Raw genomic sequence first — 144,179 nt, 5'->3', positions numbered from 1 at the left:
GTAGAAACAAGTAGAAAAAGAGGCTACATGCCTGACTGCTCATCGCTGTCTTTGTTACCTGTTTAAGTTAAGGGTTTGGCTGCTGGGCTGTGCATTCACTCAGCTTTTTAAAAAAATCACTTAATTTTCTGGCTAGGTTTGTGTTAGCACACCGGCTCTGCTGATGCTTGTAAGGAATAAATCTTGGATTAGCAGAATAATCTGGTTGTTTCTGTCTTGGATGTAGTTTCCCCTTTACCATTATGCTCATGTCCTTTTGTGCCCATATCTCAACTCCTTCCACCATTTTTCTCCTCCGGCAGACAAATTAAAGTCAAGACTGGTAAATAAATCCCAAGAGGTTGATTCTGTTCATCTGGACGTAGAGTTTTCAGTGGGAGAAATGTTTCGTCACTCATCCAAGTGACTTCTTCAGTCTCAGCTGACTGCAGGTTTCCCCAACCTTATAAACAGTACATTGCACAATGACTGAGACTAGCACCATAGAAGGAGCAATGGGCTGGGAAGTTCCATGATTCTGTTGTTGACCAACCTGAGCAACAGAACCACTCTCAGCACGACCAAGTGTGTTTGCTTTTGGAAATGTGTTTTCATTCCACCTACTTCAGATACAAGGATCAGTTCTACAGGCCCTTATTTTGGGGAGACATCTAAAAGCTTTTGTGTACCGTAAACCTACACATACAGATCAGTATTTAAGGTTTGACTCTCATCATCCACTGGAGCATAAACTGGGTGTCATTAGGACGCTAAAACACAGAGCGAACACCACAGACACACCGGCCAGGGAAGCAGAAGAACATCACATCAAGAAGGCCCTGAGTAAATGTGGTTAGCCCAGCTGGACTTTTGTCAAAGCTGGGAAGGCGCCAAAAGAAAGCTCCAGCCGATCCAGGAGAGAAGGACAACTACTGCCTAAACTAAAACCTGTAGTGATCCCATATGTGTCAGGAGTATCGGAACAGTTGAGATGCATTTTTTCAAAACACCGGGTCTCTGTGGCTTTTAAACCCCAAAACACGCTGCACCAAATATTGGTCCACCCCAAGGATCGGGTCCCCCGACACAAACAGAGTAACATACTGTACGCTGTGAAGTGCCAGGAGGATTGCCAGGATTTATACATCGGGGAAACCAAACAACTCGTCAGCTAACTCGACAGGCCAGGACTCTGCAGTCTATTCACACCTACAGGCCAGTGGACACTCTTTCACTGATGAGGATGTACACATCCTGGACAGGGAGGAACTGTTTGACTGTTTGAGCGCGGAGTCAAGGAGGCCGTTTACGTAAAAAGGGAATGACCATCTCCGGATCAAGGAGGGGACCTACATCTTTCACCATCTTACAATGCTGTGATTGCAGCCATTCCCCAACTCTCTGTGAATGGTACTCATGGCCATTAATCAGTGGTCTTTGATCAATAGACTTTGATCAGTAATTGTTGATCAATGGTCATGAGAATTTGCATTTTAATGATCAAGGAACTGATCTCCCAGCCCATTGTACCTTCAGTGGTGCTAGTTTCAGTCATTGTTCAATGTACTTTTTATAATTCAACAAAAGTTGATTCTGTTCATCTGGACGTAGCATTTTCAGTGGGAGAAACATTTCGTCACTTGATTGGAATAAAATTATTTTTTTGCAGTAGTAATAATATTGCCCATTGAGAATGCATCAAGACGATACTGTTTATAAGGTTGGGGAAACCTGCAGTCAGCTGAGACTGAAAAAGTCACTTGGATGAGTGACGAAACATTTCTCCTACTAAAAACGCTACGTACAGATGAACAGAATCAACTTTTTGTGATGAAAAAAGTTTGTTTCCTTCTATCCGCCCAGCATTCAGATAACTGAAGATTCTTTGTAGTGCAAGTAATAGCATAATTGAAACTGTAATGTAATTAAATTGAATTTAGTACAGAAATGCAATACATTACTTTGATCTAATATAAACATTCAAGGATGAAAAGGCACCTTAATAAAGGGATGAACCAGTGTTGTGTCTACACATAAAAAACAACTTAGTAAAGAACCAATATTAAATTACATCTTTACACACTTAATTATTAGTAGCCTATTTCAAAACTGCATAATTTATTTCTCATTTCTTTAATTGAAGCCACAGTATTTCAAAGATAATATAACTTGATTGGCATAAAAACATTTTTGCAGTAGTAATAATATTGCCCCAGAATTGGACAATAGCTAGCTGGATAATGCCCACAGTGCTATTAGCTGAAAACTTGGCATACCTATGTGTGGTGTGCAATGTGTTCTACAAAAACTGTGAGGAAACTAGAAAAGTAAAGAACAAAAGTGTCAGGCCTAAAAATTCATATCTGCAGCAGATTAACAGTGTCTAAAAGTCACGTTCTTAGGAAAAAGAAATAAAATCCACTTACTAGAAATGCTCTCAATGGAAGGGTGGATGTCAAGAAGTCATTCTTAAGGAAGGGTAACATGGGAAAAAGGCTGACATGTGCCAAATTACTCAAGATTTAGACTTAAAATCAATAACAACAGGTCTGATGGAGCCATCTGTAAAGCATGGTGGAGGCACTGTCGTGGTTGCATGTTAGTGGCGTTGGGAATCTTGTCAAACTGAACGAATTTGAACACAGAAAACTACAGTCAGATATTAATCTACCATGCAGTACCACCTGAAAAGCATTAATTGGAAATATCTTCATTTTTCATACGCAGAAACAAAAATGCATATGATCACAGCACACTCTAATGGTTGAGCATGTTCACCAAAGAATAAATTAATATGAATAAACAAATGAATAAATGCCACAGGTGAAACCAGCAGGAGTTGACTGGAATTGCTTTCCAGTCAAGGCAGATGGATACAACATGACAACCAAACTGCAACTCGTTAAAAATAAACATATGGAAAAAAATATTTGAGCAAATACATCAAGTGGAAACAGTGACACATTTGAAGTGGCTTATTTGAAGAGTTTCAGTCAGGTTTCAGAGCTCATCGCAGTATAGCAACAGCTTCAGTGAAGGTTACAAATGATCTTTTTATGACTTTGACAGTGGACTCTGTGCTTCTGCTGTTGACCATAATATCCTATTAGATTGATTAGAGCAGTGGTTCCCAAACTTTTTTTGCTGGGCCCCCCTTGTTTTACAAGAAAAATGTTCGCCCCCCCCCCCCCTCGCGCACGCGCACGCACGCACGCAAGAACACGTCCTCCAAAGGCAGAGGCGTCACGGTGTAATTATTTTACATGTAGTTGTTTTTTTTTCCCTGTGTAATAATATTTAACATTGCTATCAATACATTTTTCAAAAAATCCCTCTGCAAAATGGGTTCAAAAACATAAACAACTGTTGGATGCTGTTTGTCCGTGATTTGAACCAGGGGAACAAATCGTGGCAGGATCAGCCTGATATTATTTGTATCCCACTGTAACTTTACTGTATAAAGAGCTAGCATCTCCAAAATGTCAGGAGTAGTTAGTCATTACAACAAGTGTTTGTGAACTACAAATCAAGAATGTGGGATACTGTTTGTCCGTGATTTAAACAGCCCAGCGCTGCTCCCGACGAAGGGAAAACCAATCCTGCAGGGAGACCTACCTCGGCACTTGTGCAGGTAAAACCAAAGGGAAGATGTGCTTCACCATATTTTCTAGTCTTTGGCTTAGAATGAAGTTGGTTTGGAAACATATTCAGCTATGCTTCATCTCCTGCTTTGCGTTTGTGTGGGCGCCCCGTGCTAGCAGTGTCCAAGCGTTGTTGTTTTTTTTTGTTTTTTTTCCCCTTTTCATGCCGCGCCCCCCCTGCAATGGCTCTGCGCCCCCCCTAGGGGGCGGGCCCCACACTTTGGGAACGTCTGGATTAGAGCATGCTGTAGCTATTACAAGTACTGCAGTGGTTTGTATCAAATCTATCTAATAGACTCCAATTTGTTCATGTAAATGGAGAGTCCTCTTCTCACACCAAGGCTAATTATGGAGTTCCACAGGGTTCAGTGCTAGGACCAATTCTGTTTACATTATACATGCTTCCCTTAGGCAGCATCATTAGAAGACATATTTGCTGATGTTATGCCGATGACACCCAGCTCTATCTGTCCATGAAGCCAGATAACACACACCAATTAGTTAAACTGCAGGAATGTCTTAAAGACATAAAGACCTAAATGACCTCTAATTTTCTGCTTGTAAATTCAGAAAAACTGAAGTTATTGTACTTTATTGTAACTGGAAATATTCTGTCTCAAAGTGATGCTGAAAAACTAGTTCATGCACTTATTATTTCTAGGCTGGACTACTGTTATTAATTACTGTATTTAAAAGTAGAATGGGAGGCAAAGCCTTCAGTTTTCAGGCCCCTCTTCTGAACCAGCTTCTAGTTTCGATTCAGGAGACAGACACTATCTCTGCTTTTAAGATTAGGCTTAAAACTTTGCTTTTCGGTAAAGCATATAGTTAGGGCTGGATCAGGTGAACCTGAACCCTTATTAAGTTTGCAAGAGGTGTAAGCTGCTGGGGGATTCCCATGATGCATTGAATATTTCTTCTTCAGTCACCTTTCTCACTCACTATGTGTTAATAGACCTCTCTGCATTAATTCACACTAAGCCTGGCTCTGTCAGAGGTTTTTTCCTGTTAAAAGGAAGTTTTTCCTTCCCACTGTCACCCAAGTGCTTGATTGTTGGGTTTTTCTTTTTATGTATGCTGTGATTTGACGCTGTATAAATACAATTTTTATTTTTTAGAACAGTACAGAAAAAAACAATACAGATTATTTCATTACTCACTGTAAGCACATGACTCCCTCTTGCAACAGTATGTCACTGAAGCCATTTGGCTTGGGCAATCTAGGCTATTTGGCTGAATATGAAAACAAGCTGAGACGATTTGCACTGATGAGAATAAATATTAATATCAGCTACATGAGTTTTACTGTTTTTTAAGACTATAAGTGTGCCATCAGTCCAACTGCACAGGACTAAGAAGCAGCCAAACAGGAGGAGCACTCCTTGCTAACCGAGAGCCAACATGTAAGCAGTCTCTTACTGTATAGTACTGCCAGCGCTAGGTATCTGGCATCTCCCACCCACACAGATGAAAGCCAATTCCTAAGTGGCAATGTCTGCTCTGAATGCACCTCCCATGTCTGACATAGGAGCCCTGCTCTCAGGGAAAGAGAGAGGGAGAGAGTGCCAAAACTGTGAGGGAGCTAATATGTGTGCGGATATGTGTTTGATAACATGGCATTCATTATGTATTCAGTTAGGAGTTATGTCTCCCCCTACTCTCAATTTCACTCTATTTATAGTTCTCTTTTCTCTCCTTTTATGCTGAATTCACAAGCAGCTGGTGTGGATAAAGCATTTTAATCATCCCCAACTGATTTCAGCATTCGCTCCTAAACCCGACTTCAAGTTGAGACAAGAGTAAAGTTACAGTTGTGGTTGAAATTTCCACGAGCAGTTCGTGGAGTGGGGATAGTGTCTACTTCAAATCCTGGAGATTAGTTTTTGCCCATGCCCTACACTGTGGATTATACCCAATACAACGTTATGCTGATTATATTTATAAAGCAATGGATATAGATAACCATTTATTTAATAAAAATGGTTTGATGAAGCAAATAGTTTGGGCTCAGGTGACACTGAAACCTACCTTAGTTATGCTGCAATAGGCTTAGTGAGTATTTCTTCCTCACTCACCTCTTTTCACTGGCTGTCTGTTTATACACCACTTTGCATTTAATAATTAGTTATTATTAAACTCGGTGTGTCTTTTGTCTTGTCACCCTCTACTGTCTTTTTTGCACCTGATTCTGCCAGAGGGTTTCTTCTTGTTAAAAGGGAGTTTTTCTTTCCCACTCTCACCAAGCGTTTTCTCATAGGGGAGGTTGTCTGATTGTTGGGATTCTCTCTCTTTACAGTATAAAGCACCTTTAGGCAACCATTGTGATTTGGTGCTATATAAATTAATAAATAATTTTTTATAAGTCCTGCAAGAAAATGACCAAACTGACCACAGAGTACCATATCAGATTGATCAGAGACTTCCTGCTGCACTATAAAGGCATACATAACCATTAAACCAAATGACTTTACCCTGTCTTAGTGCAAAATCTTTCAGGTGATTCATCAGTGATTCATTATCTAAAGGATGTTCTCACGGCAGAGGGATCTAGCTCACTAGATTAATCTATCTGTCACCTTCTTATAAGAATGATAGATGGTCATTGTTCATCAGAGTAGGGATGAAGTAAGGAGGAGGGTTTGTATCAGAAGCAGACAGACATTTTGTAACGAGAACATCACTCCAAGCTCATACTGGAAGTCAGGGGCTCTTTTACCTGTGGACTATAATAAAATATTTCTTTTGAATATTTAGGTTTTTTCTAAAGGGATGCTGTTGCTTTCTTTTTGGTCTTGCCTTCTTCACACCAACTGACGTCAAAACACATATCAGATATCCTAGGATAGCTTTTAAAGCACACATGTGAATGGTCATCACGGCTGCCCAGGCTGTGTTCTACCCACTCTAACTGCACAAGCCTGCTGCTCTGCTGCTGCCGCTGCTGCTTCCGTGACACTGAAGTAGAAACAAATGTCTCAATCCTGCCAGTTCTGTGTGAACGTGCATTTGTATGAGTGTGCATATGTGTGAGTGTCTATTCCATGAAAGCCCACTGAGCTGAGGCTCGCTCAGCCGTCCTGCAGCGGCAGTAACTCGATACAGTACACACACATTTTTGTTGCTGATCCAAGCTTGTCTGCCTGCCACGATTTTGGTTTAGTTCAACTTGTTGTAAAAGCCTGCTGAGCGCTGTTAAAGAGGAGAACGTGTAATCAGCATCTAATGAACACAGTATGCTATGTTTTGGAAGATGATTATATGCCCTTTAATGAAATTGATTTGTTACTGTGGACTTGTATTTAATTTAGCATTTTAATGGCCTTAAATCATATTTTATTGCAGTGTTTTTCCCACTGTTTCAGAAGAGCTGAACTGAAAATCTCTATAACCCTTTTCTAAATTTTGCATTATATAGAGTCCTCTCTTTAATACCCTCTGTCTTTCTGTGCGTCTGCCGCCCACCCCCTGTCTCCCATGTAAGAAGAAAAGATTTTGTTTTGAAGGAACTTACTGGCAAAAGTTTAACTGACTCACACAGCTGCTTCCAAAGAGCTCCCTCTCCCCCTGATTTACAACCAGTTGTGGTATTACAGATTTCTGCTTGATATTTACTCTTAGTTGATCTGTATTTCTACAGAGTGTTCAGAGGTGCTCTTTAAAAGTACAATGTGATGACCTATTTTGTTCAATTACTAAGGCCACATGGTCTTGTAATCAACCAATGGTCATGTTGTTTGATGAGAAGTAGCAATGAACTGAAGGTAGTTTTGCAATTTTGTTTTTGGAGTGTCAGACATTTGAAATGCAGCTGAACTGCACCCCATGACCATGTATCATATCTGCTGCTTTTGCAAGCATTTTAAAGCAATCTCAAATTAATCTTACATAAAAAATGTTTTAAGGCCATGGAATGAAATCTGAGAACCCAGAGGAAACCCATATCTGCACAGGTAGAACATGAAAGAACCAAAGGCCTCAGTCATTAAGGAGGTGATCAGCTAAGGCCGTCCGTGTCATTTATCTGACAAATAATGTTGCTTGCTGTGCAGTTCATTGCACACCTGCACAAGTAGTTTATGTTCAATTTTTGGTGACTAAAACTCTGTTTTATCTGCATATTCTTAGCTGAAAAATCTAGAGTTTGTCCATTCTGGCATAAAACCTCTCAGTATTTTTTGGGTTTTATTTTTTTGCACGCCTCAAAAAAATTGGAACACTCAGTCATCATAGTACAACACAAAGTCAGTTAAAACTTCAGGGATATCAATCTGTCCATTTAGGAAGCGGAAACAACTGTAAATCAGTTTTATCTGCTTTGGTGCAAATAAAAGTGACAACAGGTGCACTCGAGAGGCAACAACAAGACAGCTCCCCAAAAAGAGTTTTGCAGCTGGTGACTGCAGAGCTTTGCCCTCTTTTCATCTCTCTTGACTAATTTTCCTCCCAGGTTTGGTCCTCCAGGATGGCACATCCATACTTGCCTTCTGAAGAAGGTTTGCTGTCTCGAGGAGATACCAGGAGGTTTGGTATTTAACACGAGGAGCTAGACAGGGCCATAGAATGGTACCAAACCAGCACGAGGACCACTATCTGCTCCTCTGTGCAAGAATGAACAGGATGAGCGCTACCAGAGCGCCATGAAATGACCTCCAGTGGGCTGCTAATGTGCATACTTTAACCCTCTAGTTAAAAACAGATTCCATGAGGGTGTGAAGTTCTTTAGCTAGTGCCGTGAAGTTCGATTAGCATTAACCCAGAGAACACGGGAACTGTTTTTTCCATCACTGGTGCCACATTTTCTTCACAGATTAGAACAGAGAATGTGTTAAATAATCTGGAGATGCCGGTGCTGTGATGCCCACGACATCAGTTTGGCAGTGGATCGCAGATTCTCCAAGGTGCATCCTTGGACGATCACACCAGCTGTACCTGCTGTACCCTACAGTCACACCTAACAGGGAGGCACTTTACCCAGGGCCCCTCCTCATTTGTGGCCTCATGTGACCAGATTGTGTAGGCATTTTTTCCATGACAAAAGCATTGATGCCACTGACTGGCCCTCACATTCATTATAATGCAAGATTAACTTTGATTTTGAATCCACCCCTCAAAGGGTTGATGATTTTGGTTTCCACCATTGCTGCTTCATTTTTGTTCTCAAAATATTCTTTCATCAGTCTGTCCCTTTCTTTTGAGTCTATGGTTAAACTTCACATAATAAAATTTCACCAACATTCACCAAAATATTGTGAGACTGTGCATCAATGTGTGTGAGCTCATAAGACAAAGAAACAGTCAGTCTTTCAGAGGGAAAGGATTTTGTCAAGTGATTTTGTTTATGCTTCTTTGCTCTTTGTGAAGACTACAGAAAGAAAAATGTCAGAAAAGCAGAAAAACATCTCTCTCCCCACTAATTTTTTTCTGGTTGGATGATTATAAAAGATCTAAACTGTATTCACAATGACTTTACATGCATTGGAAGACATTTAGTATTTGATCCAAAACATAGTCTCTCTGGTACAATGAATAAAGTCTATTGTTTCATAGCTTTAGTTGTATAAATGCTCACTCCTTCATGTGTTGTGACCCCTGTGGGCTGAGCACTTATTTGCATGACAAACAAGAAAGAACAAAGTACTCATACTCAGGTTTGCAACACGATGTAGCATTTTTGTAGCTGTGTCCGTCAATTTTAAACTCGCCATCCATGCCAGAGGGTGCATTTGAACCAGAATTGTAGTTTTGAACCATTGTAAGATATGTTGCCAAAGCACCCATGAAAGGTACAAAATTGAATAAGCTACAAAGGATGCATAATAGCTGACAGTGTAATAGAGGTCCTGTTCGAACAATAACCCTTACAAACGTAGCCACACATGAAGGTTACATAGTTGCCGTTTCATACAATAATCACATCAGAAAAGGATCAGGCATATTGTATGAGTTCTGTCTCTGTTGTGGCTTTCCTTTGACCCACTATTAATAATAAATCGAGTATTTCCTTCTCTAGGTGTCTTTCTGACTTTAGTGGAGGAAGGGAGAGCTGTGTTTGCTGGGAGCCAAGGGCGAGTGCCTTGTCATGTCAGGGGTATTAATTTATGATTTCCATCCCAGCTTCTGACCTCATCACCTCCATTAGAATGCAGCCTTTGTAATTTCATGGTTAATATTCAATAGCCACTTGTCCCCGGTGCCTGCTTTGTGCATGTGAAATTTCTGGTTTGGGGTAGGGCGTGTTGGTGGGGGGGGAGAGAATCATTTTTGATCTGTTCAGTTTGTGTATGTGTTTGTGCATGTGTGTGTTCATGCAAAAAGGAAGCAAGGGTTGACTGCAGAATAGCTTTCTGCAAAACAGTTGCAGATGTCCAGAGATGTCCTCAGTGTCTCTACTCCCACCGAGGAGCTTGAATTGCGTCTCTGTCTGACCCGAGACATTTAAAATGCCTCCCTCATACACTCACGCATACACACACACGTACACACACTAATGTGCACATAACTTACAGTAGCTGACCACTTGCATTAGAAGCCAAATTTGGAGGCTCTTGCCATGGCACTCTGCACAAGAAACAGAGGTTGGCCAGCATCTCACACCCAGTGGACAGCACACACTTAAGTATGCATAGACGCGTAAGTGCTGAAGACAGAAGTTACTTTCATGAGAAAACACTACTGATCACAAAAGACAAAACAAGGGGAGACATGAAAGAGGAGGAAGGGCAGAAAAAGAATACAATTTCAAACAGTAAACGTCTGCATTTCTCCACACATTGGCTTGAATACACATTCCTACTGAACAACTTTGGCAAACTATTAAAAAAGAACAGATTAAGGAGCTCTGTTATGCATGAGTCCCAGTGTTGCTCTGTTTTCTTCCTCCTCTTAGCAGAGAACTCAGAATCTGTTAGGGCTACATGTATAATGCTGCAAAATCTGACAATGTTAAGTGATGATTGTAACAGTATCAAAATTCCACAAACAAAAAGAAACAGTATTAAAATGGACAAAATTGCCATAACCCAACCCTTCTACCATGCAATCAGTTTATTAACCACAGTATGTGTTCGATCTTTGGTAGTAAAAAAAAAAGACTTCATGACTCTTTGCAGTCAGTACATCCCATGAAACAAGTATAGGTTGTACAGTTAGCTTTATCAGCAATAACATGAAGTGATTCTTTCCTCTATGTCCTCATCAGTTTGTTCTATTGTTGTGCAGGAATTCTGGTCAACTCTTCTACACACCGTCGCTTCAGTTCATTGAGGTTAGCATGAACTGTTTATGCACAGCTCTCTTAAAGTCTTGCAGCAGCAGTTGGGTTGAGGCCTTTGACTGGACCATTGCAACACCTTGATTCTTTTCTTTTTCAGCCATTCTGTTGTAAATGTGTCCCATTTCCCAGGCTTTAGCTGTCTAACAAATCGCCTCACCATTCACTCTAGAGTATTTTTATATACAAGACAAGATGGACTGACTGCAAGGTGCCAGGTCCCTTGGCTGCAAAACAAACCCAAGTCATCACACCTCCACCACCATGCTTGACAGTTGGTATGCGGTGTTTGTGCTGATACGCTGTATCAGTGGCAGCCCGTCCAAACAAGCCATATTTAGAAAGTCTTAGAAAACGACTAAATAAGTGGCTTATTTGGAAGAGGACTGTAGAGTCTGAGATGTTACTCTTGGGTTTCTTGCAATTTCTCTTAACTTTGCATGGTTTAAACATTAGGATGTCTAGTCCTGGGAACATTGTGGCATTATGTTATCAGACACTTGAATGCTCCAGACAAGCAAAATGCCAGAAAACCTCTGGTATTAGAGAGGTGCCCACATTTGCTGATGATTAGTTAATCAAGTGCTTCTGATTCACCCTCTTCATTTTTATGGAAGCAGTAAGGGTGTACTGAGATTTTCATGGGACTGCACAAAGTCCTGAGAAAATGTTCTTTTTCACAGGACTGTAAGCTGAATGGAATCTGAACACAAATGAACAGCTGGACACCGTCAAGTATAATGTAGGCTGATGAGGGAAACTAGTGTGCCTTGCAGTGCGAATGGGAAGAATACAGCTTGACTGGATATTGAATTTTTGTTTTTCAAAACTACTCAGATTATGAACCAGCATTTTTTTAATGTTAACATAACAAACACACCCATGCTGCAAGCAGGTTTGAAACCAGAACCTTCTTGCTGTGAGGCAACAGTGCAAATCATCACCCTTATAATCCCACAGTGTGTTCACATGAAGAATGAATGGCAGATGTGTGGAGTTCACATTGTTTATTCAGTATTAAACAAAAAGTTAAGGCAACGTTCAGAATAGCAACTCAAATAGACATTACATGGGAAAAATGTAAACAAAACAACATTATAGTGGACTACAGTCTACTAACATTTAAGCTGGGATATGGATAACTTTCATACTATTAACAGAGATGGCCAGCCCTTAAATTCAATTTGGAAATTCAATTCTATTCCATTCCCATAATAAGATAAAAAAGCCATAAAAGCCAACAGACATTTCTTTGGTCAATGTGAGTAAAAAAAACCCCAAAACAATAATACTGAGCATGAAAATCACTGAAAGCAAACTTGTTTTCTTCCAGTATTACCATAATAGCTTCTCTGAATACAAGGGAAATATTTGAAATGAGATGATGAACTGTTTGATATAAACACATCAGATCCACATCTCAAAACCATCTCTATGTTCTAGAGATTGATCTAAGTGCAAAACCGGCACTCATCTAGGAACTTTCAACGTCCAGACAGAGAGTGCTCTCCATCACCAGACCAAGTAAACAGCATTTTCAGTACCTCCAGACCATATCCATTTTCTATAAGCTGGGAAACAAAACATAAAATAATATGAAATGACTGAATCATAAAATATATTTAAAGAAATTTAACTAAACTGTACAATTTTTTTTTGTTTTTCAACGCAGACATTAACCTGATTTTTTCTGCATAGTACAACCTGGATTCAAACAAGCTGCACCTTCTTCCTGAGCGTTTATAGTTCACAATTATGTTTTATCTTCTGAAAAGCTTAGATGAAGCTACTTTTGGAAAAATGTAGAACTCACAAGATAGTGTCAAATGTTAACAGAGTAAAAAAGCCTTTGTTGGAGAATTTAAGTTACATAAAATAAGTTAAACGCAACAAGCAAGTTCAGTGAGTTTCCCACACTGAATTAATCCTGGTTTTAAAGGCCTAAAAGATTGCCTGCTTTACACTGGAGTCTGAGCTCAGGGAGAAACTGCAGCAGAGTGCTAAGAGCCTTGAAACTTATAGTCTGGGATTTTGACAAACCATAAATGATTAGAAAAAGCATTTCAAATGGGTTGTCTTTGTTCAAGGCATAAAATTTGATGGTAGGAAACATGAAACTACGTATTCATAATTTTACACATCTTAGCCAAGTAGATTGCATGATAGTAAGGTAAACTAACTGGCAGAATGGATATTACTTGCCAGTAATAGTGATTTGCTAACCTATGGCTGTTGTCATTTATAGCAGTTGATAAATGATAATTAAAAAAAACTAAACAAGACATGGGAGAAACACCCTTAAATCATGGGTGTTGACGATGTCCACTTGAGGGCACTCTGCAACTTATGTGTTTGCAACACGTTTGGAACAAACACAACAACCAGCAGAGTCGGGAAAATCGTAAACGAGCGAATAAATAGCTACATATAACAGATGTAAAGGAAATCCTGTTTTGTGTGCATGGAAGAAAAAACGATATGGGCCGATATATCAGAATATCAGCTTTTTACGTCACGAAATATCAATATCGAGCTTTAAAATCTCATACTGGCTAGGCTCTACGTAGAATAGCCCTTCACTTTTAACAATAGTCTCTGGTGTTACTATTATATTTGTTGACTCTGTAGCAATGCAGGCACATAAATGAAATCTATTCCAGTGGTACAAAACTATTTTTTATTATTTATTCTCCATTGTTAATGAACCAGTGTTGTTAAGGAAATGTTAACCTTGCACACACCAGAGATATTTGGTTTAGTCTGGTGACACAGAAGTAGATCCTTAGATGAAGCACCATTATATGAATATCCACTTGGAATATTTTGTAAATATAAAGAAATAATATTGTTATCACTTCTATACATGCTATATCCTTGGATAATTAGTTCTCCCTTCATAAACCTCTCCGTACTTTAATAATGGCATGTTTTCCAGGGCTCTTTGCGTCAGTTAATCAGAATGTCCCTAAATTTGAATGATATGTCCAGTCAGATATTAATTAGAGATGCACCAATTGCATCTCTAATTCTCTAATTCTAATTCTGCAATTCTGGATGGCTGCTGATGCTATTAAAGATTTTTTTGTTTTGTTTTAGTTGTCATATATGCCCCCATTTTCTGCCATGGAACAACAAAAATCTTCATCATAAAAAGCATATGTACTGCTTGAACAGTATAAAAGCAACATTTAAAGACCTCCCATGTACCCTTAATGACAAGTTTTGACACCTTAGTATATATCAATAAAGACGTAGTTTGATGACCATTAGAATAGTTTCTGGGTTTTTCCAAGGGTAGCTACACAGGCAGAGACCACCCTCACCACGATATGATGCGAACGCAGTCCTCTTGTTCTACAAGCAGACCTGAAATATGAGAGAAGCCGCTCAGTTAAGAAAAGAGCTTCAAAGATTACTACTAGTAAGGTTTTAAGGGGTAAGGAGTTAAAACATTTCAGCCCTTCTTCACAATGTCACTGAAAATTTAGTCTGCTGAACACTGATGTCAAAATCAGGCAACTCTTCTTGAGTAATATTTGCTGGCTTCAGAATTTTTTACTTTGGTGTCAGGAAGTTGATTTAAACTGTAATGTGTTTTCATCATCAGTGTGAGATTGCAACCCTTAAAATAGGGTTTAATCAAACACAGCCACATTAGCACTTCTATTTACATGTAATTATAGGTCAAGAAACTCAGTTCCAGTAACAGTAAACTATTAAAATAAAGGATTTCTCAAACAGTATTTCATCAGAGAAAAGAGAGATTTGTATCAAGTAATTATAAAATGCACAACAGATCTAGATGACATCTCAAGAGGTATTGAGTTGAAGAAGGTATGCGCCGGAGCGTACGAGAGTGCAGGCCTGCTATCAAGAGTGTACCATTCATACTACGAGCACATGGATCTAACTTAGCATAATGTCTTGAGATTTTCACTCAAGGAATTAAATTAGATGTTGAGCAATGTCTGCCTTACAGAGAGCCCAGCAAAACCCGATAACACAGAAATGTGATTTTCACATTAGAGGAGAGATGCAAATATCTTAACTAAAATCTACAAAACAAGGATTAATAGAGATTTGGTAAAGGCAAAGAAACTACTTGAAAATTCAGGCCTTAAGCTAAGCCGAGGCCATTTGTTCACATAGCATGAATGACGGAGGAAAAATGAAACGTATTAAAAAGCAGATGATGCCTTCCAGTCCTTCACCAGATGAGCGAGAATTCATTGAATACAGTCAAAGCCCCTAAAATAAAATGTAAAAGTAAACAAGATGCAAAATATTAAATGAATTTTCACATATTAAAAAAAAGACTCTACTGCAAATGCTATCAACCATTCGCTCTGTGATGTCTGTTCCGTACAGTACTGATTTAACAGGACTCAAATCTAGGCTGAAGCACAACAATCTCATGATGATCTCTTTTCACAATAGGTCAGTCAGAGAAAGATGCATATTAACAAAAAAAAGTCACTAATATTGCCACAAGCCACCATTTATGTTTTCTCTGTTTTGTACAATGTAACAAGGACAAAGACAGGGCTGGATTCAACGTTTGACTGTGTGTGTGTGTCACAAAGGCCAATGTACGCAATCAAACTACCAGACTTTAACCTTGGAAAGGACAGAAGGACAGACTGCGTTTCTACTGAGATCTGAGCATCCATTTTCCCATTATGCTGCTGCTCTTATCTACAGAAACACTAAAATCCGGTTAAATTGAGCCATTTTCTCATTTGCCTTTAGAGGTCATTTTTCATGCTTGGAGAACTCCAGTCATTCAGACGGCACAAGGGGCTCCATTGTAATAATGGCTTGTTCCATGAGGGTCCAGAGTCTGCATAGCCGGGCATACGCTCATAGACCACAACTACAATTCAGTCCATACCATTCTCCCAGCTGTGTAGCAATGAGCCAACAGCAAAGACAACGAAGTGAAGTCTACTGTGTCATTGCGTGATCAGTAGAGGAAAGAATAAATCACCGGTGACCGATTTCAGCATTAGGTCACAATCTTTCGCCTGTAGGAAACATTGGACATTTTGCGGAGCCTACAAGACCAGCCAATACAGTATGAACCGCAATGTCCAGGGAACAGCGACTGGGTGTAGCACTTTTTATATCTGACAAGACGCTGCTCGAACTTGCTCCTGGGCTTTGTAAAAATGCATAGCAGATATGTTGCGTTGGCTAAGGGCCTCAGGAAGAGAAGCAAAGGCTGCAGCACTCCATGCAGATCTCCAGGCAGTCTGCAGACTCACAGCAGGCGTCGATGATCCCACAGTCCATATCACAGGGCAGGTCACAGTCGCCACATTCCTCGGTGATGCAGCAGCAGCAGAAACACGAGTCCTCTCCCACACAGGAGCCGCATGTGGCACAGTCCAGCATAATGTTGCACAGGGTTAGAAACTCACAAAAGAGACACGCCAAAATACAGTGAACACAGCAGTCTGGAGGGAAAGAGACACACAGAAAGAGTTTCGTCAGCTAAGCCAACTTCAAAAACCGAAGTGATGTGCGATAAACCTGGATCTTAATGGAGGACTGCCGATTGGGAGTTATTAAAGGAGTGACAAGGTTAACAAATTCTGACATTTTCCAGCCTGAAGTTCGTTCTCCTTTCGATTTTGATTAATCCATTTTCAGTTGCCATATGCAGCAGGTTAACATTTATACATGCAATTTACATTACAGATTATAATAGGTGAGAAGTATTGAACTCAATCAATTACCTTTTTTGATGACTTTTTTAAGTTAAAATGTATTGCCACAGAGAAAATATGCTAGGGGAAAACACAAGTCTGCTCTTCTATTATGAACAGCCAATTGGGGGAAAAAACAAAGCAAAAGTGAACTTTGCTATCACTCCCTCCCTCTCCTCCTGCTCCAGTCTCTGTGTCAGCATCGGTATCTCACCGTCCTGTGCCTCTGTGGGAATCTGGGAGCTGTTGCTCTTGGAGCTGCTCTTGCTTCTCTTGCTGCTCTGTGAGTTGATGGAAGGGTTGGACTGCAATTTCTTGGTGTGTTTGGGTCCCGCTGAAGAAGATGAGGAGGTGGATGAACCGCCTCTCGGTAGGGAGCCCAGTTTAGGATTCCTGACCCCGTTGGACTGGAGTACATGCGTGTGAGGTGTGTGCGTGTGATTTGGACAGTGCGTGTGAGGGGAGCGTGTGTGTGCATGGTTCTTGGCTTCACTGCGTATCTGGCTGCTGGGCTGTGACCGACATGGCTGGGTGTGGTGGATGGGCGTGGATCTGGCTGCCGGTTGAGCTAGGGATTAACAAAAGTAGATCCATTAACAGCAGGCTCACATAAACTTTATTTTAAAGGAATATCATTTTAAATCAGTGCAGTTCAGTAAAGATCAGTGTTGCTGTACTTATGATTTTATGTGCTCAATCATTTGGCTGGACAAAGAAACATTGATCTTCATTTCATACTTCACCTAACAAGGATCAAATCTAAAAACTTTAGAAAAAAATACATAAAATTTTTACAGCATTTATACAAACAGGATGGAACTATTTATGTTATTTGTTGGTTGTGAGGAGTCTTTTGTGTGTAATGAACCTTCTCTGTGTGAAGCTCTGAAACTTGTCTTAATGTCCGGGCAGATGCGGTGTCATTGAGCGGGAGGTTTCGGGAAATTGAGTCCAATTACAGAGTCCACCCTAAAGGAAACTGCTCATGGGAAGCACTATGTATTTACTGAGCTGAACCCTGAACTTACTTGTCTAGACTCTTTCACAACTAGAAAGAAAGAATGGAGAGTTTGAGGGACAAAGAGAGGAGTTTGTCTCTAGGTAGAAACACCTCCAAAACTTCAGCATGTGATATTTTCTGCAAACATACTTTTGTTCCAAGATATACTGTACCTAAAACGCTCAAGCATTATTCACAAGTGTTAAATTTTGCTCAGTAATTTGTATATTTTACTACCAAGTGTTATGGAGTATTAACAATTTAGCTAGAAAGTAGAGGTGCAGAAAAGCTCAGTTTTACTGCCAAAGCAAGCACACATACTCTGACAATGAGATTATGGAAGCCTGTTTAAAAAAAGAATAAATCATGTTAGTATTTAATACGATTCTATAGATATAGCTCTACATTTCTTCCTTACCTAAAACCATGTGCAGTGAAAAGGTGTGGTAAGAATGAATGTGGCGTAAAAGACCAAAGAAAAATCTAACACACACACACACAGGCAAACAGAGTCATCTGTAACTATGAGACATGGCTGGAACATGGGAACTGTGTGTTCGATAAGCACTCAGAGACAGATAACCCAACTAGGCATGTTATGATTGGCTGGTGGCTGTGGTCACAAAACCAATCTGTGTTATTAAAGATTCTTTCATTCAGCGTTTTTATAACTTTGCTCCAGATGTTTGGCAGACTGCAGGGCCAGAGTATGTGAATATGTACGTGCACAAGTCTGTTGACATGATCGCATGTGCAGGGCCAGTATGAGGAAGCCATACTTTCTTCTCTAAAGTATGTCAAAAGTCTTCCATGTTATTCTCTTTTTTTTTTCCTCTTTTCCCTTTTGTGTGAGAAATTCGTACTGCCCTCTGTGTTCACCCTTTCTCCCTTTCACTCTCTGCGTATTGTCACTCACTTTTAGCCTTTTTGCACAATACTCTATTGTAACACTCTGACCCTAGCAGAATTTATGTTGGAAAGCGAAGAAGGGGGTTAGTCAAACTGTAGCGGTACTGTGCACAGTTTTTCACTTTCCTCTTTAGTTTCTGAGAAAATCATATGTCCTGTGAGTTTGTGGTGCGTGAGTGTGCCTGTGCGAACAAAGTACATAGGTGGATTTGGCAGACGGGCAGGCAGAGAGGGGGACGTGGAGTGAGGACTGTCTCCAAACAAAGCTTGAGGTTAGGCTCATACACACATATATGCATACAAGAACACGTGTGAACACGCACTCATGAACACACACAGAAAAGAAACAAGGTCTCTTTGTCTGTGATCAAGAAAGTTAGTTAGAAAGATGAAGTGAAAATAAAATAGGTCGCTGCTTGTACATTTTTGGACCAGGAGGATGCATGGGTGTGACACATAAACACAATGATTCAGCTTTAGAGGGAGCTGGGAGCTGGTTAAAAATAACAGCAAATAAAGAGCCAAATGATTGCGGGATTAACATGATGAGACTGGGAAACCACAGTGTGTGCATGTATGGCATGTACACAGCCGCGTTGGCCACTGGGGGTCCTGCAACCTCTAGTATGATATGTGCATGCGCAGGTCTATCGGTGCCGAGTATGAGTCACCCTCGGATGAATGCAGCAGCACGCTGCCATTTACACACCCTCCACCTCTTCCTCCTCTCCTGGCGGTTCTCAGCTACCCTGTACTTACACACCTCCCGTCTAGAGCAGAGAGTTGCTCTCTCTCTACTTATCCTTTGCTGGAATGAGTCAACGGAGCGACTGTGAATTCTGTCTGTCTCTGTTCTAGCTGCTCTGTCCCACTGTGTCCTGTAAAACTATAACATTTCTCATCAAACTAAATACTTAACCTGAATACAGCCTTAACAGCACGTGAAGAAAAGATGCATGCAGGATGAGCCTCCTGACTCCTAAATCTATATGCAAGCTTTTGTGCACTATTAAGCCAACAAGCTTAGCAGAGTAATCTAGATGTCAGAGTATTTTCTGATAACTGTAAATGTTTAACTTTATATTCTAAATGAAAACAGTAAATTTGGATTGCTTCAGGTTTTTCCCCAGTAAACATCTATATGTATGCAGTTAATTATGAAAATTCAGAATGATCTGTACTGCATAACATACATGGAAACAAATCAGTTTCTCATCATCTGTGTCTGTGCATTTGAAAAAGAAGTGCATGTAATGTCCCCCAGCTCCCATATTCCCTCCCTTCTGAGTTTTTTTCCTTCATAGTTTGATTGTTTTAAAAAGCTGGCCAATAAGTGCAAAGTACTAAAACTGTGAGAATTGGAAAATGATAAGCGAGTGTTGTAAAGTGCTATTTAAAACAGTTTTCAATGAGACTTCCCCACATTTTTGGCTGCTATACAGAGCTGTAACCAGCATTACAGTGTTAATGAGGCTTGTTTAGTTGCAACCACTCACTATGGTGAAAAGTAATGTGAGAGCAGAGTTCAGTCAGAGGCACAAGACTGGTGACTCAACATGAGGTGTGTGCAGGATAAAAGTGTGACTCAGCTCTGGCCACAAGGTTCAAACTGCTGTCATTTTAAATAAAAAAATATTTGTTCTTAAGAATCTTGAAACGTATCATTTTATCATTGTTTCCATGCAGTTTTAAAATATTGTCACTAAATTCACCCATAACTGGAATATACTGTACAAACCATTCTGAGGCGTTGTCCCTGTTACTATAAGTATGGCTGTTTAAATTAGTGTGGATAAGCCTGAAAACTTTGATGGATTTCTTATAGTGTTGTTGCTACTATTCATAAAATTAGATTTGAACACAGCATCACAGAAACCAAATTTCTGCAAGAGACAGATTTAAAGATTTCTTGCAGTTATGTTAAAACCAGTGTTGAAAAAACAATTCTGAAAATATACTTTTGCAAGCAACCAATTACTTCTTACTGTAAGTGCTAGCTAAGCTATCAAATGGAGGATTCTGGTTTGCTTAACTTCTTACAATCATTTGAAAAACAAAGCATTCTATGAAATCATGTGAAAAACTAAGTACACTCTTACTATTAGGAATATATGAAGAGATTAAGAGTGTAAGTAGCAACCGTGTGCTTAGTGATCATCTGCAAAAAGTGAGCGCCTCTCTGAAAGTTTTGGCAGCTGTTGAAGTCAATGACAGTGCAATTAGAAGAAGACTGAACAAGTTTGGTTTGTATTAAAAGGTTGTCAGGGTAAAAGAAGATTCAAGGGCAGAGAAAAACCAAAGTGAAAATGTTTGGCCATAATGCACAGCACCACATTTGGTGAAAACCAAACACAGCATATCAGTGTAATCACCTCACATCACCCGTCAAGCACGGTGGTGGAGGGGTTATGATTTGGGCTGTTCTGCAGCCACAGGATCTGGACATTTTGACTCATTGAGTTGACCATAAAATCGTCTGTTTATCAAAATAATGTAGAGTCAAATGTGAGGTCAAATTTCAGAAAGCTAAAGCTTGGCTTAAATTGGGTCATGTAGCAGGACAATGATCCCAAGCACGTCAACAAAACTACAGCAAAATGGCTGAAAAAGAAAAGAATCAAGGTGTTGCAATTGCCTCGTCAAAGTCCAGGCTTAAACCCAAGAGAGCTGTGCATAAATGAATGCCCGGAAATCTCACTGAACTGTAGCAACGTTGTAAAGAGTGTCCAAAATTCCTCCACAACAATGTGAGACACTGGTAGTCACACAGAAAATGATTACTTCAAGTTATTGCTGGTGGCGGTGGTTGTACAAGCTGCTGAATTACGGGGTGCAATTTTCACAAAACGCACACTGTGGCAACTAATTAAAACGCTCTACACCTCGAAGTATTTAGGAAAGCCAGCGCAAGATCAAAACAATCTCTCAAAAAGCTAAATGATTACAAGTTGACTTTGTGTCTGCACATTTTTGCAGAAGCTTTTCAATACCACAAAAAACAACAACAACAAAGTCTGACTTGCAACTTGCCAAGTACAGTTCTATATTGCGCTTTTTGCACTGAAAGGTGAAATATGACATTTGGAAACAAAAAAAGAACAAAATAACACCTCTGACATGCAGGAACTTTACTCATATAAAAAACAACAACACTTTTTTATATTGTTGCAACATTTGACTCATTTGTGTGTTTTTCAACAGACAACACAGTGTGCAAATCACAAATTCAAGAAGGAGGCTAGGTCTGAATTTGAAACCAAAGCCAGGCTTTGGTTTCAAAGCCTTTGAAACCAAAGCCTGGCTTTTTATTGTTTCCAGTACCAGTGAGTGTAAGCAGGAACAGCTGTGAACACGTGTGTCCTGCTGTGACCGTGACGTCAAAGACAGTGGTGTTTCATGACATCACTGACTGAAGTGTGTGTCTGAGGGAGCTTGGGAACGTGTGTGTCCGTGTGTGTGTGTGTCTGTTCCACTTAAACCATAACACACTCAGATATGTCTGCAGATCTCTTGGCACTTTGTTCTCAGCCGGCTTGCCCAGGGCCAGACACATTATGAAACTGTGATGTCATCACCGGGAGACAGAACATACGAGCTGTGGATTTTTCTGTTTATGCTTCTGTTTCTTCACGCCGTCGCTCCCAAACACTGATGCACACGCACACATATACGCAGATGTCACACAGCCATGATCTCACCACAGACCTGAGTCACAGCTACTTTATGAGGTCTACATGCTCATTATGAAGCCAGATACACAGATGATTGATTGACTGTTTGCAGACCATATTTAAACTGCATTCATACTGATAGAGGCCCTCAGACGTATAATTATGCAGACAAGCAGACATAAGCTGTCAGTATTCACCTGAGTGAGGGATAAAGTTTAGAAACTAGTATTGTTTCCTTTGTGGTCATTGTGTTTTAAATGGAGAAAGCTATGGATGAAGGCAATAAGGACGAGTCCATGGAAGCAGATTTGTTTAAGCCCACTATAGTTACATAACTCACTCTGTGCAGCAAATGGAGCTGGTGGGTTTCACGGTTTTTACTGGCAAATAAAGCAGAAGGAAAGAGACAGGAAAAGGCAGACAAACTTCTAAGGCTTCCAGTTCAGGTCTGAAAATAGACGCACACAGCAGACAGGACAGGTAGAGGCAAAAAATAGTCCAAGACAGCAGACATTCACACACCTACTCAGTACAAAACAAACTCTGTTAACCTACTTATAGGTTTCCTGCCTGAAATCTGAAATACTCTTTATATAGTTAGAAAAGTAGGATGAGACAGCATTGTGTTCATGTTTGTCACAAATATTGGCCCTGGATTCCAGGAAATGCGCTCAGAGCTTTCTGACTATGCTCAACCCCCACCTTCTCACCCCCAAATTCCTCCTTTCATTCATCACGCTTTCACTCATCACCATTCTTTTCTTTAGATGAATTGAGACTCATGCTTTTTAGGTACGTTTGGGGGTGTTTTTACTGTGAAATTTGACCTAATAACATATAACATATTAGAAATAGTTTAGAAGTTAAGCCGAGAATGTTGTAATTTCAAAACAGAGTAAAGGCAATAAAAATAAATGCCATTTGGTAATGACAGCAAAATTGTGCAATCTTTGGCTTTGACACAGAGAGTTTGAGCTACTGCACAGCATGGAAAGTAAAAGCAGCTCCTTTGTGCAGACAGAAAATCACTAGACTAGTAATAGGAGGGAGGAAAATGGGTTTTGGTGCTAACTGTGTGACTTTGTATAGAGAATTGTTAGGTGTTGTGCTACTAGTCACCAGCAAATGAGCAAATTGATACTGAGGGCTGTGCATACACCCAGTGTAGAATGTGATGACTGGACAGCTGGAGAGGTTAAATAAAGCAAACACAATAACCTCTCCTCTAGCAATTTTCTTTCTTCAGTGCTATTGCCAAATAGCTTTTTTATTTTACAGCAGTGAAAAATGTTACTGGCATCAGTAGACCTGTTTCACAGGTCAAATTAAACAGCAGCATCAAAGACATTAAAACTGAAATCTGGATTCGCGTTGCAGCAATAATAAAACAGACAAATAAATCACACTGACTTTTTTGAAAATGATTCAAATCTACCATAATCCCAAACAGTATGTTATGTTGTTAAATCTATTTTCCTGGATGAGAACTGATATAGGAATATGAGAATATTTATTTTGTTTAATATTTCAATTTTATGTACCCTCCAACTTAAATTCTGTCCCACAAGCCTAAACTAAAGACGGTGAGGATGACAGCTCGAGCAAGCAAATGGATAAATGGTGGAAGAATGCCAGATGTGAATTTGTCTCTAATTGCCACATTTCATTAACTTTGCATGCAGTTGCACCTACTCTTAAATGTGTGTTTGTTGACCAAGTTATAAATCCAAAGAAGCCAAAACACCGGCTTCTTTTAATCTCATATATAATATATATATAATAACTCAGACAGGCTCAGGTGACTCATCTCAAAACTTAAGTGTGATTCATGAAGAAATGCGACCTGTAGCACAGTGAGACTGGTTATGTTTCCTCAAAATACAACAAAAGAGATGAGTCATTGCCAGGATCGTTTTGATGCCTTGGGCGAGATCAGGATAGTTGTTAAAGAAGGGTCTTTGCATGCCATCTTGCATTTGTTGTCTCTCTCAAACCAGCATAGCAAGCAGCATGACATTATCTGATCATTCCCTATCATTGTGTGTATCACGCACACACACCACAACAATCATTGCAAGCAATTTTAAGTTATTAGTGCAGACTATTGTGACAAGACAAATAAAAAAATAAAGAAAAAGAAATTTAAATCAATCCACCAGCTTAGAATTTAAGTGAAAAGTGAAGAGATGCATTAAGTTGGGGGGGGGGGAAATAAATTTATATGACACTGAGGTGGTAAGAAAACATACTCCGTCACATTACCTTTTAATTTTGTGTATATATATTTAGCTTGTTATGTACTATAGTAATATATGTGCTTTTATAATGTATTTGAATTGCTGCTAGAACAGTGTAATTTCCAATATCCACCTTCACTATATAATGATCTCTATGCCATGGGCCTACTCTGTGCATCATGGATAAGTTTAGTGGGGTGAGGCAACAAATAAGCTGTACCTATAGAGGGAATATGAAAGATTAAGTCAGCTTCTGCTACCAAAAACTTGGGCTAATGCAGATGTACTTGCCCTCTTTCTAATGGCCAGTAGCAGGAGTCTCTTCTGTTTGGAAGAATAAGTCTTACTGCATAGATGTCTTTGAGAAAATTAGTTTGCTGCTAACTTGATTTATGACCTTTGTAAACACTTTCTTGAAACGTTTATTGTGTTTAACATCATCTGTAACAAAACATGATTTTCATTTTGTTTATTATAATCCCCTTTTGAGCAAACCAGATGCAGGGCTTGTTCGTAATGCAGTGTAGCTACATTACAATTCACAAGATGCTACTAAACATGTGGATTTGACCATGTGGATCAAATTCCCTCCTTGCTTTTTAGGCCTTTAAAAAAAACAAACAAAGATGGTGATAGCTGGGGCTACAGAGCAGGTGATTACAGAATTCCATGAAATCTAAGTCATTTGACTCATCTTGTTTTGACTAACTCAAAGTTGAATATTAATAATAATAAAAACCTAAAAAAAGAAGAAGAAGAAAAACTAGCTTAAGAAAAGTTGCTGGCATGCCACTATTTTTATTACGGTGATATTCTAACAAACCTTGGGAAGGATTAAAATGTAGGAAAGTGAAAGAAAAGAGCAAAAGGTGTTTCATTTTGAGTGTTCAGACTTGGGTGCACACTTGGTTGTATTGGGAAAAAAAAAAAATCAGAAAGCTAACCTACTTAGCTGACAGATGTGGATGTAGATATTTCTGTCTGCGTGTATGATTACCTGACCTATTTCTTGAGGGTGTGCAAATGTGTTTGTTAAAGGTCAGGACAATGTGACTCATCAAACCAGTGATCAGTAATGGAAAAAAAGTCTCACTGGTCTCTCAAGTGTGCGAGTGTGTCCCGATGTGTGAATGTGTATGCATGTGTGTTTGTGAGGGTGCTTTACTCACATGTGATACTCTTGTAAGGTGCTGTAAGCGCCAAATCTGGATTGCTGGTGCCGGAGAGGCAGTTGTCGCCATCATCGCCTTGCAACCGTTCTGGGGTGCCATTTAACCTCAATATGAGGGGCTCAGTGTAGGTGTGGCCCACATCTGCAAAACACACAGGTACACAGACACACACACGAACAAGTTAAAGAAAACGTCTAAAAACAGATCTCAGTGTTTTATATTTACTGTATGTTATGTGCTGAGTAGCTGGGTGGACTTTTATGAATGTATGAATGTTTATGCTTGAACAGATTCCCAGTTTTGTTTCCTTTTATCAAAAATAACCAGCAAGCTGTTTCCCCACTTGTGGTAAACTTGCCTACTCTGTTGTCATTTCCCATCCACCAGCACCTAATTAATTTTAACAGAGTAGTTCTGCTGACTTCAACAAAGCAAAAGATTTTGTCTATGTGTTGGTGTGTGCTCTCTCTGTCCTAAACTTGCATCTGGAAGTAGTTAAATCCAAACCCTTGTGACTGTTTAGGGGTCCATGTGTATGCTTGTGAAACCTGAAATCTTTGTGGGTCTATATGTGTGTGCATGTCTCTTTTTGCAAGCCAGTGTCTGTTGAACACATAAGAGTGCATGCACACAATATATATGCAGTAAATACATGTCTGGGTGTTTTATATGTTCAAAGGTACCATGCAGTCCTCTAATGAAGCTGTTATTATACAAACACACACATGCACTCATATGCACACCACACACACACAAAACACAGAGGTCTTCAAAGCAAGGCAGGCCTCTGAGAGGTGAAGACTCATTCCTGGGCAAATGGGAGCCAGCTGGGCTTGATAAACACACACATACACATACACACATACAAACCAAACCACGTCCTGTGCATGGACTCAACACTTTCCGGCTCTGTTTATTTACTCTATCCACTCTCCCTCACTCCTCTATCTGTCCTCTCTTTCCTGTCCCCAGCCTCTCGGGTTCACATTCCCTTTTGACGCAGATACATTCCTGTGCATTTCTGGCATAATTCTATGGATCCATTCTCATTTTTATGGCTGAACTTTTATACAGTCTGTCCAGTAAAGGCCGTATAAATGTAATATTCAAATAAATAAGCAAGCCACAGGCTTTAAGCAAACTGAGAGTAATTATACAAAACAAGAAAGACAACCCAAACAAACAAAAAAATAATTTTTAGCAAGAGCTGTGTAATTTTTTTAGAGTATACATAGATGGTCGTGAGATAGGTTTTTCCAATATATGCTGCAATTTACTGATAGCTGTGCAGTAGGACGAGAAGGAGAGAAGATATAGTTATCAAGGTGACGTCATAAATGGCAGCAAGCAAAACATTGAGTGATTTAGCTAAATTAAAAAAAATCAACATACAAATCAATGCACATGACAGTAAATGTAATTACTAAACTAAGAAGCAATGACATTTGCATTTCTTAAGATGTCATTTCTAGTAACATGCATGATTAAATTTAGGTCTAGGCTACGATACTGTTAGCTGTTCCACCTAAACATATGAAAAAAACATGATAGGATTTCACAACTTGAATAAATATGTTTATTCATTTGAAAAAATGTTGTAGAGTTGCACAATAATTGCATTTTAATGACAATCTTAAGGTCAAATGTCTTTTGGATTTCACACACACTAATTTGTCTTTCAGTCCTATTATTTATAACTGTTAACACAGTTTTTGGGGGTTCTGCATTGTCGGTCAGATAAAATATCCGACTGTTATTTTTCTTAAATAGTTTTTAAAAATTTTATATAAAAGAAAAACTTTCTGCAATAATCATTCTAATTCCACGTTTAAAGCTACTAAACTTTAAAATATATAAATTGTAATATTAACTACAGACATCTATATAGCTTGATCACTATGAGCACTGTCTGTCACATCTGACAAAAATAAAACTAAGTCCATATAATATACACGATGAAAAAGAGGCCGTCAAAAGTATTATGATTTATTTTATGTTAGAATTTATTTATTTATTTATTTTTTACATTGATCTGTTGGTGATTAGTCTTTTGGAAATGTTGCAATGGCAAACCTATTGATCAGCCACAACTTTAAAACCATGAAATGTCCTGTGGTGGCTGGCACTTTCAGGACATTGGCAGCAGATCCTTTGGGTCCTGTGGGTTGTGGCCTCAGCGGCCTGTTCTGCAACCCGTGGATGTTGATGGGACTGGGATCTGGGGAACATCAGTATTTGGGCTCTTTGTTGTGTTCCTCGCGCCATTCCTATGTAGTTTTTAGACGCTTTGCCCTGAGGCCATTGGGCTCTTTAGCATGCAGCTTGAAAATATGTTACTTGAACTAACCTTGATGAAAAGGCCTAGTGTTTTAAGCCTTGGGTGATTTGCTTGCAAAGGTTTGCGTGTGTTTGTATACCTGTGCATATGTATATATTTGTGTCTCTCAAGGGCGTTTTGTATGTGTGGGTATTTTTGTGTGGGAGACCATGTGAACAGGAGCTGAGGAGACGGGAAATACTTCCTGCTTTTCTCTTCTATTTGATAGCCGTACACAAAACTCACACCCATACAAACACACTTAAAACACTTACCGTACGCTCCAATAATACCTTCCTGCATCTCACACTCACTCTCATCACACATACTTTTATCTCTGCCATGTGGAAGCGATTTTTCCAAGACCCATATTTTGTCCATTAGACTCAATCAGTCTGCTCAGATATAAAAACCACTAGTTAGAACAGCTGTCCTGACACCAAATGTCTGATTTAGAGGTAACTGTGTGTTTTAGTCGACATGTATCACTGGCAAGCAGTACATGTCTATGTACTATGCATGCAATAACCCACCTTTATATATTTATCAAATACCTTAAATAACACTCAGTGCTGAAACTCAGTAAATAGTAAATTAGAAGCAAATAAAAAAACAGTATGTGTAACTTCAGGAGGCTAATCATAAAGTCATTGAACATTGTGTTTCATATTCCTATAATCAATGATAACGCTATCACTTAAAATTGCCAGTAACATATAATCATCTATTGTTCTACACAACTGGTATCAATTTTAAAATGTTTGAGAATGGATTGTAAAAAAAAATAATAAGACACCATATGCTGGTAGGCAACAACTGAGTCTGATAACTTTAGACAGCTGGCAAGTTTTTAAAAATATTGAGATCAGTATTATAGTTTATTTTTTAATAAGGGCATTTATCAGTTCAAGTCATTGTGTTTCTCGTTTTTCCTCATTCTTTGGAAATTGCTTTAGGGGCCAATTACCACAGTCACACAAAGCACAGAAAAAAAACCCTTCTGAAAATGAAAAGTCAGTCTTATTTGAGTCCCCAGTAAGAATCCAATTGAAATACAGAATTTGCTAAAACCAAAACAACTTTGCAGCAAAGGTCTACAGAATACCGCAGACACTGTTGGAAAACCCCCATAATGGCTTAAAAACAAAAACAAAAAAACAATAAAAGTGGGATAGGCTCCATTCGTACACACACAAGCAGTGTGAATATGAAACTATGGTTAATAAATATAATTTTTTGAAAAATAAAGAGTTTGCTGATGCTATCGTTCAAACTTTTATCAAAATAAATTCCAATCGTTATTGTTAATGATCAACTTTAAAACAATATTGGGTTTGAACTCTGAAGCAGGGCACGTCAGAAAAAGGGAGCACCCCAAGCTGTTTGATCATATGATCTTATGTACTCTTGAATCCTTCACTACAGTTTGTCTTTGTTTTTTGACTGTGGGGTAGCAAGGGTTAAAAGTGTATGGGACTTTTGACTTAGCTAGTCAAAGCGTTCCCTTTGTAAATGTTCGAACCCACGATTGTTGGATCGAAACACATTCCCACAAACCCTCAGTGCCATCCAAGCAGGCCATCAACCAATTTTGCGTTGGCATAAGGATCAAAACACCTAACCGCTCGACCTCAGAGCCAGTTCTCAGAACCGTGAAAGATGAGCCTCTAATTAAAATCAGACCCGACCAATCAAGAGCCGGTGAGGAGATACGACTATGTGTTTACACTTGTGGGTATTTGTTTGTGAAAGCTTGACTATATACCTGTGTATATTTCTGTATTTGCGAGTTCATGTGGGTTTGTAGTTTGTACACGTGTACAAACTACAAACTACACGTGTCGGTGGCCCTGAAGGGGCGATTCAGAGGAATTTTAGTCTCCTTGTAAACAAACAGTTAACCATTAAACCAAAAACATATGGATCCCATAGGGTAATGATTAGCATAAACACAACACACACAGACACTATTTACATGAACTTGAAAATGATGTGACATATCCTGAATTACCTGAAGGGAAGCATTTCCTGCTGTTCCTCCTGGGGATGGAGTGTGTTGGTTTATAGAGAACAGACGGCTGAGCTGAGTTTACCTGCTTCCTTTCAAACTATCTCAACACCGTTTCTACAGCTCCACTATGACATCTTTAAAAACGCAAATGTCTAATGTGTATGCAAAAGGAGTTCTCTTAGGCTTATACATCCCTGTGGCAAAGACAGTGTGCCTGGAATGTTTTCAGACACTTTCAAGGTTTCCATGTTATGCTATATTCCAGACGCCTTTTTAAAATGGATTACATTCATTTATTCAGCCATGTAAACCCACAAAGACAAAACAAGAACAAATTTGAAATGTTTTGTTAATTCATTTTCAGCAAGAGACCAAAATCGTTGATAAACACCTGGTGTATCCTACAATAATCAACTGTCTTTGAGATGCTTCTACAACTTGACTTGAATCCAGTGCTTAATTAAAATAATCTACACACACAGCTATGAGTATCAGGGCTCACTGTTGATGGTGTGTCAGAGTGAAAACCAAGCCACGAGGTTAAAAAATGAGAACCACCAACAGGATGAGTTTAACAGTCTTCTATAATCTGACCAAAGTTACTGGGGATGGGCAGCCTTGGTCAGGCAGGCTCAAACAAACACTGTGGTCTTTTTCTGGAGTTGGCAGAACCTTAGAGAAGAACACGGCGCAGTACTCCAACAGCAAAGGTCTGACAGAAGCGGTTACTCACTAGCAGGCACATGACAGCATGCTGGGAGTTTGACATTTTAACCACATTTAGACCAAGAACTCTGGTCTGATGAGACATAAATTAAACCATGCACAAAACAGATACTTGGCATCACTTCATTAATACCATCTGCACAGTAAAATGTGGTGATTGCAGTATCAGGAACTGGGAGGTTAATATAGATAGAGAAAAAATCCTGAGTTGAAAACCTTTTCGGTGTGGTCATGACTCCAGGATTGTAGCTATTTTTCTAGCAGCTCCATCCCCACAGGGGCAGATACAGGAAATCTTTCATACCTTATGTAACAACTCTCTACAATGCAACAAAGGTTATCTTATTTTGTATCAGACTGAGGCAAAAGCTACTTTTCAACAAGACAAAGACCTGAAGCATGCTACTACAAAACATATGAGTGATTCTGCAAAAGGCCTAGAGTGTCCTAACCTGGCCACAGTAGAGTATCTAAGAAGAGACCTAAAAAAGGGTGTGGGCAAGCTTTCCCTATCTAAACATTAAGGAGCCTTGAAAAGAGAAGTAGCAGCAAGCTTAAAGGATAATGCCAAAGAAGACTCAAGGCTGTAATAGCTACCAAAGGTGCAATAAGTATAGGTCAAGGGTCTTAAAATTGTGTGAATAGTATAAGTTAGTCTCTTAGTTTTAGTGCATGAATTAAATATTCAAAATGTTTTGTCAGTAAAGTACTGTGAGTGCAACTCAGAAAATAAATAAAAAGAGTCAAGTTTAGGATGAGTGTGCAGCATGAAATATTGAAGTCTTAAATGGATGCAAAAACTTTCTGTGAAAGCTTTATTTAAACTTTTGTACATTTACTGACAGAAAGAAACAAACAAACGTGTGCTGAAATAAAGCAAAACCTTCACTGTGTGATGACAGCTAAAACTCTAAAAACTAAAGCTGTTTAATAAAGTCAAAATATCCCCACCACTGACTATTTTTTGCACTAATTTTCCTTCTTTTATAGAAATATTATTTGGATGTTTTGAAATATTTGTGTTCATAAAACAAAAAAATACATTTGTAAACGACTTCCTTTTTAATATTTTGTGACAATATTGACACAAATGAGTGTTGCAGTTGTGTTCCTGTGTTCATACAGCATTTTAAAACACTTCATTCAGGCCCACTAGCAGAGAAAATAGCATAGAAGAAGACATGCCGAAGAGCAGCCGAGCAGTTATCTGAGCAGCAGTAATGACTGGAACTGATTGAAAACACACACACTATCAGTGGGGTGCTGACCAAGATGGAGTAAAATATAAAGACAAGAACACAGATCTACAGTATAGGTGAATTGTTGTAGTCTTAATCACTCTCCCTCAGTAAATACACACACACACACACACACACACACACACACACACAAATTAAAAGGAAAGAAGAAGCAATGTTTAAACTGCAATTCTAGCCAATGGGAAAATCCCACACCAAGAAACTGACACTGACATAAGCATACACTCACAGAATAAGTCGAAAATCAGAGATTATGCTTGCTGTGAGAGAATGGAGTAGTGTAAGCTCATTAAAGACAAAAAATGAACAGGCTTAAGGGGAATTTAATTGTGCCACTCCGTCTGTGGGATTCTTCTGGTTCGTGAGAAAATACTGGCTCTTTGCTAACAGATGCTACACGGCTGTGTCTGTTAGCAAAGCAGCTAACAGAACTCTATTTGTATTAGAATGTAAACACACCTGATGTAAAACAAGGACACTGTGTTTCAGTCTTAGTATCATGAACAGAGTAATGTATCCAAAATTCACTAAGATTTGACATTAGAAAAACATTGTTTAAAACAGTTTTTATTTTATTTTTTTTATTTTTTTTAGGTCTTTATAATAGTGTACAGTAACACTTTCCTCTTATTGCTTTCATATATTTACTGTAACTGTATTTATTACAGAGGTACTGATTGATCAGCCAGATATCAAAACTGGACGATTTTGAGCGTTATGAGCCTTGAATAGTGACCACCCTGTCAGCTTCATGTCAGATTATGAGTGAGTTACCGGTCAAGTCAGATGCGGCAGCATGAGCCAACAGTCGCACAGACACTCACAGGCATACGCTAACATGTTGTTAGCATGGAAACTCTTCGCTTTAAGTGAAGACGAAAATGTTGGGGACTGTTGGGGGACCATCATGGAAATGTTAGAAACAAAAATCTTAATCAGACATTGACCAAACTTATGAACACACTGGAAAATGATGGGAGTAACTAAGATTTGTTTTGTTATATAAATCAGGTAAAGATTGCTGTACAGCAGCTAATTTTCAGTTAATTATTTCTACTTCAGCAGTTCCAAGTGAGACTTACTGCAGCTGTAACTTACCACAATTGGGGGAAAATTGCAAACTTTGATCATTTCTTTTTTTATTATGAAAACAATATTTTGCATTGAAGAAAATTCTATTTTTGTTTGTATGTGTTGACAGGTAAAAGTTCGTAGGAAAAAAATCTGAATTGGCAAAAATTTGTATCATCTTAGTAGAGATCCAAGTGGAGGGGGAGAGGGAGAAACACGAGGAGAGGGGAGTTGAGACAACAGGCATTTTATAAAATCCAACAAAATCCCTGCTTTGGAGCTGTCATTTCAAAGTGATGTCATTAAATATGACGTCTGGCACAGCTGCATTAGAAATTGCTTTGTTACAGCCCAACTATTTCGACATTTTATGATCCCAGATGCCATATAAGCATAACAGTCTTCATGAGAACTTTTAAAATTTAAGCCTACTTTTAGTTCACACCACTGTGCAATGTGACAGCTTACTACAATACGATTAGATTTTTTCTTAAACTAACGCACAAACAAACAGAGAAGGTAAGAAAGTTACAAAGCCAATTGCCTTAAATAAAGATAGAAAGAAAATTTCTGTAGATCTTTTTTTTGTCACGTGTAAGCAGGGGTCATGTGTTTTTACCCATGACTCTTTCTTGGATAATGGGTAATAACACACAAAGAATATACCTGTGTATCCTTGATTATTAGTCGTCTGACAACTCATCTCTCCCCCAGATGCATTTTAACAAGTGAGACGTCCTTCAGCACAGAGTTCATGATGGAGGCAAATAGAGAAATGTGAAAAAACCTGAGAGAGGAATAGTGATAACTGAGGACACTGTGTGCTCACTGTGTGGTAGTGACTTTTCAATCACGGAGGAGACCTGACTTCAAGCATAAACTGCTTTAATATCTATTTAACTATAAACAATACCATTACTTACCAAACAAGCATCATTTTATATATATATATATATATATATATATATATATATACATACACACAATATAAGCCCCTTGTTCAAATTTGTCATTTGTGATCTCATACCACGATGGCATTATCTGTACAACAGGAATGATTACGATTTAAAGAAAGTGCTATAGCAAATCATTAGTGTGAGAAACAGAAAGAGCGCAGGCCACCAGAGCAGCAGCAATGAGCCATTCTCAAATGTTTGTGAGGTAGTAAAGTAAAATAAAGCACGCTCATTTTTGTTGGTCAAAAACGCCATAAAAATGCCTCAAACTGCTCTGAGTTTATTTCAATCTCTGTGAGAAACCAAATTAGACACAAGCCTCAAAAAACCTCAAGGACTAAAAAAGGACAAGCAGGAAAATAGCAGCATCTACACACGCGGGCAAAGAGAATGAGTTAGTGTATGAGATAGAGAGAGAGATGAAATAATAGGTAGAAACAGGTTAGACTGTGACTTAGAAGGTGCATTTTATAGAAGAGAGCACCAGGCTGATCACACAAAGGCTGAAGAGGCATAGGATGTAGAAGGTGGACACTTGCTTGCTTTCATCAAGCTTTTTTGATGTGCAGATGTTGACAAAAAATGTATCTGCAGGCACCCGACCCCCCAAGAAATAAATTAATAAATGAAGCAGTGGCTTGTTATTACGTGTAGCAACAGTCAACAACAGGCACGATTTAATACTTCAGTCTTCAGTTCATTTGCAAATTGCTGGGACTGCACGTTTGTCATGTCTGGACAGAGTCAGGCTAGCTGTTACACTCTTGTTCCTGTCTTTATGCAAAGGGTAGCCACTTGCTGGATGTTGATCCATAGTAAACATTCAGTTAAATGAGAATTTTATCAATCATGTTACCTAACAAACTAAAAATATAAAATACAGAAAAAGAAACAGTAAATCATTTTAGTAAAACTCTAATCTGTTTGCTGTAATATGCTCTATGACAACTCACAGGCTGACACAAGAAGTACCTCACACTTTGAAATCCTGAATGTCAAAATTCAAAGCAACTGCCAGAGTAGAATAAGGTTAGAACTACGATATTCTGCTGTTTATATGAGAATGACACAATAAGGTAAGCAGTGGTGTTTTCTTATTTTGCTTTTCAACATAAAAAAAACCCACACAAGTTATTTTTCTCTTATACCCATTCACCAATCTTGAGTGAGCTTAAACTCTGTCCCACAGAGATCAATGCAGCAAAATAAATGCCAAGATTTTCATTTTGCTTGGTCATAACGTCAAACATTAACTAACTACAGCTGATTGAAATTACTTTCCATTGTTTCCATCAATGCTGGAAAAACAATGGAAGTCATCTTAAACTGTAAATTCCAGCATCTTAAGACGCTGATAGCTATTTGAAATCTCAAATAACATTTGTTAAAATTTCACTATAAATTTCACTGTAATTTCACTATAAAAAAAGGGTGCAGTTCATCCTTCATGCAGGCAGGGAACAAAGAGAAAGAACCAAGAAAACAATGGCAGAGAATCGGGTAAAGATTACAGAAGAAAGGAAGAAAAAATAGAGTGCAAGAACTCCTAGTGGTTAGAAAGACTCAGATGTGGTAAGAAAAGGCTCCTTCACTGCATCTTCATGTTGTGAGAGCCTTACTCACAACAACAAGAAGAACATGTCTTTTAACACGCACATAATGCAAGTTTATGGACAAGTGATGACTGAGCAGAGCTTCATTCAGCTTCAGAAAATCAGACTATTTTAATATGGGAAGACTGGAGTGCTAAATATTGTGGCAAAGCATCAATTGTTCTCAATTTAATTATTGCTTTTTTTTTAACTGTGAAGGGTCTTATCTGCATAACTTGGTAAAAGCGTTCAGAAATCAATGCATCGCAGCACCTTTAAATCAATGCTAATTGGTGCTCAGAAGACAACAAAGCTAGCTTCCTACCTAGCTAAAGCAGCAAAAAACATTGCCAAAAAACACATCTGATACTGGCACATCTGAGAAAAATATGCAAAGCAGTCAACTCAGTACAATTTTTAGGCTAGTAAGGAGCAGGTAAAGAGACAAAGATACCATTGGGTATCTTTGTTGGCCTTCAGACAACAATTCTGACAGCTAAAGAACCAAACGGGACAGGCAAAAAAAAAAGGTAAAGAGACTAAAACTCACGTCATCAGTTATGCTGGTTAAGTACTTTTCCCAGGAACAGAGGATGCCATCCTAGAAGCTGTTACCCCCATTCTAATTATGGACCAGTGGTCAAATCTTTCTTTGAAGCCTAAATTAAAAATATACATGGCTGATTTTGCACACGATCTCTGGAAAATTGTCTACTCCTGCATGTAACATACAATAGAAGATTGACTGCATGAGACAGTCTTACTTCTGGAAATTCTTTGTTTTGTTTAGTCAAGGGAGCTTTCTTAAAAGAGCATCCAGCGGACAGGTCACAGGACATCTACTCGCTCACTGTAAATTCCCACGGTCTTTGAAATGGAATGCTGGAAGGTTAAAAACGGTTTGATGTCCAATCATCCGCTTCAGACATTTACTTTCTCACATGCAACTCTGTTGAGTAATGTCTAGAAAGGCTCAAGGATACAGCGCATGTGTGCAACCGCCCCATGTTTCTGTTGTGGTGTTGCAAAGCAGCCCAATCTTGATGCAAAGGGATAGGTAGAGGTCCAACAGAGCTAAAAGGAGGACCTTGTTACTCTCAGCAGTAACCTGAACCTATATAACTTAAACCTGCTCAAACACACAGACCAGACAGCCAAAGGAAGCTTAACTTTAGCAGAAGAAGGATCATTTACACTTTGTGCTGCCTTCCTGACAAACAGAGGTAAAGTCAGCACAGCCAGGAGAACATGTTTGGGCACAAACCTTCAATTTAATAACTCTCAAACTCTCCAAGAGTTATCATTAAAAATGATGCTGTACTTATAGTCATGGTTAACCACAATGTAGCATTGAACGGAGATGTGTGTGTTGATGTTAAACACAGTAATGATAAGAGTTGTGTCTGGACTTGTATTACAAAAAATAGACAGAAAAAATAAAAGGAAATAAAAAATTTTCATCAACTATTAAGCATTTTTATGGCTGGTTCCCATGGCCACAAGGCACTTAAATCTCTGCACACTACCCTAACTGTTAACCACACCTAACCTAATTACCCCATAGAACCTGCGCTCTGATCTACGTACACTCTGTGCTGTTGTTTTCCCATTGAAGCTTGAGGAGACTGAAGTAATTTTGGCTCATTCTGCATGAGTCATTCACATGAAAACAGCCCGAAGCTGAGTCCACATCTTCCTCTCCCCGCCTCTGAGTCAGTTACCTCTGAGCATGACCGATCTCTCAAAGCCAAAGGGACACAGGTTCATTCCCAAATTCCCAGGAGCCTAATTGTGCCATTTAAGTGTTCCATAGCGCTGAATCAGTCCTGACCACTCAGATCACCCAAGAGCACGGCCCCTACATGGACCAGTCTCAGCAATTACCTGACTACACAACAGTTGTGTCATTAAGAAGGTTTTTGACCTTATAAATCTCAGTAACATCCAGCAAAAACACACAATGGTTTTCCCGGGATAAAGTGTGAGTTCCTACAGTGTATCCCCCTCCTGAGTCTACTATTAGAGATTATTAATTACTCAGTCTCAAACTTTTAAACACCACAGTGACTCAAGACTTTTCCACTTTAGAGAACTCACATCAATCTATATTACACTTTCGCTGGGGTGAACAAATCCATTCTAATGTTGTTTTCAGAAAACTGTATTACAATAGCTCTACTGTACAGTCAAACACACTCTGGATGACCTACTAACATAACAAGCTTCACATGCATGAAAGTAAATGGTGAGGTCTTCACTCTCAAATAATCGTGCTGCTCCATTGTTTTCATACCAAATGACTAATCTCTTTAATAACTAACTCAGTTGTTCACTACTTTCAAACACCGCCTCCACAAAGATGACAACATTGGTTATTGTAAACACTGGGCCTTCGTGGCACGCATGGAGTATGTTTGTGTTTCTTTTTTTCTCTTTTGTTTTTTTCCCAACAACCTCTTTCTTACCATCACCAGGGCAGGGCTGTGGGCTCGGACAGCTGTTTTCTCTCTCTGCGTTTGAGCTTGTTTGCGAACTTGGTTGTGGAGCTGGCAAACCGGGGTCTCCATCGTCAAGTGGCTCTCGCGAAATGGCAGCGGCACTCCTCTCCTCATCCATGGGCGTAGGCCTGGCTCTTTAGGGAGGAGGTGACTGAGCCTGAAGCAGGGAGACGAGATAGCCCAAAAAAGAATTTCATAGAGATGAGTCATATGGAAGATTTCTCGTTGTCTTTTTGATATGAGCAAGAAGCTAACAGAGTACAGGTACTGCTGAACCACCATCAGCGCCTTTTGGCAGGATCCTCACCACAGGAAGCAGTGCGTGTTTACAAAGGAAACGTCTAATAACAGCCTGCTTTAAATAACGTCTTCAAAGTATGCTTTGACAGTAACAAGTATTTATTTATATATAACACTGTAAGCCACTTCAACACTGCAACGTGAGGTAGAGAGACAGGAAAAGGTCAAGAACAAAAAAAGTCGTATAAGTCAAATAACTTATTCATGAAAACATACATAATTTGTATTTTACAAATACAAATTATCATACTACATGTATACAAATCTTGGAAACCAATAACACCGCACTTACTGCTTACACTTGCTCCTTGTTTAAAGTAAAAGACGTGTTTTTGAGAGCCCTCGACCATCGGAGCAAGTTTTATAAATCATTATCGGGAAGTTCAGTGTATACCTCACGTGCCAGTTTGGGCACGCGCTTTTCCTGCCAAACTAACTCAGCTGGGCAGCTGTTTGCGCGCTCCCGTAGCTCGCTCGCTCCGCACTCGCTGCCTCCCAAAAAGTTTTGACCACCTTTGCCAAGTTTTAGAGCGAAAAAAAAAGTTCGAAGAAGCAGAGTTTGGTAAGCTTCACCATCAACCACCCACCCCCACGGGTGAGTTTCTCAGTGTTTTAAACGGCATGGCTACAAAGTTTGAAAAAGTTTCGGGAAAAGAGAAAAGTCACTGCAGCGCACGCTCACCAAGAGTTAGCTGAAACATGTTTATTTGTAGCGAGCTTTTAATAACAATAATAAAGTGTCATTTTTCATAAGAAATTCAGACTGAAATATTGAACGTGAACGCAAATATGAGTGATAGCTAATAACGTGCTCTGTTTATCTTCACTGCATATCTGCCCTGCGCTTTCTCGACACGAGTCTCTGCATGCTCAGACCAAGCTCCGCTCCAGCGTGAGGATAATTTCTCTGCCTGCCTTAGTGCGGCTGAAAAATCGAAATGCAACTTACTTTGACAACAATAACACCGCAGGAAAAAACTTCTTACCTTCTTTCTGGCTGGAACTCTTTGCAACTGGGCCTTTGAACTAATTCATTTTCTGGTCGCTCCAGGTGGACTTCAAGCCCTCTGAGACCTTTCCAATCCAATCTCCCCCCCCCCCCAAACTCTTGTCACTTCACACGACCACCAAGTCTGTCTATGGCTCATGCAGGTAAACTAAACTCCAAATTCAGAGCATTTTCGCCAGCGGAGATAATTCTCTCTCCGCCTCTAAACTTTCTCACTCCTGCTCGCCCCGTCCTCCAAACCAGATGTTGGGAGGTTTAACGCTGCAAGGCTGAAATCTCTTTGTCTGCGCTGCAGGTTTCCTCGCTTTCTACTGCGTTTCTGCACCACCTTACCAAACTTATTTACAATCTTCAATTGAGTACCCGCTCCGTGCAACCCGTTTCGCCTCCTGACTCCTTCTATATCCTACTTGACTCAGACTTCTGCTCCTGCTGTTGGACAGGAAACTACAGTCAGCAGTGATTGTGCTTCCTCCAGGCTAGAAAGTAGTTGGGCTGAGCTGCACTGTCATATAATTACCCCCAAAACCCGAACCAGACGCAGGACTAACTAAGGCAAGCTTTCATCAGGAATTATGAGCCCAGAAATATGTTTTGGCACTAATAATAGTCTGTAAAGATAATCGTTTTTGCCAAATTGCAGCAATACAGTTAACATTTATGCTCAAAAACACTTACACAATACAGTATGTTTACAGTTACTTTATTGTCTCTATAACATTTTAATGTATCAAACATAAAACAGGCCACTGTATGACATTCTCTAGTTTGCTGTGGAGTCACTGTTGTTTTGTATTCTTAATAAAAGTCAATAAAAGTCCCGTATATGCAGGAAAATATTCATTAGCTGCTGTTTTAAAAACAAAAATATAATTTAGCAGTGATAGTAACTTATTGCGTTTTTTAATTACTAGTGTTTGGTAAGATGCCAAGTCCATGTATAGCGCTTTGACACAATCTGACTAAACCTTTGTTTTTCCTTGCAAGAAACAAACAGTTTTTCCAGTTTTTAGTTTATGTCCTGCTGTTAGTCACTTTGGGGATTTTCATCATTCATTCCGGCGCTCTCAGAGTCTTTTAAGGCCAAGTTAGACACTCAGTGATTCATTTTCACAGTGTGAAGTGTGAACTAAAGAGTTATAACAAGAAATCTTGCGGTGCACATTCCTGCCTTGTACTTACTGTACATACCACTGACATCAGCCACTTGTTTTTCAAATCTGCTAAACTGATAACAACAAGTGCCATTATTAAAACTGGCTCTAAATACCAGCTCTTTTGAAAGTAGTTTATCATCATTAGTATTAAGTAGAAATACTGAATAAGACAGACATTTTTTTATGAAACAAATGCATGTCAGCGTGAATCAACATATCAAAATGTTACACTTCATAGTCATATAAACACACTCAGATGACTTCAGTGATGGTGATGCTGAAACAGTTTGAGATTAAACCATAAATGTATGATACCTCTGTTATATTTATTGTTCTTAGTGTAAGCGACGCCTAATTTGTAGAGATAATGATGATTTATAGTGCTAACTAACCAATGTGGTGACTGGGTTTGATAGCTTTTAAAAATCCCATTTTCAGTTTTGAAATGAAGGTTGGTAAACAGTTATCTTGAAAAGTATACTAAGTACGTTTTGGCATCAAAAGAACCGATTAAAAAAATTCCAATACTCTAACAAGAAATGAGTCATGTTGAATTAACATTAGAATGACCAGATGTCACTCTGTAAGTGGGACTGCACGTGCTTTTTATTCTTAGGTTGATTTTCCTTTATTGTACCTTATGCTACATAAATCCCCCACCCCTGTTGTAATTTAAGTTCAGACCAGTTAATAGTCAAAATACTTTTTTACACATAATTGAAAAATAAAATATTAGAGAGGCTGTTCATTTATAAATGTTGCTAATGGATGACTTTTAAAAAAGTACTGATATCAGCATTTCAAAGTCTCGGTGAGCTAATTCCTATCAACACATTTTGAGTGGTTGCCCTCCCTGTAGCTTTACATGCATAACTTCGTCATCTACCGCAGGCCATTTTTTAACAGAGTGGGATAAGTGCTCTCCCAAATTTTATCATATTAAAATTCTGAGTTCATCTTAGGTAATTTGCAGCATCACAAAGTGCTAATGAGGAAATTCTTGCGTTTTTATCTGATATCAAACTTTCAGCTAAAAATCCTACAGTACAATTAGAGTTAGGTTAACACACACACACACACACACACACACACACACACACACACACACACACACACACACACACGTGCGCGGACCAGATAAATTAACCACATACAAAAAAAACCCCCTGTAAAGTGGTTGACACCTGGGTTAGGCTCCCGCCCACCCTGTGACCCTGAAGTGGATAAGCAGTTAAGAAATGGATGTGTGGATGAATGGTTGCCATTAGCCCGCAGATCCATTAATGTCTTGTGTGTTTTTAAAAGATCCAGTTTCCCCTTCTACTCTAATTCTGCACTGAACAATGGCACCGGGGACATTTTTGTCATCAGCCACAGAAGTTATTCTCTCAATCATCTTGCTTCTATTTTTTTTCACAGTACAGCCTAACTGCTTTAATATCCGTTGCTTCCTTTTTTATTTAGACAATTATTTATATGCTGCTTCACAGGTGTTGAGTGTTAATTTAATTAGCCTTATTTAACAGGTTTTTCTTCATTATTTAAACATATTTGTCACAGAGTGTGTGGTAGGCGCCGCACACCTTGTCAGTCTTCTGATTGCTTTTGTTCTGGTTCTAATGACAGCATTGTGTAGAGGTGAACAGGTACACTGGATTGTTCAGGCTCTAATGGACTAGCCAAATGAATTTCCCACTGCCCTTCCATATTCCACACCTCCAGCAGTGCCATCAAGTCAGCATACAATAATGGGAGAGAGGTTTTTTTTGTTGATGCACATGCAGACACTTTCTCCTAAACCATTTATTCTGTGCAGAGGAATAGCAAAAGGGTAACAGCTTTATAATTTATGTCAAATGAATAGTTTGACATTCTGGGAAATACAGAAAATCAAGCCAATTCAATGGACAAGGCACTCAAAGCATTAAGTAGAAATTTAAATGTGTGAGAATTTTGCAATAGCATATATGCTGGCAGAAGTATTTTGGGGCAAAGTCATTAAACTTAGGCAGTTTTGAAAAAAGTCTGATTAATCAGTTCATGTGGTAGATGCACTGTTTATATCTCTGTGACCACTTAAAGTTAATTTAGTGTCTTTTATCCCGCCTTTTTTCCCTTACCCCAAGCAGTCACAGCAGATGGCTGCTCACCCCTTAGCCTGGTTCTGCCAGAGGTTTCTTCCTGTTAAAAGGGGAGTTTTTCCTTGCCACTGTTGCCACGTGCTTGCTCACAGGTGGTCATCTGATTGTTGAGGTTTTCTCTGTATTATTGTAGGGTCTCTTTACCTTACAATTTAAAACACATTGAGGTAGCTATTGTTGTGATTTGGCATTATATAAATAAAATTGAAGTGAATTGAATAGTGCAAAAATTACTTGTAAAGTAAGTAAGTGTTTCACGATATCTGCTTTTATTGTGAAACACCCCCCCTCATTCCAGGACTTAAATTACACACTTGATACATAGACCAGAAATAAGGGGAACAACTAGTCTGTATTTGTAACAACTTTTAAAGCTTAATTATTGACACATTTTTGTTCATTTGTTTAATCGGGTCAAAAACTAAATTATAAAAAGAAATATAAAGAAATATTTATTGGTTTAAAGATGGTCTTGTTGGATTATTTTTCAGTTACCAAGCAACAAGCAGAATCTCAGTAATTCACAGAGATGAGAGTGAGATTGACACTCGCATGTTTCTTGTAATGACAGTCTAAAAGTATGCAATAGTTTGTCCATTACCGTTCACTGTAAGCATATGCAACACTACAGTATATGATCTGCACTGTAGCCAACAAGTCAACAATATCACCATTTTCACTGATCTCAAAAAGCTGAATCTGTTGAATGTAGCGTTTTCAGCAGGAGAAATGTTTCTTCAGTTTCTTCTCCTGCTGAAAAAGTCTGCTTACAGTACTCATTTTCTTAAATCAGCTAAGTCACAGCTATACCTCAAAAGCTGGTATTAAATATGCAGTGCATACAGGGAGGCTATAAATTCTAATTCAGACTGAACCACGGGCAAATGGTCCAAAGGCAATCAAATCATTCTTAACTATTCTGAATGGATTTCATAGTACACTGACCTGATCTTCGTTTGGGTTAGGTATCTGATGCTTTAGAGCAGGGGTGGGGAACACAAGGGCCAGTGTCCTGCAGGTTTTAGATCTCACCCTGGGTCAACACACCTGAATCAAATGATTAGTTCATTACCAGGCCTCTGGAGAACTGCAAGAGGTCATTTAGCCATTTAAATCAGCTGTGTTGGATCAAGGACACATCTAAAACCTGCAGGACACCAGCCCTTGAGGCCTGGAGTTCCCCACGCCTGTTTTAGAGGCTTTACAGTCCTCTGATAACCAGCAGGGAAAGAACAGGTTGCTGTGTTTAGCTAACTAGTGCGTAGGGTGGGGGACAAAGGTGAGAGAGCTGCTCCACTTTTCAAAGGGATTCTGAGCGTACTAGATGATCTCATGTGGTGGGAGGACACATGGAGGAAATGTCGAGATTGAGAGAGGAAGTTAGCCCAGACGGAGACATAGAAAGTGAGGTGTGTGTGTGTGTGTGTGTGTGTGTGTACGCGGAGAGGGTGCTCAAAGAGAAGCGAAACTGGAACTGGGCACACTCGGAGTACGAGTGTCCATATCTGAGTATTTTTCTTAACAGTTTCAGTGTCTCTGAATGATATGGTGACTGGAAGAGAGAGTGAATATGAGAGAGAGAGAGAGAGACGGGAGGGTGAAAAATGTGGTTCCAATCACTCACAAAGATGCTTTTGTTCTGTGGCCGGAGCCCTCTCTCTCTCTCTCTCTCTCTCTCTCTCTCTCTCACACTGCCACACATGGAGTCATGGAGCTTCATCCATTTTCTCATCTGACTTATGGGTTCTCAGGGGAGGGTTCCTGTGGTGATTTAAAGAAAAAACAACTTGCGAGACACTAACAACTCAAGGATAGTTATTTAAAAAGCAGGATAACACTCCAGCGTGTCCTAGGAGTCCATTTTTGAGCTGCTTGCATACTAAATTTACATGCTATGCACCATCTACTTAATGATTCATTATATACAAAAGTCTTCTTGCTCTCTTATCCTGTATTGCTTGTTTTGTAAAATACATCCGTCGTTATGTCCTCATCTTATTTGCATTTTTCCGGCGCTCATCATTTCCTGCCATGTAACATGCCATTTGGATCAGTGAGAGCCTGAAGAGGTGCCTAACTGACCCATAACATTTCTGATCCCACCTATCCCTGCTGACATCATGCAGATTGCCTGTCATACACAAGGAAAACACAGCAAGACAAACTACCATTCATTCCAACATCCACACCTACAACCAATTTAGAATAGCTTATTAACCTAACATCTATTTGGTTGGACCATGGGAGCAAACAGCAACAGCCAGGGAGCTCAGGCATATGGAGAACTTGCACAATCCACACGTAAACCAGAGCTCATGCCTCTGGGTCAACAGGCTTTCACAAAGAGAAGCAACGCTATTTCAGTGTATTTCCACATGTTTATTATTAACATGATCATACAAAAAGCCAAACCAGTTTTTAAAAATGTCATATCTGTTCATTTCACAATCATCACTATTCACTTAAATGTGCTGCTGCAGGGTCTGCTGAAGTGGAATTACAAGCAAAATCCGACAAAACAAATTTTGATTAACTAACTGAGTCACACTGCATGCAATAATAGGTGCTAATTCTATGCTTTTCTTTGTTACATTGATTTAAATATAATAGGGGCAAATGCACAGTGGCCCACCACCAAGGAAAATTATATTACAGTGCTTTTTTCTTTTGGCTTTAGCGAAGAAAAAAACCTCTTGGGTTGTCTTTTATGGTAGACACAGAGAGGAGAAAGAGTCTAAGCTCATTAGCCTTGAATAAACAGATCCATGTGGATGCATGCAGCAGCAGATATACACTGATGTGTTGTTTGCAGTGAGTCAGTACACTGTTTGGAGCCTAGCCCACAGCTTCAGCCACAGACATTGAGGGGAAGAAGGGAGAGGGACAGACAGAGTGAGTGAACAGGGGAGAGACAGAGATGTCAGCATTGCTCTGGGTAAATGTATTTTGTGACTCACAGGGTCTGCCTGGACCTCAGTGCTCTCCATGCTGTTGGGACTAATGTCCTTTCACACCCACCCGTGCACCCAGTCACACAAACATGCATATTGATTTAGCATCGCAAGCTCATGCACATGGACAGATAGGCAGATGCATGAGAGTACGAATCCACCTCCAGACTGTCGAACAAATGCACGAAGCATGCTCACATTCAGGCCTCCTAATGCTTACTCTGTCCAGATGAGCATTAAGAAACATGTGCCAAGGTTCAGATTCAGGTGTGTGCCAAACACTACCATCCCACGCCAAGAATAACCCCTTTGTGTTGCTCTGCACCCTGGCTCACCTTGTACAAGTATATGGTACTAAGTTTCTGTTTAGTATTCATAATGTGTGCATGCCAGTGAGTGTGTTTTTATGCCTGTGCATGTGTGCCTTCAGCCTATAATAGGCTTAGAATAGGGTCTCTACCAAAACCAAATGTCACAGGGATTTAAGCGTCAAGAGTGAGTTTTCGCCCAGCTGACTAACACAGAAGTTCAATAAAAGCACAAGATTAAACAAAGTTTCAACTTTCCAAAAAAAACATCCATCCAGTTTCCATTTTTTCTCCCTGTGGCAACATATCCATGATGCAGAGCTGAGGTTTAAAGAGAAGCTGTAGGGCATGCTACAAACCTGTGAGGGAGACAGACACGGGTAAAGAACGGGAAGTAAAAACTGAGAAGGTGGGCAAGCTAAAAGTACAGAAAGGTTAAAAAAAAAGAAGAAGCATTTTTTATACATCATCAATGCTATAAACCTTAATGAGACTTCACTCACCTGTATTCATGACGTTCCCACTGCCACACACAGCGCAGATCGTTCACTCAGTGTTTGTTCCACACTCTCTGGCCCACTCTGTTGGTCAGAACGTGTTAATGGACCCCAGTAATGTTTGTTGCTGGGTTTGTGTTTATGAGTTGCAGCTTGTGTTGTCTGGTTTGTTTACTCCTCCTGGTGGCCACTCTCTGTATCACATTTTGAACTGTCTAAAGGCCTTCCATATGGCTCAGCTTCAAACTCGGGACAGGATTAAGATTGTTTAACGATTATGTGACATTAGTCTAGGGTTGCATTTTTGCTACACAAAGACATTAATTTTCTTCATAAAGACACTAAAATAAAACCTGCTAATCGCAAAGGATTAATATGGAAGTGGCAACACAGCGCTCATTTCAATTGAGAGGATCTTGATTGTATTTCAGAAGGATAAGATAAGTTTTGAAAAAATGTTTTCATGCAAATATACAGTATAAGAGCTTTAATGTGTGTTTGCGTGTGCAGGGTAAACAGTAGAAGAAACTCCATTACATAGGTCAATATTAGTAAAAAGGTTTGACCAGTTTCTGATCAAATCTGTAGACTTTTATCTTTTTATGTATAAATCTATCCGTTAGATTTAGCTTGTTTAAATAGTTGGATGGTTTTTTATAAAACATCTGTTATCAGCCTTTCAGCAGTGATGATTTGGTTCAGTTAAACCCTGAGAGACCGAAGAGGTGCCCAACTAACCTATAACATTTCCGATCTAACTCTTATGCATCATCCATACTGTCCAGCCCATCAATATTTTAAGATAACTCAACAGCACTAGAGAAGAAACAAGGATGCAGAATAGGACATTGTAATAAGTATTTTATTGCATTTTATAATGCCATTGTCAATAATTAGTACAGATTACATGCAACTAGACCTACTGTACAGTTTTTTATTGTCTGCATGGACAGACACAAGAAGATTCAGGTTACAAATACACAGATATATGTGTGTGTTTTTATACAGCATGAAGGAAAGGGCAGTGACTGGCATTACATGGCTACCCGGGGTGGAGGGTCAGAGGTCTGGGCTCCACTGTCTGTCTAAAGCCACCATCCAGTCCCTGTTCCCACCTCTTCCTCGGGTCACACTTTCAAATAACAAGAAACATTAAAAAAAATAAAACAAATAAAACAAAAACAAAGGATAAAGAGAGGTAAACAGGTAAACTGAACTAAGAAACAATACAAAGAGTCACTGCTGAAAATGTACACACATTCCTAAGGTTTAACCAGAGGAGAGCTGAAGTGGTAGTTCCATCAGATTCTGGCTGTCTACTTGATAATACCGTCAGGCAAATGCTCCACTTTGAAAGTCCCTTCCCCTTCGTATGACACCTCAGAACTGTCCAATCACACATTACGATTTGATCTCCCCATGTCCTTTGAGCTAGTCACCAGTCAACCGGATGTGGGCTGCTCCTACAACACCATTACATGGATGTATGCGAGATAACAGCTATCAGTAAAGGTGATCAGTGAAGTCGATGGAGAGTTTTGGAAGTAGCTTGGTCTTTGTTTGGTTAAAGTTGTGGCATTGGTTTGGTTACAGTTTGGTTAGAGTTCAAGAGTTTGGACTAAGCAATGTTTTGCTTGCAATGCCTTTGGTAGTCAGAGGATGAGCTGCATCTCTGAGAGTCATTCCACATTTTGGTATTGAGACTGCGCAAGAGGACGAGTATCAAAAATGCAACAGTGTCAGTCTTTGATCTGCCTTTGTGGGACTGGGAGATGAGGTTTCTGGCTGGTCACCACCTGCCAGGTGTTTGACTCAGTGACACCCCCACGGCACCTGCAGATGATTGACAGCTCTGCGGGTCGGAGTTCAACACAGGAATGACAGGGGTCAGGGGTCAGAGGGAGGGGGTCAAGGGGAGCAGGGACACATATTGGCACCTGAAAGGACCAACAGCAATACCTTTCTAGAGCTCCGCAGTTTTTAAAGCAAGAGAGGGGCTACATATTCTTACATTTTTTTTCCTCTTTCTCTTTTTCTTTTCAGAGGTTTTGGTCCTGTCTTTGCGGAAAAAAAGTCCTTCTGAGGTATCAATACATAATGAAGAAACTTTTTAGTTTGTTTTCCATATGTTGTTTTTTTTTCTTTCCTTAAAAATGCATAAATGCAGTACAGAGACAAAAAAGTATCAAAATAGACCTAGCTAAGATAAATATACAAACAGGTGTTACCTAAACCACTGATCTAACTTTAGTTCTTTTCATTTTTTTCTTTTTTTAAAGAGATAATACATTTTAAAAAAAATCAGCGTCCCAGACGTTTTATGAAGAACCGAAAACAAACAAACCAAAAAAACATTGGAAAAAACCCCAAACTATTAAACCAAGATACCTGCAGCACTTAATATGATAAATACATATACTTCTGCATTAGCAGTACAGTATAGGAATCAGAGCTGAAAGCTTTACAATAGCTAAAAAGGTTCAGGAAAAGAAAAAGAAAAGAGAAAGAAATCCCAACAGAGAAAAATCAAAGGACAAAATGGGAAAGAATGCCCTGGAGAGATAAGCCAAGCATCAATATACAAGAATACATCATGTTATGCCAAGGTGGAGAAAGAACAGAAGTGTTACATGGTGACCTGTGAACAATCTACATCTTTATAAAACAGCTTTGTTTACAGGTGTACCTTAAAGCACAAGTCAGAGATCATCTATGTACTGTATGCAGCAGTTCCTCTTAGTTTGGATATTACTAGTAGTGATGTGTTAGTCCTCTCAGTGTCTCTGTGAGTGTTTTGGTGAAAAGGGGGTGCTGCAGTGTTGTGGGTCTTTGGATATCTAGATGGTCAGAGCCTCCGTTTGCACTAACCCCTAGCCCTGTTTCTACACTTCTATTATACCCCTCTGTGTGTGCGTGTGTGTGTCTATTTGTGTGTGTGGCACTAATATATTCAGCCCATCACTACATCTGACAGCCAGCTCCCTGCAACAACACGCAGCCATTAATGACCAGCTTCTCATTGGCCGAGAGCTGCGCCTGATCATGAATATGCACACGTACAGTCAAAGCACACAGTTGAGAGGCTGTTCACATAGCTCGATGCTAATCGGGTACAGGAGTATGGTCAGTTTGAAACAGCTGATAGAAAACTGTTCATAGATAATGAGCACTTTACAGCATATTTGGAGACGTAGAGAGTGCTTCAGATGTGGTTTAAGGAGAGGTAGTCATTTTTAAATCTATGGAAAGTGAAACGCCTCTATGTTTTATTTTGTTTTTTTTTGGGCTCAAGCAGATGTATTAGGGAGTCCAGATCACGAAATACTTTTTTTTGTTGCCACTTTTAAAGTAAGCGTTAAAACAAATTTGGCTTTTTTTTTTAATCATCATTGAGGATGAATGGAGAAAACAATATTTAAGAGATTTCAGTCTCCCGTTGGCTATGTGTTGAACTGTTTTGAAAAGGAGGTAGTGTTATTTTTGGTTTTTAATCTCACTTCAAGATTTCTGTCTGCCACTATGTTCTTTGTAATAAATCAGTCTCTAATGTGACAGGAAACAGTCCTGTGTGAACGCAAACTCGTCGGAAATGTGATTTTTTTTTTCGTTAAATAACAAAACCCATCTGAAGTGCAAGAGATAGTTTGACAAAATAATAATAAAAACAAAACATTAAAATAGGAACCAATCTTTAAAATTACTTAACGTCCCTTGGTTGTTCTCCTCTTACATTGGTATATTTTTGCTGTTTTCCATTGTTCCCTCTTTATTGTATAATCAATAGATATTTGGAATAACTCCTCCCTGCCCAAAGATATCACTTTTTTTTTTTTAAGCAGATTACAGTACACAACTTCTTCGTGTGGATGCTGAACATTTATGTGTAAAGAGCTTTCTCTTATGGATTTAAAACTTCAACAGTATCAATATAAAGTACCTATATAACAGCAGCTGTTTCAAAGATTTTTTTTCCCATTTCACCTTTTGTTTTAAAGACAGAAAGGTAATTGTTGTGTTCAAATGCCTCGTGAGTGTTTATATTATTTTTTATTTTTAGGCCTGCTCACACTGTAGTCGGGCCACTCCCAGGATTGTGTTTGGAACACAGCTGAGCCTGAGTATGAGAGAGAGAGAGAGAGAGACGGGGCTTCATCTCTAAGTGCTTTTCTCTTTCTTCTGTGTTTCTGAGGAACTGTGCGAGGTTTGTTAATACTAGTTTTTGGCCTCATAAGTAATGTGGGTCATTCCTAACTGTCTCCAAATTGTAGTTTGCTTTACACACTTTGGTTTTTGGAATGGTCAGCACTGTAAGTCAGGTATAATTTTTCAACACAATAGTTATATGAATACAACAATAAGAATTCAAACTCCTGGTTTGTTGACTTTTGGACAGTTCTTAAAAAAAATTAAATAAAAGAATTTTAAAAAAAAACAAAGGGAAAAATGAACTACAGGGTTTTTGGTTTTCTACATATTTCTTTGGTTACCTGTAACAAAAATAAAAACGGGAATAGGCAGATAATAGATTAAAAATAAATGTTAAATTTGGTATGGCACTGTAGAGAACAGTAATGCTTTTCTGCTAATGGAAACAAAGAAATCTCACGTGCTATTCCTTTAACATAAACTCACACAGTGAATTGCAGCTAGCTTCTACACAGTAACTATTACAACCACAGAGCTTTGAATCGAAGCTGAGCAGAGTTGCCACATTTGGTGTCCCACAGAAAGAATCCCCCCTTATTTCTTTAACAATTTGGACACAGTTCCAGGCAGAACCTCTGTGGGATGAGGTATTCTCTGACTGCAATAATAATATATCTATATATAGTTTTAAAGCATCATGGATATTTCCCAACTAAATACACAACCAAAAACAAGCGAGTGAGAGATAATTAGAAGAAGAAAAAAAAGATTCAGCTGTTAAATAATCTGTCTGGACAACGGCAACTTTAAGTGCTATCTTCCAATTTCTTGCCTGCTACGCTGGGGACAGAAAGGGAAAGGGGCGGGATTAAAGGATCAGGTAAATTGGGACAATACTGAGCTTTTTTTTGTGTTTTTTGTTTTTTGCCAATACTCATTTGGAATGGTGTGAACAACCAGAGTAAACTAAACAACTTACAATACAAAAAACATAAACAGCATCCATAGAAAAGGTACGTCAAAACAGAACGCCACCTTGGAAATATTGATCCTCAAAAATAAACAATGATAACAACAACAAATTTAAAAAAAAAGGAAATGACAAAAGCTACGACACATTTTTTTTCTTGTTATATTCCATAATCATGAACAGTTTCATTTTTTTTTAGTCACAATATTCCGGTAGACACTTTCTCCATCGTTTCTTACAGATTCCCCTCTTTTTTCTTCTCTTTCTCAAACGTGTTCCGTGCTCATCACTCCATCTGCAGATGGAAGAGAGAAGAAGAACAGCACCAAATGGTCCTATTCCTGCAGTCTTCTGGGGGTGGGGATGTGGAATGGGAGAGGATGCAGGAGGGGCAGGGATGTGTGTTCTTTTTTTCCCCCCCCACATAGAATCAAAGAGTTTTAAAGAAGTCCCTCACTAAGTGTCTTGCTGCTGGCAGAAGTTTGGGCAGGGACCAGGGCCGGTCACACGCAGATGTGGACGCGGGTGCCTGCTCTGCAGAAGTGTTAGAGTACTGTTGGAGGTAATCTTTGTAAGTATTCTTCCTTCCTCCTCAACGAGAAGCCCAACAGTTTTAGTCTAATCGGATCAAAGGAAATGGAAAAAGCAAGTGACTGGACTAGGGCGAAGAAGGAGAGGTATACTGCACAGCCCCTGATGACCGCTCCCATCTATATACACATGATCCTCTGCGTGTGTGTGTGTGTATGTGTGTGTTCTTTCTAACACACACATCTAGGTGTCCTCTCAACTGACGTAGAGATAAAATGGCTAGCCAGGCAGCCCGAGACAACAGAGAGGAGGGTGTATGCAGGGTGGTAGGCCGAGGAGGAGAGAGTGTGTGTGCGTGCGCGTGTTTGTGTCTATGTCCACTCCTCTAGAGGTTCTCTACATAGAGGGCAATTTTTCCAGGGAGAATGACAAGACATGGTGTGACAAGTGAATGAGTGTGTGTGCGTGTTTGTGTGAGTGTGTATGCATTAAGTGGTGTCATACCTCTGAGCCAAGTGTTGAGAAAGCAACACATGGAGGTAAAGCAGTGCTCCACAGTCTTATTTTGTGTCTGAAAGTAACGAAGGTCATCTAACCCTGTTGTTTTTTTTTGTTTTTTTGAAGTTACTCAATGTTGTCCTTAGTTGCTTGAATTTTCTTAAAAACAAAAGAACATTCTCTTATTTTTCTCTCTTATCTGTTTTCTCATAAGTGTACTGTTGGTAATTTTTTTCCTCTTCACACAGGCGAGAAGGGCTCGGGATTGGTCTCAAAAAGTCCCGTCCCTCCGGCTTGTCTGAGATCTGTCCTACTCCAGCTCCTCTGTGGGAAGATCCTCCTCCAGGTCACGCTCATCGCTTGGCAATGGCAGGCTGTGTGTGACACCAGCCAGGAGCGATACTGACCGGCTGTCCTCTTCCACCACTTCAGTGGGCTCTTCCTTCACATGCACTGGGTGGCTGGAAGAGAGAGCGGAAGAACAAATCATCAGATGCTGTCTTTCAGACTTTTTAAGTTTTTGAAATGCTGAAAAGAAGAAAAACTAATCTTTAAATATGCCACAAGTCTTGCCATGGTTTATGATAGCTTCTGGTTGCATTTATACAATTTTATTTAATGAGCTGCAATATTCCTGATACAACAACTTGCACACATTAGCACCCGGAAATGGTATATTTTGTTTTTTCCAAGCTTGGGTCTGCTGGCTGATGTATCCTGTAAAATGTAACCAGTAGATTAGTTACTTCTGTGATTGAGGCCTTGGGAAATTTGCTTAGGTTATAATAGAACTTAAACTCTCCAGTGACACCTGTTCATTTACTTAAAGTCTACTTTTTACTTAAACCCAGGGGACAAGGTTCCCTTTAATATTGCCACTTGTATAATTTTAAAATTTAGGCATCTACATAAAGCTCTCCTACACTAAACCAAAAATATATCTGTGTCGATACGCTTAGCATATGGACATAATATTATGGGCATCCTGTTTTTCCTGACTGCACCTGTATGTTCTGCATGTGGGAGTTTACACGTGCGCCTTTATGCACCACATACCTGTACTGTTGAGGGCTGAGCGTGGGGCTGCAACTGCCATTGCTGTTGACCTGCTCCACAGTGGAGCTGACATCATCGTGGCCCACATGCAGCATGTTGAGGCTGGGCGCAGACTGAGGGGTCACCAGGGGTGGGCTGTTCAGCAGGGACAGACTGCTTTCTGCCAGAGCCGCCTGGAAACAAGCGAGCCGTGCGGTCACTTTAAATATACAAGTTATCATGTTTGGAGAAAAAATATGTGGAGAGAAGAAATGTGACAAATAGAAACATCTCTATTCATATATTTAATCTTTAATGATATTAGAGTGTTTTTATAAACCGAGCTGACATGGAGGTTTGCCTAAAATATGTAATTGGATGATAAGGAAGATTTTCCTTTCTGTACCTCTTAAAGCTCTTCTATACAGAGTGCCAGTGAACACGACAAACCACTAGGGGGCACTTACATACAGTGCTTTCCATATCAAGGTCTGTGCTTTTACATTTAAGTCCCTGTCATAAGTGCGTGTGTGTGTTGACACAAAAGTCTCAGCAGTGTTGTTAAGAGAGACTGAGCTACAACCTCAATCTAAACACACACCGCACAGCTTCCGCATCTGCAGGAGAGAGAATAGAACTAAAGAGAGCTGCCTCGACCGCTATTCTAAATCCAGATGTTTGAAGACACAGGTTGGGGCCCTGCTTGGTATACTTACCCCACCTTCCCCCCTCACCAGAGGGGGGAAAAAAGACAAAAGGAATTCTCAGTGGCTCAGAGGTGAGTTTTCTAGGGCAGGCGATAATTTTATGCAGTAACCTTAATTGACAACTACTTGCTGCTATAAATCATCTCGGTCTCCAAAACTGCACATGCGCATATGTGTGTGTGTGTGTGCATTTTTGATTTGTACATCTGCACTAAAACAAGGAGAAGAGGTGGGTCCAGTGTGAGTTTGCATACTTGTGGCGCATACGTGGTGATGAAGGTGGCGCTTGTGTGAAAAAGCGAGGTGGGAGGTGAGACTGTGTGTTAATGTGGGAGGAAGAAGAGGGGAGGTGGTGTGAACGTCGTTAGGGAATTGGCTAATTATAAGAGGGAATTGATATTAGTGTCCTTGATTATGACTGGCTGCTAGGTGTGTGTGTGTGTGTGTGTGTGTGTGTGTGAAAGAGAGAGTGAAAGGTGGAGACAGAAAAAGAGATTGAGAGAAGTGGGGTGGTAGGGGGAAGGAGCCTTACCTGGTAGCTGGCATTTAGGGATCCAAAGCCGAGTCCTGAAATCATGTTTTTCACCAGAGTGGGACTTCTACAAATAAAGCGCACACACACACACACACACACACACACACACACACACACACACACACACACACACACACACAAGCACAAACAAGGAGAAAAAGGAGGTTGAGGATCACAGATTGCACACACATGTGAGAAAGATGTCACATCACCCAAAGCGTTGCAACAGATTCCACAAATATGTTTGTTACTGAAATATCCACAGAATGTAAACAGATGCTAAAAACATTCACATGAAAGTCTCTGATATCTGGTGTGCAGGTGTGTGTGCATAATTATCCCTGGATTCTCTGGTGGTTGGAAAGAACATCTGTTTACATGCGCTAACAAGGTTTTTTCCTGTCTTGCATCTCACACAGCTGCTTACTAATGGAGTCGACAAACAGGGAAAAACGCACACACGCACACACAGTATGTACATTAATGGCCGGCAGCCCCTACTTTGTTTTTACTTGATTCCCGAGTTGGCCTCTCGGTAATAATAGTGGGTCCATTTAAGCAATCATAGTGCCAGCACCGATAAGCTCACACTCACATCAGCCTCAACCGTGTATCAAGAAAGCAAACGTGCGTGCGCATGTGACAGCGTGTTCACTTGACTCTGTGTATGTGTGTGGTGCTTACCCGGTCATCTTTGGTGGTCTCCTCTTTTGGTATTCAACTTCATCCACAGTCCACACGGCCCCCTTCACATTCTCAACACGAACAAAACACTTGTGCAGACTCAGGTTGTGGCGCACGGCATTCTGAGGAGACGAAGAGTGAAAAGAGGCAAAAAGAGTCACCGAGGATCAATCAGCTGCTATTGCATTTTCATTGTTTAATATTTAACTTGACGCTGAGATTTCAGGTTTCCTTGGACTCTCTTTGCAGAAAAGATTATTCATTTTTTTTAATTTAGCATTAAAATTAGTCTGCCTCCTTTCTTGCCTCATAAATGTTCCAAAAGGGATGAAGAACCTCATTTTGCATTAATGCACAGGCTTATTGAAATAACTGTAAAACACTTTCTCAACTTATCCCGCAAAGTGATGAATTTAATAAGTACTACTACTGGTTTAGTAGTACTAATGTTTCCTGATGACTGCTGTTAATTTCATAAGATTTCATCCATGGTCTTCGGTTTTACCTAAAGTGTAATGCAAAAGTTGTAAGAGGAAGTGAAAAGCGTAACCACACTTTTCTACCCTTACACTAAGTCTGTCACCCAGTTGGAGACAAGAATACGAGCTTTCCATCACAAGTTAATAAGTAATGTGACTTTAAGGATGGCAGCCGCAACTTCTTCAGCCATCGCTTTGCACCTCAATGTAGCTCCCTGTGCAGCGCTAACACAAGGCAGCGGTTCTCTAGTACTGTTATTTTATCACAGAATGCTTCTAATCAGTCATCATCAGCACACACACTCTCACAGAAACACACACATCCACAAGCTCTCAGACAGCCAAGCAGGCGGGCACACCGCTATCTTCGTCTCAACCCCCCAGGGACAGGCCTCCCTTTTCATCTGCTATTTGTAGTTTGTTCATGCCCAATTTCATTACCAATTTTAATTCGTCTATAATTAAATCCTGCATATTCTCTCTGACACGCTGTTCTAAGCCGAGAGGGAGGGACAGGCCAGGCATGCATCACTCCTTGCCGTAATTACACACGCAGATACACATATGCGCGCGCACACTCACACACATACAAACACACAGACACGTAATTACACAAGCCATAATCAGTGGAGGAACCCTTTCTCTCCCCCGCATCCCCTCAACCCCCGAGCCGTGATGCTAAGTTTTGTAAATGAGTCTGACCCCAATCTCTGCCCGCCACCCTGACAGCGCAAACACACACACAAGCACACAGACACACTCCAGACGCCAGTGCTATTGCAGTGCGATTTGCATTCGTCTCCGTGATGAAAGCCTAATTCTCCCAGTTAAAACATTAGCAGTCATTTACAGTGGGTCACAGCACATGTGCCACTCATCTCCACTCCCTTCGGCTGGGAGAAGTGTGTGCGTGTGTGTGTGTGTGTGTGTGTGTGTGTGGGGGGGGGGGGGGTTGGGGGAGTTGAAATTTTGGAAGAAAGATCCAATTGTGTACACCACAAATGAAAGAAAATAAGCATTTAAGGTTCACAGATGTTAATCCGAGTCCTATTGCTATTATATTGCTAATATTTGAACACTTTGATGTTTCTGACTTGATGCATTCAGGGCCAGGCTACCTGCATGTGATGCTACATATAAGTAGATGTAGTGAAAGAACAAGCAAGTGCCAGTACAGCCTCTAATTTGGCCCTGATTGCATTTCTTCAACATAAATTTCATTTTTTAAATTCTCTTTTAATGATTAAAGAAAATCACCTACAAAAAAAAAAATTATTACTATGAGAATTTACATTAAAAAAAACAAACAGACCCCAGCCCATCTTGCAGCACCTTGAAATAACACTTAGCACTCATTTCCTCTCTTCTCTCAATCATCTTTTTCTTTCTCTCTCCCATCTCTTCTTCATTTTCTGCCCCTCTCTTTCTCTGATCAATGACTTCCACTCCCTGACACCGCTGCTCTGCTCATGAAATATAACGGCTTATTAAAGGACATATATCTCTACGGCCCCATTTGACTCACTGGGCTGCTATATAAATACATAAGGCCATGCCGAGCTATATTTAAAGGTCTTCTAGGCCAGCGGCACAGGAAGCAGACGCCAGACATTAATAGTTAAAATTCATAAAAGTCAGATGAGGAGGTAAAGATATTCCTGGCTAGCCCATGTTAACCATCTGCACAACTCTCCCTCTGTCTTCATCTCATCCTTCCCTCCTTGGTTTGGGCTATTAGAAGAAGCCCGTGGTCGTCCCCTTCTCACTCCTTCGCTCCTTCCCTCACATTCCCTCTTTCTGACACCCAAATTAGTGTGAGGTTTCAGTAAAAATGGGTCACCTACAATGGTGAGATCAGGCCAGATGTGTCTGTGTGTGTGTATTAGAGAGAAGGATGAAGAGGGAGAAATGGGCAATATAGTGTGCGATCATGAGCAGTGTGTGTTAGCGCTGTATGTGTTTCTCTGTAATGAGGCTGCATAACGGCTAGAAGTGTCTTTGCCTGACTAAGTGGGGTCGACACTCCATGTGCCGCGTTGCAGGTGAGAAAATTGTTTAGTCCTAAGAAGGAGAGATAAAGAAAGAGGAATGGAAAGCGTGAAAGAAAGAGAGCAGAGGAAAAGTGTCTCATAAAGGACAGAAACAGCCAATAACTGTCAAATCAGTCATATTGGTGGGTGCTGAGCAAAGTCAGCCTAAGAATCTGCGTAAGCAGGGGTGTTCAGACCGTGACTGTTATTGTACTCGTATCACTACATAAGTGTTCAGGTTAGGCCTTTAAACTGACACAGTTGTCTGCAAAGTACAGTCATTTTTTTCAGTGTTTCAAATACATCTAATAAGTTTGCATCTTCTTGGGTTAGGGGCTTCAGCAGAGAGCACAGACCAAATTTATGTGTGCAATAATCAGCTTTAAACCCAGCCCAGTTGTTGTTTTAGCCAAAATATTATGCTGAATTCCAGACTTTTGGTAGATATGGCCGAGCTTGTTTTGCTCTATCATCTAAACAGCTCTAAACTAGTTTGCTAATTGGCTCGTTTTACTTCTGCTCTAGTTTATTTTAGATTCACTGTTATACTAATCTCTGGTTTTGGTACAACTGCACTACGGAGGGGATTCAAAAGCCATACAAATGGGAAAGTGTGAAGCAGTGCAAAGGCGCATGCGGTGTGCCTTTACCTTCCACGTGGCTGTGTTTCTCCTGAAATAGGCAAACTTTCGTGTAAACCAATTGTAAATCTCGTTGAGAGTCAACTGTCTGTCTGGGGACTCCAAAATGGCCTAAAAGAATGGAGAAATGGAACAAAAAGGTTAGAGGAGGACACAGATGGAGAGATGCTGATAAGAATCATTAGAGAGACTCACATGACGTATAAGGGAGGCGTAGGTAAAGGGAGGCCTGACATCAGCATTCTTGTAGAACTCACAGTTCTGGGCGAGCTCTGAAAGACAGAAGACATTTCAAATGAGCTCATGTAAGCTTATGCAGAGTTTCTGAACTAATAAAACTAACACTATAATATTTTTTAGGTACAAGAAATCACTGAGATACTAGGAAATGCCCTCTTTTTTGGCTTTGGCAACATAAAATGCAAAAATATATAAATGTAAAGCAGCAGTCAACACCTCAGGTCTTTCTGGACTCCAGAAAGACCTGAGGTGCATCACTAATAAGTAATGGTATTCTCAGTAAAGTACTGTGAGCATCAGGCAATGGTGAAGATGGATATTTCAGTCTACCTGAGGCGATCGGGGTGCAGTACTTGTCGGAGTTGCGCCTGCGTATGGGCCCAACACCGTGCGTGTGTGAGTGGGAGTGTGTGTGCAGGCTGGAGGAGCTGATGACTGAAGGCCCCTGGCGCAGTGGGGTGATGGGGGTGGCAGCCGAGGTGGGGGGGTGGGGAAGACCCTCTGGGTAGGCCTCGCTGTCCCGCTTTAAGAGAGAGCCGCTGGAAGCCAGGTTCAGCTAGAAAATGATACACACAGAATGGGCAAATTGTTTCAAAGCACAAAAAAAGAGAAAAAGATCCTTTTCGTGGTCCTTTCCATGAAGACTGTTATTTAGGTTGGGCTTATGAAACTTCATTGTCTAACTTTATTGTTTATGTACTTAGTGTGTTGAACTTTTTTAGTTCTGGAACGTCAAATAGGTTTTCTATTTAATTAAGGCGGACCTCATGTTTACCTTAACCCTTTGTCATCTGTCAAGGTCTGCAGCTGTTTACAAAGAAATATTATCTTTCTTTCTTTAAAATCATGGCAAGGAGGAGGTGAAAAGACGCCTCACCCCAGGCATTTCACCCAGAAAATTCCTAATGTTTCAGCTCCGAAGCGGAATGCTATTATTAAGTTCCCCTGCTATGCTGTACATAGAGGACAGAAATGCAAACACACACACCAGCAGGCCCACTTCCTTCCTGATGACTGAAAATTATACCAACCATTAATTTGACATTATTTAACCTATCATAATAGGCTGCTTTATTCAGGGACCACTACTAATGTTAACTCACAAGAAAAGAAAGGCCTTCAACACTCCCTGTGAAAATGTGGTCCTATCATTTGTGCAGAACCACACACACTCATACACACTTGAGCGCTTGAACACACACATATACTTATACATACACTGCACTGGCTGCAATTAACCCTGAGCTTACAAAAACAAAACCACACGACAGCATGTTTTTAAGAAGGGAACACACACATGCGCTTTGCGGTGGCGAAGTCTTCACGGACCAATTCGGCCCAATTAGGCAGAGCCTTGCACAGATACACACTTGAACGCACACGCGCACACACACACACCCACGCACACACACACACACGCACGCACGCACGCACGCACACACACAGAACCACTACATCCAGTCTCTCTGGGAGAGCTGTTGTAAGGCTGCTAGTTTAGGACTAATTAAAACCACTAAGTGTGTGTGCGTGTGTGTGTTGTCTAGATGTATGCAAAATGTGTTGAATCGCCTCCTCTTTACTCTGCTCCCTCTCTGTACCATTTAAGCTGACTGGAGAGGGCGGGGCTGTTTAACAGGTACTTCATTAAAGCTGCAACCCTGCCCCATCACCACGGCAACAGTCGAACACTGTTAATTGAGGCCAAGCTTTGTTTCCATTCCTGATGCTCCTCCTCTGCCCCTCCTTCTCCAATCCCTGACCCTGAGGCTCTTCTCCAGTGGTGACAGAACACGCCTCTTCCTGATTTCCCATTAGATGAAAATGGCAGCTGATCCCCCTGCGATCAACACATCATCCAGGCAGGCGCACAAGTACGCGCGAGCACACGCGCACACACATTGCCACTCGGCTGCACCCATTTATATCCTCAAATTAAGACACTCTACCTCTAATTGACAATTAATTTCAACATCTTCATATTTTAATAAGACTCCTCGTCAATCTGAATAATGAAATATTCATTAGATACCTAATAACAACCTCGCCAACCAGTGTGGACACACACAGACGCACGCGCCATGTCAAATATCTATCCTATGTTGTTGGCACACACTGACAATATTGTGAGAGGCTGTTTTAACTGCTCTCGCTCATAGACAGGCTGGGAAATCTTAATTCTCAAATGCAGGATTTGTTTAGAAAAATGAAAGGAAACTCTGACACAGTTTGAATGTGGGGATTTGTTGCAATCTCTAACTTTGCATGTGGAATTAAAACATTGTGAAAGCCTACTCTTCTGGGAAATTTGATGCACTGTATCATTGCAAGTTAAAGACAGAGAAAAGGAGAGTGAGGAAAGCATGGAGTGATGAAAAAAGTGTGGAAATGTGTAGCAAAGTATAAGGAAAACTAAAAAGTAGGCCTTTATGATTCATGAAAAACACACTAACTCTCATTGGTCAATAGGGGGCGTCGATACCAAACTGAACAGTAACAGAGGAAGGTTACTGTACCCAGAAGGGTAGAAATAAAGAAAGTGAGCTATTAAAAGAAGATTGTGGGTGAATAAGAAGGAAGAGCATTAGGTTTGGGGTCACATGTCACGTGACTGGACTTTGGGTGTGTACTCACAGGTTGGTTAAAAGGCTTTGGCTCTGAGGGGCGCATATGCAGGTGGGTCATCATGGCCTGGAGTCGCTCGCTCTCTTTCGCCAGCTGAAAGACACGAGCGTGGACAGGATTACTTTGATATACATTTAATTTCACAACCCTTTCATTTATAGTGTGGTATTGGCACATCCTACAATTACAAAACCGGTCAAGCACCACGAAGAACATGAGCGTGAGCCACCTCAGCACCAGGCACCCTCTCGGACGCTCACACGAGTCTGCAGACACAACTGTCCTCATTTGACTTTGATAACCGCTGTTTAAAGGGTGATGTTACAGTCTGAGCTGAATCCTGTGTGTGTGTGTTTGTGCTGGAGTAGCAGCGTACACAAGTGTCGCCTCTAGAAAAACAAAAAAACGGATCCACGCCAAGGCGAATGCGGCGATGTGTGTCCGAGTGCAAATACGAGAAATTTAAAACACGCTTCAAGCATGTGTGTGCGCCGTGTGCGTGTTCGCGCACGCGAGGGGCAGAGCGGTGGGATGCCGATGAAGTGACATGTCGAAGGAGAGAGAGACGGCTGTCCTGATGTGATGTGACACCAGCTGCCTCTCTGTCACTTTGTGTTCCCTGGTGGTGGCTTCAGGGGCTGAGCTAAACGCTGTTTACCACTACTGCCAAACACAAAAGCTAACCCTAATTCTGGACCCCCCCCCACCGGACACACACAAACACACACAGGGACATGGCTGCTGTGTTCAGTAAACCGAATGTCCCGATGCGCGCCAAAAGACTCGTCTTTGTATTTGAACTTTGTTTGGAACTTTCTCACATTCGGCGCCGTTTAGGAACAGCATTTCACTTCTCGTTATTTTGCTTCTGCCGGACCATTCAGATGTTTCAAGAGGGTTTGCGTGCATGAACCACTCTGAGAACAAGAGACTCCTTGCAGCCTGGCCCTCCACTCTCTAGCTTCTGTCTCACTCTCTCTTTTCTTTTCCTTTTTCTTTTCTCTTCCCTCCCTTCCTCCCCTCCTCTCAGCCTCACTCTTGCTGGTGACCAGAGAAGCTTTATAATTGGAGCAGCAATGGCAGCTTCCCTGCTGACTGCTCCTTTTAAATTACAAGCTCCACTGCTCTCCATAAACTCTGCCCTGCCTCAGACGAGTTGAGGCCATTGACAGGCTGAAACAGTCTTCATGACTTTGTTTGTGAGCAAATGAAAATGAGGTGTTCTTGCTCACCTGTATCTCCAGCTGCTGAACCACCTGCATCTGGACTCGGCACTGAGCAGTGCTGCGGTCATCTAGGGCATGCTCATTGTTCAAGTGCCTAGAGGGGATGAGAGAGTATCAGTAATTTACTCATTTTCTGGGAAGTGATTTGATATCTGCTTGCAAATAAAAAAAATTTTTTTTAAAAGCGCCAAGATCAAAGAGCTGCTAGTCCCCACTCAATTAAGATTTTTAAGTCAATAGGATTATTGTTGAATCAGCTCGCAGGTCCTGGATGATGAAGTAACAAAACTCGGCTCTTTTACATTTATTTAAACTGAGATCTAAGCTGCTTCAGTGCTAGAAAAATAAATCACAATCTTGGAAGTTTATTTTGTCTACTGAAGGACGCGGCAGCTGTATTTTGTGTGTGTGTGTGTGTGTGTGTGTGGGTGTGTGTGTGTGTGTATACTTCATTGGTGCTTAGTGAACCATGATCCAAGACAACCACCTGGATATGAGCTCATGTGTTATTGCACAAAGCCTTATCTTAAGACTTTCTGTTAAACTCCTCTCCACATATTAACACTGGTGTGCATCTGTGTGGTGTGTGTGTGTATGTGTGTCGGAATGGTGGCGCTATTTGTTTCCTCAAATGTGGGAGGACCTGGGACCTTCTGATCTTTCCCAGATCACCCCTCCCTGTCTCCCTTCCACCTTCCCTTTCTCTCTCTCTCTCTCTGCACTGTCATCGCCAAGGTTATTCCCAGGTTGCTGCTGTCTGTGCATGAGATTGCGCGGTCATATATATGTCATTGTGTGAGGGTAGTTAAGCCAGGCTGACTCATTAGATGTCCTGCTGTGTTAACTTTTAATGTTCATAAAGTCACTTGCTTGTTGTGAAAGTGCGGAAAGGTGCGGAAAAATGCGGAAAAGTGCGGAAATGCGCGTTTGCACGGCACGTACGGCATTGTGCGTGTGCGAGTCTAGCAGAAAGTAGAAAGTTGGGCAACATCAGGCGAAGACTAGAAATGAAAGAAAAACAATGATGTCATGGCGGGGCTAATCTAGGCAGATAGATGGCTCAACACAAGTGCACGATAATAATAACAAAAACATGATCTCACCCCTCTCACTCGCTCTCTCTCTCTCCCTCTCCGTCACTTATACTTTTGTCGACTCTCCCCTTCAAACTCCTCTTCCCCCGCAACTCCCCAAATGCCTATGATTCACACTCATTCCAACTAAATCTGCCCCCCAAACCCTCCCCTCTCTCTATAGCTGGGCCATAAACAGTAGCGGGGTTTTTTTTTTTCTCGATGTGTCCCGACAATGAGGCTCTGTTTACTCCTCTGAGTGCAGGCAGACAAGGCTTTAACCCACATTACACCCAGCTCCACCAGCCACAGCCAGAGTATTATACCAGAGGACAGGGAGGAGGAGGGAGGGAGGGAAGGTGGGCAGAGACAAGAGGAGAGAAGAAAGACTTGAAATAGTGAAGTGTCTCCTTCCTCTGTTCTTTTGCTCTACCCTTTTCCCTCCTGGGGCGATGACTAAGGCTCGCTGGAAGGGAGCGCACGGTTAGACTGATGGCACTGTGTGTCGCTGCCTCTATTTTTTCATCTTCCTCTCTCTCTCGCTCTCTCTCTTACATACACACACAAACACACTCTTTCACTCTCCTTCCATCTGCCCTGGGGCTACGTGAAATGAGACACCAAACAACAGCTTTCCTCTCCAAACTTTCCCAGCCTGCCTGCTAGCTTTGATCTGACTGTCCGATGCCATCACAATCACTATTCACAGTTCTGTGATGGTGTGTGTGTGTGCGTGTGTGTGTACGGATACGTATTTCATCACCCAGGCTTATTAATATCTCCACTGTCCAAATAGCTAAGAGTTCCACATAGATAATGAGTGTGAGTTTGTTTAAGGCTTCATTAGAGGCTTGTGAAGCCTTCATTATCAGCCACGGTGCCATGGGGAAGTCCACGGTGCTACGTGTGACAGGAGGTGGTAGGAGAATGTCAAGGCCGAATACTGCATCAGCATCGCACAGTGTATCCAAACTGGTAAATAACAGAGGGAGGAGTGAAAGTTAAGTAGAAGGACGCAGAGCGAAAAGAAGTGAGAGAGGGGTTTCTTGCTCTCACAGAGACCAAAAATCATAAAAGCCTACCAAATTAAAGAATGGCTTACAGACCAATATTTTTAAAGCACATCAGTGATAATTCTACATAGCTAGACCAGTTGTCTGCCTCTACTCAAGCAACAATGTGATGCATAAAAATGCATGTGCAAACATGGAATTATGGAGATGGAGGATTCTGTTCTTCAAGGAAGACGAAGTGAATCTGTGTACCAACGTGTGTTTGTACACGTATGCATGCATGTGCCTGGGAGCTAATGTGATGTAACATATTGCAACAAATGAATTAGCCAGGAAACGCAGAAGTGAGGTGATGTGTACGATTGACATGTACATTATTAGTTTTTCTTTGTTTTGCCTCACCTTTAGTTCATACAGGTAATCTAAATCCGACATTGTGAGTTTTATTGGCTTAAATTTTTAAAAAGGGTTGTTTTGTACTGGTGGTAAAAAAAAAAAAAGAAGGAAGGAAGTTTTAATGTTTGAATCAAACCTGAACATTGGTCGAGTATTGCAGAAATATTTAATGTTTACAGTTTTACAGTTTCATTGCCATTTGAAACTGTAAATAATGCAAACTAATTACTGAACAGACTTTGATTATCTCTAACTGTGTGATTTCTTTTTAACAGAGAATTTGAACACATCTAGAAATATTACTATTATGACCTCTCCAAGGGAAATATATGCATGTCCCTATAACAAACTCTTTAACAGCTGTAAAGGGGATGGAAATGGAAAATGGACAATAACAGAAGTCGGGTCAAAACAGAACCTTTTCCATTTTGACTTTTCTTCTACTTGCACTATTAAATATATACTAGGCATGTGATGTAAGTGGCAATCATAGTACAGCTCAGATTAACAGATATGTCAATCAAATGTAGTGTAGGGTTGTCCGATTTTACGCTGTGGGCCACTAAGCACAATTTGATCTTAAATTGGCCAGACTCCACTTTCTGTCAGTGTAAAGAAGTTAAAGTAAACATTTAATCCTGAGGATACCTTAATAAAAAAATTAATACTTTTAAAAGTGTGTCTTGGAAAGAAATTTTATATTTTTCTATTGTACTCTCAGTGGACACCCCCACCCCCCGCCCCATATATTTCTTTAGTAGTTTTCTGTCATTTATCTTTTGTCAGTTACGTATTGCTTTGGTGTAGTATGACTGGCCATGGGGAGATCCTAATAAGTAAGAAAATCTTTAAAACTTATGAAGACACAGTTAAAATTCCAAATTTCCTGCCCTCCTTCACTTGTTCTAAAGTCATTCATTGAGCCCAATTTGAGTCTTTGCTGAGCCAATTCTGGCCCCCAGGCCTTCTGTTTGAAACCCCCAGTGTAGTGCAAATATCTTTATTGATTTTTCTGAGTGCTTATTTTTTCACTGGCTGGTGACTTACTTGATGAACTGTCCCATGTCCTCACACAGTGCTTCACAGCCAGGCCACTTACACTCTCCATGGCCATAGAGGGGATGGGAGCCAGTGTGCTCCTCATGACTGTGGAGAGAAAGACACACACAAACAGAGACACCAGTGACATTATATATTTGTTATCCACATGAAACAGTAGATAAAGTCAAAGTAAGTGCTTAGAATATTAAGAAGAAAAGCATTAACATGTCACACTTTCACAGACATACACAGGTAAAAACAAAGAAAACAAAAACCGTGTAGCAGCAATAGCAGCAGCAGCATCAATACAGCCATCTGAGTTTGGTTAGCAGTCATTAGTACAGTTCATGAAGCCAAGTGCAGAGACAGGAGGAATAGAACAGAGTGGGGTCAGTCACAGAAGCCAGGCAAACAGGGGAATTGGTCCAGCAACCTCACATTCTGGAGTCCATGACCTGTCTTTCTGTTCCTGGCGTGTGCTTTGCATGTGTGTGTTGGTTTTGGTGTATGTTCTAATGTTTCAGGAGCTGACACAGAGCCGGCACGGGACCAACCAGCCATGACTGATTGGTGGCGGTTGCCGTCATGTGCTGGTTGTTCTTTTGTGGTGAGCTTATGTGTGTGTTTTTTGAGTGCGTATCTCTTCATATTTATGACAGTGTGTGTATTTATATGTGTGTCTGATGATGAAAGACTAGGCCAGGTTTGGTTTGGACCCAGGGTAAAATAACTCTATCCGTGCATGTGTGTGTGGCAGGTCCAGTAGCAGATGTGGTTCAGACTTGGACCTCTGCCGGCGACTGCTGTCTCCACATATATTTACATGACTGTGTATGTGCGTGTTTGTATGAGTGTGTGCGTGTGCGTGTGCACGTGTGTGCGAGTGTGTACATATGTGTGTGCGTGGACTGGAATGGGGATTCTCCCAAATCAACATCATAAGGTTGTCTAACAAAAACCATTTGTCTCGCAGATGGAAACATGTCTCTCTCCCTCTCTTTGCTTTTCACCTCTTCCTGATCATATGTGCAGGCTGAGGTTGGAGTGTATGTTGTGTGTATGTGTGTTGGCTGTGGTTGAGTCAACTCAGAAGCAGCTCAGACAGCAGACATGACAAACTGCTGGCAACCGCATTCTCCTCCACATCAGCCATGCATTAGCTTAGCAGGCTAATGCTAACCCCTTTGTGATCTTCTAAGCCAACTCTGTCGGAGTACTGCCAGCACACTGTAGCTTCAGCATGACCATGTGTGATATATTTGATTAACTAATAGAACCTCTCTTAATTAACACTTGTCCAGCCACCCTGACCCCCCTCTGAAATGAGGTCAGGAGTCAGGATCAACAATGCTGGTACAAGCAGTAAATCAGTGCTGAAGGACACTTCAAACCACCCACCTCTAGTGTATCTTCTTGTCTTAGACTTGCCCACTTGTGACTGTGTGTGTACGTGTGTGTACATGCATGTGCTACTCACTGGCTGCTGGGGGGTTGGCTGCCTTTGGAGTAAAGAGGGACATGGTCATCTCCGCTGTCTGCCTTGGTGAAGGAGGATATCCACTCAAACAGTCTGGCTCTTAAAGACGGAGACAAGCCCATGAGCAGCCAACACAGCCATGGGACAACACAGCCCGTACACAGTGTGTGTTAGTGCATCCCCCCAGCACATGCATCCCTGGAAATGATCACGCTCGACTTTATCTACTTGAGTAGAATTTATCTACTTCCTGCTACTACCCCTCTCCCGAATCCACTATTGTCTTGTCTTCTTTCCTAACTTTGTGTCCGTGCCATTCTGACATGTGGCTGACACACCTCCTATCAAATGAGCTGAGCGAAGTTTACGCCACACTGATGTGTGATATGCTGAATGCGCATGTTTTGTACCTGTTTTTTTCTGTGTGTCCAAAACAAGGTTCAAATTTAAGAAAAAAAATGACACAGTGAGAACGACTAAATAAGAGAGACCAGAAGAGAGTCACACAGAGAACAGACTGTGATATCAGGAAGTCATACTTGTTTCCACATCACTGTACCTGTCTCTCTTTGGGGTGTGGCTCTGTCCATTGGGCAGGCTGTGCAGTGGAAGGTGAGCACTGGCAGCTTTGGGGAAGGCTGAGGTAGAATTGGAGCTGTTGGTGCTCAAGTCGAGGCCCTCGGCCTGTTTCAGGGCCTCCTCGCTGCTCGGCACCCCTGACACATCCTTCCACAGTTGCTGTAGGTCTGACGGACACATCGCTGCAAGCAAGGACACAGATTTAACTTAGCAACTGGTCCCACTTAACCTGTCCATCAACTTCAAATGTTCATGCACAAATGTGATGATAGGATATTTAAGGTAAGCTGATTCTAATAAATGGAAGAAGAAATACGGTTAACTATAAACCAGATAATTGTACCGACGTGCAGACACACACAGAGAAGCAGCGATAGCTGAAACTAATCTTAAATGATAGCAGACATAAAACACACACGTGCTACTTTAACTGTCCCTGTGTTTAAGAGCGGTTTAGAGTGGAAAACAGAACATCTTAAAAACGGACCTTTTTATTGTCCCCCCAGAAAGCCAGTATTCTTAATTAAGTAGCTAAACTTTGTTTCAACTGCTACTGTCCAGCAGCTCCACTGCTCCCGTTGCCACCACTATTTGTGTGAAATGGGTGGGTGCACACTTTGAGTTTTCGAGTCATAGCTTTGTTATTTCTGCTCCAATTTCACAGCGAGAGAGACGCCTAAAACGCCACAGCCCACTCCAGTGGATCTTGTAGCATGCACACATGCGGATACACACACACACATCGACACAAACTCATACGGAGACTTTGCAGCAATCCAAATATTATGTCTGCTTTGTCTGCATTCTTCTGCGGTCCCGCCAAAACAAAAGTTCTCACTCTGGAAGAATGAGGTGCCGTGTGCGTCGATGTCTTTGTATGGGTACGCACATATATGTATTATCGGGACAGCTCCACACAAAAAGCATGGACGTGCTCACAGAGCGAAAGTGTGAGGTAGGTGAAGACCGCTATAGAAAGCGGCTCACAGCACAATCCAGTCACAAAATCGGAATTTGAGAGGAAAATGTAGGCGATTTCTTGGCAAAAGTCTGTAGTTTATTGATGAGCGACAAGGAAAAAAAGGAAGGTTAAAAAAACAAACATGAAATGAGGTGAAAACTGCTGTTGTAAGTTCCTCCAGCTAGAGCTTAAAGATGCAAAATATTTGAGGAGATCAGAGTGCTCTTGCTAAAAGTTTCTGCCAAACGTGCATGCCCATATTTGGTCATGAGGATTCATTTTTCTTTCACATTAATAACCGTGGACAAACACATGCTGGGGAGTTCTAAAATTAAATTGGGCGAATTCAAAATAAGTAACTGATTTGTCTGAAAGTTTCAAAAGCTGCTGAAACGGTTCCTTGCACACTGTTTGGTCTGTCTTATTACAGTTAAAATTTATTTAGTGCTCTTTCTTCTTCTTCTTTTCCTTTTTGGCATGAACTTATTAGGCTTTGTCATAAGGCAGTTACGAGAGGTCTACGCAGCACCTCCATCCTACTGCGGTCAGAGAAATAAACTGAAACCAAAGCAGGACCCCTAATGCCACCACCTACACAATGAACACAACAGCCCTTTGAGGCGGGGCAATAGTGTGTGCATTTGTGTGTCGAGTGTTTATGCTCGAGTGTTTGTGTGTTTGCGTGGCATGGCTGGTCAGAGGAATGCTTCTGGCTCACGCCTGGCTGAGCCGTCACAATGGACCAGCTCTTTCACACTGCAGGGAAATTCCAGTCTGATACAGAAGGAGAAAGAAAGAAAAAAGGAGATGCCAAAGCCAAATGTTTGAAACTGCCTGAAAAATTACACTTCTAACAGAAATGTAGCCCCTGTCTTTTGCATTTGCACTTAGTAAGTATCCATTGGCTTTTTCCACTCTGTGTAAACTGGCATATCTATTTGTCCTCACCTCACACAAACAAACACCCTGTCCTCTAGCACATAAAGCACACATGTATACACACGCTTTTTGAGCAATTTGTCCAGTATTAAATTGATTTGAATTTCACTTTTGATTAGTTAAACACAGTTTCTTTGTTGTATGTGAGTGTGTGCGTGTGAGACTGCATGTGACTGTGCATGAGAGAAAAAGAGAGATCAGGGATCAGACAGCCAGAGGGAAGGAAATCGGTCTGTTTGGTCAACTCAGTCAGCGCTTTAGCAATGTTACGGCCACTTTAGAGCCTCTAAAGCATTCTCCGTGAGTGAGATAGTGTGTATGTGTGTGTCGAGGGCTGCTGTGCTAAGAGCATGGAAAACAAATGGACACAGATACACACACAGGACACATATACTCAGGGCGGGCCAGTCACCAGTCAACATTTATCATTCTAAAACTCTGCTGACAAAATGAAGGGACTGTGGGAGAAGTTACACGTAAGAATACACAAAAAAACCACGATCCAGTGGGCACAGCAATAGCAAAACGATGATGTTCTTGTATCTGGCTAATCTCAAGTACACACACATGCGTGCAAACATTCGCCCAAGCACAAGCACACATTTCTCTAAGCAGGAGGGCTTAGTGCCATATTTTACCTATTACCCAAATGAGTACTTTCCACAAACCCACCAATCACGTTTCCTTTTATCTTTTATAGGCTGATTAACTTAACGGGCTTCACAGGCAGCACTGGGTACAGGCCCGCCTGTGTGTACGCCCAATGTGTGTGCACACGCTTGTTAAGATGTGTTTGTGTCACCGGAGTGCTACAGAGTTACAGTTCTTTTCATGAATGTGTGTGCATGTGCGTATACCTTGCTGCAGAGTCTGCATGGCAGCGGTGGGCTGCAGTGGAACCAGGCCCTGTCTCTGGAGGTTGAGGATGTGCTGCTGCTGAAGCTGCTGCATCTGGATCAGCTGCTGCTGGAAGGCCAACTGCTTACTGCCTAACTGCTGTAAGCCACAAGATAAAAGGCAGAGGGTAAAGCAGTTAGGAAACTCAGTGCTCAGTGTAACTAAGTCGGTGAAGAAGTTTATTCATTCTTATTTTATGTTGTCTCATTTTTTTTATGATCCATATGGAAAGAAGTCACGCCAGCCAAAATTGCCTTATACAATGTCATACTGTAAATGTACTGTGAGCTCTACTAGACAAAAATCTGCTTGTAACTATAATTTACAACAACAAAAAATACAAATTTGTAAAGGTATCACTCTTAAAATGAGTTTTTAAACTATGCTGAAAAGCCAAAAATGTAGTTAAATGAGTTTATTTGGTATACATATCCTATTCCAACATTCGGGTAAGATAATAAGATATTTAAAATCACCACACAGAATAAATAAAAGCATGAAGCAAGTAACCCATAAGGGATGCCAAGCTGTGAAGGATGTAGAGAAGGGGTGAAATGTTTGAGGGGAGAGTGCAGGAGACTGCATGTCATTTAGCAATAATGTTAGTGTGTGTTATGGTGATAAATGTCCCCTTTCCTCCTCTCCCAGTTCGGTGCAGACCTATGTTGCAACCCCTGAGAGAGATGGACTTTATCTCCCACAGATAAGTAGTGGAGAAAAAATAAATAAATACAACTCCTCATTGTGTGAGAATGTATGTGTGTGAAAGTGTGTGTGAAAAAGAGTGGCAGTCTGGACCTCTTTGAACAGAAAAGAACTCACAGGAAGGGCAAACAGGTCATTTCCTTTCAGACTTGGTGTCTGGGGAGAAGCAGTGTGGTGGTGTGTGGAGTCTGATGGGGGAGTATATGCATGTGTGTGTGCGTGTGGGCAGGGGAGCATAAGAGAGTAGTTACAATTACCCTTTACATTGATTACAGTGATTTTAAAAAAGGAGGAAATACATCTTTCAATGAAACGGTTCAATGAAACTGTATCATATGATGTGCTGAACATCAGAGTCCCGGCTTGACAAACACCACTTGTAAGTGACGTTTAGACACAGATCGTGTCATATCTCACAAATGGCTGCTGTTCTCATGTGTTCAAATGTGTCACTTAGCATGAAAGGGAAATTATTTCATCTTTCAAATCCCTGTGTGCATGTTCAGCAAAATCCGCCACTGATTCCAATTAATTAATGTAAATACATAGTCCTGCATTCTAAGGGAATAAATCTATGAAAAACAAAAAAGTAACCAATCAAAAAACAAGTGGAGACCTGAGAAACGTATTGATGCTAATTGTGTCTGATTTTTGTGTGTGTGCGTTTATGTCTGTTTATTTGGTAACTACAGACACAAATATAAGTAGTTCAAGTATTTGTGACCACAGCTTCCTACACCTTATTTTCTGCTACACCTTCCTCACATTATAATTGTATAGTTTGTTAAAGATGGCACTCGTTTGTTGTACCAACTAAGCTTTCTCATACACACGAGGTGTTGTAGTGCCGACAAAGCCTGTGCCATACTTTCATAGTCTGTTTCTTTGAAGCGGATTGCCAAGTTCTCATTAGTTGCAATAAATGGTTTATCAAGATCAGAGTGTCCTGACTGAACTGCCTCCTCCCTCTCTTTCGCTCTCTTTTGACCCCACTGCCCCTCCTTCTCTACTTGTCTGTCCATTTTCTTTCTTCCAGTCCCTCCTCTGTCTCTCATTCTCTCCTGAGATATGGCTATGGTTTTTTTTAAAACACACATTGTGTGTGCGTGTGTGTGCGCCTGCGTTCTGTTTACATTAGCTGTGGCTGAGTGGCCAAAGCTAGCGCAGTAACAGGCTGTCAATGTGATTTATGAGCACATCACACACTGTCTGAGCCTGCCAGTCACACCGACATGCACACACACGCACACACACACAAAAAAGGCCATTCAGTAGATGCACACTAGCACTGTGGATGGACACACACAAAGTACGCATGTCTAGTGATGGTCAGAGTCACTTCATTAAGCTGACTCCTGACCAGTCCCCAAATACTCCAGCCGGTGCAAAACACTAGCTTTACACATACGTATGTACACACTCTTTCAATGCATCATTTCCACCATGAGGAAATTGAAAAGAGGATTGCAGAGGAGATGGAAAGGGCAAAAAGTCAGTGAAATACACTAGTCCACAAACACTTCAAGCTTCCTTTCTCTATATATAGGCGGCTCAAATCTACAGCCTGGCTAGTTTTATATGTCCGGAAGAAATATGAACTGTTACGGCTACCTGGAAACCTCCAAACAATATGATACTCACAATGGAAAACAGTGACTGTCTCAATACTGCGCACTTATTTTACAGGACAATTGAGGGGAAAACACTTGGCGTTTTGGTTGTGAATGATGCCTTGTAGCACCTGAAAAATACAGACTGCCGCAAGTGGCCTATAAGTCACATGAGTTGTATGAATCCCTGTAGGGAGGCATAGTCCCTCAGGTGTGTGTGTGTGCACGCGTGTGTTTGTGCTTTGAACCGTGACACATCAAGTCTTCCTCTCTCTCTCTGCGTGTCTGTGTCGCTGTATGACCAGTGTTGGCACTTGTCTAGTTGTTACAGGACAACAAACCTGAAAACTGGGACAGCAGCAGAGCGGAGGGAGAAAGGGAAAGCGTTTCAGACACCATCGCAACATGCGACTCAACCACAACTGGTTTGCTTTGGTCACGGTCGAGTTGGTGACCGTGGTTGGTCTACCCGCTGGGAGAGGGGGAGAAATCTAGGATGTGTCTCCTCATGCGTTTATCAGAAAAGTCTCATGGGGTTCTTCTCCTTAAGTCTGCCTCCTGCATTGTCCTGGGTATCTTTGGAAGCTTTTTGGCTAATGATCATTCATACAGTACAGTCAAATACAAATAGGCATGCACACACACCCATAGGTTATGACAGTAATCGTGTCTCATTGATTCCGATTCTCTTTGTTTTGCCATGATGTGATCCCAGTTGATCCTCTGTTATCCTACTGTAACACAGCTGTGGTTAAACCCGGTACAGTGTGTGTGTTTGTGCAAATCTCTGTGTGTGAGACAGAGCGCGAGAGAAAGAGAGTGAAATGAAGGCAGACTCTTAGTGTTGGTGGGGTTAATTGACAATTAAAGTGTGGCAGACCCCTCCTACAGAGAGATTTCCCTTCAGTCTTAGAGCAGAAGGCATGCAAATGAATACTTTGGCAGGGTAGCAGTTGGCTTAGCACAGCACTCCTTTACTGCCTCAACATAGCATGCGGATGTGAAAAAAGAATGAAAACCCATATTTGCTATTTCTTAAGAAAGACAAATATGTGCATGCATCCCTGAAGTTGACAACTGGATGAAAAGGAGAGTGAAAGAAAACAGGAAGGAGAGAGCTATATGTGTCCTACAGTCTATACATCAGATCCTCCATGTGACTTTTTTTCTTCCCCTTATGGTTTTCTCCCATGTCACCCACTTTTACTGCTTTTAAGAGTACTTGTGTACTTCAGAGTGTACTTGAGCTGAGTGAGTGTGCGCTTGGTTAAGTTCACCTCTTTTGCTGCTTGCTTCCCGGCCTGCTGCTGCTGCTGTTGTTGCTGCTGCTGCTGCTGCTGCTGCTGCTGAGTCAGAAGCTGGAGATGTAACTGCTCCTGCTGCTTCTTATAATACTCCTGTAACTGGAGACAGACGCAGAAAGGGAGGTGGGGTGGGTGGATGGGTGGGGAGAGAAATGTGAAGCAAGTTGGTCACAACACACTTTGTAAAAGCTTCAACAATGCTACAGGTTCCCAACAGTGAAATGACCCAATATCGCCAAAATGCACTAACGTGAATGGCAGTCGCAAGGAATGCAGTTGCTTTGATTCCTCTCATTGCAGCAAAGGCCGCAGTTTATTGTTGTGGTGGTGTGTGGTTTATTGACAAACCACATGCAACAAGCAAACACAGGCCCGACAAAGCCCGCTGAAGTACTGCACTGAGCTGTTAGTATGTGTCAAGCTGTGTAGCGAGGTAATTGTATATGTCAAAGCTAACCGCCGGTGCTGGATTATTCACAGGGTTCAAGTTCGGTTATAAAAAGATCCGACTGACTGACCGTGCAACCAGATACAAGAGCAATGGAACAGAAACACACCTGAATATTATAAATATAATGCACTAGACATACATTATACTGCAGTGCAGAAATAAATCTAAAGGTCTGAAATGGTGGTTGGCACACACTACTTACACACTAAGACACACACACACCAGCACTGCAAGACTGAACAGGACTGTTCTAAACCTGCAGAGAAAAAATGCACAAGCAGATATACTTTGATATACTTTGAGGCAGCACTTAGTCTATTTGGTGATGTGCTGTCATAAAACACCTGCTAGGTTCGTGTGAATACCTACACTGTTCTGCAAAGGGTTATGAGTCACCGAATCTTACATACCCTGTTTTTAGACTGCATGCAGATAGGAGGTATGGCCCTTAGGATACATGTGGTTATTTAAAATGTGTCCATCCATTGCTACTGAGGTTTCTAACAGTCTCCTTCATACTGCAGATTTAAGTGATTGCTCCCCTTTAATACCTTTAGATTTAGTGTGCTGGCTTTGATAAAGTCACTCACAGTATCCTCTTACATCACTTACAGACTTTGGTAGGAAACAAAGGCTCGACTTTTAGCTTACCAGCCTCAAACCTCTACAACATAGCTTTTTCTTTCACTCTGGCTAACTTAAATGTCTTCAGCGGCCCCATTGAGTTATGGAGTCCCTCAAGGCTCCGTTCTTTGCCCCCTTCTCTTTTCTACAGGATGCTGCCTCCTGGCAAGGTTACTCAAAGTCATAATGTGCATTACCATTTCTACACAGACAGCTAAATAGATTGGTAAAAAAAAAAAACCCACATGTCCTAGGAGCCTAGCAAATCTCACTACTTGATTCTCTGATATGAAATCCCATTTGTTCTGAAATTTCTTCAGATTTAATATTTTTTATTCTGTCTAGTCGTCCAAATGCCATCAGCTCTACTGGGGATAACCTCTGTAAAATAATATGAAATGGGCTGGGCTCGGACTCTTATTTGTAGTGCCAGCTTTATTAAAAAAAAGTTGTTTAGTCTAGGTTCTGTCAGCTTAAAATTATCTTTGTAAGTGGGTCATTTCTTAAATTGCTGGCATACAAAAAGGTTTACATGCTTGTACATATGCAAGCTGTTTTCAGCTTGATGAATGGAACTTTGCTGGGACATGAGCAAAACCTCCATTCAGCATTTGCACCAAAGAACAGCACCCCTTGTTGGAGCCCCCACACCACTGAACCTTCTGTCAACTGAACTCAGACACAGTTAAGCTGTTTTTATGCATTAACTCTGGACAAATGCAGCACACAACGGGAGATAGTCTGTTTATCGCGTGCTCTTCTTGCTTGAAATCTTCCATTTGGTTTAGGTGAGGGTGCTGCCTGAGCAGGGCGTACAGGAGGGACGACACGGGACTATTTCCTGCTCTGTTCGCACATTGGCACTATCAGACATCGCACTCACTTTGTAGCTGTCTGATCCGACTGCTTTGGACAGATCTGTTCTCAAACGCACCTCTGTTGGGAAAGGTTCAGATCCTCTTAAAGCTCCTCTTTTTGTGAAAGCCTTTAAAAAATATTTGATAGCTTTTTGTTCATACTTTTTCATTTCTATTTGTTTGCTTTTACTCGTTTCACTGTCTATACTTCCCATGTACTCCGACTCTTTTGTTTCATTCTTTTTTGTAAAGTACTAAGCCCCCCCCCCCCCCCCTCCTCCCCCCCCTCCTCCCCCCATACACATACAGAGGATCTGACCGGCCACAGCTTGTCTGTTTGTTTGAGTTTGTAATCATTAATTTACCCAGGAAGCTCCATTAAGATTATAATCTTGCTGAGAGTAGAGCAAGGCTGACAGGAAAACTCACACTGGCCACAGTGTGTGTGAGTCTTTGTTAGTCTGTGTGTGGGTTATCCTCCTGAGAACAGCTTGTACATGTGTCCGTCTGCAGTTTGTCTTTGTTTCATGGTGCATCAAATGTTCAAAGAGGCTTTTCAGCAGAGAATGACTTCACAGCACAGCAGTTGCTTCGGTCTCTCATCCGTCTGACCCTACAGTGAACAGACTACACACCACTGCCCATCCTCACCACACACACTATGAAATGTAATGCTCCTTTTGTGCAAAGCTGTTTTACATTTTCCAGTTTCAATCTTATCCCAGACGTAGCTTCATTTTAGCATAATTTGCTGTGCTTGCTACCACGATGTTCCTTCTTGTCCTTAATTTATTTTAAATGCGGGGCTCATTCCTTCTTGCTGCTCTCTTTTTTTCTTTTCCATCTGTCTTTCTTCTCTTTTATCGCTCCTTAGGCGGACTTAATCTCTCTTTTCCGCGTCACTAGCCCTGATCGCCTCATAATCACACAGACAAATGCATATGCAAGCGCATGCACACACGCACACACACACGCACACACACACACACACACACACACACACACACACACACACACACCACACACACACACACACACTTAACTGGAGAGTGGTGAGTTGAGGGAATAATTAAGTGATAATTAAGGTCTTTTTAATGATTTGATTCAGTGGCTCTGTACATTAAGTGTATGTGTAAGTGAGGCACTCACCTCTCCAGCCTATTACCATGACCTTGGCTTTAGTGAACACACACTAAAGAAAAGCAGAACAACTGTAGCATAAGTAAAGTAAAGGTTGGAGGAAACTTAAAGGTTAAAACACACACACACAAACACACATAAACATACACGCAAGATTCACAAGTCAGTGCCTGTGCAAACACACAACTGCTGTGTAGCAGTGGGCTGTAAAACTTACTTACACACTCTTACACAATGTACTATTGCCATGGGGATATGAAATTTAATGCTCCAGTGAGTGATATGTTGGTTGACTGTTCTGTGTGTGTGTGTGTGTGTGTGTGTGTGTGTGTGTGTGTGTGTGTGTGTGTGTGTGTGTGTGTGTGTGCGTGTGTGTGCGTGTGTGTGTGTGTGTGTAATAGTGCCTGATTTGCAGATATACACTAAGTGCGTAGTCCATACTGTGGTTAATTAAGTGGGAGAGCAATGTTAAACTCAGTGGTTTTATTATTGATGCTGTGAGTGAGTGTGCATTATCAACCCCACCGCCTTCTTTTTCCTCGTTATAGAAAAGAAAAGAGGAAAAGAAGAGCTGGTGAAGAGGTTCTTAGCCATCTGCATGTCTGTTTATAGAAAGCCACCACATTTCACATTTCCATTATGATACATGTTGTCAGATCCTCCCGCTGCAATTTATACACGCCTAAAGCTACCACTTCTTATTAAATCTTCTGTCTGCTCTGGCTTTGCCCAAGCCGTGTTTTCTCGATATCCCCTACTAAGCAATTACTTCTGTGTCCCCGCACTGTTAGTGGTCGTGTTTGCAGCCTTTAAGAGCGTTTGCCTGTGCAGGTAGCAGGTCATGGGGGTTGGTGTGGCTAAGCATTTGACAAATGTGTTGCAGATGAAGAGTGTTTATTGGTTTGTGTGTCGACATGGCAACTCCTCTATCACCTGCTGGGCATCAACACACTTCTTAATCACCGTGATTCACAGGGCGATTCCAAAAAGCACGTGCGTGCGCGTGCATAGGTGTGTTCGTGTGTTCCCGCGGGCGGAAGCGTGCCCTGTCTCCTAACAACAATGCTAAAGAAGAGGCAGTTGAAATGACAATGTGTGTATGAGTGGAAACGTGGACATGTATTTATCTTCAAAGATCTCAGAGCGTTGAATGAGATACAATCGCACCCATTGTGTGTCAGCGGCTACTAAAACAGACACATCCGAACATGTCAGGCTGGGATTGGGTCCAGATAACGTGTGTGTGTGTTGTGTGTGTGAGAATCCGCGTCTTACCTGCTGTAGCATGAGAGCCTGCTGTTGCTGCAGCAAGGCCTGAAGCTGAGGAGGGGACAGGATCTGTTGCATCTGCTGTGGAGTGATCATCTGTGGACTCATCATAGCCATAGACACCGGGACCTAAAGACAGAACAGGGGAGCACATACATTATAAATTATTAACACACCTAGATATTGTCAAGCAAAAGTAGGATAAGTCAGCCACTTAAGCTAAGTTAAGCTTTGTGTCAAAAGGCAGAGCCAGCACAGCAAGCTTTAAGCATGACTGTGCCTGCACCTGAATGCCCCATTGAAAGGAGGTTATACAGTATGACAGTGCAGACGAGTAAGCTGGAGAGTTATCTTGTCTCTTGTTCTTTGCTTTCAGATACTTTTAAGAAATGCTGGCAACATTAGACAAAAATAGGCATGCTACAAAACATATTGTTGACAAGTTTCTACACAAAGCTGCCACTATTAAAAACTATTTCTGTGGCAAAATCCCAAGATAAAAGGACAGATATGCAATAGGCTTATAAAAAAATAAAAATAAAATCTTATCTGGTTTTATAAACATATGATTACGACTGCCTGCGATTCTCTTTTCCACACAGTCAAGCCCGGCTAAGAAGAAAGGAAAAAACAAAGTAGATATCTGATGAGATGAATATCTCACGAGATAGCGCTGCAGGCTGCTAAAGAAAGTGAAAGTGTGTGTGTGTGTGGGGGGGGGGGGGGGGGGGGGTTTACAGGGAGAGCGGCATGGTGATTTTTTGTAGATGGTGTTGTGCAAGCAGCTCTTAATGCATATGCACTGTACACAGGGACACGTGCAGATACTAATCTGATGACAACTGAAGACAAACTTGCCACATAAAATCAGAAACTGAGACAAACATGCACATGCATAAATGCAGACACAACATCTGAAAAACCACTCTGGCAAAATCCTGCTGACAGAGCAATTTTGCATTTACTCACTGTGGCAACAACTACAGTTAATTAGTGCAGCTAATAGATGAGAAACTAAGAGATATTTACGGAGGTGGGAAGAGGGCTGTGTGGGGTGGGGGTGGTGGCGGTTGTGTTTGAGAACTCTTTTTGTCTGGTTATAGACTGAATGATAACAACCTCTTCCTTCTCTCCACATAAATAATAAAGTTTGTATTGAGAACATATTATGGCTATTTCACAGGAAAATGAAGTAATTGCCCATTTCTCGATTTTCACTTTTTGATATATAAATTATTAATCCATCTCTTGATCAACTGTATGCGTGTGCATGCATTTGTGTGCTAATATGTGTGTGCGTCAAATCAGCATAGAGCTGATTTGACCTTGTAAACAAGATTGGCCATAAAGAAAAAACAAACAAAAAAACAACACTTCCATGCCATCTGTCCTCTTGCTCTTTTTCTTCTACTCAGTGCTAACAGTGTCCCCAGACTTTGTCTATCCCTTTATGAAACCAGGCTTACCTAATTAAGGACACTTTGAACCACACACAATGATGAAAGGATGGAGGATGGGTAGGAAGAGGGCAGGGCACAGGTGAATCTGGGCTACGGAAGTAGAAGAGGATTGTGTTGCAATATAAATGTGCTTGTGTGAGCTGAGAGGAATGGAGGAGAAGAAGAAGAAGAAAAGACAGAGTCAGAAGGGGATGAGCAAGGAAAATGGTGGTGTTGTGGCAGTTGGTAAAGGAATAGGCAAAGGAGATGGGGGAGGTGGTGGAACAGCGAGCAAGATGGGGGCGGTGATGGGTGCCGCTTGGCGTTATGCCAGCTTGCCCCCGCCGCTGGGCCTTGTCATTCTAAGCTGCCAAATGAAAAGCTGTAATTAATTGCTCTTGTGCATCCCATTCTTCCTTCCTGACAACTCATACACTCTATTTTATACACACCGCCATCGACATTTTCAAGTCGCAGGCGTAATAATTACTGGAGATATAGCACCTTTCTGTGTGTTGGCTGACGTTCTGACGCCAGAGCCTAATGTGTGTTCCTGTGTACAAGTGCAGATATACTGTACTGTATGTGTGTGTGCGAATGTGGGTGAAGGTGTGTGTGTGTGTGCGAACGTGCATGCGTTTAAAGCTGAACGTGTGTGTGGCAGGCTGAATGCTGAGTAGTTAAGGTTTGACGCCATTAATTGCCCCTATAATCTAATATCACAAAGCGTGGTGATTATGGGGCATGCGTTGCCACCGCCATACGACACCGCCAGCCTGAGAGCGCCGCCACAAAACAAAAGCCTCGCCATTAGCGATTTGACGGGCCAGGACAAAAGCGCCTCACAATGCAGAATTATATTTTCATTCGGCTTTGTCTCTCCTGGTGAATGATTTCTCCCCTTTCATTGGACTGTGAATAGGGAGAGTCTGAAAAGCCAGGCGATTTGAAGTCAGCCATTTATTAAATGCATTTAATTTTTTTTCCCGCTGTCGTCCATTTTTTTTTTTTCACGTTGCATGTTAATTTAAAAGAGAGAGATGCGTGGCAGATTAGTCGGCGAGAGGTGATTCTGAGGGGAAGTGAGCGGAGGGGCGAGAAGAGAAAGTGGAGGAGGAAGGATACCATCCACAAAAGCAAGAAATGGAAGAAGATAGGGAGGAATGAAAAAAGAAGTGGATTATAATGGGTGGAGATGAGAGATGTGTGTGAGGAAGGAACACGACCGGGGAGGTTTGCTTAAAGAGGAAAGTGCGGCCTCGAGCTTCAAGCAGCGACGACGCGTGTGCACGAACGTGCTCACGTGCACACACTTAAAAGTCTGACAGTGAACAATGCCACGATTTCAAAAATCTAAGCTGTCTCTCCTATCATTTCCATGTAAGAATCAGTCATTAGTAGACGCACATGCATGCACGCACGCACGCACCAAGACGCACGCTGTCGAGAGGGCCAGCGGCTGACAGAGGTCAACCCTTGCCATGGATAGAGGGAGCCCGGGGAGACGGGGATCGAGCGAAGAGGAGAGAAACAGGAGACAGCCCTGTCGTTTACAGAGAGTGGAGGAGTAATTAGAGGGGTTGTTTGAAGAGGGAGTTTAACTGATTAACAAAGGAAGAGAGGGAGCAAGGGAGCGCCTGAAAGATGGGAAGGAGAACGGGGAGAAAGGCATAAAGTCCCAAAGGAGTGAAGAGAGAGAAATAGGGGAATGTAACTTGCATTTCAATGAGGCTCCATCCCTCTCTCCTCTCCTCCCTTGATGACTTTTCATTCTAACAAGGAGGAAAGCCTTTCACCGCTTTCCATGATGAAACCTTTAGAAGATGCGAAGGATGGCGATCTGATATTAAACCAGCGTGCAGCCAGAGGGAATAGGCTCTGTGCAGCTCACTATTATGTTTACACAGAGGAATGCTAGGTAAACGAATGCATCGCCGCTAATTTGGAAGTGAACTTTGGACTTTAGACTTCACGTTCCCAGCTGAGACAGCTGACTGCAATAAATACGGTCAATGCACAGCCTCCTGAGCCATCATATATATTTCTAAAGTATGTTTACGCACCAGAATGATCACCTTTAAAATACACAAAAGCAGTCTTTCTGGGCTGTGACACAACTGCTTATATTCAGAGAAACAAAAAGATCATGTTGACAATTTATAAAAGAATTACTGTGCCCTCAGCACAACACCCCCTCCTGGAGCTTCACAATGAGATAAAAGTACTTCTACAGTTCTCCACCTCATGCTGGCTCAAATATGTGAAGCCACAACATGTATCTAAGTGTGCGAGTGATGGCAGTGAGTGGCGACAAGAAAGGAGGCTATAATCAGAATCTAAACAGGCTCTCGCTCTAAATGATGCAGCCCCTGCCTCTGGGTCTATGGGGACACACAGGAGAGAAGGATAATTGAAAAAATGACAAGGAGAGAGCAGGAGGAAAAGAGAGAGAGGCTGACACAGACCTCCTCTCCTCCTCCTCTTCACCCCGCCTGTTGGTGGGAGCAAACCCCAGTGCTGTTTATCCTTGTCACTGAGCATTACCACCTCACCCCGCAAAGTGTGTGTGTGTGTGTGTCTGACATGCACACACACAAACACACTTATACACACACACCCACACAGACGCAGGTGCGTATAGCTTCTGGAATCTGGTTTGTGTGACCGCAACCACACAAAACTTCATAAATAGCAAATAGAAATATGAGAAATATGAGTATGAGAGAGAATAGAACTCACTGAAGCAAATAAAAAAAGATAGCGAATCATTTCAGAAACCAAACTTTTTGTTTGAGGTTCCAATACTGTGCAGCCATTGTTACCAACTTGGTGAGTTTGTCAGCGGCCTTTGCGACTTTTAAGCGCCTTTAAAATGAAAGAAGCACATCTCTATATAGTTTAGCTTGTCCCAAGCTGAAGGAAAATGTGACTTTGGTTGAGAAAGTTTCTCTTGAGAAAGTAAAAGTCGTGCAGTTTCAGGTGATCCTGCAAAAACCCTCCATTGGTCCTCCTCTCCGTTGTTCTCCCTTGTGTCACTCTCCCCGCGGCTTTGGTGTAGATCTCCCAAGACGCTTAGTCTGCATCAGCACACCTCAGGGACCGGCGGCTGTCCTTGCGAGACGGGCTTCATGGACACTATAGTCTGGGCCGAACTTTTAACTGTGTCACCCACCACCATCAGTTCAAGGATTTCCACTGTTAAAAGTTGACGTTTAAAAAAGTTCTATGAATGCAGAATGTTTCTAAAGTTAGCGAGTAATCAGGATTGACAATGGATTTGTAGGGAACGCTCATCGTCCAGCTGTAATTGGCCGCATTCCATTTCTGTTCTTATACTCGTGCTGTTGTCCAACCAGCTTTAAAGATAGGCCTTTAGACAGTTGTTTTTTTTCTGTTGATATTTATTTTTGTTTCAGATATTTTTGTTCACATGACAAAGCATTGTTGTCTTTTTTTTCTTCTTTTGGCACCGGTCAACTGCGTTTGGTTGTGTGTGTTTCAGCACCGTGCAGCATCCTTACACGTAAAGGTTTTAACAGTGTAAGACGAGCGCTCTCGTTTCTTGCTGGTTTAGGATTTGTTTATTCTCCAGCTATCATCTCTATTGCTCCCTCCATCTTTCAGCCCCTCCAGGTAAACAGCCTGTCTGTCCTCATCATGCCAAGGACTGAGAGGAGAGCTTGGGGTTGGTGGGGGAGTGGGTGGGTGGGGATTTGCAGGGGTAAGAGGGGAAAAGAGAGAAGCAGAAGAGAAAAGCATTTGAGTGAAGAGAGAAGGAGTGCCTACTGTGCTGAGAGTGGTGTTTGGAACTCGGGGCCAGGGCCTTCGCTGAAAGTAAAAGGGCCCCATTGTGTGTGGTGAGTACCCCTCCTCCAGCTAATCTGCAGTGGGGCTAGGGACCACATTATTCTGAAGGAAACTGATGAGCGAAGCCAGGTGAGGCCGGGGATGATATGGACATGCTCCGTATTTCAAACCTTTTTTTTTTGCTGAGTAACGTTTCTGTCGTTGTCTCGATGAACAATGAACATATTTGTTTAAGCGGCTCGTTAAGAAACAGTAAAATGACTTTAACTGGGGACAAAATGTTCTGGATTAAACCAAATAATAAATAGTGTTTTACATACTTGTAAAATGCTATAAAATATTTTAGTTCAAAAAGTGTGTGAATATAATTATCAAGAACGGGTCTTTTAGAGCAAAAAGGGAAGAATTGAAGGGATCTTGAAGCTGGTCCCGTGCTCACTGGCCATGCACGCTTTGACTCTTATACTCATATACAAACAGTATGTACTGTATGTGGAGGCGTATAAAACATAGCTTTCTCTGACAGGGGCTAGACAAATGAAAAAGAGAGAAAAAAAGAAAACTTGAGAGAGGACAGCGAAAGACCAGTAAGTTCAAGTGGATAACCCCCCCCCCCCCCCCCCCGCCCCCGCCCCTCCACAAAGCTCTCCTCCTCTCCTCCTCCGCTGCCTCCCTCCATCTAACGCCCCAGTGCTCCAGAATAATAAATGACAACACATTTCCAGAAACACACACACAGACACACACACACACTCCAGGCCCTTCATTGGGAAGTGTGAGAGGCCGTTATCGACCATATTTCATTACTGATTTCACTCATGTTTCAAATCACAAAATAAGAGTTTCACACTTCAGTGGCCAGACCCAAACCTTTCCTTTCCATCCTTCTCATCTGTCTGTCCACCCCTCTGACCAGAGCCAAGCCCAATCTACTGGCTGCTCAGCCTCCTCTCATACACCCTTCGCAAACTGTCAGGATCCCATACTACCCCCCAAAACACACACACACACACGCTAAACTGCACACAAATACGTGCACACACAGCCACAATTCCCTCCACATCAAATAAGAGAAACTGCCAACTAAGCACTTTCATTGAGTGGACAAAAGAAGTGCTTTGGGAAAAACACTTTGAAAGGAAATAAAAGAGAATGAAAGAAGGAACTGCTTCAATTCTGCAGACTCTAGGGGGCAAAACACTCATCTTTCCAAGTACTTTTGTTGATTAGTTAAAAGACTTCGAACACCCCCCACCCCTCAATCCTTATGTTTAGTTTTCAGTATTTCAACAATATATACGTGGTAGTTTAAAAAAGGCAAGTGGAGGAAATCATTTAGCAATACAAAGACAAACACGGCAGATTAATATTTTAAAACTGATTTAAAAAAAAAAAAAAAAAAAAGTAGCTGCATTCATAAAAAATCCCGACGTGACAAGCGGCATGACTCAGTTTTCGCCTCGTGTGCCTCCTGTGCGGCTCCTTCTCTTCCTCATCCCACTGCGCTGGTGTCAGACCTCTCCAGAGAGCAGAGAGCCAAGCTAATTAACATATCTCTAATGAGTCTTTTCATTTTTTCCCTAATTAAACGAGCTCCTCAATAATACATGAAAACGGGACACCGCGCTATTCAATTACATACGTATGGGCCACAGCCAAGCACGTGCGTTAATCTGTATGTGTGCATGCCAAGTACCAGTTTGCTAAGTGTGCCAGGCGTGTGTCTGCCAAAACGGTGCATATGCTTCTGCCCGTGCCCACCCTGGAGTGTAAGTGTCTGCCAAGTGAGTCCATTGTAGAGAAGGTGTGGCAGGTCACGGATGCATCGTATCATGCTGGGTAATCCGCCAATTCCAACACCGTCTGCCAACTTTGCCCACCAATTCTCTCAGTAGCACTTCTGCTGCTCCCAATTAAGGTAACTGTGGTCAATTATGTCCAACGCCAACGACAAACACACATTTAAAGTGTGAAATGAACCATCTGCCTTTGTGGCAAGATCATAAACACAACTTCCCCAATCTATTTGTCCAATTGTCAGACTGTAATCTAAAGAGCTACAATTCCCAGCCATCGTTATTAAGTATCACTTGTGTTCATTTCTTGAACCAGTTGTTAATACACTGCTATCTAATAAATAATCAATTGTTAAAATATTTTCTTCTTTTTAGTCACTGCCGCTGCAATTGTGTCGCACACAATCAATTTCTCCTTCAATTGCTTGTCTCGAGACTCGAGCTATTGTCGGGTTTTTCCTAAACGTGACATGACAGTGACACACACACGTGTGAGCGCACACACGCACACACACACACACAAAGTGTACTGATACCATCTCGCACATCCAGCCAAACACAGAGACCATCTCTGAGCAACCAATCAAAAGGCAGATACAATCTGAGAGTTTCTTTTGCTCTCTGCTCAGATCCTCCCCTCTATTATAAATAAAGAAAAGAATAGAAATATGATGGGGAAGGCGTGGGGGCATAGGATATGGTGGGTGGGTACGGGAGAGGGGGTGGGTGGCTTGTCAAGCGCAGACCGAGGCTTCTCCAGAGAAGTCAAGACACGAAAGGAAGTCTTCCCGCTCACCCTGTCTGCCTCTGCGGTTCTCCCTCGGAGAGAAGGGAAAAATCTAATTATCGAGCTCCTAAAGATCTCATTATTGGCTCAGGCTCATTTGCATGTGTGAGAGCGAGCCCAGCAGGAGCCAACCTGAGGACGGCCATTTTGTGCCTGATGTGGAGCCACCGTGCCACCGCACAGTCGCTTTCTGCCACCTTTACAAATGACCAGATTAAATGTCTACCTTCGCTCACGCCACCCTTCACGTCACCCTCTCTGTGGCCAATGGATGATTGCTTCAATTAAAGAAACCGAGCGCAGTCGCCGAGATTTAAAGGCGATCATAGAGCTGGAAATTACAGTAATTAAGAGATGTCTACCTGACACCCTTACCAGCCTGATTTATTGTAAACAACTTCAGTGCCGAAGCGACACACAGTAACACACGGGAACAACAACCGGCGTATACTTTGTGCTGCTGTGTTTGTGTCTGGAAGGACTCAGGAGCAAACACACGCAAATGTAAATCCAAGTGTATCTGTGTGTGTGTTGGCAGGATGTGTGGGGCCATGTGAGCTGACAGCTCAGACAACAGAGATGTAGCATTGATGCCCCGGAGAGTAGAGAGGTTAGGCAGGCCACACAGCAACAAACAAGACAAACAAGACAGAGATGGAGAGAGTCAGGAGAGGAGCAGGGCGGCACAGAGAGAGAGGAAGGAGCAGGCAGTGGAAGGTTACACTTCTTTCTTATAAGTGATGCGCATTTGAAGCAGGTCAAGTGAATGCGCGTTCGACCTGCACTTTATCCCATTCATGTGAAAATGAATGTCAACATTCTCGTCACTCTTCAATGGCTAACATCAGAATTACACTGCGTGTTAACTCCCAGTTTCACTTCCCCCTACATGCTTGCTTTCTCTTACTCCCTCCCCACCCCCTCCTCCTATCTCTTTTAGTTCTCTTTTAAGATGAGCCAGGAAGTGAAGAGTTGTAATGTAGCATTTAATTAAATTTCTATCCTTTAAGTAAACTCCTGTTCGCCAAAGCAAAGTTGAGCCCAACACGGATTGACCGCCAGCCTGGATTAAAGCCACAGAGGTCATTCTGCAAGCCAGAGACCGAGCAACGAACAGTCGAAATAGTAGGAGAAACTAAGAGTTTCAAAACCCAGATATGGTATAAAACAGTATTTATTTTATTTGCTTATGTCATAAAACCTCATTTCTACACCTGCCAGGTTCTATCCAAAGTAAATAGCGATTCAGGTTTTGATTAAAGTGTAAGCTGTAAAATCCCATTTTTGGAATCTTTTTTCTTTTTTTCTTTTTTTTTTTTTGACATCTTGAGTAATAAGCAGTCATTAATTCAGTGGCATTTTTTGCACTTCTCAGAGGTCACTTGGCAATTAAACCGCGTGGCCGACAGTTCAAATTCTTTACTTTTGGGCTTTCTCTTGATGATGCTTTATGTGATCTTATTACTGTTTCTGATCAGCCATGGAGGATTCTGCTATTCACAGTAAAACACACAGCTCCGAACATCCCTGTGCTGCTGCTGAAAAGCTTTGACATTTAGATGTATTTTCTATATATTTAGGAGTTGAAATGAAAATGCTTTAACGGGAATGTTGCTGCATATATAGATGAAAATTGCAGATCTTTATGCAGAGTGTTATTACCTTGCTTTATAAATCAGTAAGCCCTATTCCCCCCCCCCCCCCCCAAAAGTGCCTTACCGGGTTTAGACACCACACAGTAAATCTTACCTCATGCTCGTTTCTGACTCACATCTGTCTTTCTCTCTCTTCCCCTTTTCTGCGTTTCCCATATTGTGATGGTGCGGCCGTGTGTTTATAATGTGGCATGCTAATGAGAAGAGCAGTGCAATAACCGGACTGCTTGCTGCTCTAATAGACCCACGATCCCGCTTTATGGATATGCGACACAGCTACAAATCACGCTTTTGCATGCGGCCTGCATATTATATAACCGAAAAGAATTACCGAGAGGAATGTCTTGTGTGATATCTATCAACATACACTGCTAGCTATAAAGCATGTGTTGTAACTCTGTGTGTGTATCTATATCCTCCTCAAGTGTCTTTTAGCAGGGATCCTGCACTCCAGCTAACCCCGCTCTCTCCACTTACTGCTGAATTCAACTCTGAAAAGGAAAAAAAAAAAAACACAGACTCGCTACCCAATCACTACAAAGGCCTCATTCAATCACTCACTAACAATCACGCACACACACACACACACACACACTCACTGAAATCGAGAGAGAGATACACACAGATAGAGAGTGAAAAAGGGAAACAAAAGTATGCACCTATATCATTGACTGCAGGTGACGTGGCAGTTGGTGAAAACAAAGCTGCAGCTGACAGAGGCTTAATATCATGCAGATTGTGACAAAGCAGCAACTATGTGTGTGCTAGTGTGTGTGAGTGCATGTGTGTGCTCTGACCTGCACTGGGCTCTGTTTGACCTCGTTGCTGCCAGGGGAGTTGAGTCCAGAGGCCTGCTGGAGGAGGAATTGTCTGGCTGCCTGGAGGGCCTGCGAGAGAGAATTAGAGATGATCAGATGTTTATCGTGCACGCACAGTCGTACAGTCACGCACTTTCGAAGTTATGCTTAACATTTACAAAAAAAAAAGAAAAGAAAAAAGCCCAATGTGTGCAGTTTCATATCACCATGCACCCATAACGTCTGAGCGTGCACACTTTCAGTACCTGCTCTCTTCTCCAAATCTGATTTCCTCAATCTGAGGTATGCACCTGGCTGACAGCCTGCTTGAGTTTTTATATCTGTTGGTGTGTCCGAGTTCTTTCTCAACTCATTCAAAACGTCCTCTTGACTTAAAAAAAAAATCTCCGACCGTCTCCTCTGCCCATTCCCTTTTTTTCACCGATGCCCTTTCTTTTCCCCCCCTCTCTGTTCACTTTCTTTCTCCTCCTCAGGGGAAAGTGTAGAGCGGGTTTTCCACATCCTGTGAGGCAGAAGTGTGTCAGCAACATCTTCATGTGTGTCTTTTGAATGGTGGGTGTTTTGTGTGTGTGTGTCAGGGTGATGTAAGGAACTGTTTGGCTTGGTATGCCATGAAAAGTTGTGACTAACCCCCACCTTGCTCTTCACTCTCCCTTCTCTTCCCATTTCTATCGTGTCTGCCCTCCAGTGCTGTCCATCTAAACCAGTGTCACCATTGCTCACTAGCTGTTTCCATTCTTTCAGTTCTGCAATCTGCCTCAGCCATCTCTCCTGCCCTCTCAACATAAGGCACCTTTTCTCAATGTCTTTATCGCCTTTAACTGTATTAATTATATTTGTTTCGTTTTTTTTTTTTTTTATGTTTTTCTTTCCTTTGTTGTGTTATTTGTCGCAGTGCTAAAGAGCGAAACTCTCTATCACTGAGACAAATCAGTCCCTGAGGAAACAGGCATTTTTGTTGGAATGTTTGAACTGCTCAGAAAACAAAACAAGAAAACACCCATCTCAAAACAGAGCCGCCTTGCACTTACCGTAAGCACACAGACCCACACACACACACGCGCGCAACCACGCACAAGAGCTCATGACAGAGAGTTAGAGAGGGGAGACAGCAGGATGCACATTTGCTTCCTCTGACTCAAAGGGGAAAGGTTCCTTAGTAAATATTGATTTATGAAAGTCCCTATGTGTGTTTGTGCCTGTGTGTGTGTGTGTGTGTGTGTGTGTGTGTGTGTGTGTGTGTGTGTGCGCGCGTGCGCCACAAATTAACGGCCAGAATGAGGGATGTTCTTTACCCTGGAAGCTCTTACTCAACTGCAGCGCACAAGAAATCTAGTGCATCATTTCACAACACACAGTACAGTGAAACAGTGCAGCACACGCTTACTTTACACTCGTGCTTATTTAATGAATTGTCGAATTAGAAGCTTGGGTGCATTAGGCAACGTTTAATTACAAAAGCAGAGAGGAGAGATTAAACCGAGGCTGAAAAGAAAGAGAAATTCTCTGTGCAGTCAGAGTGATGAAAACCATCTGTATCGAGCACACTTGCTACTTTTGCTGAGACCGCAATTAAAACGCACACACGGACACGGCTGAGGACGTGCCTGTATACACACACACACACACACACGCACACACGAATTTTAACACTTTGACAAAAATCTTGGGAACCCCCCTTCCATTTACTGGTTTGACCTCAGCTTTTAAGCAGCACAGACACACACACTCATACACACACATAGACACACCAAAAAAAACACAACCGCCCAGTTTGTTGGCATGTGGTGTGAATTACTCCTTGAACACCCTGTCTGCCCAGGAGTGAGTATGTGTGTTTGTCTGTGTGGGTGTGTGTGTATGTGTGTGCATATGGCTGTATGTTGGCAGGAGCTGGGGAGGCATGTCTGGCAACAATAAGGGACAATTCCACCCAAATTACCACCCTGATTACCACTATATTAAAGAGCCATTTATGGCTTTCATAAACGCTACAACCAAGCAGAGGTGATGCCTGTCTCCTCTCGTGTGCCTGCATCCATGCATGTGTGAGTGTCTGAGACACGAGAATTAATTTAAAAATGCAGATATTTATATACGTATAAATAATGTGCAAGTTCTGCTGGACAGCAAAGAGGAAAACATTCGCAGCTAGCTACCATTAGGGCATCTGTATACACCATAAATATGAAAAATGTTTACCGACTAGAACAGATGGCAGCTTAGGGTTGGGTATTTTTTCATTATTGATATTTACAGAATCTATTCCATATCGTCAACATCCCACAAAACCTTCCAGCCTTCCCTAATGTCTAAAGCTGTCTGTTTTTAATTACAACAATCTTGGTAACATTTATTTAAACTTAAACCATAAGAAAAGATGACCGTAATACCATGCTGCTATTCCACTGAAACTCACTGAACAATATTATTAAATTGTTTCCTCTCCCTCGGGTACCTGAACTCACTAAAAGGCAGTCAATCATAAATTTCCTGTATTTTTCCTCATGTTGCTCGGTACAGCAACTAACCATAAGTTTGGATAGGAAGCTCAAAAAGTAGCTGATTATGTAAACATTACTTCATTCTTCCATTACAAAGATTGCGGTTTAGGAGTGACAACACAAATCGAGATGTTAGGATTTAGAAAATAATGACCTTAGTAAGTTTAAAAAAAAACAAACGTCCTCCTCTTCTTGTGTATTGTCACTTGGAAGCTTGTCTTTAGTACTATTGGCACCATATGTAATTGTCACTCCTTGCTTCCACCACATGTATGGCTTATATTGTGAGGTTTTACTCACACTGTAATTCCCATTACCTTTTGGATGAATAAACGGAACCTTGAACTTTCAACTTTGAACAACACTAGAAAGAGGGCCGCAGGCTTAGTGCGCACGCACACAAATGCCACCAGCAACCGCAGCCAAAGACTCTCAGGTCTACTTTGTCAAGAAGCACTTCTCTTCTCTGACCCTTCTCTTTCATTTCTACTCTTTATGCTCACTCCTTGCCTTTTTCTCTGTGTGACCTGGGCGAGCTGTAGCATTACAAAGCATGCCTCCTGCCCCCTTAACCCACCCACACACTTACACCAGCTCCTCTAAGACCCCCCCGCTCCCCCTGTGGCATTCTTGGGGGCGCACTGCACCTTTAAAGAAAATATGAGGGAGGCCTAAGAGGGAGGCCCAACAACAGAGTCTTTGTGCTGCCGCTGAGCACTCACACACACACAAACGCACACGCGCACGCACACACATATACACACATCAGTGGTGTCAGACAGGTTTTATTAGAGTGAGAGAGGGAGGGAGGGAGGGAGGAGGAGGAAGGGGAAGGAGGGGTGAGGAGGTCACTGCTCAGCTTGGAGGCTCGAGAGCACACTGAGTGCGCAAGTGTGTGTGTCAGTTTGGTGTGTGAGTTCTTATGACTTGTCATCGCTCCCCTCTGTAAATCATCGCCTCTGACACAGCCTTTAATAACAGTGCATTTTTTAATTCAGCAGGGTCACACACATACACACACACGCGGCTACTTTCGCTCAGGTTTCCAAAAAATGCCCGACAACTACGCGTTTAATTGAAATCTGAAAACGACTAGAAAAAAAGAGACGAGAATGGTCATTGTTTTGCTGCAGATATCTTTACTGCAGTATCTTTATGAACATGTGCACATCTGTATGTCTGAAAATAGCTTCTTCTTCACCTACAACAGCTGAGATGTCACGAATTAAATGTTAGATGCGAACGAGAAGGACTCAACAAACATGTAGCAAATCCGAGCCACCTAAAGTAGACCTGTGTGTGTCTGTATGTGCGCACCCGTGCCTGGCTCAGGTTGCTAAAGCAAACAGGTCTCTGTGTGTGTGATGAATCTGGCCTCTAATCCGCCCAGTGTGTTTGGGTGACAGAGAGAAAGAGAACGCAGGAATAAGCAAAGAAATCTAAACAGAGAGACACAGTGAAGGAAAAAGGGGGGGGGGGCAGACGCAGGGGAGGGCGAGAGAGAAAGAGACAGGTGGGTACCATATGTTGGAGTAATCCGTCAGCACTGACTGAGGTCCATTGTTGACGGCCGAAACGAAACAAAATCGTCCCCCTTTTACCCTCTCCTCCCCGCATCCCCCCATAGATAAACAGCCCCCGGGGCAGACAGTGGGCTGTCCTTGGGGGAGAAGGAGGAGGAGGAGAAGGAGGAGGAGGAGGCGAGGGAGTTAGGAAGGGCAAGGGGGAGGCAGGTGGTATCAGATTTCTTTGCTCTTAGACCAAGAAGAAGAGTGTACAAAGAAAAGGAGCACAAGTGAGCGCGAGGGAAAAGCTTATTGTTGCATTTAGTGACAAGGGAGCTAAACTAGGCTCTAGCAGCTGGTGATTCACATGTCTGTGCAGCATCTGAGGCAGTAGATAACTTCAACACCAAACAAATATCCCCAGTCCGCCCCTACTAGCTCAACAGCCTGGGAATGGTGGCTCGTAATGCACCTCGTCTCCAGTGCTCTATCCGCTCCCTTCTCCGGGAAAGAGCAATAGATGGAGACACGGGCAGATAGATTCAGGGTGAAGATGCAGAAAAGAGCATGTCACACCCTGCTGCTTCTCTAAGGTCTGCATGCCTTCTGATTTTGGATCAGCAGGAGAGGCTGGGTTCAGAAAGAAGTGGATTCCCCCCCCCCCCCCCCCCCCCCCCCCAACTCTTCCCTCTCCCTCGCTATCTCCTTTCTGGAGGGCTGTTATTGAAGCTGAAAGCCAAGCTAAAGCTGTGTGGATGCTGCCATCCTCCTGGGTCATCCAGTGATCCCTTGTATCCATGTGCGCTGCTTCTCCTCACTTTGGCACCAAAAACACCCTCAAACTCCACTAAAATCCCCCCTCAACTTTAATTTACTCCCTCTTTTTCTTTGGCTTGTTCTGTGCTACTCCACTAGTTTTCCTGGCTCTAATCTCCCTTATCTTTGATTCCTTCTCTTTCTCTTGCTACTCAGAGGGAATCATGATCAGAGAGAAGATGAAACAAGACTGAACAGATGTAATACAATCTACAAAGCATGTAAATTTGTTAAAAGGATGATGATACACAGTATAGTATCAGCTCACCTGCCTACAGAGGTAGGCCCAGTATTTACACACACACACACACACTGTACACAAAGTGAGATTCCTGAAGAGGTGACAGTTAGTGAGATTGCTCTATGACTTTGGGGCATATATGAGTGAGGGCTTGGTTACAGCCACAGTGAAATCTCATGTATCAAATGCATCACTGTCAGTCACCACATAAACCAGATTGCTTTCCCAGATCACTTTATTTCTCTCAGTCTACATCACCTGATCTGTCTCCCACCTTCACTCTACCTCTCCATATAATGCACACAAATATTTGCTTGGCACTCCTCCAAGTATTCTGTCTTTCTGAACCCCTGGCCTCTCATCTCTAGAAATCTGTTATCCATACCCTTCTTCACAACAGCAAATTCTGACAGCAGGTTCGGGTTAGGCGCAGGCCTAAAATAGATCGTCCGGGTCTTCCAATGGAAGCAAAGTCTTGTGAATGCAGCTCTTGGGCTTAAGAGGGGACTCTCGCCTTCCGCCTTTGACTGACAGACAAAAGACGGCTATAGTGACGACTGAATGAACGGCATTCTCGTGTAAAGTATTTAAAAGTTGTTGTAACAGATATGTATTAATCTTGCACAGTTTTATATTGGTAAAGAGCTTTTATGGAGCTGTCGTCATCAAGGCTGCAGTCAGGAAGTTTTTATTCCAACCAAACATTACAGCAGCTGATTTCACTGATGCTCATTTTTTCCAGCAGACATTAAATTTAATGGGAATTTTGCAGGATTTTGCTAGGACACAAATATAGGCTCCTTTGTAGCACAGAAAGGAGGGGAAAAAGTATGCTGAGCCACTGCGACGGCGGTGTCTACAGAAGGAATCATCGCGGAGAAAATAAAGGAGTTTTTGGTAGTATTATTCACCATGCCAGTCATGACCTTATTGATTTAGCGTACATACAACAATGCGACAAAGGAAACGGCGAGTATATTTAAGACAGATCAGGGGTTTCCACGGGGTAAACATATATGCAGAAGGAATTTGCAGCTTGAACCAAAGCCTTCTAAAGCCTGTCAATTTCACGGTGGGTTACAAATAAACTACCCTCTGCCAAGCCTTCAACCCTTTCCTCCGACTCCTCATCGTGCACGCCTTCTCTTTTTCTGGTATTAATCAGGTCTTTCCGCCCTCCCCTTCACCAGCTTTCCTGTCATTTGTTTTCGCTCCCTCAAACGTGGATTTCAGACCAGTTGTCCACCAATTTAGCGGAGCTTAAGCAACACCGAATGCCTCAGTCTAAACTATCTGGGACACCTTCGGAACCACCGGCCAGCGGCAGGCCCGTTCAGCTATTTAATGTAATGTTTCCGCAATATAAAGGCACCGTTTGAGTGCTGAGGTTTTTAAAATGGCTGAAGCAAGCTTCTCTGGGCCCCAGACTGACCATTAAAGAGAGGAAAGACCGTATTCAAGAGCCAATGCTATAAAAACTCACAAACTCCAAAAGAACTTCAAAATACATCGTAGTGTTTGAAAACCCTGGCTGATTTTAGATTTTTTTTTTTTTCACATACTATTTTTCACAGAAGGGACCTGTTCTAAACTCCGGGGACCCTGCCGACTTCCAGATGGTTCTCTTCAGTTCAAAACTGTTTTGTGAAACGAGAAAACCTCTCCCCTTCAACTATGTCCCGACACTCATCTAATGTTTCTATTGATTCACGGGGGTATACCCATGGTCATAAAAAAAGAGCTGAACGAATACCCAGAACTGTTTTATATCATGACACAATTCATCATCATATACACACATCTTAAATCCAACACGAGAGCTTTTCGGCTATTTTCTGTTAAGTGAAGGGAAAAGGGCACAGAGAAATAGACAATTAAAGATAATGATGAGGTGAGGAGGGACAGAAAGAAAGAGGAACTCCCTTCCTAGGGAATATAAAAGCTGCTCCCTCTGTACTGTAGGCCTCAGCTCAGTCCAGGCGGCTAATTGATGGCAAATAGCTCTACAGCAGTTTCCTTACACACACACACACACACACACACACACACACGCGTGCGCACACTCACACACAAATACACGTCATATATTATATACACATATGCAGTTTCCCTGCGGTTTTCAACACAGCTCGTTTGGCAGGAGAGGAAGGTCTCGCTCCAGACAGACCCAACCCATAGAGGAAAACACACACACACACACACACACACTTATAATATTTAGCACTCATCTCGTATAAGGTAGGACAGTTTAGTAGTCGGGTCATGCTCCTGGGAAGATAAGGCCACATAGGTGCAGGTCTTAGCTGGGTGACGTCTCAGCCATTTCTCCTGCCCAAACCATGATGAGGATAGCACTAGCCTGGCAACCAGGCCTCACATATGGAAACCATTTAACTCTTATTATTAATAACCAAAAAAAAAAAAAAAAACCGTGGGGGGAAAAAAAAGCAAACTAATAACACATGCAAGACACTGCCAAGACCCAGCGCGCGAGACAGAGGAAAAACATATACATACATACACAAACAAAGACTGTCTGCCATGTGCACATGCATGCACAAACACGTACACACAAAGAGAAATGCGCACACTCAGAAGTCTATTGGTTAAACAGAAAAGCGCAGTCCTAGTCAGTGGCCTGTAAAAGCATTAGCCCGCCTGCCCGCTTCGATGGAAATAAAACTCTTTCATGTTTTTGGTTCAGAGGGTTTTTACACCTGGTTGTGGCTGTAGAGATGGAGATAGACACACCCTAACACCCACCCTTACCACACACACACACACAGCGGAAGTGGGCAGTACAACAAAGGCTGGCTGCTGTACAATAAGTTTAACTAAACAAGCACAAAATCTTTAACTTCCCCAAATGAGGAGCAGGGTTGGGGTGTGCTCTTAAAAAAGGGGAAATGGGGAACTATGTGTGCACGTTATACTGTGTGATTTAGTAAGAGATGTAGTGAGGCACATTTTTAGGTTAAAATAATACAAAACCAGAAGCCAGCCAGAAAGAAAAGGAAATTTCAGCATGAAAAGTCTGCTCATGGCAGTTTTTATAGCTTTCTTTAGTCTTCATCATTCACAAAACATCTGCTTTAATCCATTTCCCTGCTTAACATATTACTTTTTACTAGATTACACAATTTTTTACTTTTCACTTGCAACACTTACAACTATGGGTATTTGTCATGTGTTTCAGTTATGGAAAACTTAACTAGCAAGACAACAAAGGCATTCTTTCTATCAGGTGAAAGGAGGGTGCCGTGCACGGTTCCAGAGCTCAAGAAGAAGGCAAAAAAAAAAGGGGGAAAGAGAAGAGCTACATTCCTCTCGTCCTCCCTGTTGACTCTAATCTCTCCTTTAAAATGGCTCGCACAAAGGACCAGCACAGACTAGCTAATTAGCAACACTTTAGGCCTCTGCAGCTTTTGTGTGTGTAGTGTGTATATGTGTGTGTTCATTGTGTGCATCCTGGGCTCTCAACTGTTTCCAGGGTAACTGCTTGCCCGGCAGCCTTGCAAGCGTTGCACATTTTGTCTTTACTTTCCTCTTGTTCCCCTCTCAGTGTCCATCTAGTTCTGTAGATTTAAGTAGTAAGAAGTAACAGCACAGATCGGGCACTTGGACCAGGATAGGAAATGGTAAATGGCCTTTATTTGTATAGCGCTTTACTAGTCCCTAAGGACCCCAAAGCGCTTTACAAATGCAGTCATCCACCCATTCACATACTGTTGATGGCAAGCTATATTATACCCACAGCCACCCTGGGGCGCACTGACAGAGGCGAGGCTGCGGACCTCTGACCACCAGTAGGCAACGGGTGTCTTGCCCAAGGACACAACGACCGAGACTGTCCAAACCGGGGCTCAAACCGGCAACCTTCCGATTACAAGGCAAACTCCCAAATCTTGAGCCACGATCGCCCCGATAGGAGGACCTTATAATAACACAAGAAGTTCTCCTAGAAGCAAGTCTCATCCTTAGGCACACATCTGGATAGATTATTTTTAGCTAACAAGACCAATCCTGCAACTAAAGATACGGGGCAAGAGTTAACATTTTAATGACTGCGCGCATAGCATCAGCAGTCAAATTTGATAAAACTGGAGCAAAACATTTTGTGAATATGCACGACTAAAAGGGTTAAAAAGCTGCTTTCTTTACCAATTACCCTTCTACACATGCAGGCAAGTACTTTTATGATTGTGCAGATTCATTTGCAGCTCAATCCAGAGTGTGTAAGTATCAGTATTTTGGGATCATCCCACCAAAGTGCTTGTACAAAATGCCATGCTAAGCCAGGTTATGGATACAGTAACCCAAGAAAAACAATACACATTGCTACATTATTTCTATGATACTAAGTAGATTTGTCTGCCGCCACACACGTGAAACATTCATGAACCTTAACTGTGCGTGGCCACCTGTGCAACAACATATTTAACTTACACGTTTCCTTGTTTGGCAAATGAGTGGAGTGCATGGTTGCAGACTAAAGCTGTCCTGTCTTGGTGCCTTATTCCAGATAAACTCTGAAACAGGGCACCTGATCTCATGTCAGTTAAAACCAATTATGTCTGGAGAAGCATCTCCAGACACACACACACCAAGCTGTTACTAATAATAATGAGGTCTTTCAGCTTTGTTTTGTGACCTGTGACCTTATAACAGCCTTCAGTCACCATGGTGACAGGTTGAGGAGTGGAAGTCCTATTTCCCTCAACTTTTTAACCTCCATAAACTGTGTCTGCTGCAGCCCATTCCTCGACGTGTCTTGTGTGCGTGTGTGTGTTATTTACCTGACAACACCGCCAGGCCTACCCATTGTGAGTGCTTTCAAACACTCCCATGGCAACCAAACCCAACCTAACCCCTACAGGTGCCCAGGTATGTGTGAGTATAACACTGTCTCCACAACAGAGACAGGACAAACACACACAAACACACATTTTTTGTGTGTTCGTGCTGTCTATTTTCATCTCTGGGTCCCTTGACCGGTTGGATCAATCAACCATGACTATGTCCATGCTAGCTCATCTGGTCTGCTGAACCATGTCTACTCTCCGTCTTTTGCTATAGTCCTGTAGCATACTTATGTGGAAGACCGTATTAAGGAGTTTACAGTTTTACAGTTCAGCTCAAGTTGATGTGAAAACTGTGGTGAATATTTCTGCTAGAATTTCAGAAATGTGCTAAACTATGGTGGATTTTTCCTCTTTAGCTAGAGAATGAGCATGCATTATGAGGAGGTCACGGGGGGAGAAATGCAAAAGCAAAAGAACTGAGAGAACAAAAGTGCGAACAAAAAAAAATAACTCCGCATTTCAATAACTTGGCTGGAGAAAGCATTAAAAATTCTTTTATTGACACAAAAAAAATACTATTAGAATTAGGTATGTGAAAAAAAAGAGAAATTTGAGGAGGGGGAGTCAATTGAACGCCATTGAACACTAAAGCTATATTTTGGGTATTGATGAATATTTGTTCTTTAGGTAGATGTTTATATGCTAATAAGCAAGCACCCAGAAGCTTTAAAGATTTGCAGTAGAGTGCTTCCATATATCCGGATCTCAAAAGATAGTCAGGGTAGCCAGTTATATTTGTTGTGTGTTCATGTCTTAAATCATCCTGATTATTAAGTATGAAGTACTGGTTAACACAAACAGATTGATTTTCTGAGATCCCAACGAGTAAAGAAAAAGTAAAGAAGTCAAATTCAAAGAAGACACAAAAAGGGTACTGCTATTGCTTTTAAGACTCCTAGAGGAAGTAGTTGCTCTATAGGTCTCTTTGTATCAATGCGGTAATAGCAGTGGGTGTTCTGTGATGGTAGGCAACCCTATTTGCCCCTCCTCTGTCTCAGCATGACCTCTGGTGACCTGTGAACCATACTGACCTCCCACATAAAGACGAAGGCCTGGGCAAGACCGAGGGAAAGCTTTTAGGAGGTGACAGCACTCAGGGAGAAGAGTGGGACTGATTTAGTGACCAGAACACATGACAGACAAACAGTTATGGGTTTATACATGCATGCATGCAGACAGGCAAGAAAAATGCATTGGTATATAAACTGTTGTGCAGATGCACTAAACAAGGAACTGAATTTGATTATTCCTAATAATCCAGAAACAGTAACTGAAATGATCTTTTTCCTTCTACCTTCTCTTTTCAAGTCACCCCTTCACCTCAATCTTCTCTGCACTCCTGACCTGAAATTGAACTCTGTTGAGTGCTGGAGGTCAAACAAGACACAACAGTCCCAGTGACCAACATTCACCTTCCATAATTCAGCAAAGCCTTTTCAGCCAAAGCTAGCGAATCCCATATGGCTCAAAACCTCCCCACCTCCATTCATACGGGCCATAATTACTGAGTCTAGCCAATCTAACAGGAAGCCATACGTTATATGAATCATCCAGCATCTCTCATCATCTGTTAACATGCTCACACACACACACAGCATTCTCATGCATCTGTCCGCAAAGCACTCCCAGCATCAAACCCAAATGTTCACTCTTGAACGTGCACACACACACATAATGCACACACACACAAAACAGCTATCTTTCATCAGTGTTTGTGTATATCTGAGATCTGTATCGGTTCCCCCTGATCTCCAGTCATCACTGCGGCTCCTTAATTACACCCTTCATTAACTCACATCAGCTCTGTGCACGTGTGTAACTTCCTATATGTGTCTGTGTGAGCGTATACGAGAAAGCGAGCGCGACAAAGATCGCTAGTATCCGAGTGTGTGCGAGTGTGCACACGTGAGCAAAACGAGGGAAGCACTGAGGGAAAAATAGAACATGACAAATGGGAGTGGGGATCGAAGCTCCAAACCAATTTCTAAAACTGCCTTTTTCTCAACCAATGTTCCTTTTAAACCCTTGGGGGATGGAGACCACTGCTACAGTCTGCTTCTCACTTTCTATTTGCGCGTAAGAGTGAGTTAAGCACAAGAGAGAGGGGAAAAACTCCTGTCTGGCTGGTTTAGGCAACTGATGAGTAGCCCTGCCAAGAGAAAACGGCACCTTTTTGTCACCATCTCACTCTCTTTCCTACTTTCTTCTCCTCTCTTCCTCTCATCACCAGAATTGACAGCAAAGCGAGGGGGGAGAAGAGACAGAAATGGGTGAGAAGAGAGAGGGGGTGGCAGCAACATACAGACTTAAAATCTGCCAAAAACAAGGAAAAAGGTGGTAGGAGAGACTTAAAGGGAAGAAGAGAATAGGAGACACCTGGTTCTCGTCAGTGAACCCTCCACCCAGCCACACATACACACACACACTTTGAGGTTTGTTAGGATTTATCCTGCTTACATTTCTCTTCTGCTATGCATCATTTCACGTCCACACCCGGCACCTCAACAAACTGCCATACACTCTCCACCGCACTCTCACTTTTCCACCTCGCTCTCCTCTCGCTCTGTAACTCGGCTCATTGTTTTCCCTCCTTGCCCTCCCTTCATCTCTCTCCACGATGATGGGGCAAAACTGATCTTCACCCCCTTTTCACTTTCTTCCCTCTTTTCTGCTCTGTTCTTTCTGGGGAGGCAGACAGGCCACATTCCACAGGGAGGCCCAGGCGCCCTTTTCTGACACGTCTCAGCATTACACCCCTCCCTCATCCCTCTATTTCTTCTTTCCAGCCCACAAATGCCCCCCCCCCCACCCCATCCCCCCTTCTCCGTCCCAGTGCTGCCTCTTCACCCGTCCTTTTACCTTCATTCCTGCTGACTGGTAGTCCCATCTTCCAATTTCTCTTCTCTGTTTATCCCTCATCATTAACTTTACTATCTTTCTGATTTTCTCTACCTATGACAGACAAAAATAAAAAATAAAAAAATTAGACTCCAAAGACAGAGGCCAGTTTAGAGGTTTGATGGCTGGAGATGGCTGTGATTTCTCTCAGGTTCCCAAGAGGCCCAAGGAAAAGATGGCTTTGTGTTCTGACAACACTGAGCTGTCAGGATTCCAGTATGTCAGTGTGTATATCTTTTCTGCTCCAGTGCGCATTGGCAACGCTGGTCTACACTATAGCTTCAGGTGAGAGACTCAAGCGTGGAGATAAAAGGAGGAAAGGGAGCAGGAGGTATGTCCATGAGATTTAGGTAGCGTCTTGAGTTTTTAAAAAAAAAATGTGTATATATATATATATATATATATGTGTATATATATATATATATATATATGTGTGTATATATATATATATATATATATATGTGTATATATATATATATATATATATATATATATATGTGTATATATATATATATATATATATGTGTGTATATATATATATATATATATATGTGTATATATATATATATATATATATATATACACATATATATATATATATGTGTGTATATATATATGTGTATATATATATATATGTGTGTGTATATATATATATGTGTGTGTATATATATACCATTATTTTACAATCAAGTCTGAATATGAAAGGACGAAAATCAAAAGACCAGTACAGACTAAAAAGTTAGAAATCCTAAATTGAAATCTAAAGCTAAGACATTTTCCTTCTAGTTTTTTAAAGACTGACTATGAAATAAATAAATCTAATAAAACTTAGTAAAGTCGTATGAAAATGTCTTAAAATAAGTATAATGTTCTCTTTTAAATAACAAGATTCACTCTCAATAAAAGTTAGAATAAAACCAAAAATAACATCTTAACTCCTGCTGCATTTAAACTACATATAGTATATTTTAATATTTTTTATGATCTTTCATTTAAACATGGATAAAATATTAATAATAACAAAGTTTAAAAAATAAAACAGATGAAAGATAAAAGATAAACTTTTATCCAGGGAGTGAGGCAACGAGAGCTGAGAGTTTGGGAGGTGTGTGACGGGAAACAAAGGCTTGTGATATTTCGAAGGGCTGAAGGTGGCACGCAAGCTTGTAAATGTACGCGTGAATCTTAAGACAGTGAAAAGACACGGTACAGGTGATTCTAATAGCATTTTAAGCAGACACATGTTTAAGAGTCCTCAACATAATCGCATGTATGCAAAAACTACGCGTCACAATCCAAAATGCATTTCTGTGAAACACCCATAAATCAAGTAAAAAAGAACACAATGGTTCCAGACAAAAAAAACAAAAACATGTACAGCACAGGAAGACCACACCTTTAACTCTTAACAAGTCAACTTCGCGAGAATCGAGTTAAACTAAAAAAAAAAAAAAGCTGTTCATAAAGAACTACCACAATGCAAATTTACAGTGACATATGTGGATGTAACATTTTTGTGAGGTGAGCGTTGGGATCTGGAGGAAAGGTTGTGCTTGTCTTTCATGGTCCATAGTGGCTGGGGTGGGGGGTTAGTACAGCAAAAGAGAGGAAGAGAAAAAGATGGAAAGAGAGAGGGAGCTATGTTTGTGGTTGGTAACCCGCTCGAGAGAGGAAATACCAGGGTTCACGCACACATACACACACCTATATACACACACACAGGTGCAAAAACATAGAGAGCATAGACACGTCCGAGAGAATAAAGACCTGCTTTGTATGAGCTACAGGTTTGGTGTTTAAATGTGTGCATTTGTGCGTGGCAGTGTGTGTCTGTGTGTGTGTGTGTGTCCTCGGCTGAAGGTTGCTGAGGAAGCAGGGTGAGGATGCAGTCATGGGAAGGAGGAGGGAGGGCAGGACAGGAGTGAAGGGCTTCGAGTGTTCTTCATTCACCTAAGGCTCCATCATTATAATTAGGGGGGAATAATTTTAGCAGCAGGGAGGAAACCCTGATTTTTTGCTCCCCCCCTGGGTTTCCTCACTAGAAAGAACCCAGAAACCCACACTGACCCTCTGTGACGGGCAAACATACAAAACATGCATAAAAAAATAAACAGGAGGACAAAAATGTGTTCTATCTATTCAATAAATAAAACGCCTCAACATTTACTGAAAAACGTGAATCACTAAGTTTCCACCATTAGATCATTAGACGACAGCATGGCGGACATTTTTGTGTATTTACGGACAAATGACTAGTATAGAGACCTTTATATGAAAAAAAAGTTGTGAAATTCTGTGTGTGTGTGTGTTTGTAAGTTTGTAGTACGTGTAAAGGTCCAGGGTCCTTCAGACAGTAATCAGTAGAGAGTTATGTGGATTCTGAGGGGAATGAGAAATAAAATTTTCATCCAAGAAGTTCCAGGAAAAGTTTGGAAATTCCATTTGACGCAGTGGCCAGTGTGTGTGTGTGTGTGTGTGTGTGTGTGTGTGCGTGTGTGTGTGAGAGAGAGCGAGAAAGACAGAAGAAGAATAGCATAACTCCAGACGTTATGGACACACATCCGAGTGCTATATGGAGTGTGTCATAAAAATAAGAATCTGAAATGTACACACACACAGAGCTTACCTACAATAGCTCATTCTTCCCTGTTTTCTTCTTCAGGATTGTGAGGACTGTGTAAATATCCATCACTGGGAATCTCACGAGTAGGAATTAATGCAGGGAACTGTGTCCCAGTGGAATTATTTGGCACATTACGAAGAGTGGCTAATTAAAGCAACGACCAGCCAACCTGTCAGAGCTTTTCACTGTTCGCACACACAAAGCTAACTATTACTGTGTGGCCACTCCAGTGCTGTCACATCTGTACGTTATGCAATGACCTCACGTGTACATGCTGCTCCATACGGTGTGCCATAAATACAATCACGAGTTGCACAAGGGTTGCAAAACAAGTCTCATGAGTACATATAGACAGGTCTAAACACAATGCAAAAAGCATGCATTACACCCATAGGGAGACCCCACAAAGGCCAAAAAACAGCATGCGCACACATATATGCAACACTAAAGCACACACCTGTTGCTGTTGCAGGTGGAGTAAGTCAACTGGGCTGATCTCTCCATTGGTGTCTCCGTTGGACCCACCCTCTCTACCGCCCCCTCCATCCGACTGGCTACTGAGGCTGCTGACTCCGTTCTGGTTGGACGGCGTCGTACGAATGGTCTCAGAGGCTGATTCCACCATCATCACTGGCACCTGAGGACAGAAGGGCGTGTCACAGGTTGAACAAAACTGACCTGGGCAGTTTCAGCTCTTATCTGATAGAATGGATCAAGTTGGGAAACTAAAGTTAAGCTGAAGGAGAGAGAGAGAACAGTGTGTGTTTACGTGCATATACACTTTCCTTTCTAAAAAGGGCTCGCAGTCATGCACAAACCTGCCCAAGAGGCCACAAAGCAACACCTAAAGCAGACACTTTTTTGTGTGTGTCTCCATGTAAATGTGTGTGTCTCTGAGCATACACAATGGATTAGGATCACATGTGCAGCAAATCTAAACTGACAAGTCTGTTAATACTCTGCTATATAGTTAAATAACACACAGATTTCTCCAATAATCAGAGGTGGCATGTGTGCGCTGTGTGTGAGACATGAGCTGGTTGCTCTTTGAGAAAGATCTGTTTGATGCACCTTCAGAGGGCCTCTCTAATTAGAGCGTGTTCCTTCGACAAAACCCGACAAAACGAGCCGTTCCTGGATGTGTTGTTGTTTTTGAGAAACAACGCCTCGCAAACACACAGGCGCATTTGCCATCGTTAGGAGCTCGAGCGTGGGAGAGAGGAGACACAGAGACACACACTCTGCGTGCACCGAACACACACAAGCTCAGCTAATACAAAACAAAACAAACCTTCACACAAGCACGCAGGCTGTGAACTCCTAATGACAAGCTCAATCTCGTCTTTCTGCCTCATCCAGTTTTAGAAATTAACACACACAGACACACACAAACATGCAAGTGCACACTTTAAAAGGGGAAAGTTCTCTTTGCTTTTACTTCAGCATTCCGGAGTGGGTACACAAAACGCCATCGAGGCATTCTACCTGCCGTCTGCGTCTGTGTGCGCGCGTGTAACGCATGTGTGTGTTGTTTCAGAGGCGTACAACCCATGCCTTCTGGGGAAACAATAAAAGCTATTTCATGGGAGAATCTAACTTTTCTTTTCCTCTGAGGCAAGAGTAGGTGAACATGAGTGTGTGTGTGCATATTTTTTTCCTCTCTGACAGCAGGTGAGGGTGAGAAATCGCTGGTGGCTTTGTTAATGGAATGCTGCCAAATGCTGGGGGACAGGGACCTTAGCATGTTTGTGTGTATGTAGGGGGAGGTTACAAGTGTGTGCAGGTGGATGGGCTGGATGGGCTTGTTAAATGGTCAGCTCTAATATCATACTCTTCCCCCCCCCATTGATGAGGTCTCCAGCCCTGCCGATAGTCTGGTTCCACTTTTAAAGGTTTTGCAAAGTCCGGATATAAATTTTCCGCTCTTTTGTGTCAGTTCCACTCTATATTACTTTTTTTTTCTGGGGATAGAATCAAAGGTATTGGAGGCAAGCGTCTCGAGGCCTTAGAACATGGAAATAAATCCATGCAAGCTATCAGTGCCATTTAAGCGCACCGGGCGAGCGTGGATCATCGAGGAATTCTATGAGAAGGATTCAGAATGTCTTCGTTTATATCAAAACGTCTCTCTCCGGTTTCAGTCCCAGACGAGCTACTGTTTGGCCACTGTGGCGAGACCATTTTTTGCCATACGGATTATTATTTTTTAAAATATTGCGAGCTAAACCTTTAAAAGTACAAGGTGCTTACTGACATATTTCACCAGTTCGAGACTCTTCCCTAACAAGCAGCGCCATTCGAGAGCCACAAATCACACTGCAGTATTTTTCCTCCCCATTAACTCTCCCCTGTCTCCCTCCTGGCACCCATCCGCCTGTGAAGTTAAGAGTGAGAAGTAGAGCGTTATTGTGACATTTAAAGCTAGTCACTTAATCTCCAACCTCACTCCTCTCCTCAGTGCGCTCTCTCGCTCTCTTTTTCATTGTCCCACCCCCCACCCCAACCCCTCATCTCCTCCCGCCTTCATCCAGACCCCTGCTAGGTCAAACTACTCCCTGAGGTAATATTATGAAGCAAGGCATAGTGCTGAGTGATCAACAGATCTCGCCGCACAGTCCACTGACTTTGCACTGCGGTAGAAAAACTCCTCACATCATCACACATTTCACTAAGCATGAATCACCGGTCTGCTATCTATCCCACACTATATTGTGCCATGCCGTAATGTACTGTAGACCCATCTGCTTTTTACTCTTTCTCATTGACCTTATTAGCAATGAGGGGAAGAGAGATAAAGACAGACAGAGAGATGGAGCTTGCAGGTGGACAAGGACCTAATGGGAAAGTGGGAAGTGTTTAAAGCTGCAAGCACACGCCTTGTCTTTTATACACACACACACACACAGACCAGTGTGGTGGTATGCCCATCTAAAGGGTGTGTACTCTGTCATATCCTGTAATGGGTGTATATAAGTTGGTGTAATGGAGGTCGGGAAAAAGGCAGGGGCATAAATCTACCCTGAAGTCTTTGATTAGGGTTATGATACACACACACACACACACACACACACGATTTTTACATTTAAGTGTTTCTGGCAGCGAAGAGGAGCTGCCCGTGCAAAGGCCTGCCTCAGCCCGCTACCCCGCTCTCAATCTGCGCCTCTTTCTTGCTCTCTCAATCTCGCTACATGCTCAGACCCTCTCTTGCTGAACCCCTGACCTGAGAGTGTGTGGGGAGAGACATTCCCACTACCCCGAGGGGACTGAGCAAGGGAGGGCGGAGTGCAGATCAGAGAGATAAAGAATGTGTTTGGAAGAGAGGGAAATAATGGGCCTCTTTTGCCTTTTAATTGGGATGGAGAAGAGAAGGAGGGTAATGGGACTCAACATGTTTCTGATGACTCTGGCGTATACGTGAGTGTTTGTGTGTGTTTGTCTAAGAGGCTGACACCTACCTTTGTACTGTAATGGATTAGCTCACTGCGAATGCTTGGTGCATGTGTTTATGTGTGCGTCTGGTGAGATTGATGAGCCGAGAGGCGTTGGGACGAGTCTTGTTGCAACACGTACTGTAGCTTGTTCAGATGTTCCCAAAAACACAGCATTAATAATAATGATCAGAACAAAAAACTCTCACTCCGTTTCCTCCCATTGCTCTGGGTGTGTGAAGTTCAAACAAGCCGAGCCAAATGCCCAGTAAGCTGGCTCACCGCGGCTGACTCCCAGGCTTTGTCTGTGGTATTTGCTCTGTCAAATTCCTCCTGGTCACTGCTCATCAGGAACTTTGTAAAGCCGGACCGGTTTCACTTTCTGCGAATGCATGTGTGTTTGTGCGAGACGGGAGGGAGATTTGTGTACGGCGTGCATTTATGTGTGCATCTGTGTTTACAGCAGCTTAGTGAGATAATAAGTCTTTATCATGTTATGCCTCATGTGGGAATATTTCCTGCACTCCCAGAACGCCTGTTCTGTTTCCTCCGCCTTGCATCAGCTCACAGGAACGCTGCTTATTAGGCAAAGAACTGAGGGAATAAGAGTGGGAGGGAGAGTGAGTGGAGGAGGGAGGGGGTAAGGGGAAAAAATGTCTGTACCAGTATCTACACTCCATCATCTATCTACTTTCATCTGACTCTTGAATTATCTCTCCTGCTCTCTTCATGGCGTCTTTCTCCCTCTGGTTATGCCTGGCAACTAGTGGCAGGTTCAACCCTGGAAAACATTAAAGTTTTCACCCTGAAATAGAACCCACATAGGTTATGTCTATGATCTCTGATAGTTCAATCAATATTTGTGAGCAAGTGAGACCGTCTTCTGAAGACAGTATCTGAGGAGCCACAGCTCTAACCTGTTTTGTAATCAGGAATCTCAATTCAGAGTTGACAAAGAGCGGCTCTGTGGATGCACAAAATATCTGGTTGACTGTTACAACTGCGAGGACTTTACTTCATTACAAATGACAGTCTCGGAGGAAGGAAAGGGAATCGCAGTCGTTATTGTCACTCTGTCCAGAGAACGTCCTATTTACTGTCACTGGGGAAAGCTAAAGGATTTGTCTCCTGAAAACATTACAAAGAGCCTAAGCTGCTTTACATTTGTGCTTTGACAAGGACAGGAACACTGTCATGCAAAGACAGATCATGATTTAGTAAACACTTACACGCCCATATTCTCACACTCTCACCCAACAAGCTGTCAGACTCCGGTGCTAAATAAACTGTGACACTATCCCCGAGGGAATCTGATTTAACCCCAAATGCCAGAACAAATCCAACTATCAGATCTGGTCACTTATGTCTTCATAAATCCATTTGTTGGTTAATCAGTGAGAAACGCAATCCGAAACACTGAGCAAATTGTACTAATCTGCCACAATGACATACTCTGCTGTTGGGTGTAAAACAATAGAAAGAAATGAAAAGCAATAAGTAGATATATTTGCTTTAATAAATAAAGCAGTGACTATTGGAGGAGTTCTACAACATCTTGCTATCAAAGCACCTAACGCTTTACCTTTTTACACAAGCAAATGACTATTTAACCAATGAGGCTACCGTGTGCGTGTCAGCACATGCTTAGCAGACTTGTTAAGAACAGTCACTCTAAAGTCAGTTAAACTAATTACTGTCAACAGAGCATGCATTGTTGTGAAGCATATTCATAGTGCTAACTATATTTGCCTTATTTCACTGCTTATTAACAAAATGTTACCAGTTCTCTGTCAAGACACCGAATTGCTTTGTTGCATTCAGTTTAATCCAAAAATATTCAATGTTAAAATCTTTTGATCCAGGCTACATAAAGTACAGCTAACACCTAGCCTCTGTAGATGTTTCAGAGATCTTAAGCTGTCTTCTCTGCTCTCTATCCTTGAGAAGAAAGCGAAAGAAGAGAATGAGAGGAAGAGGAATTGGAGGGATATCTGTGTGGCATTTCTGAGCTGACGTGTATTAGTTTCAATTAAAAAAAAAAAAAGAATGAGATCAAAGGTGAAGCGAGGAAATAACACACTACATTCACACATAGGCACAAAAGAAAAACAAAAAAACTTGTGCGCATAAACCAGACATGTACCAGCCAGGTAGACTTCAGCAGAGAGCTAAAGCTAGCAGCTGCTAGCAGCACTGCTCCGGGCTACTTTGGCTGTCAGCCAGCGCTAACAGGTTGGCTAACAGCAAAAGGGCTAATGCTAGATGTCTGCGGCTGCCCTGGCCCTGCTCCAGTGCTAACAGGTGAACTCCATTATCCCAGACAGATAGTCAGTCAGATGTGGGCCAATATCTACTACCGGCTGGCTGGCTGACTGACTGGCTTCAAAGAGCATCATCAACCCAGAAAGAGGAGCTAGCAGCACTGGCCTGTAGTCTGACCTCCACTGTGCTGTGCAGCTGGCTAATGAAGAAGCCGGTGCTTTTGTTAGGGAGTGGAGAGAAGAAGAGAGGGGGCTCAGAATGCAGATGATAAGAAAATCCCTCACTATGAAAACACAAGGAGTTTTTCTATACTTCTGCAGGACTGTCTGCCATATGGTGTTTAGTTTGGGTAAGCATTTAATAGCACTTTTGCATGTGCATGTGTCTCTGCACATGCATGTGTGCCTTTCTGTGTACTGTTGTAGAGTATGTATGCTAACTTGCAGTATGCTTTTTGCCTCTTCTATCTATTGTGCACGTCTATGTTTGCATGCTGTGTGAATTGTGTGTCTTCTTGCCCTCCTGCAGTTCTCAGAAGACAAAGTCCCTGTTTACAGAGCCCATAAAGATTAGCCTCCCTCGGTCAGGTGGGTTCTGGAGCCATAGGTAAACACACAGCACATTCCGCACCGATGAGATCGCTCCGTATGTGTGTATGACCGGGGCAAACATACACTCCTGCCTTCACCTCGACCCTTCTTTTAGAGTGCAGTAAGTGATTTACCAGCTTGGAGACTGCTGTCTGTTCACAATACTGGAAACAAAGATACACACATGCATACATGCACCACACACACAAATATTTGTAGAAAGCATGGACTTCATGCACACCTCATTTATCTCAGCCTAAGATCACGGGTTGTACATTCCTAAAGAGGTAAAACTTGTGCACGTGCATGTTCATGTGCCCATTTGCCAGTTGAAAATCACCCCGTGATCATGAAGGTACAAAATCCCAGATTTTACCTTCATCTCTTCCCTCTGTCTTGAGAGGTAATGGAGGCTGAGGGTCAGGCTAATACGGTTCACACAAATATTACTCAGATTGTACTTAACATGGTGGAACAGAGGTGAAGAAGGCGGTGGAGGAATGCAGGGCAAGGAAAGGAGCTTTTTTTGAAAAAGGCGATGTGCCTTTATTTGGATCTGAAACCAGCTAGAGCGCCGCGGAGCAATTAGCAGCTCTGTCCTACGAGAGCTCTTTATTAGAATGACCTTCACTGTGAAGGGGGAGGGAGGGGTGAGGGGTGCAGAGAGGGACAAAGAAAGAGAGAGGCAGAGAAATTTTTTTGAGGAATACGGATGAAGGGTGTCAGCTGGGACACAGTCACATGACATGAAGGTGAAACAGATGAGTAAACTGAGACGTAAGTATGTTGAGATTTACATATTTGGGCCACAGAAGTGACACGCAAACAATATGCGATGTGGTCAGTGTGACCTAATATGCAACCCTTAATGTTAGAATTCAAATGCACACATTCGAACACAATTTCAGTCTTCAGTCTTTTCAAATTTGATAAGACAAATATGCCCGTACATTCGTGTGCGTGTGTGTGTGTGTAAAAAGTGGAATTTCATTTGCTTAATATGTAGAAAAACCTGACACCGATATCCTCCACTTTCACTGAATAAATTACCAAGTACCTAATTTCAATCAAATGGGACGTTTTATGTTTTATGGCGTGAAAAGGCAAAATTGTGGAGGAAACTGAAAGAAGAAGCGTGACGCGTACGTGTGTCGTAGTAGCCTTTAGGTGAGGCGAAATTTCATTTACGATCAAAAATTTGCATTGAAAGGAAGATAAAGTGAAAAGATTTAATATTAGCGTAAAATGGGGGAAGAGCAGCCTACAATAATAAAGGGTTATGATGGATTATTCGAAGAAAAAAAAAATAGTGGTGTATAAAATATAAATAAATAAATATCAAAGTGGACATGATATAATTTTGTACATCGGCTTTCAAGTCGGGCACTTTGCATTTCCTAGTTAATTAATAGATTGGATCGGAACGAGTTTAATCAAATATAATTGAATAAGTCCACAGTAAAAACAGGCCAGACTTTAAAGGAGACATGCAGAGAAAATGATAGCATGTCCAGTTTTCAAATTAATTGGATTTTAGTACTTTTGAACTTGGTCCAAGCTGCTACAGACTAAATTAACTCACATTCTATCCAAAAGTGCTAAAACAAGATGATATCCCTGAGGATTCAGAGCACTCACACAACTTCTTGTGCCCCCCCCCCCTTTTTTTAGAAAATAAAAATAAAAACCAACAGTGCTGCAAACCAATGAAAGTTTGTAATGTATTGCATGTTATTGTTAGTTTTTCTGTTCTTCTCGCTCTTTTCTCCTCACTTTTGTCTTACAGGCCACAACTAAAATATTAATCATTTCTCAGGCAGTTCTCATTGTATTAAAAAATGTCTCCTTTATAATTTATCAGAGAAAGAAAAATCTTTGTTATAGTGACAAGCATGCTAATTAATAGAAGTAGAAGGAACACTGAGAGAAGTCATACTAATTTGGTACATGCTAATATTAATAGAATAATTTATGGCACAGTATAAATAAATTAATAGAGTAATTCGTTTGAAAAGGGGATGCCTTCAATTCAATTTAGGAGAAAAGAGTAAAAAAAAAAAAGAAGTCTGCCTCTTGGACAAGGACATTAATAGCTGTGCTCTATCGACAGAACAGAAAAGGAAGAGACAAAACTAAACACGCACAGTTCACTTTTATAACGCATCAATATTTCAGTCAGCTGATGAAAATTGGATGAGCAACACTTGTATTTGCTGCCTTGTTATTTTCATTTGCTGTTTAAGGACTTTTGGAGTTGTGCAGAATCTGCAAAAGGCATCTACATGCATTTAATTGCCCCCCCCCCCCCCCCCCCCCCCTCCATTTTTTTTTTCTTTAAATGAACTCTTCTCATTGGCTTTATGTAAACTAACAGCTGTGTGCCAGGCAGTGGGCAAGAGACGCAGGGAAATAGAGGGAGTAACAAAGACTGAGAGTGAGCGAAGTGGACTGGGTCATTACCATCCTTATTACTCCTCATTAAAATACACCCATCACAAAGACATTCTTCTGAGTGTGTGTGTGCGTTGCGCGCGCGGGCCTACGTGTGCGCCCGCACGCCGCCGTGACCGAGCATACACGCGTGCACGCTCGTTTCTGGCGCTCCTGATGTGCACGTGTGCGTTCATATGCAAAAGTGACAAAAAAAGAACAATATAATTGGAGAAATGTACGCAGTAATAATAGGTATTCACAAAATGATAATTCATATTAAACAGGGTGCACAAAGTCAGCCTCATTTGCATGTTTTAGATTATATGCATTTCAAAAGTAATTTCCGCAGGGCATATGAATGACATTAATTCCCGGGCGGGTTCTGCTATAGACCTCAAACTATCAAACACTCAAACATTTAACAGATGAAAAAAAAGAGGGAGCTAGTGCCTTGGCAGGGGAGATTTCAAGGTTAAAGTGTTTGAATGTGAATTTTTAAACTTCTGTCTTGGTTTGTTTAAAGTTGCTCTAAAGCTAGAATTCCATTAATTCGGAGACTTTGGTTTTTTTTTGTTACTCAGCTGTATGCGCGCATAAGTGTGTGTTGGGTGCGTGGGTATGTATGTGTTTCCTGTAACAACCCGAGAAAGACACCTTCCCTCCTAATCCACCACCATTTCCTCAGCAATAAGCCAGAATTGGTCTGACTCACTTTGTGAGTCATGTGCTTTTTTTCACTCCAGAGGCAGAGTAGCACGATCCAACAGAGAGAAAGAAAGTCAGAGCTGCGATAGCCCACATTAACTGACCCCGACTGATGAGGGAGGGGAGGGGGGGGGGGGGGGGTGGGTGATGAAATGGATGAGAAGAAGGATGTGGCGAGGGAGGGGATAGGGACAATGGGAAGAGCAGGGAGCAGGACAGGGAGATAGAGGGTTCCCTCTCCTCATCTGCTCATGCCGAGAGGAAGACCCCGGGGCAGGAAACAGGCTGGATGAATGTGTGATTCCAGTGGAAAACTCTGGATGCCACGGACAGCATTCTTCTCTTATTAGGGAATCTGGTCTGCAGCCACATTATAGCGCTTGTCTCATTACTGCCTATGAGCATTTCTATCAGACACACTCACTGGGCACGCACACACAGAAACACACACCATCAAGATGTTCCCCACCTGTTATTCTCACAATGTCTTGGCGAACACACAAAGTCATAGCTGGGGAAGAGGGGAAAAGAGTAAAAGGAAGAAAAAAAACGAAAGCGTGTAGGAAAAAAAAAAGCTAAAGGGCTCAGCATGTCTGTGTCTTGTTTGTGGTTTGTCTTCATCTGTAAACAGAGCTGCTGCTGTAAGTATGTTAGCATGTCATTATCTCATTAAGAATTGAGGGCTTCTGTGCGAAGGATTCTACTGTTTTGTTTGCGAGCGTTCAGCGACTGATGTTGTACAAACACAACAACCGCAAAACACACATATCCTACAGTGCAGACACACGGGGACGCGAGGAGACGGTGGCAAAGACTCGCATATAAAAAAACACACGTAAACACGGCTCCCGTCAATGTGTCTCAATCTGGAAATGTGCAGATTTTAAAGAAATAAAAAAGAGGAGCCAATTTGCGGTGCACTATGACTAGAAAGACTTCATAGAGTAAAGAGGAGGGGGTACATCTAGGGTCAATAAAAGTGGGCTAATTGGGGCCTGGGAAACATGTTTGTTTTTTTCACTTGTTCTCTCCCCCCCCCCCTTTCTTTCTTTTCCCTCCAGCCAGTCACGGCAGATCTGTTAATCTGAGAAGGACGAGTGGAGAAAGCAAAGAGGATTACATTCAATAAGACATTAAATGTTGCTCACACATGCACGTATGCGGACCGATTTAATATGCCATAAGGCAGCCGTAGGGTGTATGTATTGACCAAGATCTGTCTGTCTTAACCGATGACCAACGGGATGCAGGGTTCTCCGCTGGTCCACTCTGCTTCATCAATACTCCGCTGCTCAGTCTATTCAGCAGCAAAGAGCTTTCCTACGGCTGCAGTTCAACACAGGATCAATGTTATGAGCAATGCAGACAAACTGCTGCTAAACAGATCGGCCCCTGCCTCGAAAGGCCCGCCACAGGACCAGCTCCCCCTATGCTCAGATCGTTCCACTAATGGAGCTCTCCGCCAGGGCCCCCAAGGGCCCCTAACCACTAAACAGGCCCCCAGGGATTCATCCCCCCTTCTCTCCCTCCTGTCATCTCCAAATCCCTCAATCATTTCTCCATCCGCATGGTTGTATTGACCTACACCTCTTTAATCAGGACCGCTTACTTGTCCTTCTCTGAAACTGTGTGTTCACACTCAAATGTGGAGTCTATGTATTTCAACTGCTGAGAGGAAAAGTCAAGCATGACTGTTTCAGGAAGTGAAAAAGAAGGGGGAGGGAAAAATCCCTCTCTCTCTCACTCTCCCCCTTGAATGTTTCTGGGATCCCTCGCTACATGACTCCCGACTAGTCATTCTCCTGCATTTGTCTTCTGTAATAACACTGAAAATAGCAAGAGATGAAAAAAAGAGCAATGGAAAGAACCTGCATATTTGTCATTTCCGATTGTTTACCTTTTTCACGGCAAATTGACTTTTACATCTCCTGTTACTGGAAGCTCTCTGGGCTCGACTGCCAGGGCTGTCTGGCTCTGGCCTCGGCTGCCAAGCCCGTCTCTGGGCTTTATGACCTGGCTCTAGGGAGGACTTTTAAGGCTTTCAACTCACAAGTCATTCCAGTGATACAATACTGCTTTTGTCCTGACCACCTTTGTTGTTTTCTTTCTGTCTCTGCTGCCTCTCACTCTCTCTTTGGCTCCTTCACTTTTCATCTCTCATTCCCAAATCCTTTTTGTTTTTTCACCCGAGTGTTAGTCACAAAGGCTGGGGCCTGTATCTTGCCCGTTCCTGTTTGTTTGCAGAAAAAGGTGGACTTGTTGCATCATGACTGGTTGACTATCAAACAGAAAAGATGTGCTTTAGAAAACACACATTAAAGCCCTCCAGCTGACTTTTAAGGCTTGCTGTGGGGTGAGCCTGGTCGAAGCAGCTAGAGTTTCCCTGTGGTGGCTAGGCGGTGCGCTGTGGTTCGGATCTTCCTGGATTCTGGTAGGACTGAGGTTTGCCTGCAGGGACCTCCAAGTGAGCCAGGCAGCAGGCCTGAGCTAAACTGAGGCCAGAGCCAGGAATAGTCCTGAGAGCAGAGGACATGGCTAATGGTGTGTTTGTAAGGGCAAACCCAAACAAACAACCTGCAGTTTGAATTGAAGGACCGAGCAGGGCTCAGGCCAGATGCTGCGGAATAGGAGAAACACACACAAACAGATGCAAACACACACAGAGGCGATGGCTGAAATAGACATGCGGCAAAAGAAGTGCACCATGTGCTTCCAGGCTGAAGTCATGGCATTAGCCTCGGCACTGTGCGCGCACACACACACACACAGACCTCTGTGTGTGTTTTGTGTGTTACTCATGCAAACTGAGGTCCTACAATTTCTTTCCATATTCACACTAATGAGAGAAAGCGGCCAGAAGATCTCCTCTGTAATTACTCCCCAAGGAGCAAGGATTCAGCAATGACCATAGCACATCAACAAATGCACACTCATACACTCACACACACACATCATCCAAATATACAGCATGCTGAAACAGCATGTGGCTGGCATTTAAATATGTTCACCTGTTGGGTACAGGAGCATTTGTGAGACTGAGCGAGACAGAAACACCAGTAATACCATCGTATCATTAATGAAGGACATCTGCTAATTAGAACGCCGCCGAACAGGTAATTGTGTGTGAGGCTGCGTATGTGCATGTGTGCACGCCGTAAAGGGCATTTTGTAAACAAACGTAAACACCATTCACCTCGCAATTAGACCCTTATCACCGTCGCCTACGCAGAGTAGTTGAACTCGGTCCAATCTGTCGTGATGGCAAATCTGCATGGAGCCATAAAAAGGGTAGTCCTGCAGGAGATGAGGCTGCGTGCTGGAGCACGTGCTTATGCCAGGGAGAGAGAGGAGCAGAAGATGGGCTCTACATGAGGTTGGTTTTTTTGATGAAATCATTCTTTTTCGGACTTTGAGCCTTTAATTCAGCAGCTTTGAACAACTTTGATAGTTCAATAGTCAAATCACACTGTTTTACACCATAGTTAAAAACCTGCTCGCGCTCAGACAAAGAAGCAGAGGTATACAACAGAATCATTTTGTCTGTCTGAGAGTGAAGAGTTGAGAAAGGAGCCTTTGAGGCGCACACGCACACACGCTGCCTGCCCAGTGTTTGCGGTGGCGAAGCACAGCTGGTAACATCTGGATGTATTTTGTAAGTGTTTACATTTCCAAAATGCAGAAAAACTACACAGAAAGAGAGAAAGAAGAGAGATGGAATTCTGAAAAACACTACAGGTGCCAGAAATGTAATAAAATAGGAGAGCAAGTCCCAAACGAAGATTGTTTAAAATCTATCATGCTGGAGTTAGCTCACTTACACACACACACACTCTCATAACCGTTGGCCTGTTGTAGTTATTGCCATAATCTTAGTCCAACAATAACTGACATCTGGTGCACTAATTGGCAGACTGCAGCTTCTCCATCTGAGTTTTAACCCATCAGACTTCCCGTACTGCAGCAGCTCAAATGAAAACTGAGACTTGCACACCAGTTTCTCTATATGCGCCGCGTCTCTGCCGCTCACCAGCTGACAACCAGTCTTACACACTCGCCGGCGCACACCACAAACCAGTTTTCTCCAACACACACACACGCGCGCACAACACAACAGCTGCATTTCCATTTTACTTCCCCTAAATGACGAAAACACGAAAACAGTTGGACTTCATTCAATTTAATCAAACCTGACATCGAGAACAGCTCTGCGAGATGACGTCAACAATCAAGACAAACACACACACGCGCACACACGCACACACAGAGAGAGAGCAAATAGGATGTAATTTCAGTGATTGGGTGTAATTTACCAGTGTAAGTTGAAACCAGAGAGGGCAACTAGAGTGATCCTTGGTGGATCAAAAACAAACCATACATACCGGGGTGGGGCGCAATGCACACACACACACACACACACCCACACAAGCATACCCTCAAGGTATGCTCGTCTCACAGTGACTCATGTTCTTTTGGATAGAAAAGGGCCCGGGGTGTGTGAGATGTTACAAAATGGCACTGTGCTCGGATTTGCAAGAAATTAGTATTTCAATCTGTCCCACGGAAAGCTGTCCTTGGGATCGCTCTAATCCACTCAGGTATGCCACTTTCCCATGGCCCACCCTAACCTCCACACACACACACACACACACACACACACACACACACACACAGGGGAGATTATTAAAGCGACCTCGTGGCACATGGAGGTTTCTGATGGATTTAACATCAAGAATGATTGTTAACTTTTAGGACTAAAAAGACTTGGAGTGACTCCTGAGAAAAACTGAGCTCTTAGCCAGACACATGGATCACATGACAACTGGGCCGCAATAGCAGCGGCAGCAGGGACCCCTGGGAAAACGGCGCAGTGCCATCTCTCAGATCGCACAGACTCAGCAGCCAGGCAGTAATGACGCTGTGCAGATATATCATATTTAGGTATGAATATACCATTCATGTGCAAAAGGCTGAAGCGGATTTTGCTGTGAATATGAACATCACAGTCAAGTGGTTTTAAAAAAAAAAAAAGATAATCACCGTGAAATAAATTAAACCTATTAAGAGGAACGTATGCTCAAGGTGACAGAAGAAATTAATTTGGCTCAACTATTGAGACCCATACCTCCACCCCACTATAGGATTTCAACCAAACTAATTATCACGCTCCACTTTCAGAAATAATAAGGAAAGTACTTAATAGGTTAGGATTCACCCCTGCATTCATATGTCCATTTAACATCCCTGCTTTCATGCCCACACACTCTTGCCTTAATGCAATTTCACATCCATGATTTAAAATAGGGGAAAGAATTATATTTCAAGTGGTGTCAGGATTAGAATATACAAGCAGTGATATTAAAATACTGTACGGCCTTCTGTGTGTGTGTGTGTGTGTGTGCTGAGCCTTTCTGAGTGGCTGAAGTGGAGGTAAAGATGTTAAATAATGTTTTTGTCACAGTTTAGCACGACAGAGGAATTCTAATAAAACCACAGATCTCTGATTAGTCTTCTTTCGCTGTATATTAATTTTTACCCTCTCTGCTTAATGCTGGCTAGGAGTTAAATTTTTAAACAGAGCACAGATATGAAAAAGACCCCCAAGTGGGTGCTCCTGCGCCAGCAATAGAAGTCTGTTTATCTAGTCAGCCATTCGCTCCATTTATAACAACATCCAAATGCAACTATTGTTTCATTTCAGTCGTTAAAATTGAAATCTTTTTTTGTTGTTTTTTTGTTTTATCCTCCTACGTACACACCAAAGAATTAGCATTTTAACACCCCCCCCAATGAAAAAACTCTAAATGCACATTAAACCACTTTTGCTCATTAAGTTCAGCAAAAACTAAATAAATAAAACGATCAAGTCCTCATAGAAGGTTTTTATCAAAATTACACTTTTTTACATAACTTTAAATGAAATTAAACTTTAAAGGGTCTTAATCGAGCCCTCTTTTACCAAAACAGTTCTGTTCTTTGCCGGCGTGATATGCCTCTGTGCCACTGCGTCTCTGTACCTTTTGTGCCACGTTAAAGCTAACAGGCTGCTAGTCAGTGAGGGCAAAGAAGTCTATATCCCATTGAAGTCTGAGTGGATTACTGATCTATATGTCAGTTCAGTACAACACGAATCCACAGGGTACGCTACACGTGTACACAGAACCAGCATGACCTGTCCAAGTGGATCAGCTGAGCTTCTGTCAGAAACATCAAGGAAATAAACAAATAATTAAAGAATAAAAAGAGACAGAGAGAGAGAGAGTCTGTTATTTCTGCAGTTTTGTATTAAACTCTAATGGAGGTGGTGGAGAAAAGGGAAAGAGGAGTTCACATTATCTAAGAGAATTCCAATTAACACTCTCCCCCTCAGTAATTAGCTACTAAAATAGCGAGCGAACAAGCCCAACATCTCAACCCTGACGCCACCGCACTGCCTAATTAATTCCCAAATCAGGAGCATCTGATTCAGAAAATAATCTGATAGGGTAGATGACAGACAGGCCGGTCAGAATAAAACATGAGTAATAATGTTCAAGAGTAAATAAAATACATATATATATATATATATATATATATATATATACATATATATATATATATATATATACACATATATATATATATACACACATATATACATATACATATATATATATATATATATATATATATATATATATATATAGTTTTAAAAAGCTGCCAGCTCTCAGGCTTAACTGTTTTATTCCTTGTCATTTGAACTGCATTCACGTGCTACTTTTCTTTTAGGCCCGTTAAAGTGTCTTTATTTTACAATAGAAAAAATGCTGTCAAACAAAAGCAAATACCATTACCTCAACGAGGAAAAAAGTGTTAAATTAGTGAGATAAAAGAAGAGCTGTAGGATAAAAGAAGCTGCTTACTGAGCAATCAAGGTTGAGCAGAACGAGTGAAGAAAAGCTGCGGCAGATATCTTTTAGCAGTCTGCCGCTCATTTGCTCCCTCACTGGTCAGTTCTTCCACTGTTTAACGCAAACAGATGGGGCCTTTTCTCACTCTTTTTCCAGAGCCCTGTCTTTTTAACGGTGGCTTCTTGGCCTTGGCAGTAACGTCAGCGCAACGACTATTAAAACAGCATGTGGCCCAGACTGCTATACATGCACGGGCGCGAGGCCTCTGCACTTTTTTGGGGTGAACTTTTAACCTTTTTCAATTAGGTGAAATCTGGAGCATGGAGGTTAGGGTATGCCTAAAGGCTTGTTACACACATACTGCAGTGTCCACACATGCAACAGCTATGAGATAAAGCTTATCAGAGGTGGGTATCAGCGTGAGCGATATTAAGATATCATCTATCTGCAGCTGCTATCAGTTTAGTGCTGATGTATAACAAAGCAGCAATAAACGCAATCGGACAACAACTTATGTGGCCATAATGTGGGCTGCAAACCCCTCTCTAAAAGCACCAACCCTAATTCTTCTGTGTTTCAATATGCATAGTATATGGAGGCCTGTTTCAGTTCGACACACATGCTCTCTCTCTCTCTCTCACACACACACGGCTTGTGGAAAATGCTGCACCACTAAGAGTAACTTTTAATATGCCGAGATACCCATCAATTAGTGATTTCTGCAGCCGACAAATACCCTCACTCACACACACACAAACTAAATCGCACACACGCAGACGTAGTGGCACATTATAAAAACATGCTGTCACATGCTGATCTGTATCTGGACAAGTCAAACTGCGATAAAGTCACTCCACAACTACAGCAATCGATGGAAGTAATTTATTTACCTCACTAGGCAATTTCTGCTCTGTCTTTGGATGGAGGGAGGAAGCGAGAGAGAGAGAGAGACAGAGGGAGATTTGGCAAGGCTGTGTGAGTGGTTTGTAAATTAATCTAGCGGCAGTGAGATCCAGAGCAATGTATAAGTCCATAAAACAAGAGGAGGTTAAAGCAGCTCACATCACACACACACACACACATATACATCAGGCAAAGGTCCAACCCCAAAAACCACTTCTTCCAGAGAGAGACGAGATGTGAAACGTCATCTCTGCTCCATTAATGTGATGTGCTATCCCTAGATGCCACTAAAAAAAAGAAAGAAAGAAAGAAAGAAAAAGAGGGAAAAAGAACAGTTAAGAGTTTGTTCTCTTCCTTTTTCTTTCTTTCTTGCTTTCTCTCCATTCAAAACCAACGCGCTCTGGAGAGAGGCCTGTCCATGGTCCTTGACTTTAACTCGGTGAAATAAAAGGCACTTAACTAAGCCTCAATGATCGATACAAACACTGCTGCTGCCTGGTTTTTCCACACACACACGTACACACGCATGCGGACACACACACTTATCCCACCTCCTCAGATGCTCATGCATATGCATGTCCATAGTGATTTATGCATCCTGGCAGGGATGTGAGCCTATCTGAGAGCAAGGCCAACACACAGGTCAGCTCATTTGTAAATCAGTTGCCTATTTATGGATGTGTATGTGTTAGTGTTTCCGTGTATATCTGTGGATGTTTGTGCCTATAAATCTGCGAGTGTGTGTGTTATGGTAGAGGTCAGCTTTGGAAACAGGCTCATAATCACTGCAGCGCCTTCATTCATTATATTTATTGAATTCTTTCCAGCTTCTGCTCTTGGCGCGTGTAAATCATACAAGTTCAACACTACGGGTTGCCGTGCATTCACAGTGTGTGTGTGTGCACGCGCATGTTTATATGGCTTCCAAGTCCTGTCCACTGAGTGCTGACTACTTCTGCCAACCAGCGCTCTGACCCTGCACTTTTCAAAAGAAAGTCACCGAACTTTCTGACCTCTGTGTCTATTGTTCCCAGGGAAGGTTGGAGAAAAGCCTTCAGAAGAAACAACTTCCATCAGAGTGGCTACCAGTTGCTGGCATTGTCTCTAATGTCCTGGATGAGCTCTAGGTGTTCACCAATTTACATAATTTCCTTAGGTATTAAAGTATTCTGATGTCCTATGCACTGGATTATGGGTAAAAATTAAGATTATGAGACAATAATATCTGGGGATAAACATATGTAGCATAATCTGAGACTATAGCCCTGTCTGCACACAAAGTGAACAAAGTGTGCGTTTTTCTTTGTGGGACTCTTGTGGTGTTTCTCCACCCTCCTCCACCTCCTCTGAACAACAGATTTGGGCTTAGAGGGCAGCTGCTTGTCCCCCCTTCCCTAAAACCCCACTATGTTACTCCCCTTGAAACCCTTCCACACCGTCTCGATTCCCAACAAAAGCCCAGGAGGAAGCCTGTTGTTTTCAACTTGTTTTTGACACAACTATGAATGGAAAAGTTCAAACTATTCACACACACGTACACACACACACACACACAAAAATCTGCATTTTATTTTGTTCAATATTTTCCTGCATCGTTACTCAGCACAAGTTTCCAGAGCCTTTAAAACACAGCAATGCAAAGAATAAAAACAGCCACGTGGCCTGTTTGTTTATCCATCTGCGGAGCCGCTCCTTGCCCTTTCCTTTCTGCTTTTTGTACGTTGTCAACAACAGGCAACCATGTACCAGAAATAAACCCTGCATTAGACAAACTGGCAACAAGGGTTTGTAACAACACACACCGCAATATAAAAAGAGCCATTAGAAAATACGCGACTATATATATTTAAAAGAGGTAAACATTGCAAGCTATTGCAACACAAACACAAAAAAATGACACCAGGGGAAATACTATCGAGACAAATCCACTCAAACACACTCAACCAGTGTCTTGTGGCACGTGTAAGTGAGCTCACAGAGATGTTTCAGTGGAGCGAACGCTACTGTACGTGCGTGTCCAGTTACGTAAGACAGCGAGGCCTAACCTCTATGTTTGAGTGTGTCTGAGTGTTTGTTTGTGTGCGAGTAAGTATTTTTGTGTGTGGAGGGTGGTGGGGGGCTGTGTGTAACTGGAGCCAAACTGTAAGCCATATGCCGCTCTGCCTTTGGTCCCACCCCCTTACCAGTCATGCACAAGAACACACAGACAAGCACGCACGCACACACACACACACGCTTGCCCCCTCATAAACACACTTGCATGTACACACGTGGGCTTCTCTGCATGAAAAAAGAAAGGCCCTCCACTTCATTAGGAAAGTAAACACAAGTGCTGTCTGAAGTGGCTAATTAGAGACTAATTACTCCCTGCTCGTTACTAATGCAAATTAGATTATGCTGCTTAACTTCGTCGTGTCCACAACGCTGCTGTTAATTGAGGCCTTTTGAAATTAAATTACCCGCTAATTAGCATATCAAAACCATTAATTCTGAGCAAGGCGGGGGAAAAAAACAACAACAAATGCCAAGTTTTGCTAATGAGTTTTGCTAATTGAATATGTACGCTCAATACAGGGGCTTGTGCCAGGAATACCTATTCAGCTGATCAGCACGCTCGTGCCTCTGTGTGTGTGTCTGGTTGTGTGGGTGCGTAAGCAGCCAGACAGAAACACCATGCATCATAAGAGCAGCATATAATTAAAGGAACCATTCCATCTCTCCAAACGCTTTGTCAATATTTCCCTCTGAACGCATGACTCCACTGATGTTCAGCATGCAGGGAGCGAGGGATATAGCAGAGACGCAGAGAGAGGAGTGCGAGAGGGGATGGATATTCATCTCATGAGGCAAAAGAGCCACTGAATGTGGAGTGTGTGTGTGTGTGTGTGTGTGTGTGTGTGTGTGCTGCAGTGGCATGTGAGCACAGTTTGCGTTTGTCCAAGCTGTAAGCCGCCTTTGAAGTAAAGAACTCTGTCTCTCTGATGCTCTCCCAAAGCCCCAGACCCCCTGCCAGCTCTATCTCTGTGCTTCCCCCCCGGCCACCTCCCTTTCTTTAACTGGCCCCTCTTCACCTCTGCTACAGTACCTGTCCAATTAGGGAAACACACACACACATACACGTGCACACAAATGGATACACGCAAAGACTTTATGGCCACTAGCAGGTGAACAGCGTAACCTCTCCTTCACTTGAAAAAGCTGCATCTGTTCTTTCCCCTCTCTCTCCAAATTAAATGGATGATTTCAAACTTTGCGGATTAGGCATGGTGTGCATATTCATGGGCGCACCTACCTGCCTGCCTATGAATAAGAGAGGCTACACACGGAGAAGCCAGGAGCTATTAGCTACTTTAATCTGCTGACGAAATAAAAGAATCCCACATCTAAAGATCCATCTCAGCTTTACATGTAAAACGAGCTGAAATAATGTCATTCTGAGCAACTCGCCTTTCCTTTTCCTAAATATCTATCCAATCAGGGCGCGTGAAAAGCCCCATTCAGGTTGGCCCTTATAAAAGTTTCATCTTATTACACTTTCCAACTCTCTTTTCATTATCCCTATTATGGCAGATGAAAAAAAATTGAATGGTAAAATTGAGAGGTAGCCATACAAAAAAATTAAATAACCATGATAATTAGATGTAAAGATATTATAATTCCTTTAACAGGATGCATAGAAACTGCTGCTCGACAATATTTGCCCTAATTGCTAGAATTATCATATTAACCAGTTACCATTTGGGTAAGTTGATTAAAAAATTGATTATTCGTCCATTTCTTTTAGGAGTTTCTTAATCAAAATCTAACATCCTTGAAAAATTAATTTGAAGCCGTTTCTTATCAGTTAATTAAATCGGGTTGGAAGTCATTTTTTCTGTGCGGCATGATTAGAACGGTTCTGTTCTCTTCTGTTCAGACACCATGACGTTAGAGGGGGAACTTTTCACTGTCTCATCAAACATTCACAACCACAAGAATAGGACTTCTTTGAAGGGCCCGTCGCCTTTTTTTTCCCCCTACCAAACCTCTGCCTTTCTGATAAATTGTGCTATACCAAATAGATCTTTCTTTCTCGTTAACACATTCTCATTAACGGACAGAGAAAGCGAAAGGAAAAGGGGAGGGGAAGAGAAAAGGAGAGTGCCGGGGAGAGACAGAGGGGAGCGGGCGGGTGGGTGTGGATGCTGAAGGCGGGTGAGGGGGGGAATAGAGAAAAAAAAGAGGTGAGAAAAACAGGGCAGAAAAATCTAAATCAATAGCAGAGATAAAGTCAAAGAGAGAAATGAATACACTGACAGATTTTTAGTGCACACTGATGAAAATTAAATAGTGTAAAGACAACAATGAAATGTTGCCTGGGTGACAGCCTTGAGGTGGCCTGAGCTGAGACTAAACAACTAAAGCAGGAGCTAAAACAACACCTGCTTTTCCTAAAGGAGAAAAAAAGAAAACCTCTATCCAACCATGCTCGCTTTAAGTCAATAAATTTGATAAATCCAAGTGTCAGTTTTGACATTTTTGTAAGACAGATAAAAAGAAGAAGAAAATGCTACAAAGTGAATGGTAGTAAAACAAATGATTTAGTGATACCTAGAACAGATTTCACTTCAGTTTTTTTTTTTTTTAAATTCGGATGTGCAGCTTAAAAAATACACATCGGAGGTTGACGTCACTTCAGAAAACTAGTTTTCTATTTCCAGAAGAAGACTAATTATGAAGCTCTGCCCCTGGGAAAGAAGAGCCCCTCTTGAAGGAGAGAGCGAGAGAGGAGAGAGAGAGTCCATTCAGGGCTGGCATCGGTGGAATATAAGTTTGTCTCTCTCTACTTCAGAAAGCAGCAGAGCAGAACGGAACAGATACAGCGGGCTCCTCTCATCTGTCCATCCCAGACTCCTCCGGGAGGTATGGGAGGATTGGAGAAGGGTAGAGGGGTGGAGGGGGTGAGGGGTGGTCAAAAGGAGAATTAAAAGGAGAATCAGTGAGGATACAGAGCAGTATGGTGAGTCTCTCTGATTGGATGATGAATTGAATTATTATTAGAGCCTGGCTAGTAAAGTTGCGCAAAAAAAAAAAAAAAAAACTCAGTTCATCAGCCAATCAGCCAGCTCCCTCATCAACCAATCAAACCCCCACCCAGGGGGGAAATGGTAGAGGTGTGGGTGTTCTTTTTTCTTCTTCTCCTTCTTCTTCTTACCATCTGCCTCTCTGACCATATTTTTCTCTCTTTTTTTCCCCTGTTACAACACATTACACTGTCTTTGATACAGCTGCCCTCATCTTTCTCTGTGGGAGACGCAGAATTCTCAAAGCCACAATTACCGCACAGAACTATCAATTTCCCCTTCAATTAACCCTGTGGGAAGAGAGGGGACAAAGGAGCGGACGGAAAGGGAAGAGAAGGGGATGAGAAATTCAAATTTGGGATGAAGAGGACCTCCTCCCACTATGGTCTCCCTCAACACACACACACATACACCTCGACACCCCCTGATGGTGCAGTCACGTGATTGGGCTGAGAAACTAGAGATCTGCACCTCCTCGGGATGAACTTGACCCCGCGACTGGAGGTCAAACAAGTTACTAACAGCACAGGACCCCTATCCTCATTACCAGTAAATAGTCCCAGCCAATGCTCTAACAAATCAGAGTGTATGTTAATAACCACTGCCCAGTCCACAGCGCAGATCTGTCACAAAAATTAAATAAGACAAAAAAAAGATAGACGGAAGTCAGGCGGAGTAGGAAGAAAAAGAATATAAGGAAAGAGAGGGGAGGGTGAAAAGGAAAGAGGAAAAAATGGGGAGGGATTAGGAGGGGGCATGAGTCAATGGTTGTGTTTCTTAGATCAGCGACTAAGGGCCTGTGCCCTATAACAACGGACAACTGTGATGGCATGCCCGCTCTCTATGCTCTGCTCCCCTCTCCTTGTCTTTGCATTTTCGCGTCCCTTCCCACCTCCTCCTCCTCTTCCACCTTCACCGTCTCTTTCTCTCTCTCTCTCTCTCTCGCTGAGCGAACCCCTGGGGGAGCTGCTCAAACCAAACCCAGCCTTCAGCAAAGTTTCGCAGGCAAACTTTTCACAAAGCCCCCAGAAGCCGTACGCCTGCCTGACACCACAAAGCATGCCAGGGTTTCATTGCCACTCACCCTCCCTCCTGTCCTCGTTTTTGTACTTTAGTCCTTCGTTCCTCCCTCAGTCCCCTCCCTCGTTTATGCTAACTACTTTCCGAGGCTAATGCGCTGTTCCTGACTGACCTTTAGACAATGGAAACCTGCAGCAGCAGAAGTTACCGATTAGGGCTACAGGTTGCATACGGCAGTGCTGACCTTCAGCGGGAAAAATCGGCCTTGTGGCATCTGCTAATCTAACAGCCCTACGGCTACTATTCAAGCGCTTAATCTTGGATGAAAAAAAACATTCTAGTGTTCACTCCAGTTCTTAATAAAAAAAAACCCCACATCGTTCTGGAAATAATAAAGGCAAAAATACAAAGCAGAAATCTATTTTTTCCCCTCTATGTTGTTTTTGTCAGAGAATCATTTCTAAGGTCTGTGTATCTTTACAGTGCGAGGGACAACCTTTTGTCCAGGGACAAGTAGGTGGGCTGACAAAACACTACAATATTTTTTAACAATCCCAAAACGGACTGAATAAAATTTTCAGATGTATTTCAATACACCGACATAATCCATTCAAACAGTAGAAGCACAGTTGAATAAGTGTGCAGCTAAAAATGATTTGTGTTGTTTTTTTTTAAATATAGAATAAAGTAATAGTTTCCTGCCTTTCTTGCATAAACTTCCATAAAATGTTTCTTTTAAAAAAAATAGATGTAAAAAAAGAAAAGAAAAGAAAGGCACGGGTTATTATAGCTGTTTTCTGTAATGTTTTAAATTTGTTGCAAAAGCATTTTAGTCATTTTGAAAAATTCTCACTCACACGCTTGTCATTTCAGTAATCCGGAATAAATTATAGCTATTGAAAAGGGGCCCGAGCAGAGGTAGCAAATGTTGGAGTTAAACTGTGATGACATCTTGGATGTAATGAAGAGGCTGAGGGAACACAGAGCTGTGATAATTAGACACCGGGCTTGACAAGGAGAGGAGGAGAGTACCGGAGAGGGAGAGTGCGGATGAGGGGGGATAAAAAAAAGAACACATGAACAGGAGAAAGTGCAACACAATAAGAGGCAAGAAGGAGAGAAGACAGACAGCAAGTGTTGAGTCCTTCACACTGAGCGACTATTGGAGCTCCAACAGGGAAAAGAACACTTTTCGACCAACCATGGACCCGAAGAGAAGGCAGCCCTAGCAAATGCAGGCACGCATGCTGAGTATACGCGAGTGCCCTTCTGAGTGAAGCAAACTTGATAGATTTGTATAACAGCCTGTTTAAAACACACACACACACACACACACACACACACACACAAAAGCAGAGCAGAAGAAATTGACTGTTTACTGCAATCTCTATATTTTTTTTTTTAAAAAGACCTGATTAAATGTTCTTCTTTTTTTTTAATGAGAGTCACACGTGTGTCTCATTAAAAGTCAACCGAAACTGTGAAGGCGGAAAAAGTGTCTGTGTTTAAACATTGTGTTGTCCCTTTGTAGATACAGCGAAACAGTGAGAATGTGACAGAAGTGTATTCGAATGATGTATTATTCTTTTAATCCAAGAAAATATGATTTTAATTAATTTTTTAAAGCCTAAACTAAAGCTTCTCTCTGTTTTTCATTTTAAATCTGAAGTCGATGTACTGAACTGGAAGAAGAAAAAAACTACGGCACATGTAATTTCATTTTTTTTTTAAAGTGTAGGTGCATTTTGTTAAAACAAAAAGACCCAACTTCTTCCAACCAATATCACGTTTCCTGCTTTTCCACTTGTGTTTGCACCTTGTTTTTTTCTCATCGCTCTTTGCTATCTTCCTCCCCCCCTCCAGACAGTTAACGCTGCTTCACAGGCCAGCGGCTCACAACGCAAACACACCCACCTACATGCTCTTCGTTCCCTCTCCTCAGGAACATGAGAGCGGGCTCTAATTCACAGGCTGGTAAAGCTGTGGTGGACAGCAGCCTTGATCTGGCAGGATTAGGCTACTTTTATTTCCCCGAGAGGGAAGGAGAGGTAGAGGGAGGTGAGTGTGCATGTGTGGGGTGTGCTCAAATCCTCCTACAAATGTCAGACAATGACCGGTGACCAGGAGCCACACACACACACACACAGGTGCACATACTCAAACTCACACATTCATAAACACTCCTGAGAAGGCCCAGTGTGACACCCAGAAAAGAGACTCATCACTCTCCGTCTCATCAGTCTGAGGAAGACAAGATGTGGGGGCAAGAAGGGAGCAAAGAAGGAGAAGAAGGAGGAGGAGTGAGCCAGGGGATCGAAGGAGGGAGTAAAAGACAGAGGCAGCGAGGATGGGTGGGGGTGGCGGCGGTGGTGGGGGGATTACACAATTATTCAGATAACAGCTGGGAATAATCTAGTGGCAGATGTCTCTCGGTCAACAATGCCCACCACACACAGGCTTGCATGTGTATGCGCACTAACAGAGTTTCAATGCTCAGCAAGCAGCCAAAGGGTGGAAGAAAAAAAAAAAAAAACGGCCGCTAGTGGAGCTCCAGAAGCTACTCAAGCACACAGCTCGCACAATCTGCCCGGAAAAGTTTTTTTGTTTTTTTTCCTTAATTTTAAATCGGTCTTCAGTGTAGATGAAACAGCCTATAAAAATAACGAGAGGTCGCATCGTTATCGGTTAAACACGTTTTGAAAAAACATGTCGGCAAAGTAACGACCTGTTTGCTTTTCTTTCCCTCCGCGAGCTGTCTGAAAAACAAAGCCCGAAACTTGATGAATTCTGGGAGAGAGCCAGAGAAAGGGAGAGAGAACGGGGTGGAGGGTCACCCACTGACTGACAGTTAATTGCAGTTGGATGTGCACGCTTACATGCAGAGAAAATAAGGGTACGCACATGCGGACCACAACTGTGTCCTTTGCATCTATAAGCAATCCCCCATGTAGCGAACCTCTAGCAGTAGCTGTCATCCCCTCCTCTGCCTCTCGCTATCTGAAAGCCCACCACAAAAGCCAGAGTCCGCACCCCACTGGGCAAAGCCTGCATAGTCTTCTTCACCTTCAGACCAAAGCAAAAAGTAAGCAGAGTGAAGCGAGAAGTTAAGAGAGAGAGTTGGCATTTGTTGGCCAAATCGTCATTTTTTTTCCTATTTTACATTTTTAAAAATCTCTTTCAGAAGTTTTAAGGAAGTAAAATCAAATCTGTGCATGAAGTTTAGAAAAGGGAAGGAAGGGGCGGCCCAGTCAAGTGGTGAGAGGCGCCGTCAATCCGTCAACCCAGGCAGCCTATTGTGATTTGGTTTAACACTGGTTAACAGCTCGTCCTGTCAGGGGATGGATCATCCCACGGCGCCTCACATGCTAATAGCTTAAGTAGGCATCCCATGTCCCCCGGAACTAATACCACAAATACTAATACCATAAAAGAGGAGTGCATGCCAGCGATCCAGCCTTACTTTCGCCTGGGTTAGCCAACATCCCGATACTTTACGGATTTGAAATATAATGAGACGCGTTTGAATGGTTATTACCTCCCTGGATCAGGATGGAAAACAACAGGGACAAGGGAAAACTGCTGCAGTGCTTATTTCCTGTCATCGTGTGTTAATCCACAGTCGTTATTGTTGAGGTAATTCAAAGAATCTGATGCAAATCACAAAAGCTAATAAAAAAAAAAGGTAAAATGCATCACACTAGCGCTAGATCTGAAAAAAAGAAATTATAATGTTGAAAGTAAGTAATAAGCAGAGATTTTAGGAGGGTTGTTTTTTTTGTAGGTAATACTTTATGGACTGCGCGCTACTCTGGTGTGAATCTTAGCGTTTCATCAGAGCGTTCACTCATCCGCTCGGCAGATTATACCGCCACAGCACCACGGACAAACGAGCACTCAAGTGCTGTTTAATGCTTCTCTACAGTCAGAGCGTTTATGAAATGTGCAAAAATGTGTGTGCGTGCATCTATATGATCCTGAGTCTTGTGCTTCACAGCTGTCACCTACCCTTCACAGCCATCCTTTCAATACACATTAAAGCAGTGCTGCAGAAAGTTTAGTCACATTGTTGCTCTGAGTGAAGCTTTCCACTGCTCCGCTCCCTCGGTTACCCGCTCGATTGACGGCTGCCCTGTCAGTTTGTCGCAGTGCTTTAGAAAACACCAACAGCTCTCTGATGAAGTGCTTACAAAAGGTCATAGGGTGGAGGCGATGGAGAAGAGGGGAGCCGACTACTGAGAGAGGGAGGCAGGGGAAAAGGAAAAGGGAGACGGGATAGAGTGAAGGAAAATCCATAACACAAATACAGCTGTCAGAAGCAATGCAGAGTTAGCGGGGGATGCAACCACTGATTTTTTTTTACTCTTTATGAAGATGCTCCGCATGAACACAATAGCGTTCTCTGAGGGTAATTTTTTTTCTGCTTACACTGACCATCTCAAGTGCTCCACCTGATCAGCGCCACTGACGCCACGATCTTCTGAGATCCTCCCTCTCTGTCTCTGAAATCAAACCTGATAGCGCCACAACTGCCTTACTTCAACGATCTGCTTTCAGTCCTTCGAGCTCCACAGCCACGGCCCTCTCCTTCAGCTCCAACTCTCTGCTCCACATGGCCTCAGGTGCCAAGCGCACTCTGGAGAGGCTGATCTAATGCTTCCTCAGCTATAATAACCCATGCCTATTACCCTCGCGCCGCTGTTTCCTTCACTTCGCAGAGGCTTTCTCTCATATTTTCTATCTCTCTCTCCACACCCCACCACCCTCACTCCCCGCCCATAGGAAGCAGTCGCTTCCTCTCTGAGATTTCGGGTCACTCCTTCCCACATCAATCAGCTGTTAATGGGCCGGCGCTCTGTGGAGCTTTAGGAACATCTCCGGAGCCAGCCTGCATCCTAGTCATCCCAAACACAAATAGAAAAACGTATGAAATGTCTCATCATAAATGCACTGACATGTTAATGACCACAGGCTAAACCACCGTGTCAGACAAAATGATTACCTTATCATTCACCGCGGGGGAAAGAGCGCCTAAATTTTAGAGAGGAATCCGGGACGGCTGTCACCACATAAGCAGTGACAGCTCTTTCAAAAGCCACAAAAGGCAACTTGCTAAAGCATCTTCCTTCTTTTCTTCTTACTTTTCCTGAAACTTCACTGTACAACACCTCTTCTGACCCGTCAACATGCCCCCCCCCCAAAAAAAAAAAAAATAAATAAATAAAAACCCCACATCTTATCTTTGAAAAATGTTTGGGACTTATTGCGCGCACACACACACACACACACACACACAGGCAGATGTTCACGCTTTCATATAAATTATTCAGCCCTTAACTTCTGCTAAATAACAGGTTCAATTAGAACCACATGTATAATCAGGCCTCAGTCTAAAGCAATGTGCCGGCAGTTCCACTGTGCACTCACCGACTTTAATTCACAACCAGAACATTAACCCACCCTCTGAGCTGTCCATATACAATAACACACACATTTGTTCATAAAATTTCAAGAATTTTTTTTAACAATGTAAAATAATTTATACTGTAATGCCAAATTGTTATTACACTTAATTTCTTTTTAAATCACAGAAAAATGTGAAAAGGGGGAAAAAACATTTCTATGAAAATCTCTGATACACCTAATTCAAATTGAAATTTTAACAAACATTTATTGAATTGCTACGATCAGCAGAATATCTCATATCCTTGTCTTTTCCGCGCTTAAAGCCCGACGCATGTTCACCTCAAATGCATGCAGCCCTGCAATAATGTCAGCTTCAGGACCAACACTTGAAATAAGCCCATCTAAAAACACGCTCTCTCTCCCAGCACGGGTTTTCTTCCTTTTTTGTGCTTTTTTTTTTTTTTTTGCTTTTCTCAAATAAATGATATCGAAAATTTAACCATTTCAGCTTTTTTTTAAGCAGGTAAAGCACTAAGTGCTGCAATAGAAGTAAATCTGTGAATATCTATCACAGGTCAAACCCTACATGTATAGCAGTGTCATATACGGGTGCTCTTCAACATCACTTTGGAGCCAAAAGCCCACTCAGACTTGTGGGTTTCGGATAGCAGGAGGGTTTTAATGAAGAGAGCACGAGAGATGAAGAGACGGACAGGCAAGCCATCAATGCTACCGACGCACAGGACATTTAAAACTTGAAATAATGTCCATTTTCACTCGAGCAGGACAGGTGAATTGAGAAAAAAGCACTCTCGTATACACACACTCCCGCACTCTGATATATACACTCTTTTCACACATACATTCCCATGCGCTCATGTTGGAGGTAAGGACTCTCTGAGCGAGTTTATGGACTAACACAATCATGTTGGTGGCTTTTAATCCTGCTGAAGGGGTTTTAAAGCGCACGAGATTCAAAGCCATTACTACCCGTCTCTAGACGGTCTCGTACATGACTCTTCCAGTCGCACCCCGGCACACGATCACATACTTGGGACCAAGCTGAAAAATAAAATATCATCATTTAGGAAAGGTGTCAGAAAGCATAACAGAGACAACTGTGCGTCTGAAAGCGATTAAAAATCAGCAGTATGTGAGAAACAGGACATGGAAAAGACACAGCTGCTGGGAGGGAGGAGAGCAAAAAGAAGAAAAACACCACCAAAGACGGGAAAAAGTGTTGATGCAAGTCAGATGAAAAAAAGGTGGCAATGCCAAGCAAACACACAGACACAGGCAAACAATAGCCGACAAAGAGCAGAGAGTCAATCTGCCTTTGACACCTCTGGCTTCCTGCACACGTACACTCTTTTTACAACAAAAAAAAAACTAAATAACTACTTCTGCCTCTCAAACACTCTTTTGTTTCACTGTCTCTTATTGTGTTTTCATGAAAAGCCTGTCACTAATGTGATAGCCTATCAATGATAAGCATTACACGGAAATGATAACTTCACACCGATTTTTTTTTCAGGCTTTATATGGTAGGCAAATGTTTTTTTTTAAAGGAGAAGAAGAAGAAATAAAAACAATCCTGTACTCTATTCTTCAGCAGTGTTTCACACTTCTACCTGAGCTCCATGAGGCTTCTTCTTCATAACGCGGTCACTTTAAACAGAAACTTAAAAACAGCTAAAACTGTGTAGTAACCTGGCATGGGTGCTGAGAAGTCATAGCTCCAACTCCAAAGATCATTCTTAAACTGAGTCAACACAGCTGCTGTGCTTTTACTGCAACAAAAAGAACTTAAACAGCTGAAAGATAAGGCAGCTGTGAAATACCTAATTTAATAATATTAATAACCTTCACAAATATAAGATTTACATTGTCCATAATTTTAGGAAACATTTTACCATATTTGACAAAATGGTTAAGCCTGTAAAAAAAAAAGGTTTATCTGATAGTACTGAGTTACTGCCAGCCTTGGTTTGGTCCAGTTATTCAGGATTTTAAAAAAATATGCTTATAAAACATCTTATAAAACATGCAGTCAGCCTCTTCTACTACATTTACCAATCAACACACACAGTTTAAATTCCCTTCCAGGATAGATGGCTAAAATGAACAGCAACAGGGTTTGTATCTGCATGAAGGCCACTGTGCATTAACTGTTTTAAGGTGCGTTTTCCACAGCTTTTGGCGTGATAGATGAAGATGAAATAATCTTTAAAAAAAAAAAAAAAAACGAAGGAAAGAAAATCGGTATACACTTTACAGCACGGGCTCGGAGCCACCACAAAATACCTGCTTTCCTGTCTGACACCAGAACTGTGACAAGGTCATAAAACGTGATTAAGAGCTTTTTCATTCCCGCTGGATCTTCTATTAAAGTGCAATTAAAAGTATGTCATCACGTCGCGGAAATGCCACCACAGAGGAGGGTGAGAGGGGGCACAACAGGAGAGAGCGAGCGAGATAGAGGGAGAGAGAGGGAGAGAATGAGAGAGAGAGGACACAGTAAATAAAATTAATTATGCCAAATGCCCCGGCGCCCATCAATCACGGGGCAATAATGCCCGTGTCAGGGTGAGCACCCACACGGCCTGTACGCTTTTCTCTCGGTGACAGACAACTAACAGCAACGAATTGTCATTTCATTTCTCCCTCTCTTTTTTTTTCTTGATCTGAAGGTTTCAATCGAGAGTCTCTGTGTGTCCAGCCCGATATCTCATATTTGATAAAGGCAATTTTATTTCATGGAAATGGAAGAAAATCAAAAACTCTCAAAAGACAAAAAGATCAGCAACTTTGTTTCAACGGCCCAAAAGTTGCTTTTGTGCTGCACGCCGTGCACACAAGAAAATCCACATTAAAGTTTTTGTCTCTGCAGAATACTTATTTTCTTATTTTTTTAAAAAGTCGCAGTAAATAGTTCGCGGGAAGAAAAAATATATATTTTCCTTTGTGGTGCAGGCCTACTTTTAGTCGGTTTATGAGCGCGAGAAGAAGGGAAAACATGTGTCACACAGAGGTTGTGTTCAATTTCTTTAAAAAAAAAATTCTGTCAGTAGATTTATTATATTATAATCTAGAAAGTATATAACGTGCATTCTTTTTGATTAAATCACTTTAAATTACAGATTCTGAAAAAAACCCTAAAACGCGTCAGGGTTATAATGTACGTAAAATCACTGTCCATAATCCTGCTTACGTACATAAAGCGTTCAAAAGTTCACGTTGAAACTGGAACTGGAAGTTTTACAACGCAGGGAGAAGTTTTCCTCCACGTTCAGCTGGTAAAACGTCCCTCTCTAAAGAACAGAGCTGCTATTATTTAAGATATCATTTAGGATATTTAATTCAGCTCAAATAAGGAAACCACAACGGGCACCTCAAACCTCAGTGGTCAGAGAAAAGTCCTAAATCCTAAAGGCACTAATGTCCTCAGACCTTCTAAACGTGTCAATAAGAAAGTTGTTTGTTCTTTTGCTTCTTTTGTTCTGGGATTTTCTGTAAGTAAGAAGTTTAACTGCCTTTCTTTTTTTTTATTTTTAAACGTTAATGTTTAATTGTAGGAAACTAAAGTTCAATAATAAAAGACCCTAAACCCAGCTGTGAGGTAGAGAGGTATGAAGCGATGGCAAAGCAAGTGGTTCTCACACGGCTGCCTGTGACCGTTCGTGTAAAATCGCCACCACATAAGCCACGTCCACGCGTATGATCAAATATAACGAGCGATATCAACAAGTTTATTCCCTACGTTTGAGTCCACTCCCGAAATCTTAGCTCGTCCTAAACCTGCGAGAAATAAACTTTTTTTTCCTTTCTCTGGTCTCATAAGCGAAAACCTCGGACAATGACACATTACGCAAAAAAAATGGTATCCCTCCGAGTCACCCAAAGTAGGCTCTAGAGAATTTACAAACTACACCGTAATATCCAGTTAAATAAACGACGATTAAAAGGAGGCTGGATTTGAACTCTATGGATATAGGTTGGCGTGAAACTAGTGATGAGGTAGAAAGAAACTTCGATATTTCATTCTACTGAGAACACTGAAAGGACGAAAACAGCTGCTTTAAATATGTTTTCTTTTTTTAGAACAGAAAGTATGAAAATAAAAATAAAAAAGTTTCACGTCAGGAAAGAGTCAGAGTTAGAATGAAACAGAAAAAGTACGGAGGAGGGAGAAAGAAAAGGAGAAAAACAAAAACCTCCCTAGTGTGGCCCTGGATCGTACCTACTTTAATACTCTATCACATTATTAGGCAGACCTGGAGGAGTTTCACAACGTGCCATGAAAAGTTGAAGTGCGTCGCTTTAAAAGCGTCTAGCAGCGTGTGTGTCGGAGAGTTTCAATGGGAGCACAGAGTGAGGGAAAAGTGAGGAAGATAAGAAGAAGGGGGAAACGTGTAGATAATGCATCAACCTGTTCTCTTGGTTTCTGAAGAAGTCAACTTTCACGCCAGTGGTTGGACCATGTGGGCAGCCCCGCTTCTGCTCCTCAAACCCCGGCGCGTCCACTCTCTCGCGGCGACAAAAGGGGGGACACAAACCGAAGGGACGTAAAATTTTAAAAAATTTAAAAAAAAAATGGAAAGAAACAGAGAGCAGAGAGAGAGACAGAGAAATCTAGGATCTAAGACGGCAGGACCATTACTTTAAACGACCAAAAAAAAAAAAAAAAAAAAAAAAAACGTGCTCGTTAGTCCTTTCCTTTTCCCTTTTGTGTGCGTCCTCTCTCCTCGGAGTGGCCCCTCTGGAGTGAAGTCAGAACAATACTGCCGCTAAAACTCTGGCACTGAGCGCAAGTTGCCGCGGAGAAACAACGCAGCTTCTCGTTTCTGTTTGTTGTTTAGTTGCCTCCGCTTTTTTCTCCTCTCCCCCCAAGCCCCAGCTCTCTCCTCAGCAGGCTCACTCAGCGCGTATAACCTCTCCAACGGTCTTCACTTTTTTGCCATCCCGTCTGTTGCTTGCTCGTTCGCTGGAAATCAGGGTTGAATCACTGGAGCTGTATGTGTGTACGAGTGTGTGTACGAGTGCGGAGTGTGTGTTGCGGGAGGACAGTTTGCTGTGCTACCGTAATGCCTCTAAAGCAGGTGCGCGTTTTCGTCCTATCCATGCAAAGCCCCGGCGCATAATAAAACAGCAGCCAGTGAGAGGCATCTCTCCGTCGCTCCCCGGAGAAGTGTGCGCGCGTGTGTGGGCGTGCATGCGCACGGATGAGGGGAAGGCACTGATCTTTTGACCTCGCTTTTGCATCCTGGTTGAGTTGCGCTATTGTGGCGGCAGAGAGGAACAGATGTTATCCTGCGCAAAGTTTGAGCTCCCAAAAAAAAGACAAAAAATACACCAGTAACAAAGAACGATCGTTTAAAACAGGACAAAGTCTGCCATGAAATGATCGCTTTCTCTTCGTGTCTGCATGTCAGAGTTACAAATGTATCTGTAAATAAAAAAGTAAAAAAAGAAAGAATAAATAAACCTTGCAAACTTAAAAAAAATGGCAAAATTCTCCATATAGCTTCTTTATTGTCTCTTAGATGCTTGTTCCTCTTGACTTTTGTTAATGTAATTTCATTTAAAAAGAGATTTTTATGCCAAATAATATCCTATATGGATTTATGTCAGAAAGATTTATGCCATCCTAAAAAAAATAATAATAAAAAATGCTGTATTCCTAAAATAAAAACAGGTATAAAATCCGTTTTAGTAAGTTCACTCTTGTTATGCACTTCCCTTCAGAATAGACAGTTATATTGTGATTAGATAAATTTTACTGTCTGCCTACCTCACTGTGTCCTTTATGTATTTTGGAAGCTTGACAACTCCTTTTTGCAGAGTTATTACCAGCTCCCCCCCCCCCTCCCCCCCTTGCCACCACATTCATTTACTAATTGACAGGATAATCAGTGTTGAGATTACTGTCTCTGATGAAATTTGGAAATTACATCATACCTGTCGCTGGAGAAAAAAAAAGTGGGGGAGGGAGGAGGGGAAAAAAACGAAGCTATAACTCAAAGAAAGATCAAGGAATAATTTTGCTTTGGCCATTAAATGGGATTCTGCCCTCCTGCCTTTCCTCTATCTATGCTTTTACCTTTGGAAAATGATGGCAGTCCATCACGACACCACCTAACAATCAGCCACCACTGCAGTAAATCACAACACATTCATTAACACGATCAATAGCACTAAAAATATGTGTGTCTCCACATGTGTGTGTGTCGGCGTGCAAATGTTTGGGTGTGTGTTTGCGTGTGTGAGTGTATATGAGCACCCATATATTCCTTTACTTACTCCTCTGAGCCTGACGGATTTTGCCAGGAACACTTTGTCATATGTCTGAAATAAATCTCCCGAGAATTGACGGGCGCTAATGTGAGCAACTGGATGGTGATGAGTGATGCTTTTCTAAGTGGATGTGATTAGGAAGGTGCACCTTTTTTCTTTTTTTTTAAAAGTTGGATCTGGAAAAACCCACGCAAGGGCTCTTAAAGAAAGTTTCTAACCCAATCCCAGCAGGGTGAACATGCTTAGTTAATATCAACCTGCATCCTGCATCTGAAAACTATGTGTGAAGTACAGCAGAGAGCAAAGAGGCTGAATCATTCTTGTGCTTGTTGTTGTGTAACTGCTGACATTTTGACTAAAGATTTCAATCACCCCCGCCTGCCTGCAGAATGATGAGTTGTGTGTTGTTGTCTGTTTTGGGGTTACAGCTGCATAAAATCGCAGGATTAAATATAAAACAGGGAAATGAGAGGACTCGGTGTTCTGCACCGCCTGAATAAAGTCAAGCCAGTCCAAGCTGACCTGGACATCTAAATTCAGTACCCTCATTCTTGTTCTTGGTGAAAGGAGGAAAACGATGTTTGGACCTCTAACCCATCTTCCATCCCATTTAGGAACCCTTCTCTCCCTGTTAATCAGGAGGAATAATTATCAAAGTGGACAGGTAATTAAATTAAAACATAAGTGGCTACATGAGCTGGGTTGGCTGTACTACAAGGTTTTCCCTGGCTTAATTAAAGAGAAATATGGGAGCGCTCACCCACAGTGTCACAGAGCTGGTAAAAATGAGGAAAAAAAAGCTCCTGCCTCAAACTTGAATAAGTCCTGATCCATTCAACGCAGGATTTGGGATTTATAGAAAAGAGGAGGGGATTCTGGTCCTGGGTGTATACTGTAAGACGAGGAGAGAGAAAAAAAGAGGAAAGACCGTGTTGTCGGTTTGCATCTAAAAGAAAAAGAAAACATCTGCGTGGTGGCGAGGATGAGTTAAAGGACTGCAGGATGTGTGGTAGACGCATTAGCAAAAAAAACCAAAACTGCAGGCTTTATTCAGCCATCTGGGAATAATGTCATAAAATAAAGCTACAATAAAATAAAAACTTACTGCTGTTGATGTTTACAAACAACTCCTACAAAATCTCCCACAATGCCTTGAAAGTCGAACCCGGAGAGCGGCCTCAAACAAACAGGCGTATACAAATAAACAGAGAGGGAACGGTGCACAGAGAGCAAATTATCCAAACATTCGCAAACACGCTCATATGTGCATACACCCACTTTCCTACACATGTGAGTGAGCATGTTTACAAATAAAGGCAAAGTGGGGAGGCAGCATGCACACACACACTAACACACATGCCGCCTCTGTGGTTATGCAAAGACAACAGCAGACTGTTGCTCAAATGCACCAATGCTATCTCCCAGCTGGGAATGCAACAATAATAATTGACTGGGTGAATCTTTACAGAGCATCTCTTCATCTGCTCTAGTACAGAAACTGTGGAGACAGGGTGATTGTGCCTATGTGACCTTGGTGCAGACAGTGGCATCTGTATAAATCTCTGAATATACACTGATTGCTGGGAGGATCACAACCAATCACCACCTGCTTTCTATTAGCCACTCATTAACTTGTTTACTGTCACAGCTGCTCCGCATCACACAACCAGACACACACACAGGCGCACACTTAGTGAAGCAAACGGAAAGGGGAAAGACGTGCTAAGAAAATGTGTTTATCACCACTCTCTCCTTGTCTCGGTCCTTCGTTGGAAGGGAATAATTGGAGAGGCTCGGCCAAGGCAGTGGCGTACGTGTTAACAAGCTGCTTTAACACACACCCGCACACTTCTTCCAAAACGCAGAGATGGCCAGAGAGACTGAAACTCAAGGACTCACTTTACTTTAAAGCACTTGCGGCCGAGCAGTTGTTTCAAGGGAATGAGTTCACGCCAAGCTGCTGTGGAAATCGGACAGGTACAAACTCACGCCGACAAAAAAACACAAGAAAAACTGAGGCTACCCAGAAAAGAGCTAAAGAATACGTTCGAGAAAGCCCATGCCCTCAACCAGCAAAAACATCATTTTCTTTGAAGCAAAGTTTTCGCATAAAAAATACACACTTTAAGAAAAAGAATTGTGTTTCAAGAGTGAAGGATTAACTGTCCAAGTAGCTGCTGAATCAAAGATGGAGAAGGATTTTAATTATCATTTATTTGAACTTTCTTAGGGAAAGTTAAAATCTTGGCATTTTGACTATTAAGCACAAGGATTCATTTTGATTTTATGACAGTTTATACATTTTCTTTTCTTAAACACATTTAAAGTTCAAGTTTGAAGCATAAGATTAGATGGCCCCACAGCCTGAAAATGTGCAGCAGTGTACGTCTGCACTGATTTAGGTTTTAAAAGCATCTCTGTGTGGATATTTTCACACAAGAGTAAGCATTCATATAGGCACGTATTCCTACCTCATCTTTAATACCAATATGGTGATGAAGCTTATTATGTGTTAAGGTGCAGGTGTCACAGTGAAATTTGACACCTGTATACACACACACACATATATATATATATATATATATATATATATATGTATGTGTATATATATATATATATATATTAGGGGTGCAACGATACTCGTATCGATATTGAACCGTTCGATACAGTGCTTTCGGTTCGGTACGCATATGTATCGAACAATACAACATTTTTAATTTATTTTATCAACTTTCCTTCTGATGGTGCTGTCTGTGTTGAGCGCTCAGTGGATCTGCGCTTGACAGTGCAGCCTAGGCAGAGTAGTCGAACACAGATTCACTGAGCGCAGGGCAAGCTAGCAGACAGAAGCTAAGCTCTCCTTGCAACATGGCAAATTGAACCTCCCCCACCCTCATTCAGATCTGGCGTTTGGAACTATTTTGGTTTTCATGTGATGTATGACCCTGAAGGTAAGTGCGTCATGGACTAAAGTAAAACAGTATGTTGGATGTGCCACGCAATGCTCAATTACATGGGTGGGAACTAGTGTGTTAGCGCAGTTAGCTCGTTAACGTGTTGGCTGTCCAGCCCCACACACGGGGCAATCCGCGGTAGCTCGTTAACGGAGATTTGCCGTGTTGTGGCGTTAACGTCATTTCAGATTAACGCTGACAGCACTAGTGGGAACACAACGAATATGACTGCACATTTACGCCGACATCATCCTTGTGCAAAGACAAGTGGAAGCAGAGAAAAACAACAAGCAGGCATGCTACAAACTTTACCGGAGTCAGCGGTTAGCACATGATTCTCCTTATGGGGACCTGATATGTTTAATATGCTGCTGAGAATATAGCCCAGAAGAAGCGTATATTATAGCTTTTATTTTGGAAAGAGCCATTTCTCTGTAATAAACTCTCTTTTCCAAAGATGAGTGATTCCTCAATCAGATACAGGGCTCGCAAAATCGCTAGCCCGACGTCCCGGGGCCAGCGATTTTTCCAGTCGGGCTGCCCTGCCCGTCGGGCTATCGTAGGAAGGAAAAATATATCTCAATGCTTTTGCATTCTTTCGGAAATGTAGCTGGGTAATTATGTCATTGGCATCGGTGAGCCACTGTGAATATGTGACATATTGAAATCGCGTTTGAATTTGCGCTTGTTTTTTGCTTTCACTTTGCAATCGTGCGAACTGTGTATAGAGAGCGACAGCACTGATTGGTGAGTGACGATAATTTGCGCACCAATTCCTCTGACATCGTCTTATCAATCGTTAGCTTACTATGCAAACATGACAAGTGAAAGCTTAAACATGTGAGAGGTTGATCGCGCAGAGAATCGCTGAGCGTTGTGTGAGTGCCTGTGTAAAAGCAGCAGGATATATATTTTAGTTCTGCTGAGCCAAATAAGACAGGTCAGGGTGAAGAAGTGACAGCCAAAGAAAAGCTTACCACAAAACAGATCAGACTATAAGGCAAAAAGAAAGTGCAGCTTTATGGTTTCATGGACAAAAGAATTTCTGTGGCTGCAATATGACGAGCTAAATAACCAGGGCTGCACATAAGTGGTCCGCAGGTGCGCATTCGCTGTCAAAATAAAAAACGTGCACAAGATAAGAAGTTGCAACGCATGTTTGCGTACATAAGATTTTCTGGAGGAGGACAGACATTTGTTTAGAACTCTTAAAGATGTCGAAGAAGCTCCTTTAAGCAGTTACTTTGGTGTTCCTCCACCTCCAAAGAAATGTCAGAAGGAGTCCGAACCACAAAAGAAGCGCATGTTCTCGGAAAAGTGGTTGCAGGAGGTGAGCTGGCTTCAAACAAATGATGAACGCACAGAGATGTGGTGCAGAATGTGCTGTGAAAATTTAATAAATGACAAATTAATAAAAAGGCATGAA

General features: G+C 41.9%; 2 protein-coding genes across 4 annotated transcripts; both read right to left on the bottom strand.

The window, feature by feature from the left end:
• Nucleotides 1–12,585: 12,585 nt before the first annotated feature.
• mdfi (MyoD family inhibitor) lies at nucleotides 12,586–39,792 on the bottom strand. The gene is made up of 5 exons (XM_085159127.1): nucleotides 39,304–39,792; nucleotides 37,985–38,174; nucleotides 25,585–25,728; nucleotides 16,813–17,166; nucleotides 12,586–16,346 (listed from the first exon to the last, which is right to left on the bottom strand). The coding sequence occupies exons 2-5, from the start codon at nucleotides 38,133–38,135 to the stop codon at nucleotides 16,093–16,095; spliced, it is 903 nt and encodes a 300-aa protein (XP_085015253.1). The 5' UTR covers nucleotides 38,136–38,174; nucleotides 39,304–39,792; the 3' UTR covers nucleotides 12,586–16,092.
• A 12,122-nt stretch (nucleotides 39,793–51,914) lies between these two features.
• Nucleotides 51,915–138,662, bottom strand: foxp4 (forkhead box P4). 3 transcript variants are annotated; one of them, XM_085159125.1, is made up of 18 exons: nucleotides 132,534–138,662; nucleotides 105,269–105,448; nucleotides 89,342–89,431; nucleotides 79,067–79,189; nucleotides 74,693–74,818; nucleotides 71,061–71,196; nucleotides 68,284–68,485; nucleotides 67,725–67,823; nucleotides 66,254–66,352; nucleotides 62,731–62,818; nucleotides 61,508–61,591; nucleotides 59,207–59,432; nucleotides 58,832–58,908; nucleotides 58,646–58,747; nucleotides 55,487–55,608; nucleotides 54,800–54,866; nucleotides 53,582–53,754; nucleotides 51,915–52,986 (listed from the first exon to the last, which is right to left on the bottom strand). In XM_085159125.1, exons 1-18 carry the CDS (start codon nucleotides 132,534–132,536, stop codon nucleotides 52,836–52,838), a joined length of 2,148 nt encoding a protein of 715 aa, XP_085015251.1. In that variant the 5' UTR covers nucleotides 132,537–138,662; the 3' UTR covers nucleotides 51,915–52,835. The 3 variants fall into 3 exon arrangements, with proteins under 3 accessions (XP_085015251.1, XP_085015250.1, XP_085015252.1); XM_085159124.1 differs by having other exon boundaries at nucleotides 71,061–71,199; nucleotides 132,534–138,661; XM_085159126.1 differs by having other exon boundaries at nucleotides 71,061–71,199; nucleotides 137,935–138,660.
• Between the last annotated feature and the right edge of the window lie 5,517 nt (nucleotides 138,663–144,179).

This window comes from Neolamprologus multifasciatus, chromosome 5, assembly GCF_963576455.1.
Source record: "Neolamprologus multifasciatus chromosome 5, fNeoMul1.2, whole genome shotgun sequence".
NCBI classification, from domain to species: Eukaryota; Metazoa; Chordata; class Actinopteri; order Cichliformes; family Cichlidae; genus Neolamprologus; species Neolamprologus multifasciatus.
The sequence above is the reverse complement of the archived record's forward strand: the minus strand, read 5'-3'. Positions and strand labels throughout refer to the sequence as shown.

Coding starts and splice junctions, on each gene's coding strand:
- mdfi (XM_085159127.1), bottom strand. CDS start 38,135: ATGGATGAGGAGAGGAGTGCCGCTGCCATTTCGCGAGAGCCACTTGAC. Junction 25,729..37,984: donor ACAGCCCTGCCCTGGTGATG/GTAAGAAAGAGG, acceptor TGTGTTTTGCAG/ATGTGGGCCACACCTACACT. Junction 16,347..16,812: donor TCCCACAGAGGCACAGGACG/GTGAGATACCGA, acceptor CTTTCCCTCCAG/ACTGCTGTGTTCACTGTATT.
- foxp4 (XM_085159124.1), bottom strand. Junction 54,867..55,486: donor AGACCACCAAAGATGACCGG/GTAAGCACCACA, acceptor CTTTATTTGTAG/AAGTCCCACTCTGGTGAAAA. Junction 53,755..54,799: donor CCCTAAATGCCAGCTACCAG/GTAAGGCTCCTT, acceptor GCTTGTTTCCAG/GCGGCTCTGGCAGAAAGCAG.